Source organism: Mustela nivalis (genome assembly GCF_964662115.1).
Source record: "Mustela nivalis genome assembly, chromosome: 9".
Lineage (NCBI taxonomy): Eukaryota > Metazoa > Chordata > Mammalia > Carnivora > Mustelidae > Mustela > Mustela nivalis.
Window position 1 is genome coordinate 29,874,997 of NC_139028.1, and position 144,179 is coordinate 30,019,175.

Consider the following 144,179-nt stretch of genomic DNA (forward strand, 5'->3'; position numbering starts at 1 on the left):
TTTTAAGTTCCACTTGTCCATTGCTGGCTTATAGGAAAGTGATTGACTTCTGCATGTTAACATTTAATCCTACAGTCTAAAATAATTGCTTGTTGGTTCCAGCAAGGTTTTTTTTTTTTTTTGATTCTAACATATTTTATACACAGATGATTATGTATTCTGCAAACAAAAGCAGTTTTATTTCCTTCTCCTCTTATTGCATTAGTTAGAACTTCCGGTATGATGTTGAAAGGAGTGATGTAGTGGGACATCCTTGCATTGTACCTAGTCTTAGGAGGAAAGCTTTGAGTTTTCCACCATTAAGCACCATACTTGTAGCCTTTTTATAGATTTTTTTTTATCAAGTTGAGGAAATTCCTCACTATTTCTAGTATACTAAGGAGTTTTTAGTCAATGAATAGGTTTTGGATCTTATGGGATGCCTTTCCACATCTATTGATATAATCATATGGTTTCTTTTTCAGTCTGTTAATGTAATGGATTGTATTAGTTGATTTCTGAAAGCGGAACCAACGTTATACACCTGAGCTAAATACCATTTGGTTACAGTATATAATCCTTTTTATACGTTGTTCATTTTCATTTGCTAATATTTTATTGAGAATTTCACATCTATGTTTATGAGAGATATTAGTCCATGGTTTTCTTTTGTTATAATGTCTTTGATTTTAGTGTTAGGGTAATGATGGCTTCTTAGAATGAGTTTGGAAACATTCTGTCCTCTGAAAGAGATTGTAGAGAATTTGTATAATATTTTTCTTAAATGTGTGACAGAATTCACCATGAACTCATTTGAGCTTGCTGCTTTCTATTTTTGGAAATTTCTGTTGTGAATTATCGATCCACATTTTTCATATAAATATGGGCCTATTCAGATTGTCTATTTCTTCTTGGGTGTGTTTGACAGGTTATAACTCTTTAGGAATTGGTCCATGTCATCTGGGTTATCAGTTTTGTAAGCATAGGTAAATTTGTGGTCATATTTGTGGGTTTTCATGTGGGCTGAAATTACTTTCTTGCATATATCCTTCTTAGTACCATTGTGCTTGCAGCCTTAAAATCTATAGTATTTCTTCTAAAATGGGTCTATTAGCAATACAGTCTCTCAAATTTTGTTCATTGGAGAATGTCTTTATCTTGTTTTACTTTTTTTGTAATTTTGCTTTTTTTTCAGTGTTCCAAGATTCATTGTTTATGTACCATACACAGTGCTCCATGCAATATGTGTCTTCCTGCCACAAGGCTCACCCCACCCCTATTTCCCTCCACTCCAAAACCCTGTTTGTTTATCTCGTTTTTCCTTTTAAGGATTGTTTCTCCTGATATAAAAATCTTAGTTGACAGCACTTTGAAGGTCATTAACTGCCTCCTGGCCTCCATTGCTTCTGTTAGGAAGTAAGACCTTAATCTTATTGGGGGTCTCTTATGCATGGAAAGATGTTTTTTCTTGCTATTTTGCAAATTTTTGTCTTTTTATTTCTGTAGTTTTACTATTAAGCATTGAGGTTTGGATTTCTTTGCATTTAATCTACTTAGATTTTGTTGCGCTTCTTGGATGTATCGATTAACACCTTTCATCAAATTTGAGATGTGTTCCACCATTGTTTTTTAAATACATTTGGGATATTTTTGCTGCAATATTCTCCTCGACTTCTGCTGATGTCATTACAAATATCTTTTTGCACTTTATAGTACTATACATTTCTTTGAGTCTCTGTTAAATTTTCTTCTTTTTCTCTCAATGTTTCAGATTGCATGTGGTCTATTCATCTATCTTCAAGTTTACTGATTTCAAGTCTTTGTCAAGTCCAACATCTGAATCCTTTTCTACATCAAAGGCAATTTTGTTGCCTGTTTTTTTTTTTAAATGTACAATCACACTTTCTTATTTGTTTGCATGTCTTATAATTATTTTGGTAAAACCTAAGCATTTTGGATAATTTAGCAACTCTAGATAATTATCCTCTCTTCCAGGTCTTTCTGTTGTTGTTTGCTTGTTTATTTTCTTAGTGACCTTGCTGGACAATTTTATTGAAGCATATTTCTCCCACAATGTGAATCTTCTCCACAGAGGGCCTGCCTTGGGCATGTACACGGTCACCTTGGGATGGCAGTGGTTTTAGCCTGAATTTCTTAGTCTCTTTCCATTATGAGCTCTCTGCCTCTGTTGGCATTCCAACCAGCTTTAAACTGCCCTAATTGCTAGTTAATTGTTCTATTGTTTTTGACAATACCCAAGGGCATTGCTTGGGTATTGCTTCTCTGTCTTATTCAGTTAAATTTGGGACCCTGAGCAGGAATTGTTTTTGAAATCAATCTTTGAGGTTAGTTCTAACTTTGGGAGATATCTTCTTAGCTTTTTCTTTTCCTGATTCTCTCTGGTAAACTAGCTGGACCATGATTTATCTTACTGCTTTTATGAAGCTATTAACATTTTCTTAATTGCTTGACATCAAAATCTCCACTGTTTTCAAGGCTTGAATTCCCCTATACAGTACTTTGTTTCAAATAACATTTGCTCTTTTGAGCAGAGTTTCAGAATTCTCTGTTTTTCTGACTTGACTCTCCTCCTGAGCAAAATTTTGTCACTGATTTAAAAGTGCGACGAAGACAGTGACTTGCTTCTCTCAGAGAGATATTCTGCTTTACACTCAGGGTACAAACAATAGTCTCTGGGTCTTCTCACTTTTCTTTCCTGTAATGGATCTTCTCCTTGTAAGCATGGTGGGGTATGGATGGACAGGACACCAGTATTCTCAGGTGGCTTTACTTCTACTCTGTCGGTGGGGCTGGGTAAAGAAAGGGAGTTACTGACCTCTCAGCTGTACTTACCTGGAATGTAACTTCTGCAACATGAAGCTGTGGGAAATGAGAAATGACTGTTACCTGTCTATCCTGGGAAATGCTGTAGCCCTTGACTGGGATTTGGAAGAGAGCACCATCTTCTTGGCCATATCCCCATAGGTGGGGCTTCAATCATGCTGAGCTGGGCATGGTGCTCAGCCCATGTCATGTGCGGATATCATGGCTCAAGTGCTTTAAAATCTCACTGTTTAATTTTTTTAATTAAAAAATTATTATATTACATTGGTCACCATACAGTGCATCATTAGTTTTTGAAATAGTATTCCATGATTCATTGTTTACATATAACACCCAGTGCTCCATGCAATATGTGCCCTTCTTAATACCCATATTTTAAAGATTTTATCTACTTATTTACTTGAGAGAGAGAGAGAACAAACAAAAAGAGGAAGAAAAGCAGAGGAGAGGGACAAGAAGACTGCTCTGAGTGTGGAGCTTGAAGTGAGGCTCTATCCCAGAACCTTGATATCACGACCTGAGCTGAAATCAAGGGTCATATGCTTAACCAACTGAGCCACTCAGGCACCCTAAAATCTCACTGCTTTTACCAAGATTTAGTACATTTTCTTGAATAAATAATTCTTCATTTGCTACATAACCTTACAATTTCCAGAGACTTTAAGTGGTTGTTTTTAAAATAATTTTTAAGCAATTACAGTTGTTTCCCAGGGAAGTAGGTCCTCAAAGATCCTCTGAAAATTATTGTTTATTGGTCACATTGTATTTTTGGTTAAGTATGCATGTGTGTGTATTATGGAGTGCATTGCTGGACTCTTATTTTTAGGATTTTTTTTAACATATGGCAAATTTACTGGTAGTGATTTGAAGTACTGATATAAAGTTTCCTTTTAAAAGTAAATTAATTTAAGCTATACGTTTCTATAGTGGAAAGACTTAGTAGTAATTGTAAGGGCCTATTTAGCCAGAGCGATGCCATCCAGTTAAATAATGACTTTGTTGTTTATACAGTAAAACTTAAACTGTCCCTGTTCCCCCTTCCCCCAGGGGACTTACTTAAAACAAGTCCCGGAAACTAGTCCCAGGTAACAAAGCTCAAATACAAGGATGGGTCAGGCCAGGGGGAGGTATTCAATCAGTGGGGGCCCATACTGTCTCCTAGCTACCAAGAAGTATGGGCCCCGCCCTTTGGGTGCCTTTTGGGCACCCATTCTGACCAAGGTGATAGGCTAGTTAAAGTATCTACTATAGGGTAAATTGTAATTCAATTGGTCACTTATATGTGACCTAGCAGGACTGTGCAGCTTTCTCTGTGTTACAATCTCATTGGCCACCTCTGCATGGCCAGGCCCAACCACATGGCCTTTGCCCTTAAAAGCTAGTCTGTAAAGAAGAGAGGGGTTGCCTCTTTGCAAGAGATGGCTCTGGCCGGTCAGTTTGATTCTCGATGGTTGGTGCAAAATAAAGCTTTGCTTGACCTTCGCTTTGTATCAGTCTCCTTCCTTTGACCATGGACCCAACAGTAATGAAAATCATAACCCTTAAGTAGGGAACATCAACACATTATGTTAAATTGGGGAAATAAGAAATAAAGAAAGTAAGTGAATGATTCCTAAAAGGAAATTTTTTTTTTCAGCTCTGACTCAAAACATGAACAAATAAAGAGCAGCCACAAAACTTTTGCCTATCCCAATTTTCATGTTCATTTTTAGCACTCAGGGTTGGTCTCCAAAATTCACCACTTAAAAAAGAATGAATGGTTCCAAGAAAGATAGCTTGAGTCAAGAAAAAAAAAAAAATCAGTATAACTCTAAAAAAGACTATTACTGACAGAAGGCAAGGACATTTTTAAGACTGTCAAGGGCAGTAATAAAAAACAAAGAAGCTGGCTCAAAGGAGCTCTACTGGGAAGGTTATAATCATTTGAATATTAAAGTGGATGAAAGCTATTGTTAATTACAAAAGTTTTGAAAGGTTATGAAGTTTTCGCACAAAAGAAGGCTAAAATAGAAAATTTTTAATTTTATTGGTTTAATTAGTGAACAAACGTTATTGTATGTGGGTATTTTATATATTCTTTTAAGTACATATTTGCAAAGCATAGATATTTGCTTGCTTTTATTTGTTTAAATAGATTTTGGTAAATACAGAATACTCAGAGTAACTCAGAGAGTTCTAGACAAATTGGGAACCATACCAAGGACTCATTGAGAACTTATCCATAAAATTGATCATATACATCCTGATAGCTTATCAGTTAGAGAAGGGTCTGGAGGTTAGTAACCAAATTATCATTTACTGCCAAAGTTAAGCTTGTTGCAAGGTAATACTCCCTATGCCCCTCAAAAGAAAGCTAAGTATGCAGTTGATTCTATTTCTCCTAGGACTTATACCTCTAACTGAGACTTCTAATTTCAAAAACATTTTCGTAAGGCCCATTTTTTAAAACAATAGCAAAATTGGTAAATGTGTTATGATGGTGAATAAATGCAGATACATGTAATATAGCAGTGAGACAACTAGATAATGCCAAGTAAACATAACTCTAAAAGGAAAAGGCCTCAATTGGCAAAATACTTAGAGTTAATTGAAAGGCATGGACCCCAAAAGCTGTATCAATATATCTAGTAAAGTTAAGACATGGAAAGGAAACTCAATCTAGTCTTATGTAGCTCATTTGAGGTATATTTGGAGAAAACAACTACATGTTGCACCTGACCAAGAATCCATTAAGTTATAACTAATGTCCTGTATTCTTGGCTGAGTGAGAGGCTATCATTTATCTTTATTGTTTGATTAAAAAAAATACAACTTGGAAAAAAAAATCTGAGTAAGTTAAGAACAGCCTTAGGATGGTATCATCTGAGTACAAGTAAGTACAAAAGCAAGTTTACAAATAATGACAAAATGAGCCAAATACATGGTACCTACAACTTAAAACAGGTTTTAGAGCAAGCATAGTGCTCTTTCCAGATAATGTACATTGTAACTGTATTTGTATTACACTGTTACTTAATGTATTGAAGCATTAATTAGTTAATTTAAAAAATTTTATTTATTCATTTGAGAGAAAAAAAGAGAGAGCACAAGAGAGAGAATCAGAAGGAAGAAGGTCAGAAGGAGAAGCAGGCTCTCTGTGGAGCTGGGAGCCTGATGCAGGACTTGATTCTGGGACTCCAGGACCACGACCTGAGCGGAAGGCAGTCACCCAACCAACTAAGCCACCCAGGTGCCTCTAAGGTATTTGAAGCATTTAAAATAAGCAGATATACCAAGTTTATAAATGTGACCTACGCTGTTTAAGAAAACTTTAATAATATATATTCCTCCAAGTCTAAATGAATTTGTTTAACATGTATTAAATATACATGTAAAAAATTGAGCATTTAATAAAGTACAATTGGTAACTGTTTTTCTTTATGCAAAGTGAAACCCTTGGACATGAATCTAATCAACAAGAAAAAATAAGTGGATTAAAAGTATTAGATAAATAATGCTCAAGATGGTACATGGCAGACGTTTAAGGCAAAAATAGTGAAGGAGACATAGAGATAACTGATATTTGGGAAAACCTGTTGTAAGTGTTAAAAATATAGCTATTGGTGTTATAGAGATGTGGGTTCGAGTCTTCAGCCCCTCATTTATTGTTGTGTGATTTGAAAGACAGTTACCTAGACTTTCAATCCTTTCTTGTGCTCATCTGAAAAGTAGGAAAACAAAATCTCCATCACAAGACCCAGAAGAGCATGTGATACATGGCAACATTTTCCCTAAATGATCCGTGTTATTTTCACCATCCTTTGGAAATGAATATATTCTTGGGAAGGATAGTCTAATGAATAAAACCTATCCAAGCTTATCCTCATTCTACCATACCTTTCTCTCTTCCCCCCGCCCGCAGTCAGACCTCTACAAATGTTCATGTGTATCGTTTTCTCCCACTTCTTCTACCTTCATTCACTTCTCAGCCTACGGCAATTTAATTTCTATTCTTACCATTTTACTGAACTGTCTCTTATACTTTTAGAGTTTTGTTAAAAATCATTTGTACCACTCGAAATTTTGACACCTCCTTCTTTAACCTAGTACATTTCCTTTCACCATCACTTTGTTAACATTCGCTGTTCCTTCTCTTCTTCCTCTCTCCAATTCTCAGTTCTCTGAGTGAGGCATCCATGCCTGCCAGTCCTACTGACAGGGACTCTTCAGGGTTCTACTTCTGACTTTTCTTTCATTCAGTCCAGTGTTATTAGAGAATCTCTTCCAATGCAATGACATGATTATAAAATCTCTATTTATGGCCTAAAACTCTCCCAAGTTCCAAGACTACATAGACAAAAAATAAATAATATAATATAAAAATGTTTTTAACTTGAGAATTCAAAATTCAAATGCATTATCTTGTCTATTATCTTTACCTTCATTGGAGATAATACCATTCATTTCATTCTAAAGTAAAACCAGAGATTTTTTTTTTCTCCTTTTTCCTTCATACTGTAAGTGCCCTTTCTGTGACAACCGCTGGGTTAACTGCTTATATTGTATGTGTGTGTGTGTGTGTGTGAGAGAGAGAGAGAGAGAGGGAGAGAGACAGAGAGAGACAGAGATAAAGAGAGAGAACATTTCTGTCTTCATGGAGTTTACAATACCTGTGGAGGAAACATAATAATAAAGAAATCCCCAAAACACATGTGCACCATGAAAATATTTAATATTGTTTGACTTAGGAAAGTCAAGGAAGTTTGAAGGAAGTATTGAATGAACTGGGGCTACAAGATGTGTAGAAGTTAACTAGGCAAAGTGAAGAGCATTCCAAGCAGAGGGAACAACATGGGCAAATCTTCTAGGGAGTGAAGGATCATGGTGAAGCTCAGAAACTGAATGTCAATTATAGGAAGACTGGATAGAGTACCATAAGAGACCACATGGCACATAGAAGATAAAAATTTGGTCTTTACCTAAAGGTTAATTTTAAACATTATAAGTATAACCTTAGGTATTTTCTTTCATTTTTTTTTCTTCTTGTATTTATTGGATTGGTCTAGGTTTCAGACATTTCTTAAGGTTCTTGGGATAAATCAGAGAATAATATAGACAAACTATTCCTGCCTTGCTGTAGCTTATGTTCTTATAAGAGGAAGCAGACAATATAAAATAATGCAATAAATAAGTAAATCATACAGTGTTTTGAAAAGTGAAAGCTATGGAAATAGCAGTAAAGCAACTTAAGGGGGATTGAGACTGTCAAAGTGTGGGGGATGCTATTTTAAATAGGGTATTTGTTGTAATCTTCATTGAGAAATTATCACTTGAACAAACACCTGAAGGAGGTGAGTTGGCCAGTCATGTGACTATCCGGGAGTGGAGTACTCAGATAGAGAGAATAGCCAGGCCAAAGGCCCTGGAGCAGAATCCTGCCTGGCATACACTTATCCAAGGAATAGCAAAGAAGCCATATGACTGGAGAGGAGTGAATGAGTGGGGAAAAAAAGGAATAATATCTAAAATTATTGAGTGTGCATGCATATTATGTAAGACTTTGTATATCTTTGTAAGGGCTTTGGTTTTAATCATAAGAACCCTTTGAGCCTGCAATTCCTTTCAACTGTCCAGTGCAAATTTCAAATGTCATTTGGGTCTCTGAAGGGAGGTCATGGATACATATAAGTTTTTTATTCATCTCTAAGTAGCAGTTAACATCAAGGATATGGAAGAGATGATCTAGACCAGAGACATTAAATTCCATGAGACACATCCATCCTTTTGACTGATGTTGCAAATGTGGGTTTATAGAAACACAGCCACATCTATTAGTTTATGTATTGTCTATGGCTATTTTCACTTTATAATAACAAAGTTGAGTAGTTACAACATAGTATATGGTCCACAACTCTTGAAATATTCACTCTCTGGCTTTTTACAGAAGAAGTTTGCTGATCCTTGTCTGGAGATACAAATACCTTGAGAGAAGTAGGACCAAGACAGAGTTGGGCAACTGCAACATTTTACTCTCCTGGGAGAGTAGACTGAGTTTGCTCAGGAGAGAGAAATCAAGCAACTATAGTGAAAATCTAGCACAGACTTCACAGGATTTCAAGAAGAGAATGTTTCAGATATTAAAGTCATGATCAGTTAAGATGACTGAGAGCAACTCTGTAGATTGACAATTTGAAGTTCACCGCTTGTTCTAGAAAAAGCTGTTTCAGTGGAGGGTTAGATGTTACATTTAGAGTTAAATGGAAGTGGCTTGAAGATTAAATGATACACAAAGAAATGTTACAGGGAATATATACATCTCTTTGATATGTTTGTGAAGAGTAAGATAAAGATAGTAGCATAGCTGTAGGTAATTGTTGGAGGTCAAGAGAGGGTTTTTTGTTGTTGTTGTTGCTTTGTTTCTAAGTTGTTTAGACTAAATTTAACTTAATTAAAAGTTTGTGGAAGAATTTAATTGAGGAGGAGAGAGATGTTAACTGTTATAGAAGGAAGGTTTAAAATAATGTTAAATTCTTCAGAAAGTCAGAAGAAATGGAAGGGAGAGCACATTTTGTAAAACAAGACCTTTGTTGTAACAGAAGAGGAAGAGAGGGAGGGTATAAATGATGGAAGATTTTACATCTGAGAAGGGGAGCAAGAACAGGTTTTTGTCTGATAACTTCTATTTCTCTTTAAAGCAGGGGTAGCAGATATTTGAAGAGTGTGAGAAGAGGTTGAGTAGAGAAACAGTGGACTTGTCAGTTAACATAGTAAACTCACTGTGGTTTGAATACCATGGAGTTGTAGTGGAACCAGACTGTTTTGTTTTGTTTTGGTTTTGAATTTGTGCTCAGCAACTCAAGTGCAGGCATGGAAGACATATTTGTTTGGGTTCATTCAGTACTGGGGACTTGAGAGGGGGATGAGGCAAAACATTGAGGAAAACTGAGGTTATGTTTTATAGATAGTTTTTTAAAAGATGGGTTCTGGATTCTAAAGATTAGAGGAGAAGAGTGAGTGGAGTGCCTGGAAGGTTAAAGCAAGAATAATTGGATAAACAGGGTGGAAGATAAAAGTTTCATTCAGAAGATAGGATGATGGACAGGGATTTTGGAAGGTGGAGCAACATACCATACCACCACGTTTAAGGAATAAACTTGAACAGATGAGAGAGGGTCATTTGAAGATGAAGAAACTGACAAAGTGAACCAAAGTTGTTCCATGAATTATTCTTATAGAATTTGAGGTAATGGGAGTTGATGCTAGAATTCTGAGGGTTTAGGTTGGCTACAAAGAGCACGGGAAATAATACTTAATGACTAACAATTCATATGGCAGACTGTTTAAAAACTGAAGAAGGATAGGGAAACCTGGGTGGCTCAGTGGGTTGAAGCCTCTGCCTTTGGCTTGGGTCGTGATCCCAGGGTCCTGGGATCAAGCCCCGCATCAGTCTCTCTGCTCAGCCGGGAGCCTGTTTCCCTTCCTTTCTCTCTCTCTCTCTGCCTGCCTCTCTGCCTACCTGTGCTCTCTGTCTGTCAAATAAATAAATAAAATCTTAAAAAAAAAAAAAAGAAAAAAACTGAAGAAGGATAAATTGGAAGATAATGGATAACAGTGTTTAGAGAATCTGTTGTCAGAGAGCAGAAACCTCAAAGAAGATAGTTTAATTTCAACAAGAAGAGCAATAAGAAACCACAGGGAACCAGAAGGACAGCACCAGCACTTCTTTCTGTTTTTAAAACAGATGTGAGAAAAGAATTATCTATCATTCGGGATAAATATAAAAAGGTGCATAAATAATGACAAAATAAACTAAACCATGGTATCTATAATTTTTTAAAAAATTTTCTTTATTTATTTGAGAGAGTGAGAGAGTGTGAGAGAGCATGAGTTAGGGAAGAAGCGGAGGGAGAGGGATAAGTAGGCTCTCCATTGAGCAGTGAACCCACAGTGGGGCTCCATCCCCAGATGCTGGGATCACAACCTGAACCAAAGGCAGATATTTAACTGACTGAGCCACCCCGGCGTCCTGACACCTATAATTTAGAACAGATTTCTGAATGAGCACACATATATATACAGTGTGTGTATATGTATACACACCCCACAAAACCACACACACACACACTCACACACACACACACATCACAATTATAGCAGGATTGACAGTTTCAGAGATTAATGAAGAATATTTGGAATGGAAAACTGAGAAAGGAGTAGGGGATTACACAGAATATGTGATGATGGTGCAGTGGAGGACAGACAGAAAGAAGGGCATATAGCCGGCCTGGTAGATTTGGACTAGTGGTCATTTTGAAATAGCTGGGCATTAGTCCTACAACCAATGAATCTTATATCTTATATCAAAATATTACCAAGGTTTAGAAATTCTGGAAAAATACTTTCTCCAACCTGTATCATCATTTTTATCTTCGATTTTGCCTTTACCACCTTAACTGAGAACATCACATCTCTCAGTTTGAGATTTTACCATATTTTCCTAATATCTCCATGTCTCCACTCTTGGTCCCATTTAAACAAATCTTGACAAAGCTTCTTGAACAATCTCCCTATAATCCAGTTTGAATGCCCATCAGTGGCTTCCTAAAGTCAGGTTGTTTCATAGGGGTCTGCTTATTTCCTAAATCTCTCCTACCCTTGGAACACTACGCTCCATTCATATGGAACCATGTTTTCTAGAACTTACCATGGCATTTGGCACCTCCAAGCCTTTGCCCATGTACAGTCTCTGTCTGGAGCTTCCCTTCAACCTCTTGTGTCAGGCATTTTCTCTCCCACAGCCAGGCTGCTATATCAAGACCTTCTCTGCATTTAGTTTTCTAGGAAGTGTTAATCCATCTCTCCTTTGTATCTTGTACATATGTCTATTCAAATTGCTTTGACAAATGTTTGTTGATTTGATATTTTTCCTTAACAGTTTTCTCTACTAGACAATGAACTCCTTAAACGATGATGTCTGCAATCTAAAAGATGTTTAATAAAGGCTTGCCTGATTGAAGTGGACTTCACACACCTGCTCTTCCTATAAGCATATTGCTCTCAAGTAAGTGTTCTCCGTTTTGGCTCCACTCTTGAAATACAAATTGACCTCTCAGAATTTTTCCTCTAATGCCCTTGTTGGAAAATGTTAATAACTAGCCAGTGACAGGCGAGATTAAGCCTTCTCTTCTCCTTTATTTAGACTGGTGTCACTGCATTGGCTCTGAGAGGACCATAAAGAACATTAACACTGCATCCACTGTGACAGGACAAACCATTCCTTAGAAATTGATAAGGGCCTTTTTTCTGGAAATGAATTTGGTTGTGGCAAAACAAATGATTGTCTCAATTGCCATCCATCTCCTTTTCTTTAATAACTTTTTTCTTCTTCTTTTTTTTTTTAACCACATCCCTGTCTCCGATTAGTATAATAAATGCATTTGTCTTTGAAGGATGGGGATTGGCAGAGTTTTCCAACACAGAGGAAAACTAAATGACTTTTTAAAAAGCCCCTTTACATGTGTTAAGCTATCATTTGTTTGGGAGTTTTGGTTAAAGATCTTGAATTATTTCTCAAATGTGAATCAATGATCCTGAGAAGAAATTTAAAAGCAAATTTTAATTGATTGAATGGGATAAAATATTCAAACTATTAAAGAAAGTCTCAAAATGATTTCATGTGAGCATTATTGGGTATAATGATTACACAATAAAATAAAATTTCCCTTCTGGTTCTGGGGGAAAAATAGAACACAACTAGTTGGTATTTTAAAACTGTAAAGTAAATTATCTGGCGAACGCATAGCAGACAGGCATTTGTAAACTCCTACTATGGTTTAGAAAATGTAGATCTTTTGTTCCCTTAGATTTCACTTGGCAACAAAGAGCTGAGATAACAAATTAGCACATCTTGTTAGAACCACAGGTTTGCCCATTTTTCCCTTGACTTAAAAATTTCTGTTTCTGGTTTTTTTTTGTTGTTGTTTGAACAAAACTTTCTGGTCAGTAGGCCTCAATCATCCCTTTTTCTCTAGAAAGTGAGAAAACATAGATCTCAGCAGAAAAATAGGCTTAAACATATTGCTCATCTTCTAAAAAGTCTGCCTTATTTAGATTCCTTTCAGACCATTGATTTGAAGAAACATTGACTCAGGAAAAGCACACACACACACACACACACACACACACTTCAAAACCAAGGAAAAAAGCAGACAAACAACCAATAACAACAACAAATAACCATTCTTATTCAAATCTCCCTAAATTAACCCAACTCTGAAAATCTTCAGGAAAATTTGTCAATGGAATGATTGCTTTAGAATTTCTACGTTCAGTGATAAAAGAAGTAATCATGCATGTTTTCTGGGTCACCTACCCACTCTGACAATCAGGCACTTTAATGAAAATACTCTTCTATGCTTTATAATAATACTGTTGTATAACTAGAAACTAGGAATGCCCAAAGAATTCAGTTTTCCAAGACATTCTCAACTACTCTTAATGACATGTTTTTTGATATACATTCAGTAAGACTTCTAGTCCCCTGCTGAAGATAAGAAAGCTTATAATAAGTGAGGGGATTTTTTTTTTGCCTAAGGTCACTCATCTGAAATAAGAACAGAGGTCAGAAACATAAATATTCTGGTGAATTGTTTCATCAGACTCAAAGTTATGTTTATTTAAGAGATAAGTCCTATATCCTTATTCTAGCCAACAAATAGAATACAATGATACAATAATCTGGAACCACGAGGAAATAAATACTGTATGGGGATTTTTCGGATGCTCATAATATCTAACAACTATACCATGCTTTACCATATACACAGGGCTTTCACAGCCTTTATTTAATATTATCCTCACAATTTAGGCATGTCACAGTTGTGAACAAGCTGAAGTTAAGAAAATGGCGGGGGGGGGTCACCTGGGTAGCTCAGTTGGTTGAGCTTCCAACTCTTGATTTTGGCTCAGGTCATGATCGCAGGGCCGTAAGATTGAGCCCTGCATGGGCTTCTGCACTGACTGTGGAGTCTGCTTAAGATTCTCTCTCTTTCCCTCTGACCTTCCCCACCCCATCCCACTCCCCTACTTGAGTGTGCTCTCTCTCTCAAAAAAAAAATTAAAAATGGAAAAAGAAATGAATGGGAAGAAAAGAAAAAAAGAAAAGAAAATAGAGGTTAAAAACCTTGCCCATGTTTTAAAATTAGTTGTTGTCAAGGGTAGGATGTGAACTCTGGTATCTTAACTTACAGTAAAATGTTCTTCTTACTTCAGGGAGCTCTTCAAAATAAATGTTATCTCCATCAGTATTAAAATAAGTTTTCGTTTAAAGTTCTGTCACAAAAAAAACTTTAAACATTTATGATGTCTTTCCTGGTATTCACAGACAAAAGGTACTGAATATAATTTGAACTTCTTTTCCCCCTTGAGTCAGGATGGCCATAATTAACTTCCATTATTGTACTTTACTGTCATAAATATAGGCCTGTGCCTACATTTTTGTGTTTCTTTCTCATTTCTCAGTAGGAGTTTGTCAGATATCAGCTCTCCTGGTACATGTGCTCCCCTCAAAAAGGATTTCTTTTTCTTTTCCATTCCATTATCTAATGTTATGCATCTAATACACCCTAGTCTGAGAGACTAGGTCATTAATCTTATTAAATATGTTGGCTGTGATAATGGGTAAAGCAATCAGTGAGGGACTAAAACTTCCAAATGTTAGTGTGCATAAACACTGCTTGGGGAATGTATAAAATACAGATGCAAGGGACCTACTCTCAAATCTGGTAGATCTAGAATGGAGATCATGAATTTTAACCAATGCTTCATGTATTTCTAAAGGAAGTGTTCTGTCTGTCATTCAAGAACACCAGTGTAGGCGCAGAATACCACTCCTGCGTGAAGCGTATGATATCAATTCCATATCTCTTAAGATCTTTACTTCAGATTCTAGGAGAGGCAACATGGTCCAGCAAATAGGATTTGCAGTCAGTCATACCTGGATTAGAATCTAGTTCTGTGACTCTCAAGCTCAAGGACCTTGAAAAACTTCTTAACTCCCTCACCATCAAAGCATGTGGGAAATACTTCCTCACCTTGTGTCACAGGGTTGCTGTTTCTGATCAAATGAGATCATGCCTGTGAAAATATCTTCATATACTATGTAATTTCATACAGTTATTTAGAATTCTATAGTTTTTTTTATTGCCAGAACACTTACTGGTAGATCAGTTATTACTTTTCTGAAACTCAATGGCTTTCCAATTGGTGTAGCCAAAATGTTGTTCTAGTAGTATTCCTGCCTCTATCATCAACCAAGATGGAACATTCAAGACCTGGACACCCTGGCTGTTGATACTTTAGGGCATATCATGAGGGATATTTGATCAAGATCCTGCCAGAATGCAGAAGGAAAAAACCACAGGCATACCACATAAAAGTAAAGAGGGAGAAAGAAGAGCCTGTTCCCAGTGAAATGGAAATTGCGAGCTTTTACAGCAGGATTCTCCTTCAGGTTTAACACCTGCTCAGTCACCCAACCCTCCCGATTTGAATAAGTGATTAACAACTCATTAACAGATCATTAGCTAAATCAGTCTGGTGCAGTGAAGAGGGCCAGGCTTCACAAATTCCCCTGGATTATCCCCAAATGCAGACCCAAAAGGAAATGAAACATGTCTGATAAAAATCCTAGCTAGCAATTATGCTATTTTTAGATCAGGGTGGGGTAAAGTAGTTTGTAGAAAATGACTCTTCTCCTTTACATCAGGAAAGCAGGAGCTTGACCCTGTCCCTGTTGCATTTCTGGTTATAATTCAGGAACAGCTTTACTACCTAAGCCCCACTGCCCATCTCAGATTTTCCCAAGTTGGCTTTGTGGATGCCTGATTACAGCTGGACCATTGGCTATTTCAGGTTTAAAAAATAATAATAATTAATTTACTTCTAAATTATGTATTATTTCCAAAATGTGGTTAATCTACAGAGTTATATTAGTTTCAGTGTACAATATAGTGGTACAACAATTCATTGATGGACACTTGGGTTGTTTCCATATTATGGCTAAATAATGCTGCAATAAACATAGGGATGTATATATATATATATCTTTTTGAATTAATGTTTTCTTTTTCGTTGGATACACACCCAGTGGTGGAATTACTGGATCATATGGGAATTCTATTTTTAATTTTTTGAGGAACCTCTGTACTCTTTTCGACAGTGGCTGCACCAGTTTGCATTGCCACTGACTGTACTTGAGGATTTCTCTTTCTGCACAGCCAGTTTTAGGTCTGTTTTCTCAACAGCTTCTTGTGCACATGTCAGATGTTGGTTTGGCAGTCCAGTGACTGTTTTCAGCCTTCATATAAGAATTTAACTTTCCCCAGGGCACCTGGGTGGCTCAGTGGGTGAAGCGTCTGCCTTAGGCTCAGGTCATGATCTCGGGTCCTGGGATCGAGTCCCACATTGGGCTCCCTGCTCAGCGAGGAACCCACTTCTCCCTCTCCCACTGCCTCTTTCTCTGGGGACTGCTCTCTTTTGCTCTCTCTCTGTCAAATAAACAAGTAAAATCTTTTTTAAAAATTAATCTTTTCCCCTTGGTTACGGTCTGGTGAAGGGATGGGTACATGATACCAAGTAAGCCAGTCAGATACTCACTTCCTGGACACAATTTCTTGTACAGAGGTCCCCAAACACTGAAAACAGGATGTCATTCTATTTCATTCTGGCAGTGGCTCGAATGAGTTACATGTGGTTCCTGTCTCCACAAGTATCTTGGTTTCTGCTTGTTTTCAGACCTAGATCTCCAGCTTCTCCTTGAGTCTGTGTCCCCATTAGTTTTCACCTTGGCTATCTATCCACCCCATTGGCTCATGCCAGACAACTGGAAGTCATTTTTCATTATTTTCTCTATCACTCTGTAATTGACCACAAACATATCTGATTTTTTAAATCTCCAGATTATATATTGAGTCTGTTCATTGGTCTTGGTCTTCATGGCCACTTTTGACCTCCTGCTAAATGCTTCCACATGGAAGCCACCTCCTCCACCCGCCCCCAGTTCTAACATGCATTGGATGATCTCACTAGATTAGTTAATCATCTTCAATGGCTTCCTATTAGATTTAAAATAAAATCCTGTTTGACCTTCTGATTGTTTCCTTTTTTTCAGCCTTCTCTCATGCCTTCCGCTCAGTGGGGTGGTCCAGAGATTCAGCACCCTTTTGGGTTCCTTGGGCAGGGAGAGTCATCCTCCATCTCAGGTCTTATTAAAATGTGATGCTTTCTGGGGCAGCTGGGTGGCTCAGTGGGTTAAAGTCTCTGCCTTCAGCTCAAGTCATGATCCTGGGGTCTTGGGATCGAGTTCCAAATCATGCTCTCTGCTCAGCTGGGAGCCTGCTTCCCTTCCTTTCTCTGTCTCTGCCCACCTCTCTGCTTACTTATCATCTCTGCCTGTCAAATAAATAAATAATTAAAACAATAAAAAAAATTGATGCATTCCCTCTTCAAATGAATCTTTTCTTTTTATCCTTTTGGCCTTAGTTTAATGTCACTTCCAAAGAGAATCCTTCCCGGATGATCCTAGGAAAGTCAATTTTGTTTCCTTTAGAGGACTCATAAACCTGTAATTACGTATTTATTTCTTTGGTTTGCTTATTGACTACTTGTTTTGACTATTTTGTTTATTAGGAAGATGGGAATAAATTACAATTTGTTTGCAACAGTCTTAGTCTATCCTGGTTGTCTGAGCAAATTATTACAAGTCACTCAAAATACCCTGGTTTAAAAGGTCACCCTAAAAAAAAAAAAAAAAAGTCACCCTAAGCTTTAGATTGTTAGCATCATGAGAGCAAAAACCAGAATGTGTTTGTTTTGTTTTTTTTTGTTTGTTTTGTTTTTTTGTTATTTTTAAAACATTTCACCAAGACATGTCAAGTCCCTAGGACAAAAGTCCTCTTGAGGACCTTGCTAGCTCATGATTAAATTATCACCATTAAATTATCCCACAAGTGGGATTTTCTAGAATATTCCAACACTGTAGTCTCCATTCTTAATTTACTACAGTCTGCAAGAATTTTTCTCTCTCCTCTGATAAAAACCTGCATTTCTCGTCCTTCCCAAGCTATTAAAATTAGATTAAATTGATTAAAAAAATAATGCCACCATTCTCTTTTCTTATTCACCGTGATCTTTCTCTTCCTCTTCTTTTTTGAAACTAATGCAATCATTTATTGGACCATCAAAGCTTTACCTCTCTTAATCTTCCAAAATGTACTCATCTTTCCATATCATCTCTTTAAAATTATGCCCCTTTCAGGTTCACACACTTGCTTCCCTACTGACTTCAGTCTTCCTACCTTATTTCCAACTATTTGGGCTTTGTAGGAAGGCAATTAAAGCCTCCAACAGGTTCCCTAGTGCCCATATCCAGATGACCATGATTCTGGACAGCTTGTTAACTTTGTGAACTTGGGCAAATTACTTCAACTTTCACATTCTTAATTTCCATTATGTGAAGTTGAACTAATATTTTCATAGAGTTATTGTGAGAGTGAATTGAGATAAGGATCTAGTGCAGAGCCTGAACAAACTAATAGGATTGATGAACGGTAAGACCACCATCACCAACATCAGCATCATTGTAACTATTACATGAAGACTTAGCACAGTGCCTGGGAAAAGTAGACCCCCTAGGCATGTAATCATTGTAGTCAATGACACTGGCATCCATCCTGATCACGAAGATGACATCCAAGAACTCCAACATTCGCAACTTCCTGGATCTTCATTCACATAACTGCTACCTGAGTCTTGCAACAAAAACATCATCAGACTATAAATCTCACCTTCCCATGTAGTGGCTCAATTTTAATTATTTCTCTTCCTTCCTTTCTTCCATGATTTTCCCCTTTTTATTTATTTATCTTTCTTCCCTCCTGATATTTACATCTATACCAGCCTAGTTTCAAAGATACTTTTTTAAAATTTTTTTAAATTTATTTTCAGCATAACACTATTCATTGTTTTTGTACCACACCCAGTGCTCCATGGAATCTGTGCCCTCTATAATACCCACCACCTGGTACCCCAACCTCCCCTCCCCCCGCCCCTTCAAAACCCTCAGATTGTTTTTCAGAGTCCATAGTCTCTCATGGTTCACCTCCCCTTCTAATTTACCCCAACTCCCTTCTCCTTTCTATCTCCCCATGTCCTCCATGCTATTTGTTATGCTCCACAAATAAGTGAAACCATATGATAATTGACTCTCTCTGCTTGACTTATTTCACTCAGCATAATCTCTTCCAGTCCCATCCATGTTGCTACAAAAGTTGGGTATTCGTCTTTTCTGATGGAGGCATAATACTCCATAGTGTATATGGACCACATCTTCCTTATCCATTCTTCCATTGAAGGGCATCTTGGTTCTTTCCACAGTTTGGTGACCGTGGCCATTGCTGCTTAAATATTGGGGTACAGATGGCCCTTCTTTTCCCTACATCTGTATCTTTGAAGTAAATACCCAGGAGTGCAATTGCAGGGCCATAAGGAAGTTCTATTTTTAGTTTCTTGAGGAATCTCCACACTGTTCTCCAAAGAGGCTGCACCAACTTGCATTCCCACCAACAGTGGAAGAGGGTTCCCCTTTCTCCACATCCCCTCCAACACATGTTGTTTCCTGTCTTGCTAATTTTGGCCATTCTAACTGGTGTAAGGTGATATCTCAATGTGGTTTTAATTTGAATCTCCCTGAGGGCTAGTGATGATGAACATTTTTTCATGTGTCTGATAGCGATTTGTATGTCTTGATTGTAAAAGTGTCTGTTCATATCTTCTGCCCAGTTTTTGATATGATTGTCTGTTTTGTGTGTGTTGAGTTTGAGGAGCTCTTTTTAGATCCTGGATATCAACCTTTTGTCTGTACTGTCATTTGCAAATATCTTCTCCCATTCTGTGGGTTGCCTCTTTGTTTTCTTGTCTGTTTCCTTTGCTGTGCAGAAGCTTTTGATTTTGATCCCAAAAGTTCATTTTCAGTTTTGTTTCCTTTGCTTTCGGAGACATATCTTGAAAGAAGTTGCTGTGGCTGATATTGAAGAGATTACTGCCTATGTTCTCCTCTAGGAGTCTGATGGATTCCTGTCTCACGTTGAGGTCTTTTATCCATTTTGAGTTTATCTCTGTGTAAAGTGTAAGAGAATGGTCGAGTTTCATTCTTCTACATATAGCTGCCCAGTTTTCCCAGCACCATTTATTGAAGAGACTGTCTTTTTTCCACTGTATATTTTTTCCAGTTTTGTCAAAGATAATTTGACCATAGAGTTGAGGGTCCATATCTGGGCTCTCTACTCTGTTCCACTGGTCTATGTATCTGTTTTTATGCCAGTATCATGCTGTCTTGGTGATCACAGCTTTGTAGTAAAGCTTGAAATCAGGTAACGTGATGCCCCCAGTTTTATTTTTGTTTTTCAATATTTCCTTAGTGATTCGGGGTCTCTTCTGATTCCATACAAATTTTAGGATTATTTGCTCCAGGTCTTTGAAGAATACTGGTGGAATTTTGATCGGAATAGCATTAAAAGTATAGATTGCTCTAGGCAGTATAGACATTTAAACAATGTTTATTCTTCCGATCCAAGAGCATGGAATGGTCTTCCATCTTTTTGTGTCTTCTTCAATTTCTTTAATGAGTGCTCTGTAGCTCCTCGAGTACAGATCCTTTACCTCTTTGGTTAGGTTTATTCCCAGGTATCTTATGGTTCTTGGTGCTATAGTAAATGGAATCAATTCTCTAATTTCCCTTTCTCTATTTTCATTATTAAGGTATAAGAAAGCCACTAATTTCTGTACATTGACTTTGTATTCTGCCACTTTGCTGAATTGTTGTATGAGTTCTAGTAGTTTGGGGTGGAGTCTTTTGGGTTTTCCATATAAAGAATCATGTCATCTGCAAAGAGAGAGAGTTTGACTTCTTCATTGCCAATTTGGATACCTTTTATTTCACTTTGTTGTCTGATTGCTGTTGCTAGGACTTCTAATACTATGTTGAACAAGAGTGGTGAGAGTAGCCATCCTTGTCGTGTTCCTGATCTCAATGGGAAGGCTGCAAGCTTTTTCCCATTGAGGATGATATTTGCTGTGGACCTTTCATAGATAGATTGATGAAGTTCAGGAATGTTTCCGTTATCCCTATACTTTGAAGCATTTTAATCAGGAATGGATGCTGGATTTTGTCAAATGCTTTTTCTGCATCAATTGAGAGGAGCATGTGGTTCTTCTCTCTTCTCTTATTAATTTGTTCTATTACATTCATTGATTTGTGAATGTTGAATCATCCTTGTAGCCCAGGGATGAATCCCACCTGATCATGGTGAATAATCTTTTTAATGTGCTGTTGGATCCTGTTTGCTAGGATCTTGTTGAGAATCTTAGCATCCATATTCATCAGTGATATTGGTCTGAAATTCAAAGATACTTTTTAAAAAAAAAACCCTAAAGACCTAATTTGTTTTAAATTCTTAGCAGAACTGTAATTAAACAAAACTAGAATTAGAGACTATTTAAAGAATTCAACTGGGGGGGAGCCTGGGTGGCTCAGTGGGTTAAAGCCTCTGTCTTTGGCTCAGGTCATGATCCCAGGGTTCTGGGATCAAGCCCCACATCGGGCTCTCTGCTCCATGGGGAGCCTGCTTCCTCCTCTCTCTCTCTGCCTGCCTCTCTGCCTACTTGTGATCTCTGTCTGTCAAATAAATAAAAACTTTAAAAAAAAGAAGAAAGAAATCAACTTGGATATTTTATGGATACTTTAAAAATACTCATTAAGTTTAATCTAGTGTAATCCTGACCTGATAACCAGACACTAAGATGACCGCAAGTGAAACCTGCCTCCTAATATTCACACCCTTGTCTCATGTCCATCTTTGAGTGTGGACTGTGCCTAGTGACTCATTTTGATTGATGAAGTAATAGAAATTGGATGGAATATCACTTCTGTGGTTAGAAAGCAAAAGGTTATGACTTCGTTCTTGCTACCCAAACCCCTTCTACCACCTTCTTAGATTGCACATTTTGATGAAACAAACTATCACACTGTTGAGACCAGCATGCTAATGAACTGTGGACTGTCTTCATCCAGCACCCGACAAAGAACAGAGGGTCTTAGAGAAGACAGGGAGGAGCTAATAAAGCAATAAAGCCTTCCCCAGAAAGCCTTGAGATGACGAAGTCCAACCAAGGTGTTGATTGGTTGTGGCCTCTGAGATAGAACAGTGGAAGGTCTAGTTAAGCCATGCCATTAAAGTATGACATTTGAAGCTGCTGAGCTTTGGGATAATTTATTACACGGCAGTAAGATAACTAAAGCACCTGGGTAGCCTTTTACGTTTAGTCCTTCTCATCTCCAGTTCAGGGTGTTTTAAAATCCTGCTGCCTTGGAGGCACCTGGGTGGCTCAAGCTTCTACCTTCGGTTCATTGACTTCTCCATGATTTTCTTTCTGCAACTCTACACATTTCAAACTTGCTCCTCCAACACCAGAATTCTCAGCTGATAATCCACCCTGCAATTTTAGTGAGAAGCTGAACCTTCAGCATTGCTGGCTCCCTCCAGGTCTCTTCTAACCTCGATGCCTCCTTGTGTTCCTAACCATTTCCCATCTTTACTTCTCTCTCACAGGATGTGTTGGCTCTCCTCCTTTCTGAAGACCACACGTCTACTTCTCATTATTCTATTCCCTCCTGCCTTCTGTGATTGCTTTCTTTCTTTCTTTTTTTTCTTAAAGATATTTGAAAGAGAGAGACAGAGCACATACAAGCAGGGGAATGGACAGAAAGAGAGGGAGAAACAGACTCCCTGCTGAGCAAGGAGCCCAATGTGGGGCTCGATCCCAGAACCCTGGGATCATGACCTGAGTGGAAGGCAGACACTTAACCAACTGAGCCACCCAGGAGCCCCACTCTCCCAGGCTTTCTTACAGCAATTAAACTCCTTCCTCTGTTCATTATTCCTGTTCCCATCTTGTAACATCTACCCCTTGGACACAAATATTCTCTCTCCCTCTCCTTTATCCAAAAACAGCCAGCAATCCCTGGACCTATGGATGAAAGATTACTATAAACTTTCCTGTGAAAGAGAGGAGAACGCAAGGGGGTTAACACTCAGAGACAAAGACCCTTTGCTCTTTTTTGCTCCTACTTTTACTGATGTTTCAGACAATTATAAATTCTTATCACTGTTTCTCAATCACGTGATGTGTGACAAGGGGTCTAACCAAAACTAGGAGGATCTGTTTTGGGGAAAGATATGACATGCTAATCTGCGAGGTCTACTAAACATAGCCTAAGGGACAATGCATACCTCTTAGATCACAGGGTGGCTGTTGGGGCTAAGAAAGCTTCAGGAAGGCAACTCCCCCAGGCATTCCAACAACAGAGTGGTCCAGCAGCCTTCAGCATTCCCAAGGCCTACGCCCTTCTCCAAAACCTTCCTTTGTCCCCAGCAGCCTTGGTATTACATTTTAGCAATCCAGGTGTCATGGCTGACTTCATGCTCTACCTTAACCCCAAAACTTTGTAAAGTAAGAACAATGACCCCCCAAATAAAGAAGGCAACAACAAATACATGTTTTCTTTCTACTCTAAATTTTTCTTCCTCTCTTTACCAGGAATGGTTGACACTAACTTCCTCAGGTTTCCTTACTTGTTTCAGGAGCCATTTAAGAACCATTAGCCTACTTTCCTGAGAGAGCTGTCCCAGAGAAATATAATTTGTAATTTTCTCTCCTCAGCTTCCATTGAGGAAGTCTTTTTGAAACTTAAAATCATATGTTTGTATCCTTTGATCATTCCATTTTTATCTCCAGTTCTGGGCCTTCCTTTACTTGCTGCTTGAAAGGGGGTCTTAGAAAATGTTCTATCCTCAGGTCCCCTTTATTTATTCTTTGAACAAATATGTAGTAAGCACTTTCTGCGTATTAGCTATCATGCTGTACTATGTCTATCTGTTGTCTTAGATTTTTTCCATCTCCTTTGCCCCCATCATTATTTTGGTTTTCATCATTGCCTGGAAATCATTACATGGCTCCCTTGTTAACACTCCATGGGAGTCCTTAAGGTTACTCATTTTCATGTTTCATGTCCTTCAAACCTTAACACTTGAGTCCTACTTTCATCTCTGAGCTTCTGGCTGTGTGTTGTATGTGTTATTCCTTGCACCTGTTTCCTCCATCCCAACCCTCTGCCATCAGCTTACCCTCTGCCAACCCCTTATTCTTCCCTTCCTAAGCCTCCATGATATTTGAACAATTTCTCCTTCGTTCAGACTACTTCTGTTCTACTCTGCTGCATTCTAGTCTGTTCTAACCCCTTCTGGTTCTTTCCATTTCTTCTCTCCCTCCCCTGCCTTCTCCTTCCCCTTCATTGCCTTCTTTTCCTTTTTCTTCCTACTACTGCCATTAGGTGAGTTTCTTCCTTTTTTTTTTTAAGATTTTATTTATTTATTTATTTGACAGAGAGAAATCACAAATAGATGGAGAGGCAGACAGAGAGAGACAGAGGGAAGCAGGCTCCCCGCTGAGCAGAGAGCCAGCCCGACGCGGGACTCGATCCCAGCACCCTGAGATCATGACCCGAGCCGAAGGCAGCGGCTCAAACCACTGAGCCACCCAGGCGCCCCAGTTTCTTTATTTTTTATTTAAAGATTTTATTTATTTATTTATTTAAGAGAGAGCGAGATCAAGAGAGAGAGTGCACAAGAGCAGGGGGTGGGGGTGATGGGCCGGGTGTGGGGGGCGGGTGGGTAGAGAGGGGAAGAGAGAGAATCTCAAGCAGATTCTGTGTTGAGCATGGAGCCTGACTCCAGTTGGATTTCATGACGCTGAGAGTAGAACCTGAGGTAGAACCAAATGTCCAACGCTTAACTGACTGAGCCTTCCAGATGCCCTAGGTAAGTTTCATTTTCCCTACAGTATCTCTCAAAGGATTTGTTTTCAGTCTTGGTAGGGCCCAAGTGTTGATTGACATTTTGAGTTTTAATATGCAGCCAGAGTTAAAAAACAAAACAAAACAAAACAAAACAAAACAAAACCAATGACATTAGAGAAGTAATCGTGTTTTCCCACCGATCACCGAATGAAGCCCCACTTTCTTATTCTGGCATTTGAAAAGGTTCACACTGTAGTTGCAAAGTTTGAAAAATCTTCATTCTTAGTACATTCTTATATGGATACTTCTTCAACTAAACTACTGCTATAACCATGCATTACTTGAGATCTCCTGTAACTATATTTCTGCTCATAAAATTTCTATCACCTAGAATTTGCAATTATAGCAAGCTTGATATCACTGCCTCATCCTCATTTCTCCACTTGTCAAAATTCTAGTTGATGCATTCAGAGCTTTTGCAAGGTGTTAAGAAACAAACTAAAACTCCAGCACTTAAAAATTTGGGCAAAAGGCCTGAACAGATATTCATAAAAGGTAAATTGCTGATGGCTAGTCAACATAAGAAAAAGATTACTGAATCAAGTACAGATTTAAATGGCAATAAGATACCTGATTATTTCAAATAAAATAATAGTGCTTTTAAAAAAACAATATTTAGTTCTGGCCAGGAGCTCTTGAGACTAGCAATTTCATTTACTATTATTAAGAATATAACTTGTATTTTCTTTCTGGCCATTCATGGAGGAATGTAATGAAAATCCTAAAATCATTTTTGATCTAGTAATTTCACTCATATAAATTTATCCTGAGGAAATGATCAGAAATTCAGACAAAGATTTATATGTTAAGTTAGTTACCAAAGTGTTATTTATCATAGAAAACGGTGAAAAAAAATGAAATGTCCAATAATAGGAGATTGGCTACATAAATCATTTACATGTTGGAATGTTTCCATTAGAAATAATGTTTACAAAAGACACAATGGTGTAGAAAAATTTGTTTGATTTAAATGAAAATCATCTAACAACTTCTGCACATTATTGTTTGGGAAGAGGACTTATTCCTTACTCCCAATGTTTCCTTCTTTACAGGGAATGAGAGATACATGTATCAGGGATAATTCTGGTCTTTCTTTGCCCCCACACAAACTCCATCCCATGAAGAGAGTAACTTGATAGATGGGTGAATTTGAACACAGAGTTCTTTTTTTTTTTTTTTTTTTTTTGGCTCAGAGAACTCACATTCTGGATTTTCCTATACGTTAAATTTTTAGAAGGACATCTCCTGAAATAGGGAAGCTTGTAGCCATACAGCATTGCCTGTGTGGGTAAATCCACAAATTTTATGTTCAGATATGCTGAATGGTTTGGGCACTATTTCAATTTTGCAGATGGGAAAATTAAGGCTGACTAACTCATGTATTTATCCAGTGTCCCTTAATTAGAAAACTGACTGAGAAAATAGTAGACTTTAGGCCTGACTGACTGGAGGGCTTGGGCTTTTAACTATTAAGGTCACCACCTCCTTGGCAGAAGTGGTACTTCCCATTTATTTATTTATTTATTGATTGATTGATTTTTGCTTCCTGCTTAAAAACAAACAAAACAAACAAACAAAACCCCTAATTCAGATTGTGAGAAAGGAATGGACTTTCAAACACTTTTATTTCTGAAATTTCTAGGAACCTTCAGGAAGAACGTGAAGTGTGGAAAATGGCACAGCCAACACTCAGCTTTCAGGCAGTGGTTGTGTCGGAGTGAGGAGCCTGAGGTAAGATGGTGGTTGTGGGAAGCGCTGCTCTTCCTCCTTCCTCCCTGAATGGTGAGTGCCCATGCTGAAGAAGAACAAGGTTCCCGGAGCTCCTTCCACAACTCCACATTCTTGGGTAACATGCTGCCTTCGGAACTCCAGTAATTACTTGTAAATCCTAGTAAGCCCTGGAAACTCTTGGCCCCTTTGTTCAGACTCGATGTGCTGTGAACTAATAAACCAGAACAGGAAGCCAGTTCTTGGAATCATCTCTTGAGAACAGCCGCCTTCCTTAAAATGCAAGTTTGTTCCCATGAGACATGATGTCTTATCGCAAATATCCATTGTGTGGTGGACCAATGTACAAATGTGTGCACAGCGTGCTTTCATTGTGGTGGAAGCAAGAAGCACCTGGAGACTTGCTCAGCCACGTTATCAGTGGGGGTCAGCGGTACACAGATCAGAGACCTAGTCCAGGAATGATCAGACTTCTCTCATGTCAAAAAGCATGTGAAAACACCTCACTTGCCTATAGCACTGAGCTGCACACAGAAGCTAAGAACTGCACAAGGTACTTACCATTTGGAGTTTGAAAAAAAAAAAGAAGTCCTCATTCTCGTATTGGGGAAATATAGGGCCAGCTCCGGAGTAAAATGGAAGTGATACCTTCTACCCCCTTTGTCTCTGTTCACAGTAGTTACTATGCAGTAATGAACACCAGTCCACGCCCTAGTCAGCTTGCGTCTTTGGCTCATTACCCACCAAACATCCCCCCATTCTAGAAACAAAGTCTCACTGAAGGGCCTTCCTAGTTCTTTTCATTCCTCTGAACTGATTCCCTGGATGTGTTGCCCAACCTCTGTATAACCCTTGAAGGAACTCTTTGGGAAACAGTGCTTCCATCAAGCCAGTCTCCTACTTATAAGCCATCAGATGGTCTTTCTTCAGTTATTTGCAAAGTCCAGACATGCCAACCTAGCATGCAAGCTTGAGAAATCATCTCGAGGTATACTGTATCACAAATCCTTCATTTCTTGCTATTGTTCAAAACAATGTTTTCTAGCAAGGCTAGATTTTTTACTATCTCCCAAGCATATACATATATATATTATACATATATATATTTTATATATTAGAGCTCCCCAGATTTTCATCATCCTAGACTTCTTTGTCCCATCTTCTCTGCCCATCCCAAATCCATCTTGCTTAGTATCTCACACCTGATGAGGAAACACTATCTCATGAAACCATACAGTAGGTATGGAGATCTTTCCAAGTATGGCAATGTTGAGTCTTTGAGAAGAAATGTCTTGTGTTTCATGGGATATTCTTAATTATATACAAAACTTAATGTAAACTGGTGTCATCATTATTTTCCAAAAAGAAAGGAAGAATTTTAATAGTCAATTACTTTAAAAGGAGAGATAGATGAAGAAAGTAAGGCTGACACAGGAGACTTCGTATGATCCCTGGGGTAGGTATCCAAGGGGATACAGAAATAGAACATTTCCCCAAAAACATTGACTTACTTTCCTGCTGGTGAACATGAGACCCAATGATGTATCTAATCAGAGCAAAACTGATAGGTGTTCTTAATGATTTTGAAGTTCTGGATACAAGACTGAAAAAAGAAAATAGTGGGAATAACAAGTGTTACTTTTTTAGCTCCTTTTCCAATTGAAAGTTCTGAGTTTGGCAGTGAAAGTAAGATATGAGTAAAGAACAGCTGGCTGTAGAGATGGTGTCAAAGTAGGATTTGTTTTCCTGGACCACGGCTTTCCAGAACAAAGAGTTCCTGGCAAGAGATGATGTTCATCTCAGAGGGAACATGGAAGAAGAGTTGCTGACCTAACCAAAGAGCCTGAAAATGAAATTTGTAGAAGAAAGTGAAAAATGTCCAAATAAAACTGCAACACTGGGTGTGCTCTTGAGAATAACAATGACACAGAGAGAACCATCATGATGCAGGTTCTACTCTGTTATTTTCGGGAGAAAATGAGAGGGCAGAGGATCAAGAGGCTCTGGACCTAGATGTCTATATTCCAGGTCAGGTCAGCCCCTGCCTCATTCCCCCAGGTTTGCTCTTTGCCAGCTCTCTGCAAAGGAGCTGTTGGTGTGCTTTGGCTGCAGACCCAGACTGTTTGGACTTCTGGTTTGATTTGATACGGGTGAAATGCAAGTAATAGGCCTAACAAATCTCCATCTTGAACCAAAGGCATGCTGTGCCACGTGGGCCACCACCACCTCCAGGCTTCCAAGTGTTTCTGCCTTCCAGGCTTCCTCTGTCGTCCATAGGACCGATCTGAAGGGCCCCAGGGAATCTGGGAATCAGGGAATCAGGGAATCTGAAGGGCCTGGGGAATCTGCATAGATCTCAGTCTGTGCACACCTGCTACTTTGAACCCAGTTTCTGCCTTGGTTTCCTTCACCAAAATGTCCTTGGTTGACTCACCTAATGTTTTATTTAGCCTTCCTTTTTTTTTTTTTTAATAATCAGGGTCATGTTCTGAATTCTAGAAAGTAACTAAACCATAAGGTATAAACACTAAGATTAAGAGATTTAGGGTCAGGAAACTGGCATGGAATCCACTCATGCCACTTATGAATCTCTGTGTCAACATCTTTATTCATAATATGTGGATTATTAAGAAGTTAGCACATGTAATGACACTGCTTAATTGATCATAATGACCCAGTACTCCTATTCACTTGAGTGTTATTTTCATCATCATTATTATTATCAACCCAAGGTTCTTCCTGGGGTCTTTCCCCAGAGCTGGTCAGATGCTAGAATCCAGACACCAATGTATGGATCTCTCATTGCTTCTCAAAGACTCACCAACGGCACATTCATTTACCACTTGGAATTGTTCGTCAGTGCCCTCTGTGCCATATTGGACGCATACACGCTGTTCATCAGATCCATTCCTATTTTCACATTGTGCAAAAGAAAACTGTGGCCCAAGATTTTCAACAGCTTTTCCTTATACCCTCATAAATGGGTTTCTACCTACACCCAGCATTTTACTCTACTCTGCTGACCTCATTATGTCAGCTCACAAGCGTGGGAATAAACAAAATCAATTGGGATGCTTCTTCACAAGACAAAGGACACCATTTCATATTCATCACTGAAATTTTAAATGGATGATATTAATGACTGGAATATGGCAAGAAAAAGAAATACTTATTTGAAAAAGAAAAAAAGACGAGGTTAAGAGTATCAGAACTTTAACTAATAAAAGATGAGCTTTCTAACCAAGTTGGTGAAGAAAAGTAGGAGATGGCTCAAAATCATTCCCTTTCTTCAGGATTCAAGCAACAATAGCAAAAGCATTAAACAGTTATTTATGACAATAATTAATTACTCTCCTTGAGTTTAGGGTCAGTTTTACTGCATGATCTCCATGCTCTGTCTTTTGTGTCCAAGCCTGGGTCATTCAGACTCCAAAAATGGTTATTTCTAAAGGCAAAAGTGTTCCTAATGCAAATGAAACTTACAAACAGAGAAAGAAAAGTAGATTTTGACAAAATGCTTTAACACATGGGAAAAAGCAGAATATCCCAAACCCCTAACAGAAACCAAGGCTTCTTTGAAACCTTTAAAACATATCTGTATCCCTATAACTATTTTACATATTGAATTCCTTTATTCTTCCTAATCTCAGGACACAACTGAGATTGGTCTAGTTAATGGAATAGTTAGCAGATGTTTAGAGACTAAACCCAGATCCGCTCACTTGGTGAGACAGCTGTTGAGGGTGGGAGGTCGGTTCAGCACATAGAGTACTGTGTTCTGTGGAAGGCTGCAGCAGATCTTTCTTCCAGCCCAGGTCATAGGGGACAAGCCTAACACAAAGCTAGGTTGCCATGCTGAGAACTGAGAGTGTTCCTGAATGCAACAATAAGGAAATCCTGGAATGGATGGTGTTCAGAAGTCAGGGTGGGCAAAATCTGTTTTCAGCCATCATTCTACATCTCCAGCCCTCAGCCTATGGTTCATGGGAAGAAATCAGTCTCCAGAAAAGGATATGGAAATAAATCAAGATCCACAAGGACAGGGAAATTAGTGAGGTTATGATAACACAGAATCAGGTACAGTGCCCCTCAAATAAAAAGACAATAGCTTTTATTGCTAGACACAAGGTGTGGGATGGGAGGTGGGTGGAGGTTGGGTTTGAAAAACAAGGTGGAATCCCAGTTCCCACTATCCAGAGCTGACCACAGACATCCATGTATTTCCCTGAGTCTCACTCTCTCCCTAACTCAGCTCTCAGTTCTGATCATGGGATTTGTGAAGAACCCTAGCCAATACCTCCATCCCACTGAAACTGATGGTTTTAGGTGCTATTTTGTCATTGTAGAGAGTACCGACTCTGAAGCCAAATTGCCTTGTTCAAATACCAGCTCTGCAACTGGGTGGTCTCAGGAAAGCTATGTAACTTCTCTTTAGTTCATTTTGCTTGTTTGTAAAATAGTAATAATAAAGGCATCTATGACATATGGCTGCTTGAGAGATAAATGAATTAATGTAGGTAAAGTTATGAAACTAGTTTCCAAAAGATAGTTATTAAGTGCTGTCCTACAAATGCAACAAGGGAGAGAAGCTTTTACTGAGGGCAGTTATGGTACAAATGCCCATGTCCTCAATGGGGCCATGATGAAGATGGTGGTCATTGTTTACAAACACTTTGCCATTAACAACTCTCTGAATGTCACCACCTTTCAAGATCTTTGTTTTCCTCCAGGTGTCTGTCCACTGCCACTTCTTTGCAATTTTACTTAATTAAGGACAACTTGACTATGGTGTCTTAAGAGGTTCTCAGCTAAGTAACATTCTGCTCTGCAGGAGGCCAAATATGTGAAAGCCACTGATGAAGCCACTGATGGAGGAGGGCAGGTCTTGGAGGATAACCTAAACTCTTGATTGTGCAAATGGAATACAGTCTTTTCCAATCATCTTTGATGTTCCAGTCCCTTAACGCAGATTAGAAATAGAAATATTTCTCCTCTTCATGATTTTATGGTCCTTGTATTAGGGCTCTCGAGAGAAACAGAATAAGAGTTCTGTGTCCATATTCATATATATACCTATAATCTATCTAGAAAGAGGTTTCTAGATATCTATCTACAAAGATATTTCTAGATATCTACTTACCTACCTACCTACCTACCTACCTACCTATAGATATATATCTTGAAAAAGAACTATTATAAGGTAATGGCTCACACAATCATGGAAGCCAAGAATTCCCTCTATCTTCCATCTGCAATCTGGAAATCCAGAAAAGCCTGTGGTACAGCTTGAAGGCCTCAGAGCCGGAGAGCTGATGGTATAGATTCTAATTCAAGGCTGGAGGTCTCAGAAGAAGGAGTATCAGGGGCAGGAGAAGATCAGTGATCTAGTTCAACAGTCAGGCAGAGAGTGAATTCAATCTTCCTCCATAATTTTCTTCTATTCAGCCCCTAAGTGGATTGAAGGATGCTCACCTACATTGGGGAAGGCCATCTGCTTTACTTAGTCCCTCAATTTCGATGCTGGTCTCTTCCAGGAATAACCTCAGAGACACACCCAGAAATCAAGTTTAACTACCTATGTGGGTGTCCCGTGGTCCAGTCAATTTGACACCTAGAGTTAGCCACACAGTCCTCAATGGTCATGACAGAGCCAATGTGGTTTAGCAGAAAGAGCAGGGACCCAGCTTAAATCCTGAGCCAATTTTAACTGGGTATCCTTGGGTCAGTCACCTCATCTTTCTGAATCTCCATTTCTTTATCTATTATGTGAACTTCACATTACCCATCATCTGGAGTTGTAACTTAAATTTTATCAGGTATCTAGGGCTAATAGTAAAGTGCCTTCTTATAGATAATCTTCCACCTCCTTCTTCTATTTAATTATTATAGAAACAGATATAGGAGCCTATGCAATTCTTCCAAATGCTTCTGACTCCCCGCATCCCTATGCCAGGTGTTGGCAAAATCATCCTGAAGAGGGGCAGGTTTGATTAAGTGGAGGCAGATGATATCCAGGACGTTCAGTGGCTGAGTACTCCATATTTCCTCTGGGTCTTCAGGCATTTTCTGAAATGGAATGAATACAATCGGAAAAGGGCCACTTGAGCCATCAAGGGGGTAGAAAGATTGACAATGAGATGAAACTTGTTATACATGTAGAGTGCAGAAATAGGCTTGTGGGAACTGTTGGCAAGGTTTTGCTGTAAATGAACAGGGGGTCACCTGGGAAGCAATGAAAGGGCAATTTAGGAGTTGAAAAAATTTAGCATGCAGGGGGAGGGAAACTTACAGAATTAAGTTCCACAAAAGGCGGAACAGGCTAGAAATGTTAAAAGTTCAGTGAGGGTGAGGTAGACGTATTGATTCATGACAGAGGGAGATGAGGCCTTGAGAGTTGATAATCAGTCACATGTTCCTGCCAGACAGAATACTGTTAATGGGTCCCAGGGTTGATCTAGATCCAGTCTGTAAGGGCTTCTGTCATTGGTATAGAAAGAGGCAAGTATCTCCATGAATTTCCAGACATCCCCAACACAGTTCTGTCCAAGGAAGTAGTCAGCATAGAGGCCCAGAGGGAGGCCACGTAGGGTCATGTCTAACAACAGGGATCCTGGAATCTGGTTACACCAGTTCATTCCAAGGCTCCAACTCTCATAATAAATATTATATGACAAGTTTTTTTAAGCTCTCTGCTTCAGTTTGCCCACATGTCAAACAAGCCAGCTAGTGGTCTTTACCTCACAGATCTCTTGTGAAGATTCCATGAGCTGAGCCATGTACTTTATCGTCATGACCCATAGGTACTAAGCATTCCATCCATGTTGACAGATATTATTGTTGTGGTTGTTATAATTAAGATTGAATCAGATACAAGGAGTCAAGGCCAAGTCGGGGAAAGAGGGATCCAAATGTTGCCTCTTCCAAAGAGTTTTTAGCCACCCTCCCACCTCTTTTGTTCAGATCACTCTAAGACCCACGTGGTATATGGAAAACTGAGACAGAAAGCACTTTGACTGAGAGGGTTTTATGAGCAATGCTGTTTACATGGCTTGTCCTGTTTGGGCACCAAAGCCTTTTAAGAGTCAAGTAAGGTCAACCCATTTCAGAGAATCACCTTTAAAACTACCTAGAACTTTATGAACCCACACAAAAAAATTTTGTGAGTTTGTAGGAGCCATCCCTGGGGCCTAAGGACAATATATGTTTTACTATACATTTAATTTAAGCATAAACCTGTACCATAAAGTGTTAAGTTTCACAGAGGTCATTGACACATTGCCAGTTCCTCTCACTGGTTGTACCCAGAGCTCAGACTAAGAGAATAGCCTCTCTATGGTGTGTGTGGATTCTACTTCTTCCAGATTACTCTACCTACTCTTCTCATACTGGTCACTTTTTTAAGTGATAACCATCGTGATAACCATCAAGAAGTAGTTCTTAGTTAATAGAGGAGTTTCTCAGCCTTGGCACTGTTGACATCTGGGGTCTGATATATTTTCATTGTGGAGAGCTGGATGTTTAACAGCATCTCTGTTCTCTACCTGTTAGAAGCTTCTGGCATGTGTCCCCCACCTCCAAAGATGACAGCCAAAAATGTCTCCATACTCTTCCAAATATCCGCCCCCACTTCACTCGTGGGACAGGGCGCAATTTGTGTCTAGATGAGAATAACTGGTCCCTGGACATTATCTGGAGATATCTTGAAGAAAATAAAAAGATAGATGATATTCAGAGGGAGCATAATAACAGCACAAGTTGAGTGCTGTGTGGGCCCGTGTTTAACAAGCAGCCTCCATAAAGGTTCTGTGCACAGCATTGGCGTCGGCAGAGTGGTCCCAGAGCGTGAGAAGGGGATCCTGGCTCCTCGGGCATGATCTGTATGCCAGTTTTCTCCTTTGTAAAATGGGGATAAGCATTCCCCAAAGTGGGGTGCCTGGGTGGCTCAGTGGGTTAAAGCCTCTCCCTTCAGCTCAGGTCATGATTCCGAGGTCCTGGGATCGAGCCCCACATCGGGCTCTCTGCTCAGCAGGGAGCCTGCTTCCTCTTCTCTCTCTGCCTGACTTTCTGCCTACTTGTGATCTCTGTCTGTCAAATAAATAAATAAATAAAATCTTTAAAAAAAAAAAAAAAAGAATTTCCCAAAGAGGCTGTGTGTGTGTGCATGTACATGTGTGTGTGCAAGTGTGTGTGCTGTTTAGAGCAGGGAACATACAGCGTGTTGTATGTTTGCTATTACTACCTGATTTTGTTAAAAAAAATCTCACGGAATAGGCATTATTATTATTGTTGTGCTACTGATGAAGATACAGACGTTCAGAGAGGATAAGTGGTAAGTGGCCTGCCCATAGAGCCAGATGACACAATTGCAGTTATAACTCAGGTCTGTCTAACCTCAACTTCCATTACCCTTATCACTCCCTTTCCCCTGCTCTTAACTATTTAGAAGACTTGTTTATGTCACTATACACTGCCTTCTTTCTCTTTTTATGTATAAAATGGTGCTTATTTTAAAATATTTTATTTTAGGGGCGCCTGGGTGGCTCAGTGGGTTAAGCCGCTGCCTTCAGCTCAGGTCATGATCCCAGGGTCCTGGGATCGAGCCCCGCATCGGGCTCTCTGCTCAGCAGGGAGCCTGCTTCCTCCTCTCTCTCTGCCTGCCTCTCTGCCTCTTTGTGATCTCTCTCTGTCAAATAAATAAATAAAATCTTTAAAAAAAAAAATAAATAAAAAAATAAAATATTTTATTTTATTTTTAAAATTTTATATATTTAATTGATAGACAGAGATCACAAGCAGGCAGAGAGGCAGGCAGAGAGAGAGGAGGAAGCAGGCTCCCTGCTGAGCAGAAAGCCCGACACGGGGCTCGATCCCAGGACCCGGAGATCTTGCACCGAAGGCAGAAGCTTTAACCCACTGAGCCACCCAGGCACCCCTAAAATATTATTTTAGGAGCACCCAGGTGGCTCCATCGGTTGAGCAGCTGACTCTTGATTTTGGCTCAGGTCATGATCTCAGGATCCTGGGATGGAGCCCCGCGTCGGGTTTCCTGCTCAGCATCCCCACTTGTCCCTCTTCCTCTGCCCCCTGCCCCCATGTTCTCTCATTCTCTCTATCAAATGGATAAATACATCTTTAAAAAAGTAAAATAGGAGCGCCTGGGTGACTCAGTGGGTTAAAGCCTCTGCCTTCGGCTCAGGTCATGATCCCAGGGTCTTGGGACTGAGCCCTGCATGGGGCTCTCTGCCCCATGGGGAGCCTGCTTCTTCCTCTCTCTCTCTTTCTGCCTGCCTCTCTTCTACTTGTGATCTCTGTCTGTCAAATAAATAAATAAAATCTTTAAAAAAATAAAAATTAAAAAAGAAGTAAAGTAAAATATTATTTTAGTCTAGCTTTTTTCGAGATAATTGACACATGGGAATTGTATGTGTTTTTGAGGTAGAAATTCATGTTTTGAGCTATGTATTCATTGTGACATGACTACCACAGTTAAGCTAATTAGCATACCCATCACCCCACATATTTACCACTTTTCTTTCCTCCTTTCCTTTCTTCCTTCTTTTTTTGTTTTTCCTTCCCTGGGCGCACTTAAGGTTCATCCTCTTAGGAAATGGCCAGTATCCAATCTAGTGCTCGTCAGTGTCGTCTCTGGTGCATACATTCGATCTCCAGAACCTCTTCACCTTGCATAACTGACACTGGCTCCTTTGAGCAATATTTCTGCAGATTTCTCTAATATGAGCTCGGGGTCGCCTCTCAGCCTCCCACTCAGCCAGGCTCCATTTTAAATCCCATCGGGTGGGTAACTATACTATCTCCCAGTTCTGAGGAATTAAGTAAAACAACAAACTTAAAACACTAAGCGCAAGAGCCGGCGTGTAATCAAAATGCAATAAATGGTGGCTACTGTTACCAAAATAACCCTCCCATTATTAAATATCCACTCTGAAGCAGATGACGCTTCCTGCTCCACATCATGAACCGCTATCCTTGTCCGTAGCGGCTCCTTCCATGGTCAATAATCATGGTCCCTACAGCTAGATTCCTGGAAGCTGTCCTATCTCTTGTACTCTGGCATCTTTGTATTCAGCAATACTAAAGGAAGATACCAGAAGGAAACGTGTTGCTGTTGGGCATCGTGGCAGACCCCTTTCCCTGGTCACCAACTACAGTGTTCCTGACCTCCTTCCCTCCCTTGCCTCCTCCAATATAGAGAGGGGGACAAGTAAATACAGTTTTCCCCTGACTCCTCTGCTGTTTGAGATGGCATAGCCCTTTATCACAGTTCTGACCTGGAAGATGCAGGTCCAAGTTCCCTGGGAGCTCTGAGAAGGCTCATAGTTCATGAACAGGCACAGCTCCCAGCTGTGTGTCTGCAGTGGTTAAATGTGTCTGCTTATTTGAAGATCCAACAACAGTCTTGCTCCATGAAGGAAAGACTGAGGCAATCAGATGAGATTACAGATGTCGGGGTGATGTGGCCATGGACAAGATCAAGGGAATCCGAGGAAACAGCCCTGACCCATGGTGCTATTGAATCAATACCAGGAAAGCTCTCATCCAGATTATTATGCAATAGAACAAAATCTATATTTGCTGAGACAGTAAATCAGATTCTCTGTTATTTGCAGCCAAATGTATTAATATTTTTTTAATTTTTAATTTTTTATTTTTTATAAACATATATTTTTATCCCCAGGGGTACAGGTCTGTGAATCACCAGGTTTACACACTTCACAGCACTCACCAAAGCACATACCCTCCCCAATGTCCATAATCCCACCCCCTTCTCCCAACCCCCTTCGCCCCAGCAACCCTCAGTTTGTTTTGTGAGATTAAGAGTCACTTATGATTTGTCTCCCTCCCAATTACATCTTGTTTCATTGATTCTTCTTCTACCCCCATGTTGCATCACCACTTCCCCATATCAGGGAGATCATATGATAGTTGTCTTTCTCTGCTTGACTTATTTCACTAGCATGATACACTCTAGTTCCATCCATGTTGTCGCAAATGGCAAGATTTCATTTCTTTTGATGGCTGCATAGTATTCCATTGTGTATATATACCACATCTTCTTGATCCATTCATCTGTTGATGAACATCTAGGTTCCATAGTTTGGCTATTGTGGACATTGCTGCTATAAACATTTGGGTGCACGTGCCCCTTTGGATCACTACGTTTGTATCTTTAGGGTAAATACCCAGTAGTGCAATTGCTGGGTCATAGGGCAGTTCTATTTTCAACATTTCCATGCTGTTTTCCAGAGTGGCTGCACCAGCTTGCATTCCCACCAACAGTGTAGGAGGGTTCCCCTTTCTCCGCATCCTCGCCAGCATCTGTCATTTCCTGACTTGTTGATTTTAGCCATTCTGACTGGTGTGAGGTGATATCTCATTGTGGTTTTGATTTGTATTTCCCTGATGCCGAGTGATATGGAGCACTTTTTCATGTGTCTGTTGGCCATCTGGATGTCTTCTTTGCAGAAATGTCTGTTCATGTCCTCTGCCCATTTCTTGATTGGATTATTTGTTCTTTGGGTGTTGAGTTTGCTAAGTTCTTTATAGATTTTGGACACTAGTCCTTTATCTGATATGTCGTTTGCAAATATCTTCTCCCATTCTGTCAGTTGTCTTTTGATTTTGTTAACTGTTTCCTTTGCTGTGCAAAAGCTTTTGATTTTGATGAAATACCAATAGTTCACTTTTGCCCTTGCTTCCCTTGCCTTTGGCAATGCTCCTAGGAAGATGTTGCTGTGGCTGAGGTAGAAGAGGTTGCTACCTGTGTTCTCCTCAAGGATTTTGATGGTTTCCTTTCACACATTGAGGTCCTTCATCAATTTTGAGTCAAATTGAAATGGTCAAATTTCATTTTTCTGCATGTGGCTGTCCAATTTTCCCAGCACCATTTATTGAAGAGTCTGTCTTTTTTCCATTGGACATTCTTTCCTGCTTTGTTAAAGATTAGTTGACCATAGAGTTGAGGGTCTATTTCTGGGCTCTCTATTCTGTTCCATTGATCTATGTGTCTGTTTTTGTGCCAGTACCATGCTGTCTTGATGATGATGGCTTTGTGATAGAGCTTGAAGTCTGGAATTGTGATGACACCAACTTTGGCTTTCTTTTTCAATATCCCTTTGGCTATTCGAGGTCTTTTCTGGTTCCATATAAATTTTAGAATTATTTGTTCCATTTCTTTGAAAAAGATGGATGGTACTTTGATAGGAATTGCATTAAATGTGAAGATTGCTTTAGGTAGCATAGACATTTTAACAATATTTATTCTTCCAATCCAGGAGCATGGAACATTTTTCCATTTCTTTGTGTCTTCCTCAATTTCTTTCATGAGTACTTTATAGTTTTCTGAGTATAGATTCTGTGCCCCTTTGGTTAGGTTTATTCCTAGGTATATTGTGGTTTTGGGTGCAATTGAAAATGGGATTGACTCCTTAATTTCTCTTTCTTCTGTCTTGTTGTTGGTGTAGAGAAATGCAACTGATTTCTGTGCATTGATTTTATATCCTGGCACTTTACTGAATTCCTGTACAAGTTCTAGCAGTTTTGGAGTGGAGTCTTTTGGGTTTTCAACATATAGTATCATATCATGTGCGAAGAGTGATAATTTGACTTCTTCTTTGCAGATTTGGATGCCTTTAATTTCCTTTTGTTGTCTGATTGCTGAGGCTAGGACCTCTAGTACTATGTTGAATAGCAGTGGTGATAATGGACATCCCTGCCGTGTTCCTGACCTTAGCGGAAAAGCTTTCAGTTTTTCTCCATTGAGAATGATATTTGCGGTGGGTTTTTCATAGATGGCTTTGATGATATTGAAGTATGTGCCCTCTATCCTTACACTTGGAAGAGTTTTAATCAGGAAGGGATGCTGTACTTTGTCAAATGCTTTTTCAGCATCTATTGAGAGTATCATATGGTTCTTGTTCTTTCTTTTATTGATGTGTTGTATCACATTGACTGATTTGTGGATGTTGAACCAACCTTGCAGCCCTGGAATAAATCCCACTTGGTCGTGGTGAATAATCCTTTTAATATACTGTTGAATCCTATTGGCCAGTATTTTGGTGAGAATTTTCGCATCTGTGTTCATCAAGGATATTGGTCTATAGCTCTCTTTTTTGATGGGATCCTTGGCTGGTTTTGAGATCAAGGTGATGCTGGCCTCATAAAATGAGTTTGGAAGTTTTCCTTCCATTTCTATTTTTTGGAACAGTTTCAGGGGAATAGGAATTAGTTCTTCTTTAAATGTTTGGTAGAATTCCCCCGGGAAGCCGTCTGGCCCTGGGCTTTTGTTTGTTTGGAGATTTTTAATGACTGTTTCAATCTCCAGACTGGTTATGGGTCTGTTCAGGCTTTCTATTTCTTCCTGGTTCAGTTGTGGTAGTTTATATATCTCTAGGAATGCATTCATTTCTTCCAGATTGTCAAATTTGTTGGCGTAGAGTTGCTCATAGTATGTTCTTATAATTGTCTGTATTTCTTTGGTGTTAGTTGTGATCTCTCCTCTTTCATTCATGATTTAATTTATTTGGGCCCTTTCTCTTTTCTTTTTGATAAGTCTGGCCAGGGGTTTATCAATCTTATTAATTCTTTCAAAGAATCCAGCTCCTAGTTTTGTTGATTTGTTCTATTGTTATTTTGGTTTCTATTTCATTGATTTCTGCTCTGATCTTTATGATTTCTCTTCTCCTGCTGCGCTTAGGGTTTCTTTCTTGTTCTTTCTCCAGCTCCTTTAGGTGTAGGGTTAGGTTGTACCTGAGACCTTTCTTGTTTCTTTTTTTTTTTTTAAGATTTTTATTTTTATTTATTTATTTGACAGAGACCACAAGTAGGCAGAGAGAGAGAGAGGGAGGGAGGGAGAGAAGCAGGCTCCCTGCTGAGCAGAGAGCCCGATGTGGGATTCGATCCCAGGACCCTGAGATCATGACCTGAGCCGAAGGCAGCGGCTTAACCCACTGAGCCACCCAGGCGCCCCACCTTTCTTGTTTCTTGAGAAAGGCTTGTACTGCTATATATTTTCCTCTCAGGACTGCCTTTGTTGTGTCCCACAGATTTTGGACCGTTGTATTTTCATTATCATTTGTTTCTATGATTTTTTTCAATTCTTCTTTAATTTCCCGGTTGACCCATTTATTCTTTAGAAGGATGCTGTTTAGTCTCCATGTATTTGGGTTCTTTCCAAACTTCCTCTTGTGGTTGAGTTCTAGCTTCAGAGCATTGTGTTCTGAAAATATGCAGGGAGTGATCCCAATCTTTTGATACCAGTTGAGTCCTGATTTAGGACCGACGATGTGATCTATTCTGGAGAATGTTCCATGTGCACTAGAGAAGAATGTGTATTCTGTTGCTTTGGGATGAAATGTTCTGAATATATCTGTGATGTCCATCTGGTCCAGTGTGTCTTTTAAGGCCTTTATTTCCTTGCTGATCTTTTGCTTGGATGATCTGTCCATTTCAGGGAGGGGAGTGTTAAAGTCCCCTACTATTATTGTATTATTGTTGATGTGTTTCTTTGATTTTATTATTAATTGGTTTATATAGTTGGCTGCTCCCATGTTGGGGGCATAGATATTTAAAATTGTTAGATCTTCTTGTTGGACAGACCCTTTGAGTATGATATAGTGTCCGTCCTCATCTCTTATTATAGTCTTTGGCTTAAAATCTAATTGTTCTGATATAAAGATTACCACTCCTGCTTTCTTCTGATGTCCATTAGCATGGTAAATTCTTTTCCACCCCCTCACTTTAAATCTGGAGGTGTCTTCGGGCTTAAAATGAGTTTCTTGGAGGCAACGTATAGATGGGTTTTGTTTTTTTATCCATTCTGATACCCTGTGTCTTTAGACAGGGTCATTTAGCCCATTAACATTCAGGGTAACTATTGAGAGATATGAATTTAGTGCCATTGTATTGCCTGTGAGGTGACTCTTACTGTGTATGGTCTCCATTCCTTTCTGATCTACCATTTGTAGGCTCTCTCTTTGCTTAGAGGACCTCTTTCAATATTTCCTACAGAGCTGGTTTGGTGTTTGCAAATTCTTTCAGTTTTTGTTTGTCCTGGAAGCTTTTAATCTCTCCTTCTATTTTCAATGATAGCCTAGCTGGATATAGTATTCTTGGCTGCATGTTTCTCTCGTTTAGTGCTCTGAAAATATCATGCCAGCTCTTTCTGGCCTGCCAGGTTTCTGTGGATAAGTCAGCTGCCAATCTAATATTTTTACCATTGTATGTTACAGACTTCTTTTCCCGGGCTGCTTTCAGGATTTTCTCTTTGTCACTGAGACTTGTAAATTTTACTATTAGGTGACAGGGTGTGGGCCTATTCTTATTGATTTTGAGGGGCATTCTCTGAACCTCCTGAATTTTGATGCTCGTTCTCTTTGCCATATTGGGGAAATTCTTCCCAATAATTCTCTCCAGTATACCTTCTGCTCCCCTCTCTCTTTCTTCTTCTTCTGGAATCCAATTATTATAATGTTGCTTTGTCTTATGGTGTCACTTATCTCTCAAATTCTCCCCTCGTGGTCCAGTAGCTGTTTGTCCCTCTTTTGCTCAGCTTCTTTATTCTCTGTCATTTGGTCTTCTATATCACTAATTCTTTCTTCTGCCTCATTTATCCTAGCAGTGAGAGCCTCCATTTTTGATTGCACCTCATTAATAGCTTTTTTGATTTCAACTTGGTTAGATTTTAGTTCTTTTATTTCTCCAGAAAGGGCTTTTATATCTCCTGAGAGGGTTTCTCTAATATCTTCCATGCCTTTTTCAAGCCCGGCTAGAACCTTGAGAATTGTCATTCTGAACTCTAGATCTGACATATTACCAATGTCTGTATTGATTAGGTCCCTAGCTTTCGGTACTGCCTCTTGTTCTTTTTTTGTGGTGAATTTTTCCGTCTTGTCATTTTGTCCAGATAAGAGTATATGAAGGAGCAAGTAAAATACTAAAAGGGTTGCAACAACCCCAGGAAAATATGCTTTAACCAAATCCGATGAGATCCCAAATCGTGAGGGGGGAGAAAGGGGACAAAAAGCGTTTCAAAAAGGAAGAAAGAAAAAAAAAGAAAAGAAAAGAATTTTACAAAAAGAAAACGAATAAAGAAAAATATAAAAAAGAAAATATATATATATTAGATAAACTAGTTAAAAAATGTTAAAAAAGAAAAGGGTAAAAGTTAAAAAAAAATTTTTACCAGAGGCAAGAAAAAAAAAATGAAAAAGAAAAAAATTAACTGCAAGACTAAAAAAAATCACAGGGAGAAAGCCATGCGTTCCATGCTTTGCTTTCTCCTCCTCTGGAATTCTGCTGCTCTCCTTGGTATTGAAACCGCACTCCTTGGTAGGTGAACTTGGTCTTGGCTGGATTTCTTGTTGATCTTCTGGGGGAGGGGCCTGGTGTAGTGATTCTCAAGTGTCTTTGCCCCAGGCGGAATTGCACCACCCTTACCAGGGGCCAGGCTGAGTAATCCGCTGGGGTTTGCTTTCAGGAGCTTTTGTTCCCTGAGTGCTTTCCGTAGAGTTCTGGAGGACAGGAATACAAATGGCGGCCTCCCGGTCTCCGGCCCAGAGAGCCAAGAGCCCGGGGCCCCACTCCTCAGTGTGCCCTCAGAGAACAGCGCCCAGTTACTCCCATCTGCCTGACCTCTGGCCACACTCTGAGCTCACCGAGCCTGTGGCTGGTTCAAGGTTACACCGAGCTGTGAGCTTACTGTTGGCTCTGTCTCTGTAGCCGGCTTTCCCGTTCCAATACCCGCAAGCTCTGTGACACTCAGACACCCCCGATCCTTCTGTGACCCTGCGGGACCTGAGGCCACACTGACCCTGCGTGGGCTTCCCCCCGGTTTAGGCTCTGGAGCGATGTCCCTCAGTGGAACAGACTTTTAAAAGTCCTGATTTTGTGCGCGGTTGCTCCACCGCTTGCTGGGAGCCGGCCTCTCCCCCAGGGGTCTATCTTCCTGTCGCTTTGGATTCACGTCTCCGCCAGTCCTACCTTTCAGAAAGTGGTTGTTTTTCTGTTTCCAGAATTGCTGTTCTTCTTCTCTTCGATATGCCGATGGATTTGCAGGTGTTTGCAATCTTTAGATAAGCTATCTAGCTGATCTCCTGCTAGCTGAAGTAGTTGCAGTCTGCTGCTTCTCCACCATCTTGACTCCTCTCCTCGCCAAATGTATTCATAATAGATATAAACAATCATTATGCATTTTCATGGGGCTAGAAGGTGGTGGGTGGGAAATGCACATAATGGGGGTGAATTCCTCTCCTCTGAATGAAGAGGCAGATGACGGGCAGGAGGGATTCAAGAGTTTTCAAGTTCCTGGCAGACACATAGTGATTTTACCATTGTGGCCTCATTGACTCTGCAATAAACCTCTGGTGTTAGATATTGTTTCTTCCTTTTACAGGTGAGAAAATTGAGATACACCGAGACTACACAACTCGCTCAAAATCACACAACTAGCGAGTGGTAGAGCCAGAATCCGAGCTGAGGATTAAACAATGACAGAGGGGCACCCGGGCGGCTCAGTCGGTTAAGTGCCAACTCTCGGTTTCAGCTCAGGTCATGATCTCAGGGTCCTGGTATCAAGCCCTGCTCAGCACGAAGTCTGTTTAAGACTCTCTCTCCCACGGCCTCTTCCCCTCCACTCTCTCTCTCTCTCAAATAAACAAATCTAAGAAAAAAAAAGAAAGAAAGAAAGAAAAGAAAGAGAGAGAGAGAAAGAAAGAAAAACGAAGAAAAAGAGATAGAATTTGTGCACAAAGCATGCTTTACCCAGCACATCAGAATAAATGCCTTATACCTAATAGACGTGCAAGAACAGACGTGCGAGACTGAGGAATGTCTGACCCTCATGACCCTTAATGACTGCCTTCATCTCACATCAGGCATATGTTTTCGCACCCTGCTTCCTCCAATAAGCTCTATGAAATCCGTGTCCGTCTGAATAGAAGACAATCTTCCTTGACTTGTGTTGCTGTTCTTGGCACTATTTTGCCAACCTGCCTCCCTGCTACGTTCTGGCTGGAACCCCCACTTTCCCTGGTCCTTCCAGTAGATATGCTCTTCTCCGATGAACAGGATTTACAAAACTGGAAGCCTCAAATCCAGATTTCCTAGCAGTCTCAAGGAAATGATTTCGACAGCTGAGTGATGTTAACCAGCTGAGAAATGCAAAATAGAACACAAAGAAAAAGCCCCAGGGGTGGTGTGCCTGAAGGATCGCAGCAGTTTTATTAAACCCCAGCAAGCATTTCAGGAGGATGGGCATGGGGCTGGCATGTAGTTAAGTCCCTCTGCTTTCCCTGGATGGTCATCTCGATCCTCTTCTGGGCAGCAGATGCTCAGAAGGAAACAGGATACCAGCACCCTGAGGTTCTGGTTTGGGGGAGGGGTGGCCATTCTATTGGAATGCTACAGAATCACACTGAGGTGTACATTGCCTTGGCTTGGTAGGGGATGGAATTGGAGGTGGGGACACTGGTGGGAGGAGGTTCTCTTGGCAAGCCAAAATCCAAGCAGAGTCTGCCAGAGTCTAATTAGAGGCTGACAGCTTTCTAATGCTATGTCAAGCCCAAGGTTAGCTCCGAAATTGTACTTGCCATCATGCTGGGTGCACCCTTTAGAAAGGCAGCTGGCCACCAGCTCTGCTTCTTCTCTTTTTTTAGTCCTTGGATTCAGCCTGTGACCTCTCTCAGTCCTCATGTCTGCAGGACAGCCACGCTTTTCTCTTTTCCCATCTGGTACCACCACGTTTCTGGTAGACTGGGCTTGGCGGGATCCCAGCTTGGCTTTGGGGCTCACTTCTCACCCAGTAGTCCTAGGACCAGTGTCTAATGAGCGGATGGGGGGAAATGCAAACCACAGAGTCGGGCTGATTGTGAAAGCTGCCATGTCATAAAGCATTTTGAAATAATTTTGACTGCCCCAAGCCTGGGAGTCACCTCTGTTATATTCTGAGTTTTGGTCCTGGTATGGAGGCAAATAACTTATAATTGGAAAGGCCCTAGAAACCATCTCTCATCTAATCTGAGAAGCAAAGTTCATAATAAGACACCCAGTTGTAGCTGAAATTCCTCCAATGATAAGAGATTTTGAAGAAGGGCTTGAGGACTGCTGGGTAGTTGAAATAAGAAGACATTAGGGATGGGGCAGAAATGCACTGAGTTTCTTTCTTTCTTTCTTTCTTTCTTTCTTTCTTTCTTTCTTTCTTTCTCTTTCTCCTCTCTCTCTTTCCCTCTCCCTCTCTTTCTTTCTTTTTTAGTGTAATAACATGGAGAAGCCTTTTAGGCACTATGTATAAGGACCAGGCATCCTTACTTGGTTGTAGAATGTACAGGCTACAATTGTGTGTGTGTGTGTGTGTGTGTGTGTGTGTGTCTGTGTGTGTGTGAGAGATATGTCACCAGACTTGCAGTAGGTATAAAAGAAACTAGAGCTCCTTCCTTTTATATGGATAGTGCTGCAAACATTTCCCCTGCATTCTGCCCACACTTCAGATTTTATGCAGTCTGTAGAGATGGTTTGCTCCTTCCCTGGTCCCTGGCATGACCTCCATGTTCTGCTGTTTGGGGAGTCTAGTTTTAGAGATTGGAAGCATTGAAAAGGCAAAATACCGCTGAAGGAAAGAACAGAGGAAATATAGGAGGAGGTGAAGGAAGGAGGGAAGTCTCTTCCTATAGGGCTGCAGCTCTCCCAGACCATTACCCCACATTTCAAGTCAATGCTTCTTGGGTTTAGTCCCTTGACCAGCAGTAGCATCAGGCCCTGAAAACTTGTTAGGAATGCAAATTTTCAGACCCCAGCCCAGACTTATTGAACCTCCCACTCTAAGATGGGGCCCAGCAGAAAACCTGACAACTCTCACGCCTCCGTGAAAAGAAGCTCGCAGTGACTGAAGGCAGCCCATTCTCTCTCAGTAGAGTTCCTTTGTGTAGAGTTCCTTTTCTCTCTCCTTATGACCAGCTGAATGGTATTTATATCTCTCAGGCTCCCAGCTCTTTCTTTTCTTTATTGAAATAACCTGGAGTTATGCTTTAATTCAGCCACGATTGCTATGCCCTGAATTTGGCTCCCCAACGTTTACAAGGCCTTTATTATCCCCATTTTAAAGATGCCAAAGACCGAGGCCCAGATAGACAGTTCATCTGGGAAGCACACACTAACTCAGAGCTCTTTGCAGTCAGTGATCAGAATTTCTGGTGATGCTTGCTGAAGCTGACAGTCCTTGCAGGATAAAAATACCTAGCAAATAAAATTCTTAAAGGGAGAAACAAACGCTAATGGAAGGAAATATTCCTGGCAAATACGATGTGAATAATGTTGATGCTTGGTGAGTGTTACTGAATGAAAATATTAGCTGAATAAAAATGCTAACTACAGACACAAATGTTAACAGCTGAACATTGCTGGTAATGCACAGCGGATAATACTCGCTGTAAGAAAATATATTAACTGCAGGAGAAAGGAGAGGAGCCGAGTGATTTATAACAAACACACACCTAGCGTGGAGGGTGCTTCTTATGGTAATAGATTGTTGTAGCATTCATAGCTCAGGTGTCAAAATGCCTCAGCCTGCGTTGGCAGCTTTTATTCAACCAGCACTCTCCCAAGATGGCTTTACGTTCCAGCCACCAACAGCATGGATTCATTTATAAAAGTATTGTTTCCTACGCTGTCCGGAATTGTTTGCCAAATTGCTCTCCTGTAGCTCATACACCTGGCGTCGCACTGGCCCCTGGCGCCGCGTCTCACCCTGGCACTATTAGGGGATCGAACTGCGGACGCCCAGGGTCTCAGGCTTGGAGGCGTGCGGTGACCCTTGTTTAAGGGCCCCCTAGTCTGTAAAGCTACTCTCTTGATCACTCTGCTCAAAGGAAATTAAAAAAAAAAAAAAAAAAGAAAGAAAGACGTCCGTTGCCGGTCCCTGTCTCTACAAGGTAATTGTTTTGACACGTTGGCTTAATTACATGAACAGAAAGCAGAGTTTGCTGCGATCCACCACAGCGAAATGAAAAGAGCCCTTTTGTGCATGTCTACGCAAATTGACTTCGCGGTGCATTATGGGAAGTGTCAGCTAATGGGGGGGAGTAGTTTTTTTGTGGTTGTTGTTTGTTCTCTTCTTTATGTATTTGTGTGTTTATTTATTTATTTATTTACATTTTGCAGCGAGGTAGAGATTTTGCGTGTCAGCTGTAGATACGGTCCTTCTTCTGAGTACTGGGTTTCTTTTAACAATCCGATCTCCAGACACTCTCTGGGCCTTACTGGGACGTTAGAGGCTCCAAAGGGTGGATAATAAATTATAAAAGGAAAAAAAAAAGCTATATCAAAGGAAATCGTAGCCGTCTTTGACCAGATAGCCAACCCCTGTACCGATCTTTGACAAATATGCATCTGGTACATAGTAGGCGAGACGATCAATATTTATGAAATAAATGCATGAAATGTGTATCTAGAGTGAGGTATTTTTTTCACTGGCTATCACAGTGATTTGCATCCTGTCAGAATACTCAAGGCAGGAGAATTCCACTCTTCAGTGTATCAGATTGTCATCTGTGGGGCAGAGTGGGGGACACATGTGACTGGATGTTGGTTTAATGAATTCTTCCTGCACTCACCAACTTGTTTGGCAACAGGGCCTGAAGGGGTTAATGTCTGCAGTGTGCTGGGAAAGTGGCTAATGTTGTGTGAATAGCAGGGTAAATGATCACTGCTCTGCCTGTCGGAGACAAGCTTCTAGACAGCAGGAGCAGGAGGCCTCTGCGCACATCTGCCAGGACTAAGGAACCCTTGGGCAGGTGAGAGAAACCTCAAGGCAGATAACCTCAGCTTCAGGCCCACATGCTGTGCCCCAGGACCTGAATCCCGGTGCGGAGACGGCCCCTAGGGAGGTCTTCTGGATGGGAAGCTGTGCGAGATAAGTTATTACTTGCCTACAAGGTTAACCCCTTGTACTTATCTCAAGTACAGGGAAGCAGGGGACGGGACTCTGGCGCTGAGATTTTTTATCTTCAGAGGTATCTTTATCTTTTATTTATTTTTAAATAAATAAATCTGTAGGATTTTTATTTCATTTTTTCAGGGGTTTGGAAGTTGCCTAGGGCAGGAATACACCAGGATGTAAAGAATCGAACGGGTATCCATTCCCTGCTTGGGCAGAATCTCCCACTCCTGTCTACACTTCCCCCACAAAGCCGTACTCCATCCTTTTTGCTCCAGTTGATAAACGGGAGCTGGGGCAGGGTGGGTCTGATCCTGACTGGTTGTACCATCTTTATGAGCATGTGAGCCCAGTAGTCAAGCGGGTGGGTGTGGGTCCTTATTCAGCAACTCGCGGTATGACTCCAGCAGGAGATTTATCTTCTCTAGGCTTCAGTACCCTTGACCGTAAAATGGGAAATAATGGCAACTGCCTTTTTGACCCACACAGGGCTGTTGTAAATATGAAATAAAATAGTAATTAAGAAAGCTCTTTGAAAGGAGATATATATATATATATATATATATATATATATATATTTCATATATATCATACAGTTCTCAGCGACTGTGTTTCTGTGACTTGGCATAATCATGAGCTGAACCAAAGCGGTAAAGCCGAGGGGCTGCTAGAGGCAGGGCAAGGAGCCTCCCCACCAGGCTTTGGGGGTGTGATGCTCCACAGAGGAGGAAGATGGTTCTAGAACAGAAGCTCAGCCTGCAGGGTCAGAATCTGGGGAGACAGAAGAGAGCTGTGGGGATCGACTGAGTGTCCATCTTATGACTGTCCAAGTGATGACCGTCTAAACCCAATCAGAACCAATGTTGCCCAACCAGAGTATTAAGGGAAGTGAGGGGGTATACCGAAACCACCCTGGATTGGATATCCGAGTCCCACTTCTCTGGCTCTCGATGTTTCCTGCAATTCTGGGACAGCCCCACCTAACTCTTCTGAGCCCCAACTTCATCGCCTACCGGATATGAGAACCTTCCTGATAGAGTTATTCAAAGGGACAGGGGCAGTAATTTGTATGAAACCCTCTAATGTTTTAGATTCTTACGAAGAGGTGGTTCAGTCCGTGGTCCACTCCCCCGTTCATTTATTCCTTCACTGACTCAGAACAAATCACCGTCTTGGGTTGGCGCCTGTCTCACGAGGTCATTAACACTTAAGGACTTTTCCAGAGGGTGAAAGGAGCTGGCTCATAAACACCACCAGCAGCGTAGTTAAGAGACACAAGAATACATTCCTGCTCATTTGTCTGCACCTCAAATGGTTCTTTATTGTCACAGAGTACCAGAAGGTTTGGGTTCCTCTGCTGGCTCGGGATCCTCTGTCTTGTGCTGCCTACGTGGGGGAGGGGTCCACTGAGCCAGCTCACCAAAAAGAAGGAAGAACAATAGGCCTGTTGCCTTTTCCTCTGTGAAAATGCTCCCTGAGGTACCATATAATCAGAGCAGGGTTTTGACAGTCAGCATGTCTCTGCTCTCCCCATATCCCAGCCAGAATACAACATTAGAAGCAATTAGAGCCTGTTCTAGGTTGTTTGTAAGATGATTATTATAGCCATTGCAGGGACATCTCAAAACAGTGGAGTTAAGGATTACAACATGTTCCGCATTTCCAAAGCTGCTCACCGTGGGGAGTGGGAGGAGAGCCTAAGAAACAGAGACAGACAAAGCCTAGCTCATTAACCCTGCCAGCAAGGCCCTGGGCCTGGACATGCATTCTCAGTGTGGGGCTCCTGAGGACTGATGGGAAGAGCTGCTCAGCAGTGGGGCCGCAGCACTGGAAGGATGGGCGGGACCGGTAGCTCCACCACCACATCCTTCTGTTTCCTCAGACATGTCGGAAAGCCCCTCAGAGTCAGACAGCCAAGCATCTGAACCACAGAGGGGCTCTGGTCACAGTCCCTTTCTCTCTGTTTCAGCTAGCCACACACACAAATACTTGACCACACTTGATGTGGAAAATCTTCAACATCAATCTTTCACAATTGTATTTAAGCTTACTTTTATTCAGAGGCCATGGAAAACAGCTGGTCTGCTTGCTGTCCAGACTTGTCCCCCGCCTTTCCTTTATCACACTGTAAACACCATACTTCTAGCTACTGAGGCACAGATTTGTGGGGCCATTTCGTCCTTCTTCCCTTTCTTTTCATTCCAAGAAGTATTTAATGTGCTCCTACCACATGCCAAGCAAACGAAGACCTCTGCTCTCGTGAAACGTACTTTATAAATACATAAGGGATGGGGCGCCTGGGTGACTCAGAGGGTTAAGCCTCTGCCTTTGGCTCAGATCATGATCTCAGGGTCCTGGGATCGAGCCTCGCATCGGGCTCTCTGCTTCCTCCTCCTCTCTCTGCCTGCCTCTCTGCCTACTTGTGATCTCTCTCTGTCAAATAAATAAAATCTTTAAAAAAATTTAAGAATGCTGTATGGTAGAAGTACTACGTAGTACTGTATGATAAGTGCTAAGGGGAAAGAGAAAGTAAAGCAAGGAATCTGAGGTACTAAGAAACTCATAAATTCTGACTTGGGCTATGACAGTGGGTTTTTTTCTGGGGTTTGCCCTCTCCTCCTGAAGTAGACATTTTGTGTCAATACTGACTCAAGCAGAACTCAGAACTCTTCGTAGTCCCTACACAGCCTTGAGCCTGGCATCCCAGGGCCTGTGTGCATTTTCCCCAGGCTTTTCCACTTGGTCTCCCCTCTATCTCATGAACCCTAGGCTCCAGCCAGAGTTAACTTTCTATTACTCCCCAATACACTCTGCCTTTTTCTTGCCTTATAGTGGAGTATTTGCATATAAAGGAAGCTAATATTTGTTGCACTTTGCTAACAGACAGAGGTTTGTACAAATTTTCGATTTGATAATGACTGTATGATGTACAAAGCTAGGGAACAGAGGTTGCCTTTCCTGAAGTCGCACAGTAGAATGTGCCAGAGGCAAGATTCAGATCTCCATCTGTCTGCGTCCAAATTTGGTGCACTTTTTCCCAGATCACACAGTTTATTATGATTTATTTCCTGATTCCAGACCAAAACTACTAGAAGAGCCGTGCATATTCACCTTTGTGCTATCTCCAATGCCTGGCACAAAATCTCACCCGAACCAGGTGAGAACATAGTATCTGAATTAAATGTCTTTGAGTGCAATTGAATTAAGCTGAACAGGTTTTATACGGGCTATTCATTAACATATCTTTCGGCAGCCTCTTGTTTAGCTTTTAATTGTTGGTCTGTCAACCCTCCTGTGTTTCTCTCCTGACTTCTCTCTTGGTTCTCGAACACTCTCCATGGGTCCTGAGCTGGCCCTACCTGAGGGCCTTTACAAGGCCAATGATGGTATATTTCTTTATCTGTGTCATTCAGTTGTCTTTCTTGTTGTTCTTCCAATCTGCCTTATGTTTTTTCATTTGAGATTCCCTTATAGACATCCATTCTTTCACCTAAATTTCATTCTCACTGACGTGAGTGCTAAGCCAGGTTTCAGGGGTCCTTGGTCCCAGCTGTGTGCTTCCTGGGGAGTGTGGGGTGCAGGGGGTTCAGGAAAGCTGCAGCTTCTCCAGGCCTTGGTTTCCTTATAGGGAACTGCACATATGGTCTTAAAATTCCTACCAGATCTACTACGTGTAATTCTCATTGTTTAATGTACCATAATTAATAAGTAAATATTTTTAGATCCTGTTGATGTAGAGGCACTTCGTAGTTTCTCTCCAGAGTGTTCTTCCAAAGCAATCCTTGGTCAGACAGCTTGCTTTATGACCCCTCAAAGCAGTTTTGCTTTCCCTCATAGGTCCCTAGAGATCAGCACACATCTCCTGGGAAGAGACAGAGCCCATGGAAGGAAAAGGAAGAGACATCTCTGTCTTTTCTTTCCTTACTTCTTTCTTTTTTTTTTTTTTATTTTTTAAGATTTTATTTATTTATTAGAGAGAGAGAGAATAATAGCGAGTGTGAGAGGGGGAAGGTCAGAGGGAGAAGCAGACCCCCTTGCTGAACAGGGAGCTCGACGCAAGACTCGATCCCGGGACTCCAGGACAATGACCCAAGCCAAAAGCACTCACTCAACCAACTGAGCCACCAAAGGAGATGTTGAGAAAGACATGGAGGTTGAAACAGGAGGACTTGGGGGGCATTTCCCAGCTTCCTTTTGCCTCTGGATGGGAAGGACCTGTGGGTTCACTCTGCCACTCACCTTCAGTCATTTGAAAAATCCCAGTTCTGTGATTCTGACATCTTCAAACCCCCACCTACTCCATCTGACCACTTCCCGTATTCCCTCCCTCAGTAGCTGCCAAACCACAAAAAGCCACAGCAGCATGTGGCCCCAGTTTCAACCCCACAGATGGAACTTTTGGTGAAGGGGGATGAGTTGCTAAATAAATAGAATGTATTGTAAGTGTTGATAGATTTTCTGTTCTGTCCTGGCATTGTGCTCAGTGGAGGGTTACCGCTGTGTGTGTTTAAATGTGACAGCTGTTTCATTCACTCCCTGGCGTGTTGGAGAAGCCGTGATATAGCCAGCGATACGCCTTCAGAATCCTTAAAGTGAAATCCTCTAGAAAAAAAAAAAAAAAAGAAATCCCCTCCCAGCCCTCTCTGTCCCCATCTCTCTGTTCGTTCTCACATGCATTTCCATTTATTGGATTTTATCTTTGATTTTTTTTTTTTTTTAATGTTCTGGATGAGAAATACCCTTGGAACTCCTTCCACCTCGGGTTGCAGGGCATCCCTGAAGCAGTCAGCTTCATTTTGGTACCCTGGCTGCGGAGGGAACACAGAGCATTTAGAAACCTTAATTAAGGAACATTTAGGAAGATAGGCTGATGAGGGGCAAGATTAGCGGTGGATTTCACTGTCGCCTGCCTACGACTTTCTGTTTAATTATTACAAGGGGAGCTGCCAGCAATGCAGGAGCTGAAGGTTTGACAGTGAACTATACTGACCTGGATTTCTGTTTCATTAGATTTCATTTAATTTAGGTAAAAGGAGGCCATTTCTTAGACCCTAGGATCATTGAATGTTAACCTCTAGGCCACAAGAATGAAGGGGAAAGAACGTGTTTTATGCAGAGCACTACGAATTCCCCAGGTGGATAATCCGGCCTAAATGCCAAAACCTCTCACTGTCTAGGGAGATAGAGAGAATGAGGATCTCTTGTGTCCCATCCAGGGCTCAACCAAGCTGAATAATTGAGTGAACATTATCCTTTTTGGATTAAAGAGGGTAAAAAAGAATCCTCCCCAGGATTTAACCCAGCTCAATGGGTTAAACCTCTGCCTTCAGCTCAGGTCATGGTCTCAGGGTCCTAGAATTGCGTCCCACATTGGGCTCTCTGCTCAGCGGGGAGCCTGCTTCCCCCCCACCCCGTCTGCATCTCTGCCTGCCTGTGATCTCTCTCTCTCTCTCTCTGTCAAATAAGTAAATAAAATATTTTTTTAAAGAAATTTATAGAATTAAATAAGAAAAGGCATAACATAGCATTCAGCTCATAACAAGGGTCTCAATATAGCCTAGTTGCCAATTCTACCCCATTCTCATAGGGGGGAGTAGGAAGACCGTATTCTGAAGAAAACCAAAGAATATCCCATTCTTACTGGCCTTATATTAAGTGGAAATAAGAGAGTAATAAACAGAAATAACATACATTATTAAAGAAATAAAAAGTTAACAAGCTATAATATATCCATACAGTGGAATACTTCTCAGTAATAAAAAAGAATGAACTTCTGATTCATGCATGAACACGTACAAGACAGTAGTCTGTTTAGTAAGAAACCAGCTGCTTATGGTCATTTGACGATAAGCCTCAAGGGCTGACCTTGAACTGTTGCTCCCTCATGTCTATCAAAGATGAGTTCATTCAACAGCTCTCACTTTGTTTTAGATTTTCCCTTGGAAAAGGTAACAAGCATGACACAAAGTGACTTAAGTCAAACACAAGAGGCTACAGATAGGCATCCCTCATTTTCTTATGCCTCATTGTATAGCATTTTTCAGATATTGCTTCTCCCCCCACACCACAAACTGAAGTTTCCTGGCAACCTGCACCATGGAACAAGTGCATTGGCATCATTTTCCCAGCAGCATTTGCTCACTTCATGTCTCAGTGTCACATTTTGGTAATTCTAATAATATTTCAAATTTTTCATTATGATTATATTTATTATGGGGATCTGTGATGAGTGATCCTTGATGTTAGTATTTTAATTATCCTGGGATACCACAAATTATGCCCACATAAGACAACTAACTTAGTTGATAAGTGTTGTGTGTGTTCTGACTTCTCCACTGAGCAGCCATTCTCTATCTCTCTCCCTCTCCTTGGGTCTGCCGATTCCCTGAGACATCAATATTGAAAGTAGGCCAATTAATAACCCTACACTGGCCTCTAAGTTTTCAAGTGAAAGGAAGAGTCTCATATCCCTCACTTTCAATCAAAATCAAGAAATGATTCAGCTTAATGAGGAAGTCATGTTGAAAGCCAAGACAAATGAAAAGTTAGGTCTCTTGTGCCCAACAGTGAGCCAGGTTTTAAATGTAAAGGAAAAGTTCTTGAAGGAGATTAAAAGTGCTACCTCAGTGAACACACTAATGATAAGAAAATGAGGGGTTCCTGGGTGGCTAAATTGATTAAATGTCTGATCCTTGATTTTGGTCCCAAGACTGTGGGATCTGACCCCACATTGGGCTCCATGAGAAGGGTGGGTTCTGCTTGTCTGTCTCCCTCTGCTCCTCCTCCAGCTCACTCTCTCTTTCTCAAATAAATAAAATCTTTAAAAAGAAGAAAATAACATAAAATAAAATAAAAGGAAAGTGAAACAGTCTTATTGCTGATTTGGAGAAAGTTTCAGTGTTCTGGATAGAAGATCAAATCTGTCACAATAAAGCCTAATTCAGAGCAAGGGCCTAGCTATCTTCCATTCTGTGAGGGCTGAAAGAGGTGAGGAAGCTGCAGAAGAAAGCGTGAAGTTAGCAGAGGTGGGTTCATGAGGTTTAAGGAAAGAAGCCATCTCCAGAACGCAGAAACACAAAGTGAAGCAGTGAGTGCTGATGGAAAAGCTGCAGCAAGTTCTCCAGAAGATCCTGCTAAGATCCTCAATAAAGATGTCTGCACAAACCTGTCTAAAAGAACAGGCTTTCAATGTAGATTAAACAGCCTTCTGTTGGAAGAAGATCCCACCTACGACTCTCATAACCAAGAAAGTCAAAGCCTTAAAGAACGGGCTATTTTGTTAGGGGCTAACACAGCTGATGACTTTAAGCTGAAGCCAATGCTCCTTTACCACTCCCCAAATCAGAGGGTCCTTGATAATTATGCTAAATCTACTTTGCCTATGCTCTGTAAATGGAGCAGCCAAGCTTGGATGACAGCACGGCTGTTTATAACAGAGTTTACTGAATGTTTTAAGCCCACTATTGAGACTTATTGCTCAGGTAAAAGAAAAAAATTAGATTCCTTTTAAATATGACTGTGCATTGACAATGTGCTTGGTGACCCAAGATCTCTGATGGAGATGGACAACAAGATTCTTGTTGTTTTATGTTTCCTAACACAACATCTATTCTACAGCCTAAGGATCAAGGAGTCACATCAACTTCTCGTCTTATTATTTAAGAAGTAGAGCCTAGAGCTGCCATTGTGATTCCTCAGATGGATCTGGACAAAGTCGATGGAAAACCTTTTGGAAAGTATTCAGCATTCTAGATGTCTTTGGGAATATTTGTGATTCATGGGAAGAGGTCCAAATATCCACATTTACAGGAGTGTGGAAGAAGTTGATGTCAATCTTCTTGGGTGACTTTGAGGGGTTCAAGGCTTCGGTAGAGGAAGTGCCTGCAGATGTAGTAGAAACAACAAGAAAACTATAATGAGAGATGGAGCCTGAAGACATGACCAAATTGTTACTAACTCATAAAACTTGAGGGGGTCATGGATTGCTTCTTACTGATGAATGAAGAAAGTGGTTTCTTGACATGGAAACTACTCCTGGTGAAGAGGTGGTGAAGATTGTTGAAATGACAGCAAAACATGTAGAATACTACATGAACTAAGTTAGTAAAGCAGCATCAGGGTTTGAAAGAAGTAAGTCTAACTTTGAAAGAAGTTCCACTGTAGGACAAATGCAACACAAAGCATTGCATGCAATGGGAAAATCATTCATGAGAAGAAAAATCAATCCCTGTGGTGGGCTTCATTGTTGTTTTATGTCAAGACATTGCCACAACCAACCTAGCTCTTTAACAACCACCATCCTGATGAACCGGCAGCCATGAACATCGAGGCAAGACCCACCACCAGTAAAACATTATGACTTACTGAAAGCTCAGTGGTTGGTTACCATACTTTAGCAAGAAAGTAGTTTTTTCATTAAGGTACTTATTCTTTTTTTTTTTTTTTTTTTTAAGACATAATGTTATTGTGCACCTAATTCAGTATCATGTAAACATAACTTTCAGGGGCACTGGGAAACCAAAAAATTCACTTGACTTACTCTCTTGTGATACTCACTTTATTGTGATGTGGCCCTTCTTGGGTCTTTGCCATCATTTTCTGACAGTCCCCTTTGCACATTCTCTTCCAGGCATGGCGATGTTTTTGCACACCCCAGCCACGTTGGTTTGGGTCTCGTATCCTTGTTCCCTCATCTCTGTGGTCTCATCACACCCTCCATGTTTGCTTGCCAGGCTCTCAAGTGTCCTCTGGACTCTGCAGAGGGGTCTCTGGTCTCTAGAATCTTTCCCTCAACCTCCAGGTTGAGCTGCCCTTCTGTGTTTCCCAAATAGCCCCCTCAACATCCTCCTCTTTGGACACACAGCACACTGTTTCTTGAGTTGCTCAGAAACTGGACCTGAGCCCTTAATATCTCTAAGGTATGCCTGTCCTATATTTGTTAATTTATATGACATTCTATAAAAGATAAAAACTTTAGAGACAAAACATAGAACAGTAGTTGTCTGGGACAGGAGGTGAGGGGAGGTGATTTACTGAAACAGGGCACAAGGGAACTTTTCAGGGTTTGGAAATAGTCTATATATTATTTATAATGGTGATTACGCTTAAAATGTACACCTTGAAATGGTGAATTTTACTATATGTAAATTGTACCTCAATAAACATGATTTTTCAAAGAGTTGGTAAAGATGTGATTTTTTTCTGTTTTTCCTTTCTAGAAGGTTGTGACTTGTCCATGTTGCTAAGGATGTTATGGGAGCCTCTCTAGAACTCAGGGCCCATTGAATCCCTAGGGAGCCCATGAGTGGACATGATGGGGTTTTAAATCACCTATGATCTCAAGCAAATGTTGGCATATGGGTACAAATGAACTTTCCTAGATGTCTCACAGTTTTAAATAAAAGATCATAAGTTACTGTGGCTCACTACATGTCCCTCATTTGAGAGCAATGAGAGAGGGAGAAAGAGAGAGTGAGAGATCCGTATTTCCAGAATAAAAGATAAAGTGAGAACTATTGTATAAGTTTGTCATTAGGGATATGCACTGGGTCCTGAGCATTATCATCAGGTCACTTTCATTCATTAGCTGGTTATTCTTATTAAAGAGAATGATCCTTCATATGTGGGCTCAATTCTGTGGACCTATGGTGTCATTCGCTCTGATTCCCAAGCTCATAGTGGGGGGAGAAGAGCATGAGACTTGCATAAATCCTCCTTAATTCAGTACACTTTATAGATTCCTTGTACAGCATTGCAGAGTTTTGAAAACGGAAGCAGGGAAAGGAGGTCACCCACGATAGGTAGAAAGCAGGATGCCAAGCACAGCTTAATGGAATCTGTGGTATTGATCCAAGTGGCAAATGCATCGCATTGTAACAGTATTGAAAGCTTTAAGCTGGGCACGAGTTCAGAAAAGGCCACAGCTGCTAATTTGCAAAAATACCAGGGTCTCAAAAGTTACTGGGGGTCTTTCAAAGAGAAATCACCAGATAGTACACTCCCGTCCCCCCACTGCGGTATTCCTATCTAGAAAAGCGGGCCCTGAGAACACCCTCCTCTTGCTAGTGAAAGTGTTCTATCACAAGCTTCCAGACAGGAATATCTCTCTGTGCCCCACATGCTGTGAATCATTCGTCATGCTGAGATGCCAATGGAGACAACGGCAGAGTGTTCCTCGTGGGCCTGAAAGAGGGCATCATTTTGGACAAGGCATTTCCTGGGCTGGTATGTGCACCTGCAATGCCTGGCTGCCTGGGCTCAATTCATGTTCATGGGATGCTGAGGAATGTTCTCTGCTAACATAAGTGGTGCCATGGAGATGTTGGGAGTGCTGTTTCCACGGAGCCACCCAGAGCTCGTTATCTGAAGACAAATTTGCAAATACAAGTCACAAAAATACACCGTCAGCGTCGTATACTGACCCACCTCCTCCTAGACGATATCCCTTTAACGTCAATGGCCCCCATCCCAACAACCTTGGTGTCAATTTTGTTTCTAAGTTAGCGAGTCTGACAAAAGAGCCTTGTCAGATACAGTCCAAACAGGGCTGAAGAGGCCTTGCTCTCTTACCATAGTTTTGTAACTGCCAGTGCTAATAGTTATTCCGAAACAGAATCGTTCTTGTGTAGGGAATGAAGAAATGAGTGGCAGTTCTGGGGAGCTGGTGATTGGCATGAACAAGGGGGTTTAAAAACAAAATTCATGGTCTCAAGGCCTAGACATCTGAGAATATATGAGTAAGAAAAGAAGGAAAATGGATTTGAAGAATATCGCTGGGGGAATATATCAGAATTGAAAATTATGAAGTAGTGGATAGCACATCTCTTATCTAACTAAACCAGCCCAGAAACATGATGTGTTGGCAATATGAGGAACTTCAAACATACGGACATTTCCAGGGCATCTCATGCGGCCACAATCAAAGGATACAACAGCAACAACCAAAACAAAGGACATTTCTGGTAATTTTCTTTAGAATACAGGAAACAGCAAATGATATGGCTACTATGCAGTACAAACCAAAAGAAAAATTTGCTAGTGACATGAAACCAGCAAAAATTGGGGAGAAAGTGACTATGTTATCTTGGTGTTCCTAATGTTCAGAGAACAAAACACTGGGCTAAGTCAGAGGAATATTCTGAATTTTTAGAAGGAAGATATCAAAACATTTACAAATAGACACAAGCAGGAGGCATGATGAAATGACAGGGAAATCTGTCAAAGCCACACACACACATACACACACACACACACACACAAAGGTATTGAGATGGGACAGGCTTGGAACTCATGAGAAAATGCTGTCATATTTAACAGAACACTTCACAGATCTAATTCTCAGGTTTTCTCTTTCTGTCCAGAATAATGATATCTGGGCTGAAAATGGAAGATCCAACAACTTTAAGAGAGTTTATGCTTATCTTATAGCCTAAGTCAATGAGAAATTTATGGAAAGGAGATTCACACTGCTGTAACCATGATTGGAAATTTTCAAGGAATCCTGAAGAATGGGGGAAATGCTGGGAAGCAGGAAATTAACATATTTGTTTGCCTATTTCAGAAATCAAAAATTTTCTTTGGTGGATCTAGAAAGTGCCGTAGCCTGTGTATCTGGATTTTGTACACTCTGACTCAGCTCATGTAGGAGAAAGGTTTTAGCAGGGTATTAAAGGGTCTTATCCAGTTAAATATTTTATCACTGACTTGGATAAACACCAGCCTTGCATTAGAAAGCTGTATGATGTGTTGAACAGATAGAACTGGGATCCACAGAGATTTAAGTAAGTGATATTGGTGTGTCAATTCTAACGAGATAACATTTAGTAGAAGATGAGCTTAAGGTCCCTAAATTTAGTACAAAAATCCAATCTCACTTATTCATGATGGATGAGATAAGTCTTAATAGGAACATGTAAAACAAAGAACAACAAGAAACTTGGCGATATCTGATGTCAAATGTTCAGTATGAATAAAAAGGCCAATGTGTTTGTCAAAAAATTCTAATGGACTCTTGGAAAAAGGGAGATGGTGCCCTGTATTGTATTCATTAGATTGTGTTTGACATGTATGTTTCCTTCAAGGGGGTAAGGGGTAACGCTTTAATTAATACATCAGTGAATAGAGTACACTTAAAAAAAATGAGGCTTATGTTGGAGATACTGTTTCAACTAAAACTATGTATTATTTTTTAAGTAATTTTTTAAAAATTTATTTATTTATTTTTTAATTTCTTTTCAGTGTACCAGAATTCACTGTTTATGTACCATACCCAGTGCTCCATGCAATACGTGCCCTCTATAATACCCACCACCAGGCTCACCCAACCTCCCATCCCCCACCCCTATGTATTACTTTTTGAGTGAGAAATGGTTACAGAAGTTGGGGATATTTATAGGAAGTTTATAGGGATATTTATAGAAGTTGGGGATATTTAAAGGTGGAACTTCTCCTTCAATAGTTGAAAAGGCTATTAGAAAAATTCTTTTTTCATTCCGTGTGGTCTCAAGAGGAAAAACTCAGACTACTCTAAGCATGTCTTAAGGAAATAAATTTTGGGAAATAACTTATTAACAGACATCTTCAAAGATAGAAGAGCTTCTTTTAAGTGTCCCAAGTCCCTGCCTCACTGGAAGAGTTCAAGGACATGGTGACCACCTGATCTGAATGCTGTATAAGGCATTCAAAGATCAGAAGGATATTGAGGCATAGTATTTTTTTTTCCCAGTTCACAGTCCATAAACCAACTGAGCCACCCAGGTGCCCCGAGTCTGTCCTGCATTTCGTATAACTCTCTTATCCATGCATGATCACGCACTGCTCATTTAGAAAATATTGGATTGCTGACTCACGTAGATCTTCCAAATGTTGAAGCATTTCATCATAAAACACCAAAAAAGTTACATTTGTTAGTAGGGGGTATCCATGAAGCTCCTGGCAAAAGTTTTCCAAAATTCTGGGACGCCTGGCTGGCTCAGTTAGTGAAACATCTGACTTCAGTTCAGGCCATGATCTCAGGGTCCTGGGATCCAGCTGTGCCAGGCTCCCTCCTCAGTGGGACATCTGCTCCTTCCTCTGCCCCTCCCCCAATGTGCCCTCTCTCTCTCTCTTTCTCTCTCTCTCTCATAAATAAATAAAATCCTTTTAAACAAAAAGTTTTCCAAATTCTGTTTTCTTTCGAATGCTCTAAGTTGATCATTGGCAACAAATGCTGTCAATTGTTTTCCTTGAGAGGCATAATCATTCATTTAAAGAAAAAAAAAGTCTGCCAAGAATACCCAAGTTGAACAACCATAGTTTGTTGGTCAATCATTCTTTCTTTTCTTTTTAAGAACATTTTATTTATTCATTTGACAGAACACGCACACAAGCAGGGGGAGCAGCAGGGGGAAGCAAGAGGAAGAAGTAGGCTCCTGCTAAGCAGAGAAATCCAACGTGGGGCTTGATCCCAGGACCCCGGAATCGTGAACTGAGCTGAAGGCAGACGCTCAACTGTTTGAGCGCCCCCAGCACTCCTCTGTAAACCATTGTCGAGAGAAACAGGTAATATGTTTTCTTGTTGCAAGTATATGAGGAATACAATGACTATGGATACACTTTAGGGCTAGGACCTTATTTCTTGTTATCAGTCTGGCACCGCTTTGACCTATTAATGTGACTATTAATGTGAGCTTACACATGTCTGGTTTGCAAAAACTCACATGACTTTGAGCTTCATCTTGGTTAAAAACCATTGCTCTGGGGTATAGGATGGGCAGAAGCATAACTAGGCAATCACAACCAAGTCTAAAGACATTGGGTTTATCTGTCTGGATATTAAGTAAAAAGTGTGGGTAATTCCTCTTTGATGGTTTGGGGAAAGCGGTCAGGGTAGGCTTGCAAACAGTCCTAAGGAGTGAAGGGAGTATATTCACCAATAGTTGGATCTGAATCGGTCAATACAGGAAAATATCTCCCAAAAACCAGGAGCTCTTTCTTTTGCTGTCGATGTCTTTATTCAGTATTACTTCACTCTCCAGCAGGAGAGAAGTAAATGACAACCAAGAATCTTAAAAAGAAAAAAAAAAAGTAAAAAGTGGCTTGGAGGCCAATAGCTGTCCACAAGAACATGTCTGAGTAGTAATTGCTACTTCCCTTTCATCAGTGTAACTTGCAGCCACTCAAGTAAGAACACTTGGAGTGGAAAATCTATTAATACTGAAGCCTGGGACTGGTTGGAAGCACAAACTGTTATTATAGCTCCCTGTTTTCTCAGTTTTGTAACTCTTAATCTGCTAAAGACATTGCAAAGAAACGAGAAAAGCTTTTCTTTTGATTTTTACAAGTGACACCAAATACCCAGCTCCTGACAGTACATGAACCTAGTTTATTTTGGAAAAGACTTAGGATGATGGGCTCTCTTGGGCGCAGCCTGATCCGAACACAGATGAGCTAAACCCATCACAGTATTTGGTAAGGCCGATTCATTACCCAGTTCTTCAGATTGTTTAAAGAGGCCCCCAAAATGGTGCGTGTATTTTTTTTTCCCCTCTTATAGAATTATGCAGTTTGGACAATGGCTGCTTGGATTCACGTAGAGGTATTATCCCACCATTGTTTTTGCCTTTTCAACCTCAAGGGAGGTGAGGTCTCTTCCGGAAAGCTGCAATATCACGAGGAGGTGATAGTGTTCAACTTTCATGAGGTCCAAGCTCTACGGTGAGTATTTTCCTGAAATAGAAAATAGCTGCTCGAATCCATCACTTATTTGCGTTAAAGCCTCCATTTTCCATAAATCATTTAAATATCTTGTTAAAATAGTTAGAGCGAAGCAAATGCCAAAATAGATATTTTTTTGTGTATAACATGACCTGAACTCAGATTCTGACAACTAATGTCCATTTAAAATAAGCTACATGCCTAATCAAAGAACTTTGCAACTGGTAGCTCATCTAAAAATTTCAATAATCCTGCGAGGTAGGTATTATTCATATTATGATAAAGAAAATGAGGCACAGATAAGAGAAGTAATATGAGTAAGTTACAATGTTAGTAACTGATAGAATTATGTGCCGTATCCCAGGCATTTTGGCCATAGACATTCCTACTGTAACAAAGCTATCGCTATCCTGCCTCTACTTGACTTCTCTTACTCTGATGGCTATGGTTAACTTTACTGTATATTACAACGTCATCTTATACAGTACCTAACTGTAACATTTTTCCAGGTTTATTTATCCCATGACTTCCCCAAGATAGTCAAGTTTCATGGCCTGTACAAGTAGCATATGATCTCTTAACAAGGATCCTTGGATCATATGAAATGTGAGAACAGCTCTTCTATCACAAAGCTATATTAAAAAGTTTAGTTAATAGGACATATCATACGATATATGTGTTATACCTAACACTGGTGTTGCATGACACTGGCTGTCAGTCGGTAAGAGAATTTGTTGCATGGGCTTGGTCACACCACACAGACACTGAGACACTATTTCCTTTCCATAGTGGGCGTGCGAGACTTGTGATATTTATCCTTGGGCTTAGTTTCCCAACTTGAATTGATCTCCACAAAATATATTAAGTTTTACAAGAAACAACTATTTCTCTCCTCGCTTTTTTCAAGCGACCCACGCTCTCTCTGCTACTATCGGCCTCTCCCTCTTGTTGTCTCAAGCTGTAATCCTTTTGTTTTGTGAGAAGCTGGAGGCTGCCCTGTAGGTTTTGTCTGCTTTAAAGCCCTTTCTCTAAAGCACATATACCACCAAACCCTCTTGGAAGTTTCTAGAAGGGAAGGCCAACAATAACCTCAGTTTTTTCAGTCTTTTCTAGTGTTCCCCAGTTTCTCTTCTCTTTCTTTCTCTCTTCCTTCCTTCCTTCCTTCCATACTTTCTTTCTTTCTATTTGTAATCTTTTCCCCATACTTAGCTCATCCATTTTGAGGGTGCTAGGGAACTTTATGAACCCTGGGTCCTTTGACTCCCTGGAACCACACCTGTATTCTAGAATCGATATAGAATATCCACTTCGTATCCTACTCTGACTCCATCCTGTTTCAGATTAGAACTAGCCTGGTCTCAAGGTCTCACGCAGCCATGTGCCCTCATGTGCAGATGTGGGAGTAACATCCTAGGGAAACTTTCTGTGACTGATCTTTTTCAGAGTTAAAATAATTGTGTCATACTGTGGCCACAATTATGCTTACTCCCCAAGATTATGCCCTTGAGTATTCGTCCCCTTACATTGAATAGGGCTGGCCTCCACAACCTAAAGAATGGTGATGGAAATGATGGTGTGCGATTTCCAAGGCTGGGTCATAAAAGCTATCCTGGCTTCTTCTCCTGGATCGCTCACTCTGGAGCAAGTCAGCTGCCAGGCAATGAGGATGCTGGAGCAGCCTGATGGGGAGACCCACATGGCAAAGCCCTGAGGCCTCCTGTCCAAACCCTGCACCAACCTGCCAGTCATGAGACTGAGCCACCTTGAAAGCATATGGGGGCCTGTGACCTCGGGAGAACCACTGAGTCAGAACCACACGATCTGAGCTGCTTCCAAATTCCTGATGCACAGAAACTTCGATGCACAAATTTTGAGCCAGTTGTTTAGGCAGCCACAGATGAGTAATGTATATAGTGTTCTCCATCATCAACTGGTTTCTTTTTGCTAAAAGCTGTTTGGCAATCCTGAAGATTAGTTTGCTGTAATCACAGAATTTTCTCTGACTTCTCTCTCCAGGAAGGGGATTGAATAACCTTTTTCTCTACTTCCAAATCCACCTCTCAGGCCTGGAGCTACCAGACTGATTTGCATAGGATACTGAGATTGCTTATCTAACATGCTTTACTAAGTTGCCCTTAGCAACAACTTGGGATGCTGGCTTATTTTAAGTAGTTCAGAGTGGCCACATGCTTTATAAATTACAGGTAGTACGAGTCTCTGCTGCACTGTGGAAAGAACTTTCACAGGTTTGGAGTCAGGATATTCTGTTTTAAATCCAGAAATGGCCGTGGAGTAACATGGAATATTAAATAATGCATCCAAAGAATGAAAGGTTACCTTGAACAAATTATGTAACATCTCAGAGCTTCAGTTCCCCATCTGTAAAATGGGGATGTTTTTTATCCAGTAGGGCTGGATGAAGATTTAAAAAAATATATCTTTTGAAATAAATTTCACAAAACACAGTGCCATATGGATAATGGGAATTTAATAAATGATAGCTTCCATTAATATTAAACAGAGACCTTGAACAGCATCAAAGCTGGAGAACTAACTGATTTGAGGCCAGAGATCGAAGCCGTGTTTCAGGATCTTTGATTCCGAGACAGTGTGAACCTGATTCATAAGTAAGAGCGGAAAGGAGGCCCCCTTCCATTTGAGTGGGGGCTTGAGGAACGGTCAGTCTCTCCGCAGCTAGGGTCATTCTGGGTGTCATTTAGGGCTGAGGAACAGCACAAGCCAAGTTAGAGAGATGGGAAAGGAGCTCATGTTTTGGGATGAGGTGTGGGCACAAAGCAGCTCAGACTGACGTGATGATGAGAAATACGCAGAACGTGGTACCAGTAGGAGAGGACAGGCAAACCCATTTGTGACAATTCTGGTTTAGATGACCCAACCATGAGGGACATTTTGTGCTGGATGAATCATTGCTGTGGGCTGCTGTCCTGGGTGCTTCAGGATGCTGGATGGCGTCCCTGGCCTCTAGGGATTAGATACCAATAACACCCACTCCTTACCAGTTACCAGTTACCAGTCTGATGTTGCTAATCTCCATCCCTACTCCCTGGCCCCCACCGGCCTGGGAACAAAATATCTCCTAGTTGAGAACTACTGCTTCAGTCTAACATTTTCACCTTTGCTAAGACTATCATTGCAGCCTAGAGAGGATGTGTGTCTGGATCAAGGACACATAGCCTGAAACTGCAGAGCCACATCTAGACCCTTCCGGTGCTTTATCCCTATCTAGACACTTGAAAAGCAGCCAGATGGTCTTCGCCACATTAAACGGAAGGAGTCAGAAAAATATCATTAAAGATACTTAGATGTAAAGGAGCAAAACATATCATTAGGCTGCATCTCTGAGAGGGACAGTCACAGATGCCCTCTTGCTTAAAAAGCATTAATTTGGGTGTTAAATGAGTTAACACTGGAGAGTGTCCAGCACAGTGCGTGATGCCTGGAAAGGGAGAAGATATGATGAGTTTTCCTCTTTCTTTCCTGATAATAGTTTGGGCTTAATTCAGGGGGCCATGGGGAACGATAAGGTATTTTTTTTTAATAGGTCAGTGGCATTACAATAGTGGAAAAGTGACATTCTACCTGAAGCTCAAGTCTATTGCTTTATCCTGGGAAGGTGCCCTATCTCTTCGGGACATATGCCCCCAGGGACTGGCATCATGCCTGCTTCCTAAGTGTCCTCAATTACCATTTCCACCCACCAAGGAGGCTACTCTCTCCAGAGAAGATCAGGACATAATGAGCCCCATGCCAGGAGTGATTAAAACAAATGACACCGCAGTCTCACAAGGTGGCAGGGCAGGGGGGAGGTGGCTGAAGTGATTGGCTCCTCTTAAATGCAGCCCGATTTTGAATAATACAGCTGCTTACCCAATAGCTGCCCGAACGCAAACCTTTGGCAGCTAGTTACCCTCCAGTGCCTCCGGGATGGGGTCACCAAGGGCTGGAACACACTTTCTGAATTGAAGCGGTGGGCTGTGAAATAGGAATTACTGACAGCTCTTAAGTATATCAAGAGAACAGCCCTATTCCTTAATACAGAGCCACTAATAGACATCTAGAAACCTATAAAACAGACAATTCCTTTATATCATCCTAGTTAAATCAATGTAGTTATATTACCCTCATCATTTTCCCTTTAACGTTTATTACATTTTGCCACAGTAATTTATTTTTTCATATCCATCAGCCGATTAAAGACTTTATTCTGAAGATACACACATCCTTGTGACCTAGTTGAAACTGACCTAAACTGTTAAGTAAAAGCAGTTGGGTGGGGGAAGTTACACTGTTTCTCTTTTTCTCTTTGTGTGTCTCCTCCTCTGTACTACACTTTTCTTGTCTGGGAGGATGGATTCGTGTTCTAGCATTTACAAACAATTCTGTAAGCTTATCTTTTTTTCTTTCCTTTTTTTTTAATTATTTGACAGACAGAGATCACAAGTAGGCAGAGAGGCAGGCAGACAGAGAGGAAGGAAAGCAGGCTCCCTGCTGAGCAGAGAGCCCGATGTGGGGCTCCATCCCAGGACCCTGGGATCATGACCTGAGCCGAAAGCTGAGGCTTTAACCCACTGAGCCACCCAGGTGCCCCTCTGTGCTTGTATCTTTTCATCAACTTCTCTTCCAGTGTGTCCCTTTCTGGCTTCTGCTCCTCTTTCTTCCCCTGCCCATCAAACCCTTTGTCTGGTTCCATTTCTCCAGTGTCATGGAGTTTCTGATTGGGCAGAGAACTTAGACTTCCAGGGCCTCCTGGCAGCTACAGGACTCAGGGGTTCCTCATCTGGAGCCCTGCCTGCATCTGCTGCAGCAGAAGCCTCAGCCAGGGCTCACCTTCGAGACGGAGGAGGTGGCTGCTTTATGTAGTCAAGCAGATTGTAATAATGTATGGTGACAGATGGTGACTACACTTACCATAGTGAGCACTGAGTAATGCGTGGTATTATTGGATCAAGATGTTGTACACCTGAAGCTAATATAACAGTGTATGTTAATTAGACTTCAATAAAATACATGCATAGAAATGCATATAATATCCCATTTAAACCACCTTCCCCACAAAACTGCACAGGATTGCCCTTTACCACGTTTTACTTCTTTAAGAAGAAATGTTGCCAATTTTGTAAAACAGAGAAGGGGCGCTCTCCTGGAAGGGTAGAGCAGGAAGTTGTAGTCAACATCTAGCCTTAATTTATCTTTAAGCAAGAGCAGAGTTGTGTATTTTCAGGAGGAGATGCTTGAGGACCTCAGTTGCAAGGCATGTCTGTGTAGTTTGGCTAAGTGGGGCAGAAACGCACAGGTCCTGGGTAATCAGGGAGACTCATTTGGGCTCTGACCTGCCCAGGAAAAGAACACTTCTATTCAAGTAGATGACTGATTTCTTAACTAAGTCCTAGTTTTCCCGAACACTGTGCAGTGGTTCTTGGACTTTCTTTGGCTACACAGTTTGTCTTGAATTGGACTCACCCAGGGATGACCAACACACGGAAGAGGAAGAAAAACCCAGAGCTCCTCTACCTGGGGGAGGGGAGACAGACACAGGGGCCCAAAGGGGCCAGCCATCACAAAACTCATAAATTGAAAACCTCAGAACATTCCTAAGCCCTGGTGACCTCCCTCCATGTCTCGTATGGAAAGTTCTCTGTTAGAATTCTAACCTCCCTTGGTCAAGAGAGAGAGAACTCACTTACACCAATGTATAAACCACACAGGTGGCTTTACAAACACACTTTAGCCTGTTCCAGAGCTTGGCTGCCTGAGAGTTTTGTCACACCCTGAATTCTCTCAATGAGGCAAACTCTGATGGGTCTTTCAAATTCAATTCAAGCTTCGTCTCTAGAAATCGTGCTCCCACCCCCAGGTCTGATTTAAACAGTCCTTTCTCTACACTTACAATCTCCTGCTGTGATTTTTATCTCGCCTGGGTATCTCCACCCCTGCACTGTGGGCTTCTTGGAATGAAGGACAATAAATGTCTCATTGGATTTGGTGCTTCCGCTAGATAGTCACTGCTTAAAGTTTTGCTGAGAAAATAAGCAAAGGACCAAGTATCTGCCCACTGTATTTAATTCTACTACTTTAGATTGACAGACCCCATTAACTAGCCCCGTCCTCCAGCTCCTGGACCCGACACGCCATTTCTTTTAAATCACACATTCATCCTACCCATGTGCTACACTTTCCTTCATCTTCCTGCAGGGTACTGCCTCTCCATCACTCATAGAGTAAACACTTTGCCTTGAGATATTTGTCATCAATTTTCTCTGGCATTTACTTATGTTCCAACCGGCATGGGTGTGTGTAAACATCCTTTTGTCGTATATGCGTTCCTTGGTGAGAGTCTTTCGCGACTGTTTCTAAACCATAATTAGTTTGTGCCAGAGCTTTGCGGAGGTGAGATGGGCATCTTTAATCCTTCCTCTGCACATGGGGAACTGGAGAGATGAAATGATTTAAAAGTAACTGTGTCTTAGATCAGTGCTCAGGATTGGTAAAGGGATTTAATGCTTCCCAGACTTGTGCTTTAGCCTCCAGGCCCTGCTGCCTCAAATAAATTATATATTTGTTCAGGGAAACCACATTCATAACATTTTGCTTACACAGAAATCCTGTCCACAGTCAAACTTCTCATAGTCAACCTAGATTCTGCCACTTTGTCCTCACTCCCCAAACGTGATATTTTTCAGACTTAAATGCTTTTGGCTCTTTTGTTCGGGATTGTACCCCATAGGAATTTGTTGTAATTTGTTGTAATTAAGTAGGTAAGTGTCTGCTGACATTATTCATATGATCTTCACAGTACTAAGAAAATTCAGCAATTGTAACAGAAAACACGGACCCACAGTTGGGTCCTCAGTTTATCCTGAAAACCAGACTCGGGCTCAAATTCTAATCTTAACCAAAGGATGAAAAATTCCAGAAAATAAGCTAAATACAATGAGTTAATACTTTAATCAACACCATCAATGAAATGACTTGATGATTAGCCAGTTAGCACTGCTCCTGGTATAATCTTCAGCTGGGGTATGCCTGTCTTTTGAGGTATACACTTTTCTAGTTATGGTCTTGTTCGTATTTATATAATGATATTCATGCCACTTGTTATGGAAATGGATACTTGAGAAAAGCAATTAACAACCAGCTGCCTTAAATCATTCCCCGAGTAAAGAAACAGGAATAAATATCTATCTTCAACCTTGGTTTCCAGACACCTCATAATATCTCCCACTACTTCAATGGAGGTTTAAAAAGTCTACCCTTAGGGTAGTAGTGACTGGCATTTACTGAGCCCTTCCTGTATGTCTTGCAGCGGGTGTATATAAACTAATGCACACCTTATAACAACATGAGGAAATTAAGTTTTCCTAAGGTCCCATTGATGATAAGTGAAAGGTCTTGGATTTGACCCAGGCAGTCTAGCTACAGAGGCCACATATCAAAAGAAGCTGTGATCATGGTAACTAAGTTTATGTCCTCAAAAACTTGGCATAGATGGACTTTTGGGACCTTGGTAATCAAAGGTGGTCAGCAGAGCAACATTAGTATCACCTGGGAGCTTGCTAGAACTGCACCATTTTGGACTCTCCCCAGACCCACTAAGTCATAGTCTCCATTTGACCAACGTCCCTCAAGTAGTTTCTACACACATTAGTGTTTGAGAAATATTGTTGGGATTTCTTCGGGCCATGGTGAGGTTGGGACAGCACAGGTGTGTCTGGAGACAGCTGTTCAGTTTTGTGTCTACCAAATACATGGGCACTGCATTTTCTGTGTATAAAATTTCAAACTTAACCATGAAGAATTTTATAACTGATCCTGAAGCACATCATGTGAGCAGATGGCCTTGGAGGAAAATATCCTTCAGTTACACATTTTCCAGGCTTCTCCATTTGTTTCTTTGACCCTGTCATTCTTTAGCAGGAACAAGATTTGCCTGAGGATTGGGTTTGTTGATAACACCAGTGTCTAATATCTGATAATATTTGGCCAAAAAAAAAAGTATCTACCTAAGAGTAGTATAGTACATGGGAATTGAGTTGAGTCAATCCAAGGCTGTGTTACTGCTGTGAATTCTGCCTGGATCTTAGATATGCTGGGCAGTCTAGAGGCACCTGCCATTTACTATAGCAAGTGACAATTAAAGTTGGGATATATAAGGTTTTCCTGCTAATGTGTGAATGAGGTAAAGCTCCTGAATCTCTTGAAGATGGCCCTTGTATTACTAAATTATCTTTCATTTTAGTTGTAAACACTTTAGGGAGAATCCTTGGAGATCATCTGCCTATTCCAAGGTTTTCTAAGTGCCAGGTGAATATGTGAGACCATTTATCTGACTCCAAACTCTGTTTGTTGTTGTTTGTTTTTGTTTTTTGGCTTTTTTTTTTTTTTTTTGCCTTTCTACCAAGGACAAGAGAAGTACTTTTTATAAAATTTCCTGTGAAACTGCTGTTTCTATCTTTTGAACCTCAGGCAAGGGCAACCAGAAGAGAAAGCCAATGCAATGGAACAGAGCTGAGAGCTGGACTTGGATGAAAATAGGGAAAAAAGAAACATAAATATATATAGTTGTTATTTTTTTTTTCTCCCCTCCTTAGGTTTAGAAATGGTGTTGAATTCCTAATCGAATGTTTAATGTCTCTTAAGGTAAACATGGGATTTGTTGAGGGTGAAAGAGATCTTTCTGATCATGTATTACCAATGAGAAATTTTGGAGTTGTAGAAATGGACATCTAGGGGTGTCTGGGTGATGCAGTCTGTTGAGGGTCTGACTCTTGGTTGCAGCTCAAGTCTGATCTCAGGGTCATGAGATTGAGCCCCAGGTTGGGGTCCATGCTCAGCACAGAGTCTGCTTGAGTTTCTCTTCCCTCTCCCTCTGCCCCTCCCCACCACAATCTCTCTCTAAAATAAATAAAATAAGTCTTAAAAAGAAAAGAAAGAAGGAAGGAAGGAAGGAAGGAAGGGAGGGAGGGAGGGACATCCAGGCAGGTGAAATCCCTTGCCAAGCTAGTTTGTGGCAGAACCAAGCCCAGATCTTGAATCTTCTCATGCCCAGACAGAACACTTTGCATTTGTCTGCACTGCCCTCTGTCTCCAAGTGAGTCATAAATCACTTCTCTAGTGATCCAATGCACTAGAAAATGGACCAATAACAGCTACATTTTATGATTCTCGGTATATGTGGACAAGAGCCCCTCTGAGAAGCTGTGTCTTCTAACCTCTGTATTTCCTTCCTACTTTCCTATGCCTGACCACTTGCCTGTTTGGCACTCAGCACACTTCTCAGGGGCCCGATGTGTCCATTAGAGTGGAAAGGGGACTCAGAGGCCATCAGCCCAAAGATTTTCAAACTACATGTTTTAGAGGCTGAGATTTCAAGGGAAATGTTTAAAAGGACACCTTTCCCAGGTGTGTGAGGAGGTGAGACCCATTTCAACCAGAGCATCTTTGCTTTCATTCATATTATGTATTATGGCTCTGCACAAGATACTATTTAAAAATATGTTCTTGTGCTGAAACATGCACACACACAACAATAATGACAATGAAAAACAAGGGTATGATGGATCCCGGTTAGGCTTTTTGCTTTCCCAGTATTTTTCAGGTAACAAATTTTGAAGCCCAGCTAGGGTTGAGATCCTCATGCAAGGTTACGCAGCTCAATTTCACTATGGATATGATGAAAAACAAGCAAGAGAACATATTTCCTCAACTAGAAAAGTCCAAGTACACGTATGGGGACAACAGGACGGAATATTTGAAATTGAGGCTGTCCCAGAAAACCCATAATATATAGTCACTGCAGGAATAAAGCAAGAACATTTCCTGACTTCAAGCCTAGCTTGAGTGACAGGTGAATGAACTATGGTATAAAGTCACAGAGGGTGACTGTTACTTCTTTCCTGTTTTCTGCATTCTTTGATATATGATAGGACCTGCCAAATCCTATTGATTTTAGTGATACTTTCTGTATTAAGATTTATGCCCTAATGGCTCCTTTGGACTTCTCAGGCTGGCTACACTCGCAACTTCTGGAATGCTTTGGGACAGCAGAGGCCAGGAGGAAATGATTCAGTAACTAACCTGACTTCTGATAAATCCAGTAGGAAAAGTGTCCTGTGGTGTGGCAGTAACTAGAATTTTAATGCTGATAGTTGTGAGCAGCTATAGATAATATATGTGTCCCTTAAATTTTGTAAGAGCTTCTAGCTGCCACAGCGCAAGATATTCAAGGGACGTATTCTATAAAATAAATGAGGAAATACAATAGAGAGAATGTGTGGTATTGGCACCACAGCCTATCAGCTTTGATAGCTCTGCTCAAAGTACTGCTGTACATTAAAGATATTACTTTCGTAATAATACAAAGCATCCTTAAAGCCCAAATTTTAGTGAATGGGCTGACTGCTGAAGGGCAGTGAGTATGAGCCAGCTGAGGCGGCCATGAGTGCCATCTTTATTCTGCAGAGTACAGAGTGACTGATCCTTCCTAACTAAAAGGAGCTGTATTTTTCTTTCTTTTCAGTGTGTTGTGTATTGTTTTGGTCCTTTTAGGATATCCCCACTGCTCTGTCCCCCAGCAACTGCCAAAAAGAGGTTGTTTAAGGGACAATTACATTGAAGCTCAGGTCGATGTGATCACTTCAGCAACATGGGTCTCTCTTGGGCTGGTAGGAGGAAGCCCGGTATTTCTCAGCTTACCATTTGGGCAAACCCTTCTTCCTCCAACTTAAGGTTGCCAATAAAGCCACTAAGGAGAGCTGAATTTAAAAAAAAAAAAAAATTACTAAAGCTTCATTATTAGGAAACTTGGCTTGTCCCTGGAGATGGTAAGCCATTGGATACATTTTGGATACCAGAGTCAGACAAGCAGAAGTGCCCTCATTGGGCTTCATGGACCGTGGAACTGTGTAGGCACACGGGACTCCACATTTAGAAGGTCCCTGGGTGTAATGCTCTGTTCTTGCCATAACCAAAGTCTAAATAATACATGAACAAGGGACCCTGCAAATTAAGCCTCCCGTTCTGCAAAGGGTCCCATAGACATTCTTCAGAGCATTTCTGGTTATACTCTGTGACTCTATCAACACTACAAGGTTGAGACACAGTGATCTAGAATCAGGCACTCTACCATGAATTAGCTGTTTGTTTAGGACAAGTTACGACTTCTTTAGGATCCTCAGTGTCTTGATCACTCTAACGGGGATGGCAATATCATCTCTCCCATTGCTTGGGAGGGTTAAATGTAACAATGTACCCAAAGAACTCACCTTAGCACCTTAGCTACTGTCAAAAGTATGATCTTAGTCAATATTTGCTGAATGAATGAATGGGGTGAAAGTCATCTCGCAGAGGCCTGGGATTTCTACAGACATTTTATTGTCCAAAAGGAAGAATTTTAAAACTTCAGGAGATTAAAATAGACTTTTTTTTTTTCAGCCTGCTTGGTCTATCTATTCCTCTTTGATAACTTTTAGTCCCAAAGGCCTCGCCGAATGCTCCAGAATTCAGCAGGCGTGGCTGTTAGAGATTAAGAATGAGGGAGCCGAAGATGTAGACACAAACCGAGCCATAAAGAACTCCTGCAACATGTTGGGAGCTTGAGGACATTTTTATGATTGTTTCTCGCATGTCATCAAGACCACAAATCAGTTCCTGTGGTGGGGAGGGGGTGGAGGAGGATTGGGGAGAGCTGTGTGGGTGTGTGCCCGTGAAGAAGCATTTGCTTCAGAAAATAGACATTACCTTCGTTTGTTTCTCTGGGTCTGTGTATTCTTGACCACGTGACGGAGACTGTGGTAGTTAGTAGAATTTATCATTTAGTCATATTATTTGTGTTTCAAGATTTGTGACCTACAGGTGCGAATGTCAAACCAGCCAAAGAGGCATCTCTGAAATAATTCACGAAGAATCAGAATTGGGAGGGAATATATAGACCACGGTCATGCCTATAAATTCTAGGTGAGACATAGACCACAGCAACGGTCTCCCAAGCCCCCACTTCTCCCCCACCCGCTTTCATCATTCTTGGCTTCCACAGGCAGACTGCTCCTCCCCAGTCTTGGCCGAAGAGATATTTGTTCTTCTGTTTCTTGCCCTCTCTCATTTCAACACTAGAAAAAGCCCAGGTACTGTGGTGACAATATCTGGGCTTTTTCTACCTGCTTTTTCATTCTTTTTTTACTTTTTTTTTTTTAAGATTTTATTTATTTATATGAGAGAGGGAGAGCGTGCACACATAAGTGTGGGGAGGGGCAGAGGAAGAGGGAGAAGCAGGCTCTCCCGAGTGGGGAGCCCGATGTGGGTCTCCATCCCAGGACCCGCAGGACACGACCTGAGCCCAGGGCAGATGTTTAACTGACTGAGCCACCCAAGCACCCCAAGCATGTGATGCTATTTCAAAGACTAGGAAATTAAAGAATTTGTTTCAGAAGACAGTGGAGGAAAAAGTCATTGATAGGTTAAAAAACTTGTCCTGTTACATAGAATTACAATAACACCTATTATAATAGTCCACTGACCATGTGGCAAACACGAAACCTAGATTTTTATAAAACTCATCCTAACTACATTCATGATTCTATAAAATGGGTATGACTGGGTAGTATAACAGAATCATTTTCCAGCAGAGCTAATAGTCAAACCCAACCCAAGAGAAACTGACTCCAAAGCCCATGATGTCTTTCTACTTGTAGCAGGCATTCAGAAAACACTCCCCAGGTGACTAACACATGTAGGAGTTTTTGATGGGCTTTGTGATGTTTCCCCAAGAGGTTAGATGTGGGCTCTGACTTTGAGGAGTTTAAAATCAAGCACAAAAGGTTAAGCATGAGCAAAAAATGCCTGTACTGTAATAAAATCAGGAGTGCACATGAGTGGTGCAAACACAAATACTATACCCCATGATATTCTTTGATGGGAGAAAGCTGAGGATGCCATTTGGAAGGTCTTTCACAGAATTATGCAGGACAAAATCACATTCTGGAAACCAGACTTAAGAGGTGCCATTGACTGCGGTGCCTGTGTGGCTCAGCTGGTTAAGCATCCAGCTCTTGGTTTTGGCTCAGGTCATGAGCCAAAGCTCGTGGTCATGAGATAGAACACCATGTGGGGGGCTCTGTGTTCAGCATGAAATCTGCTTGAGATTCTCTCCCTCCTGCTCAGGCTCATTCTTTCTCTCTCTCTCTCAAAACAAAAGATGCCATTTGACAATTCAGTGAAATATATTATGTACCGATGTCACGTCACATTGAAAATAATGAGTCCAATGGTTTTGTTTTGTTTGGTTTGGTTTGGTCAGCCTTCTATATTCTCCTATTATAAAATGAATCACATTTTATCAAATGTTACTCTCAAGTCAGGTATATGCCTTCCAGCTTTTGAGTCTAAAGTAAGGATGGCTCATTTCACAGTTTACACCTCTGGAAGGAATTGTGAAAACAACAGATTGAATATTTCCCAGTTTGCAATACTCTACAGCCCAATGTAGCTATGGCATCAAATTAGTATCCGTGCTTGTGCTGTTCTGGAGCTGGAGCTACATCCTATACTGGACATGTTGTGCCCTTTCTGTGTTGTCTTAATCAATTCTAGCCTGGTAGGAAGGACTAGCTAAGCTTTGGACAAATTTAAATGTAAGTGGGGCCTTAATGGGTGGTAATGTGAACTTAAGTAGGTATCAGAGAGAGGCGAGCAAAGGCATTTAGAGAAAGGCACAGCTTCAGGAAACGTCTGGATGGGGGCACCTGGGGTGCTCCATCTGTTAAGTGTCTGACTCTTGATTTTGGCTCAGGTTATGATCTGAGGGTCCTGGGGTCAGGCCCCTGGTTGAACTCCCTTCTTAGCGGGGAGTCTGATTATCCCGCTCTTCATCTGTCCCTCCCCTCTGCTCACTCTCTCTCTCTCTCAAATAAATAAATAAATAAATCTTTTTTTGAAAGAAAGAAAGAAAGAAAGAAAGAAAGAAAAGAACTGAATGGAGAGTTTCCCAGCATGTTGAGAAAATAGTTATTAGTGGAGGTATAGACTGAATGGAGTAATCAGATCAAAATTGGAAAGTTAGTGGGGCACCTGGGTGGCTCAGTGGGTTAAGCCTCTACCTTTGGCTCAGGTCATGGTCTCAGGGTCCTGGGATCAAGCCCCGCATTGGACTCTCTGCTCAATGGGTAGTCTGCTTCCCTCTCTGTCTGCCTGCCTCTCTGCCTACTTTCAATCTCTCTCTCTGTCAAATAAATGGATAAAATCTTTTTTTTTTCCCCCAAAGAAGAAAGTTAGACTGGAAATACTTTTTGAAAATTCAAACGGCAGCCATGGAATTTCATATAGTATGTGTGTGTGTGTGTGTGTGTGTGAGAGAGAGAGAGAGAGAGAGAAAGAGAGAGAAAGAAATGTTAATTTTCAAAGTAGGTGCTTGATAAGATATGATCTATTTCATGGTGATAATGGCAACAGGTGGTGCTAAATGAACTGGAGAAAATACTTGAGACCAAGGTTAGGGTTTACTCGTTAAGAGTCTTCCTATGAGGTAAGTGGTCTGCACGTCTGGTTTGGGCCAGTGGTGGTGGCCAATGTGGGAAGGACACCACAAAGCCTGGCTGTTGCTGCCGTTAGAGTTTAGGGAGGCACGCGGGGACCTCAGCAGCATGAGCTGGCTCAGGAGACCTTAACATAACAGAGATCTAATTTGCTAGGTAAAATATAGCTCAGGGATTTGGGTGGAAATAATAAGAACAATAACAATGGCATTGCTAATAACTGAAATATACTGTTTGTGCTCCATAGCGTGTTTGCATCACTGTGCTGAGTGATTCCCCTGGGTTACCTCCTGCATCCGCAACTCAAATCAAGTTGATGAATCAGGTTTTTTTTTTTTTTTCTCTGCTCTACAGAAAGGAAAGCCAAGGCTTGAAGTGGTTGAGTAACTACTGTTACTTTGGCAAGTGGTAATGCTGAGATCCAAACCCAGATGTGCTGAGAAGAACCCATTATCAACACGATGCCTGGTCTTCAATAGCTAAAGCTGGGGCATCGTGGCTCATGGTGATAGAACCACGCCTCTCAATATTACCAGCTGTGATGCTTTAGAAGAATGATTCAAAACCACGGAGAATCCATGTCTCTGTCTCTAAAATGGGAATCATTAATTGTTGCTTTGTGGGGACATTTTGAAAATTAAAACCAATAATGTATCTATAATGCCTGGCAAGATACATATTTCCATCCATCAGATGAAGAAGAGCTTTGGGATTCCAGGTGGTAAACCATACCCGAATCCTGATAACGTGATCCTGGTCGATTGGCTCATTCATCACTGTCCACTTTCCCTTATTCCCCAGTGCCCTGTTGGAGGACACTTGCTAGAGGGAGGAGTTGTCCAGCAAGTCCAGGTGCCACCGCATTGCTTTATTTGGCTACGAGACAAAGAAGGGCTGCCATCACAGAACTCTCCATATGGAAGTTCAGTCCTACAGATCAATGAAAGCAACAAAGGAGGGCCAGGAGGAAAATGAGGGTGGAGTTTGCAAATCTGTGGGCGCGCGGATCCTCACGCTTAGGCCAAGTCCTAATAGATCGGTGTTCATGTTGACAAGATTAATCCCAGACCCCACCAGGGAGTCTGCTGCAGTGCCTACTTTCCCTGCACACGGGAATTCCTGGGAGTTTTTGACATTACAAAGGGCATTGTGGAAGCCCAGAAAGTGATCAAAACAGTTGAATGAAGGGCAGCTTAAAGAAACTGTGGCCAGAGGCAGAGACTTCAGGGCATTCAAAGAGACGGGGAGAGCAATTTCTCTATTTTAGGAAGTCATGAATAAGGGGCTGCCGTATGGATCCTGTTCAAAGGTGCCAGGCAGTGCTGATTTAGTTGTGTTCCCATTTTGGGGAGTGATTTCCACCAACACATACACACACACACACACACACACACACACTTAATGATGTATGGCTATGCTTTAGAGCATTAGAATTGGCTCAGGCAACTTGGAACTGATTCTGTGAGAGCAAAGGAATACAAATGGCAGCAAAATATTACAGATATACCTCAACTCTTGTGTCCACTTGGCTCAGGACCCAGACACATGGGTCCTGTTTGAATCCTGACCTTTAGGAGGGTTCTGAGCCCTCAGCTTGGATTTTGTCATCATTTCCCACCATCTTATCTATTTATTTGTCATTTTATGTCTTTGTTCCCCAATAAAACATTTAAGTTGCATGAAGGCACAACATCTTTTGTCTTTCTCACCACTGGATCTCCAGTATAAGGGCGCATAGTCGGATTCAACAGATAACCACCGAAAGAATGAGTGAAGATACTCTCGGGCGTATTTCGGCCATTGTCTTCTTTCTTCCAGAATATTAATAACAAGCTTTTCAAAGTTTTAAGAGTGAAAACCTAAATTGAGATATGGCCCTGTCTTCTCTCTAGTCCTTCTCCTCCCCCTTGAAGACTCACTACTTTCTCAAGAGTGCCCCCTTGCCCTCCCCCCGGGGGGGGCTAGAATTCTAATTCTAGCTTCTAATTCTCTGAAGCATAGCCATACATCATTAGAATTTGTTCTGTAACCATAAGGGAACTTTCAGAGGTCTTTGAGGAGTGGATTGACATGGCAAATAGATTTCCCATTTCAGATAGATAACTTTGGAGATAGTGTGTGCCTTAGATGAGAAGTAAAACAGACTGCAGGCGCAGACTCCACTTAGGGGGCTATTACCGTGAGGAACCATGCAAATTAGTAAATATTGGGACAGGCTGGCATTGGCAGAATACTTTGGGGGGCTTCTCTCCCACTCCATAATGAAAGTAATAAAGGTACTGGTAATAATACTAAACAATAAAAGAAGTACCATTTACAGGAGTGCTGATTCTCTGCCAGGGACTTTTCTAAGAAGTTTGGGAGATTGCGCAAGTTGTCCAAGTTTGCCCAGCCATTGGTAAGTGGAAAAGCTGGAATTGGGACCTATGTTTTGATTCTAAATTCACACCCCTTCTCCCCATATTACAGATAAGATCTGAAGGCAACCTGTGTGGACCTTCTGAATGTAAATATATGTTACTAATGTAAATGCACCTCGCTTTTGGGTTGTAGGGTTGCTGAGACTGCAAGCTTCTGGAAGGCAGGGGAATGCTGCCTTCTTTTTGTGTTTCTTAGCTCTCACACACATATATGCACATAGATACATATTTTATGTAGAAAGTATGATGTATATATGCACGTGACTCTCCTGGGTGTAAGTCGCCGCCCCACCATGTCCTGCATTCTAACAGGGGACCGTGGGGATAGACATCTCATCCCAAAACAGTTCCCTATCAATGGTCAGGCAATAAAAGAACTACCTCTGAGTTAGGGGAAACTTTATTCCTTCCCTCAGGTGACAGGTTCACCTTCCAACCTCTTCACTGGACATACCTTTCTCTATCTGTCAGAGGGAGGACTGAGGCGTTGAGAAAGACCAAAGGCTGTGATGCTGGGCCTCGCCTGTGCTCAGTGAAATCTTTAATATACCTTCAAAAGCTTGCTGTTCTGTGCTCTCTTCCCTCTGACTTGCTGCTTTCTTTACACAGCAGCTGCTTTTTCTCCTGACACTGCGTGAAGCCCCAGGGATAAAGGGGCTTAGAAGAGAAGGTAGGATTTGTACAAGGCCTCTACATCAGGAGGGAGCCAGTCAGGAAGCCAAAGCAATGGCCCTCCTCAGCTGAGCCCCCAGAAGTCCTTTGCTTCGGCCTGGGCTCACCGCTGCCTTCCCCCCCTCACCCACCCCTTCTCGCTTCCCTCATCCTGCCACTTTTTAGCGAGTCTTCTTTTTGGACATTCAGTGACAAACTCAATCAAAAGCTTGTTTGGAGATTTGCTGGGGTGAATTCTGGAGGCCTGCGATCTGTTTTGTTGGTGTGGTGGACACAGGGCTTGGTCCTGCCTGACGGAAGAGAGAGCAGACAGCTCCCGGACTGCTCTGGGGTTTGGGAGTTCATAGAATTTTACCCACAGGAGTTTGCTTTTAAGCAGGTACTCAGGTATGGATTTGCCACAGGGAAGGGTGCGGCAGGGCAGAGAGCTGGAAATAGTCTATGAATCTCTGAATTTTGGTGCCTCCAAACGCCTGAATCTAGAAGCCGATGATACTAGTGTCTGGGATGCACAAGCATTACTTCTGAGTGAGAATGTAGCCTTTTCCGAGGGAAAGATCTAGAGTCATTTAAGAGAGGAAAGTGTTCCTTCCCCATGTCTCCCAATAGCAAACACAGAGTGTCCCCTGGGTTAGAGTAGGAAGAGAGACGCAGGAGAAAAGATGAAGAAGGGGTTCCAGTTTGCTGAGGAGGAGCAGGCTGGGTGGGAAGCACATTGGCTGAATGTCCAGATGCTGTGTGGAGTTGAATCACGGTTGGAAAGCCACCCAACAGGAAGGTAGCCCCAGCCCCCATACCACTGCTGGGCACCACCTCTTGGTGCTGGCCAGAGACTCGGAAAGACTTCCCTCCGACAGCAACCACCACTTCTCACAGTGACTACCCAGCAGCCGTCTCCATTAGAAGACTCGGCTTCATCCTTGGCCATTTACCCCTTGGAAAACTCCCACCTCGCAGAATTCCAAGGTACCAGGATGCCCCAAGAGAGGGAGGATGGCCATAGTCTCCTTGCACAGCTGTGAAGGAAAGCATTTGTCCTTGAAGAAGCGCAGTTTCGTACCACAGAGATCCGTTCACTACTACCTCTCGGATCACATTTATAGCAAAAGAGTGATGGCCACTGTCCCTGTATCTCCCAACTCTCAAATCAGGACACACTATTTGTTACATGAATCGACTCATCATAAGGTAATCTTAAATTGGGACCTTCTCAGAAAGGCCATTTATGGTTTGGCCTATGATCCTGAGGCAGAGTTATTTTGGAACAGAATGTAGAAGAAATTCTATGAAGTCCTTAACCTCTCAAGTGAAAATACATACGTTCTGCCCCTTCCCCACCACGGGCATCCGCCATTCCCAGCAAAAGTTTCTTGGAGGTGGGATTTTCTTCTCTGGGTTCCAATACCAAATGAATCCCTCCAGGGGCACGTAGACTTAAGGCCAGAGTCAGACATCTGTAGTTCACAACAAAGATTTGGCCTGCAGAAAGATTTTGTTCTGGGCTGTTCCACATAGAGAAATAGGCATTGACTATTTAAAAAAATCAAGAGGGAACGCACAAATATCTAGGTTTGGGTTTCTTCTGGATGACAGGAAGATCCAGCAACATTGAAACACAGCATCCCTTTCTTCTGCCCTCACTGAGGTCTCAGGCTCCCTAGAAAGCCCCTAGCCCCCCCCCCCCACTGCCCCTGGTCAGTTCTCTGGTACTGGTACATCTTTGACAATGAGAGAGGGTGGGTGGTGTCTTTCACTGAAATCATGCTTCATGATTCTTTCTTTTCCTCTCCCTCAATACAGCTTTTCTTTTTCATGTTACGCTCGATGTCCTTAAAAATGCTCAGATTTCATCTTAGAGCGGAAACTGTGCCTGTGGCTCCTAGAAAATGTTACGATTTGAACTTGAGAGCATGGCCATGAGCCCAAATGGACTGGTCCATGTGCTCATCTAGAAAATATGTGTTGGGTATTTGCTATTGGAAATAATAGCTCAGTTTGAACTAGGGTTTTGTTTTGTTTTGTTTTTTTCATCTAAATCTCCAAAATGTTCTCCCTGGGTCTCAAAATGGGGATTGCAGAGACAAGACTCATTAACCCTCTAACTTAGAGCTTTTAACCTCTCTAAGAGAATTCAGATACACTCACCGCACCTCCCAGATAGCCTGACTCTGGGCTCTAGTCATGGTTCCACATATCGTCCACTCACTGAAGTAGCCTTTATTCCTCCCCCCTCCCCAACCCCACACATAAAAGTGTGTGGCTCCTGGCATATCACAGAGGTCCAAAGAACAGACATCTATCTGAGGCTGTTTACCTTTAGAAATGAACACTTGGTGGTTTGGAATTATGCCAAGTGTATTTGATGAATTAATTGTGTGACTTTAGACAAGTTACTTGCACTCTGAATGCTTTAGTTTCCTCTTATCAAATAAGACTAGACCTAGACTGACCTCTACTTATTCACTCAAGTGATTCCTTCAAGTAATATGTAGCAAACACGTACTACATTACAGACACTGTCCTAGGGGCTGAGTATATAAAAGATAAAAAAGATAAGGGCACCACTCTTGGCCATCCTTAAAGCCTGAAGGTAGAGACCTACTACCTTTATATCGATTTATTGCCTATCAAAATTTATTATACAAATCTACACATGAATAGTAAGGACAACGTATTCATATTATTTAGAAAGTGGTGGGATAAGGGCAGGGACAGATATGTAGGCAAATTGTACAATTCTCGAACAGGATCTCCTGCAGGAGACAGGGGAGACTTCAGAGTTAAAGACTGAGTTTTGTGCTGGGTCTTAAAGTATGAACAGAATCTGGATGGGATTCAAGGCCAAGGAGGCATCATGTGCAGAGCCCCAGATAAAAGTCAAGGTGTTTGGGGATGCAGGAGCTTAGAGATGGCAGAGTGGAGCAGGGCGTGTGAGAAAACAGGCCTGAAGATTCCAGCGCAGAAGGCTTTAGGGCTGGGCTAGCAATTTAGACAACAATTCCTCTGGAGGCCTTTACCCATGAATACTTGTTTTTGCATAAATCTTATACTTTTCTGGAACATTTTGGGGTTGTTCTATTAATAACTACAGAGCATTGATCCTCTTAAGGTTCATTTCAAAACCCAGATTTTTGAACAGTTGGACTAACACACGAAGCACTAGTAGGAACCAGTAGCAGAAATTACGAGGGGTAGTGTTGTGACCAATGTTGGGTCGAGAAAAATAAATATTCACCAGAAGCAGCTGTGTCCACCTCGCTGTAAATTAAGGAGGAAAGCAACCCAGGAAACTGAAGCATGGAAGGCGACAGTCATTTCAGCCTTGTGAGCCACTGAGTATAATTTCAGATAAACCCTTTCCTTGTTCCTTTGGGATGGCTCTGTGTTAATAGTGTCCTCTCTCTTACTGGGGGAAAAATATACCGGGGGATTCTCCCCGCTTCCGAGTTCAAAGGTGAGAGAAGGAGAGATGAGCTGCTTCTTTCCATTTTCACCAAGCCAGATTTCACTGGGTGCTCCTCGCCCAGGTTGATGCGGTCCTTGCCAAATGCTGCCCGTTGGTTGTTCTCCCCTTTGGTATTCTCTCTCCATCTTTAAACCATGAAGTGGGTTGAGCTCTGAAAACATGGTACTTAGAGCTCCGTTCTGCTCCCTCTACTGGCCAGACGTCAGCTCACAGCCGCAGTATTAGGTTAGTTCTGGGTAGCGCCTTCACCGAGACTATCACAGTATTTCTTTTAATTTCTTGGCAAAGCAGTATTGGAATTTTTTTTTTAACGGGGGGGAGGGGGGCTTTTGAAGTCCAACGGCTCTTCTTCTAGCAGATTATAATAATTTTAACACACTGCAGATGAAATTTGGGCCCACCACTGGGTCCCTGCCCTTGGTATTAATTAACAAAGCTTGAAACGAGCCGTGATTAATTGCAAATCCAGGAGCGCAACGCAGTTTGATGAATATGTTCAGATTTCAGGGAGAGAAATACTCAGACCATTGCTTGAGGCAGGAGGCTCCACAATAATAACCAGTTTGGTTTCAAAAACGTGTCTTTGCCATACAAATTGCAGAGTGGATTATCCTTGGAGTGAAGTCGCTGATAATAGAGTAGAAGGGGCTATCAGGTGCTGTCTGGGAGACATGAGCCTCCTTGGCCTTCTTTTCTTTCTTTCTCTTTCTTTCCTTCTTCCTTTTCTTTTTTCTTTTTTCCTTCTTGATCTCTCTTCTTCCGTCTAGCCCTCCCTCTCTCCTTCTTTTTCCTTTCTTTCTTTCTGTCTTTCTTTCTTTCTTTCTTTTTTTTCCCCCTTGCCAAATAGATAAGACTTAAATAACAGATTAAATCAAGGTAGCAGGGGGAGGCGGATATGAGATGTAGGATTTCTTTTAAAGAATGGAAGATAACAACCAAAATTTTAATACAGAAAGAAATGCATCCACATTTTTCTTCATTCTCAGGATTGTGGTAGAGATCATTGTCCACAAGAGCTCCAGGATCTGGAGGGAAAAAAATCATAGACCTTTGGAAAGACAAGTGACTGGCATGGTGGTTAACTCTAAGCTGTGGGTTTATATAGTAGGAGAGAAAGTAGGAGGCAGCAGACGAACAGCATCACTGAGATGGCTAGAGGCCAACCACTGAGCAGAATCCTGATGCACCAGAGGTTAATGGCAAGATGGACAGATGGACATGGGCTTCAAAGATCTAAGTCAAATTGTGGCCCCACCTCCATCTTCCAGAAGACTTGGCTCCAGCAGTCTGTGACCTGCGCCATCACACAAGCCCCACACTGAGAAAGGATCCACACTTGATTTGATGCTCTGCTCTCACCATCTTGAAATTCTTAAGTTTTTATTTTTTTAACAAAAGACCTTGCATTTTCATTTTGCTTGGGGTCCTGCAAATGATGCAGCCAGTCCCATCTAGCAGTATAGGCCCAGCAGCACATCTGAACACATCTTTTAAGACCTTTCCAAGTTTCAGTTTTCTTATCTATAAAGGGATTATAATCATTCCTGAACTGGATTAAATAATTAAGTGGGGGTAATTAGGGGGGAAACAGTTTGTAAGTGATAGAGTGCTATGCAAATATAGGGCAAAATTATTAGCTTTCCTGCACTGCAGCAGGTTTTCGATAGCAATATTTTTCATTTGTTTTTCATGGCAATTTATGAGCTGTTTTTCTGTTTTTGCTCAGGGTGCTGTCGTACCTGATTTAACTTCCCACTATCTCATACAGAACCTCTGCACCCTCAAACAGAGAGGTTTTCTCTCTTCCAGAAAGTACAGCTTCTAAGGGGGGAGGGAAGTAAGAAGAGACAGTGATAGTCAGAGAAACCTTTAATAATACAAGAAATAATTACAGTTCGGGGTGAGGACTTCAGCAGAAGGCCACATTGAGGATGATTTAAGGGTGGTAGTTAATAGCAGTTTCCTGCTAGGTACTCAGGCATGAAGGTCAAAAAAGCAAAACTTCTGGCTCTAGCTTTTATTTATCCACGCATATTTGGACAGTTAGAGGGTAGTCTTTGATAAAATGGGATGTAGGTCAATAGGCTTGTCTTGAATACCTCTGCTCTCTTTTTTTCTTTTCCCTTTTCCCACCTCAGGGGGGTCCCATTGCTCAGAGGCAGGAGAGAGCAAATAGAGGTGCTCCAGGTGGGCAACCTCAGTAAGCAGGTAATTATAGTCAAAACTAGAGGTCAGACTCTTGGTGGGATTCCTGGGATTCTCATAAAGAGGCATGGTGTGTGGTCTGGCTGGTAGGGGGGTGTGCTATGGGGATATGGGTAGAGAAGGGGCATGAATGATAGAGGGAAGTTTTAGAAAAATAGGGCAGGGTTTCTACCTGTTTATATATTCATTGGACACGGTATCAGGGAAGTCTGTTGGGTTCCATGCTGGCTATAGTCCTTAGACCTGTAACAAGACATAGAGAAATGTTACAAGATTTGTCTGAAAAAAAAAAAAAAATGTGGGCCACTGAAGTCGTTTTGAGATCTTTCAAACTCTTTATGATTAGTTACCCCCCCCCCACATACAGTAACTATGATGCATGCCCTCATCACATACAAATTTCCATCTGTATTTGGATTTTATCTGACTGTGATTAGTGCATTTCTAATTTTATTAGTTCAGTGAAGTCATCTGTGTAGGACTCACTAAGACCCAGGAAAACAGAGGAAGCATATGCTGAGGGCAACAGTGAGTATGTTAGCAAATCAAAGGTGTGATGGAAAAAGAAACAAAGAACAGAGTAAGGAGGATCAGGAAAAAGTGGGCACATAGGTCTATTGAGAAGGGGATGTTCGAGAAAAACACTGATGGCTGTGAAGTACAGGGAAGGATGTGGTTAGTAATTCCAAACGAGGAGAGACTCTTGGATTTGTTTGTTGGTTTGTTGGTTTGTTTTTCTAAATACAGCTATATTCAGCCCCATTAACATTGCCCAAGTGGAAAGGCATAATGAGAGAGGAAAAAAAACACATCACCTAGACTCACATTTGCCTTGCATCCTCACAGGAGGAGGACCAGCGACATGTGTCTGTCATTTCCCCAGCACGTTTAGCATACCTAGCCTCGCACAGGGAGGGATGAAAGGGATCTGAGTCCGAGGGGAGCCTGCTCTTCAAAAACACCTAGCGACAAACAGTCCTAGGAGGATGGCCACAGGGAAATGGTAGAAGAGACTGAATTATTCTGATTTACCTTCTCCGGCTAATCAGGTCCCTTTGCTCCACAGGAGACTTAAAGGGGGGGAAAGGTTGGCTTATTTCTCTTCTTTCATATGGAGTGTAGTTTTTTGAGCTCTCATTCTATATTCCTTATGTATCCTTAAAGAAATACTCTTGAGATAAGACCAATATCTGGAAAGGGTGGGACTCAGAGCCCTCTGAGCCCTGGGTTAGAAGAAGACATTCTTCCCTGGCCTGAGACACAAAATGCCTCCCCACTTCTTTTCCTGCTCTTATGAAAAGGACTCACGTCCAGAAAACCCATCAGCTTCCCTTCTCTTGATCCAGATCTTTCTCAAGTCTATCTGTACTAATGGCATTGAGGCTGGTGAGGCCCTTCGCACAGACTCTCTAGACAGAACCTACCTGCGGTGGCTGTTCGGAATTTCAACAGGCTTGGCCTTACATTTGGGTGGTAACTCCGTGATCAGAACTCACTGTATTTTCATCGTTGCGGTTTTTTTCATTCCAGAGGTTACCGAGTTAGGTGCTTCCGGGAAATAAACATCCTTGACAGTGAATCAATGTCCTGGAGTTCTTGGAAGAGTCTGTTCTATTGGCTCTGTGTCTTGATACCGCAGTCTTGCTGCACTGCACATGGATAAGATCTTACTCAACTTTCACCCATGATCAAGGAAGAGAGAACACTATGAGTGACGAACCGGGCTTGCCTCACACAAGCATTTACACCCCACCCACTCTTGAATTTTCACTCTTTGGTTTGTTCATCCTCCATGTTTCCATATCTGATCTCTCACAATGGAAGTTTCAGAACTAATTAAGATACTAAGAAAAAAACCAACACAAAACAGGTAAATGATTCTCAATCTAGAGGTTCTGGGAGGTAATTAGAAGGTCCATGAATTATTTTCACTTTTTCAAATATGAGGAACAACTATTTATTTGGGAAAGGTATAATAGGTTAACCAAAATGTCATGAATCTTTCCTTTCTCTTGGAATTCAACCAGCCCAAGGTAACAGTTCTGGTTATGGAAAATCGACCAGGAAGCTGTGATTGGGTCAGATACCAATGTTTGTTTCTTTTTCTATAGTGTCTCCTCTATATTATTTACATAGTCTTTTATATTTCTATATTATTTGCTTGTTTATGGTGTTTATTTTGTTTTGTTAGTCTCTTCCCACTAGAATATGAGCTCCATGGGAGCAGAGTTTTAATATTTTGTTCATTGTTAGAACCTCAGCATGTAGGACAGTGTGGGAAGTGTATTATTTATGGTATATAAAGAGTGAATAGTGACTGAAAGTTTAAATTGGAGTCAATGATTTGTTAAAGAGTTCCTACTTTTCTCTGTAGAAACAACAACAACAACAACAACAAAAACAAAAAACAAAAATCTTAGAAAAGGAGTGGAGGGTGGCGCCTGGGTGGCTCAGTGGGATGAGCCTCTGCCTTCAGCTCAGGTCATTATCTCAGGGTCCTGGGATCAAGCCCCGCATTGGGCTTTCTGCTCAGCAGGGAGTCTGCTTCCCCCTCTCCCTCTGCCTGCCTCCCTGCCTACTTGTGATCTCTCTCTCTCTCTGTGTCAAATACATAAATAAATAAAAACTTAAAAAAAAATAGAGAGTTCCTACTCTGTTCTACATTCTGTTCTAATCACAGAATATCCTGGTTTCTTCAAATCCACCTACCTACCACCACCACCTACAGATTAACTATACTGGGTGACTGTCCAAGGATAATATTGATGAAGGCAGAAGAATGTTTGGGAAGGAATATGAGTTGGGTGAGTCCAGGTCTCTCACTGACTACTTGGGTAGTGATCCAAGGTAAAGGGCATGTACGTCATGTAGTTTCTCTGTCTCTCTAATGAATGATAATAATCCAAGGTTCACCGGGTCTGTGAAAGACTAAAATGAGATACTACATGCCATAAGCACCTACCTTAATGCTTGTCATATAGTAAGCATTCAACAAATGTTAATTCCTCTCTTCTTATTTTGATAGGCAATAAAACCAAAGAGAGAACAAGCTATAAATGCTATGCATTTTCACAGCAACAGCTCCTAGGGGGTGAGCATTATTTCTTTTATGAATTCTTGACAGCTTCTTACTTCAGAGTACTTAAAGAAAATATATCATCACTAAAAATTGTTTTTCAGGCCATTAACCTACCTTATTGGGGCAACTAAAAAATAATCATTATTTGATTATTAAATTACAATGGCAATTTTTCATATGTGTATAAGTACCTTCTCCTTCAACTAGATTACAAAAATGACCTGTGTCCCCCCATGGCTTTAGAAGACTTTTGTAGAATTTGCAACAGATTTTGTTGGTAGGTTGCTTAAATGAGGACTCTCCACCGTTTTGTTAAACTTTCCATGTTGCGCTCTAAAAAGAAAAGTTCCCCTTAGTTCCTGCCCATTCAACCCGCTGGTCTTAGACATTGCCTGCCTCTTGGGAACTCCCAGTGTAGTTTACACAGTCAAGACAGAGGTGCTTTGCTCTTCTGTGCATCTGGAATGTCCGGGTCTCCAAATTCACTGCTGCCGTGTTTCTGAAGAGGCTCGTTGGGAGCTGATGCCAAAGGACTGTCAGTGTATCTGGGCATCGTCCCAAATCTTAAACACAACTGGAAAAACATTAGGCTCCTCAGGGGATACAATTGACTAGATGACATTAAGCAAACTGCTTGAGAGCCGATGACTACACGATACCTCAAGTTTCTAGCCCAGGAATAAAAAAGAATTCGGAAAGCCAACACCCTAGCCACTAGCCCAGATTTTCCCAGTTTTTCAAAAGAATCACCCAGAAAGCTTTCAAAATACAGATTTGCAGGTTCAGACCGAGATCTGCTAGGTCAGAATTTCAAAACCACCACCACATGGGCACCAGCAACAACACTCCCCAGAGCTTTGGGTGGAGTCAATTCCATCCATCTACGAACAATGGAGTCCTGAACCATTCGCCACTTATGGTGGGCCAAGGATCAAACGCACTGGAGTGTTCTATGCAGTTGTTTTCTCCAGGGATAGTTTATACCCTGATCTAGATGGAACCCCGTGTGCCTCTGCACATCGTCTCCTCCCTTCTAGACAGTCTTTCCACTGTCTATCCACCAAACCCTCATTTGTTATCCTCAGGGCTCTGCTCATCACTGATCTCCTGTGTGAAGCTTTCCCAGCTTCCCTGAAGAGACCAAATGACTGACTCCCTGAGTCACATTTTGCATTTGCATTTCTCTCCATGTCTGCACTTATCACAATATTTGAAATTATTTGTTTGCCCGTGTTTTTCCTCACTGAACAAGCAGCTCTTCAAAGGGAGGGACAGCACCATGTTCATTCTGATGCCTCCTCCAGCGTCTCTGGCACGGTCGTTAGCACGAATACTTATTATTTAAATGGATGGATTGATGAGTGAATGAATTCTTGGGTGAATGTTTAATTAATTAGGAAAATAATTATTTTTCCCTGGGAGGAAAGGGCTCCAAGAAAAGCACTGGACTATTTTTCATACCCAGGCTTTCTCTCTGCGGCTCCTGCATTTTCCACCCACACGTGCAGAACACCACACTGTAGGAAGAGAAGAATAGCAGGGTCAAGAGAAGTTACGCCAATCCCAAATCAGAAAATTTGCCTTCTGTCTGTGAGCTACAGCTGGTTACCTGGGGAACCAGATTTATCTCCATGTCCTCAATACAGTACGTCTCAATGAGGGCACTTTTAATAACCAATTGATGTGTAATTGCCTGTATAAATTATGTATCTCTTGTGCAGCTCTGGCTTCCATGCACGGAGTGAATTATGGAGAAAACCTCCTTTCAGGATTATACTGTTGCTGGTCTGATGTGACTGCAGGGCCCTTTCGAGGGTCCTAAAGGGGATCCAGTTCACTTATTTGGGGTTTTCAAGCATTCTCTGGAGAGGAGAAGATGGGAAAAGAAAAACCATTGGACTCTGTAAGCTCATGTAGCAGAGAAGCAGAAATACAGGATTATTGAAATTTCATCCCTGGAAAGACCTCAGAATTCATAGAGTCCGAATCCATAAGTTTCCTTCCCATAGTAAATGACATGTTAAAGGGGTGTTTGGCATCTGTTTGAACATCTTCAGTGGCAGGAGGTGGGTTGCACACTGGAAAAGCAAAGTCTTTGTAGTCTAGATAAAGCAGAGGGCACTATGGGGTGACTTGGTCAAGAAGATTAAGTCTTCCTGGCGCCATTGTCTTTGCTAAATGGAATGATAATGCTTATCTTGCTGGCTTACCATGCCCATCCTTTTTTGAAATTTTTATTTATTTATTTGGGGGGGCACACAGAAGGGATGGGGCAGAGAGGGGGAGAGATAAGCAGACTCCCTGCTGTGCAGGGCGCAGGACATGAGGCTCAATCCCTGGACCCTGAGACCATGACCCGAGCCAAAGTCAGACCCTAACAGACTGAGCTACCCAGGTGCCCCAATCATGGCTGTTAAATTAAAAAGTATACAATGACAATAATTTTAAAGATATTAAATTTTAAATAATTAATAATTTATTATTCCCTTTGAGAAGGAAGAGAGGATATAGGGGAAGTCAGCTCCATCAGAAAGGGGAGAAAAGAAAGCCTTTCCAGGGGGAATGTGAGAGGCAGGAGAGACATGTGTGCAGGAACATGGGTTCCAGTATTTGTATGCCTACCATAGGGAGAATCCTGGAGGGGTGAGCAGAGAGCTGAAGATGAGGGAGGAAGTGTCCTTTCCTTATGGGGAGTCTATGGAGGGGACCATTGCTCAGAGCATCTCCTGCCAGCAGCAGGCATCAGAATAAAAATGGGGATGCAGCACTTTCAGGCAGAAAGAAGACTTGTGTTAGACTTTCGGGGCCTCTGTCACCACTGTGGAAGGGATCCCACGGTCTCTGAATGGTCTTCAAGGTAAGGTGAGGGGGCTGATTTCAGAGCCTCGGGGCCTGTGGAGATGTCAAGTCTAGCAGAGCGATGTTCCCTTCACCTCTTCACACCAGGCAAAACAAAGAGTGTGGCCAAGGACCAAAGGCGTCATCAGTGTCAGGAGGAGACGACTTGAGCCTGGTCAGCAAGAGTGGTCTAGAAGGTCCTGACTGAGCCAGGAGGACAAGCCATAAATTCACCCCTCTGACTCTGCTTCCAGATGAGATCGCCAAGATCTCGGTGGGTTAAGTAATGCACACACACATGCTTCACGGTGAAGCCAGAGCTCAGTCCTCTGTGTAGACAGCTATGGAAACTTGGTGAGATCTTCCGGGAGAGCTACTGTCAGTCTGTGCTTTCTGAAAGCTGAGAAATGGCCAGGGCTACAGATCCCTACAGGTCCGAGGCAGAGAGCTAGAACACACCATGCACAGAAGAAATCCATGTGTTTCAGCAAGACGCATTTATCAAATAAGACTACCATGTGTGGTAAGTGAGAGGGGGAGTGACTATGAAGGAGGCAGATGAGGAGAATTTGAAGTGAAGTGGGAGTGGGAGCAGGAGCGGGGACAGTGTGGAGGCAAATAGCCTTGACTTTGGAGACAAACTTTGAAAATGAAGGTCGCTTACTGGTTGTGTGACCTGTGGGTCACTAAGCCTCAGTTTCCTTATATATAAATAGATACACTTGTAGGAGCTCATAAGGCTGCTTTAAAAAATATATATATATATTTAATTTATTTAATTGGGTGAGAGGGAGAGGCAGACTCCAGCACCGCAGGAGCCTAACTCAGGCTCTATCCCAGGACCCTTGAGCCAAAGGCAGATGCTTAACTGGCTGAGCCACCCAGGCACCCCTAAGGCTGCTTTGAAGATTAAATGAGATAAATGAGCATTGAAGATCACATATGAACTTAAATCAGCATGAGTCCTCACACAGCGTGATCAGCTAGCTGTGAGCATTCTGTTACTGTCCTGACCATCGTTTTTCAGCGCAGACTTGGAAGGTCCCTGGAGGGGCCATCAGCCTTTCCTTGATCCATGAGGAGTAGAGGCTCAAAGGGAGTTTACGTTTTCCTCGAGGCTTCTTCAAGAAAGAAGCATCCCACAGACTTTATGCCTGACTCGGTTCTTAGGCATTCAGTAAGGAGAACTTGCTTTCCGTTGCCCATGTCCGCCAGTGGGCAGGTCCAGGGATTCCCAGTGGACAGACCAATCGTGGCTCCACCGGAAATGGGTGGGATGGGCCTGTCCAGCTCTTCCACATATGCAAATTAACCTCCTGGCCCAGCATCATGCCCCCAGATATGAGGACCTTCAATTTTCCTCTACACAATATCTTGCTTTCTTTGAAATAATTTTGACGTAATTTTCCTCCTTACTTCTAATCCTTTTGAACAAGCTTCTAATGTAGGAGTCAAAGAATTAGCAACAAGGGATAATTTATTATGTCATGTTTTGATACATTAATAATATAATTTTATACCATCTTAAATTGAAAGCAAACTGAATTCAGTCTCTTCTTAATTACAGTCATTCTCACTCTCAGATGTCCATGTTTTATCCTAATTATCAATTATTCTAATGTGAATAAACAGGTAATTCCATGGGTGTTCCTGTTCTTTCATGCCTCAGATTAAATGCCTTTCTTCTTGAATGGCCCCAAAAGGTGAACTTCCTATCTGAGGAATTCACTCTCAGCAAAGACATCTTTTCTAAGACCTTTTTATTTTTGTGGTAGCTTGCTGAAACCTTGGCTCTTAACCTTCGTGCCCTAGGTACAATGAGGATCACCTGTAACTGTAAAGTGAATTGAGATATGCGATTAAGGGGTGCCTAAGTGCCTTGGGAAGGTCCCTATAAAACTGAATTCAGAGCAGAGTGTATAAGGGGCTGGTAAATCACTTAGACGATATAGATCTGAGGGGAGACGTCCCGGCCCTGTCTTCTTGAATTAATTAATTACACTCTTGTGCCATTTCCTGGTACCTGAGGTCTTTAAGGACTTGGAGTTAAAATCTACTAATACCACAGAGGATTCTTTTCTTTCCTCTGCCCTGATACTTTCTGAATTGACAATCATGAATACTAATAGCTTCTATTAATTGAATGTCTACTATTTGCAGAAAATCTGCATACCTTCTCCCCAATTCTCATCGAAATTCTTGAAAGTGGGCCTTATTAGTCCCATCTGTAGAAGGAGAAACCCAAAACCGTAAAAATGAATATGCATTTCCCATGGCTTCGTATCTGATAAGCCACAGAGTTGGAATTCAAGTCTAGAAACCCAGCCTTGCCCTTCCTTCTCAGTCCGGCCCAAATCTCCACAAAGCTGCATCCCCAGGAGAAAGCGGAGTTTCATGAGCTCTTGGAAAGGACCCTCTGGTTTCCCGTTTGCTCTTGAGACAGCTGCAGTGGAGTGTGGAACAGAGAGATGGAGGCTCAGAGAATTTCAGAAAAAGCCCCTGTTCCAGAAGAAGGTGGCCCATCTCTGTGCAAACTGCCAGAACTCAGCTGGGATCTTCCTCAGGCAGCTAAGCCAAGAGGGGGCCACTCACCACCTCAGGTTTCCAAATGCAGAGGGCGTCTTGGCCTTGAGAAAAGAAAGGTGAAAGCATTTTAGAGCACAGTCTGCGAACTTCCTGTAAAAGGTTAGGTAGTAAATATTCAAAGCTTCGTGGGCCATATGGTCTCTTGTCACAATGTATAAGTCTGCCATCTTAGAGAAAGCAGACGTGGACTATGTGTAATGAATTGTGCGTGCCTGTGTTACAATAAAACTTTATCTGTAGTGTTTAAGCTCTGAATTTCAAATGATTTTCATGTGTCACAGCCTATTATTCTTGTGGTCCCCCTGCCCCAACCATTTTAAATTGCACAAGGATTCCTAGTTTATGGCCATAGCAGGTGAGGGGGCGGATTTGGCCTGCAAGCTATTTTCGCTGACCCTGATTTACAGATTCACGGCATTTTAAACTTAGAATTTATAATAACAGCTAATATTTTTGAGTAGATATTATATACCAGAGACTGTGCTGTGAACTTTATTTTTCTAAGTTAGACTCTTTAATGCTTTTTCAATTATAAAGTAATTCTTACATATAACAGTGTGTGATATATATATGTACATTAATATAATATTAATAATATAAAAAGGAACAAATGTATACCCAACATTCCCTTAAAAATTGTCAATTGCTGATACCTTTGAAGCCACTGGTCTTCTCCCCATACTATATCCTCTTTATCCTAACAAGAAGTAAATTTTGTGTCACTGAGTATGTTTTCCCTTTTGTGGTATAATATAACCCAAGTACAGAAAAATAAAGCATCTGTACATTTTAACATATTGAAGTAATTCCTATCTTTATTTCTTGAGCAAAGAAGTAAATAAAAATTTTCTATTATACTTTTCTATGAACACAATCCAATTTCTCTGTTTTCTTGGATTTACTGGTAATTCATTTTTTGCATCTTTTTAAAAAGGCTTTATTTATTTATTTGGCAGAGGTCACAAGTAGGCAAAGCAGCAAGCAGCAGGCAGAGAGAGAGAGGGGGAAGCAGGCTCCCAGCTGAGCAGAGAGCCCAATGTGGGGCTTGATCCCAGGACCCTGGGATCATGACCTGAGCTGAAGGCAGAGGTTTTAACCCACTGAGCCACCCAGGTGCCCCTATTTTTGCATCTTTTTTAAAAAATATCATTTCACCTTGTTGGAGGAGGTCATCAGAAGGATGTTGCCATTAGTTGACCCATATGCTGGAGCTGGATGATTGGAGGTTCCTCACTGCCCAACACCTCAGCATGTATGCTCTGACCACTGTTGGCCCAGCCAGAGCTAACTTTCAAGGGTGCAGCCTTGAAACAGCAAGGTGTTGAGAACCTTGACCAAATACATGACCGAATGGGGTGAAAGCCTCTATATAAGTGTCAGAGATTCGTCAGGTGCATGCAGATATCAGCCTCTCATGTTGTAGCCCAAGTCAAACCTGAAATGTCAGTTCCCTTGCTTAGAACACTTTTCACCTACCAATCTGGAGTGATATGCCTCATTCTTGCGTCTCTCCTTGCCCTGTGTGTATGGGATCCAGTTTCAGATTTCCCCTGGGAAGCTCCCTCGTCTGTGAACCTACAATGGATGAGTCCACCAAAAGCTCAAAGAAATGAGTGTTGGGAAAGAGGCATCCACAGGGGAAATCCTGGGTTGACCAGTGAAACCCAATCTGCCCCCACAGAGGGACGAGCGTACCCTGTGCTCATCAAGGCAGCACGTTTCGTAAAGGAACAGCATTTCATGCCAAGAACCTCCCTTCCTATCCAGGGACCAGCTGAGAATATGGGCAGCAACCAGCCTCTGCCATGGCTCAAAATCACTTCGACTAAGTGTCATGTCCACTCGGAGCATACTGTGGAAGAGGAGGGTGTGTACACTTGTAAAAATCATTCACGAGGAATGGAGGGTCATTGAGAAGACGTAACTGCCTGTTATCTATGAGCTGGACTCATGCAACCAGAGTCTCCTCACCCTCTCCCTTACCCTTCAAATAAGCACTCTGTCCACTGTTCCCATAGTTGAAGCCAAGTTCAAAAGTGTTGTTGAGATCATGAAGACTAAAGACATTATTGAACCCAGTGACAGCTTCCTTGTAGACTTGCAAGATTTGGCAGGTGGTGCTGAAATCTTCTGGAAGTGGCACGACCCAAGACAAGCCTCCTAAGTAAGTCTCCTTGCCTATTAAACCTGCCACCTGCCAAGCTGGTGTGACCTGCTTCTCTCTTTGGCTTTTCCTTGCCCTCTGTATAAGGGGGCGGGTTTCAGATTCCACCCAGAAGCTCGTGCGTTTGCAAACCAACACACCAGGGCAGGCATCACTTAAAAAATATACTTATCTCTCTCTAGCTAGCTATCGAGGACTTGCTTTACACACCATATAATTGGAATCATATTAGATGTATTATTTGAATTTGGCTTCTTTCGTAAAGTCCATGGTATCAGAACATGTTTCCATTTTCGACAGTCTGGTGGTATTTCATTGTGGTTTTAATGTGCATTTTTCCATTACTAATGAGAATAAGCACTTTCTCATACATGTATTAGTCACTTGGATATTCACATTTGTGAAGCACCTATCCACATCTTTTGTTTATTTCACTTGGTGAAACTTTATATTTTTTTTCTTTATTCTGTATATACGACATTCGTCAGTTGCATAAGTGACAAAGGTATTCTGCTGTTTTGTGCTTTATGTACTTTATGTTTTTTTGTGTTTTGTACTTTATGCTGTCCTTGGATGAACAGAAATCTTTGACATAATGTGATTTGTCTTTGGTGCTATTTTTTTTAATTAATTAATTTGACACAGAGAGAGATCATAAGTAGGCAGAAAGGCAAGCAGAGAGAGAGATGAGAGCCAAGAAGAGAGCCCCACGTGGGGCAGATGTGGACCCAGACCCTGGAATCATGACCTGAGCCAAAGGCAGAGGCTTTAACCCACTGAACCACCCAGGCACCCCTGCTATTTCTTTTTTAATAAATAAATTTCTTTCCATCTTGAAATAATGAAGGTATGTAATATCACTATTTAAGATAATTATGTTTTCTTATTTTTGAATTTTTAAATCCACCAGGAACTGATTTTTTTTTTTTAATATGGTTGTTACATATGAGTCAGGGCTTCAGTTTCTTTCTCCCTCCTTCTCCTCCTTTCTGTTTTTAGTAGGGATGCCCTGTTGTTTCAGAAATATGGATTACAAGCGTATCATTTCTAATGGTCTGAAATGACAACTCTGTCAGAAAGCAGCTCTTTTTCTATACCTGGATCCTTTTCTGGTCTTTCTGTTCTGCTCCTTCCATTTGTCCACTTTTCCTCCAACACTGTGCTATCTCAATTATACAGCTTTATAATAAACCTGGATATTCAGTAGGGTTATGTGTTCTATATTGGGGAAAGGGGAGGAAAGGGATTTGATGACAGAAGGCTGAAAAACCTAGTCCCTTTCAAATATTGATCTATAAGCAAGGTATATTTCTTCATTCATTTAGGTTTACTTTCTCATTTCTTAGAAAGTTCTTTAATTGTGTCCCTGGAATTTTCTCCACATGGATTTATGCCTACATACTTCATTCACTTTTTTTTTTTTTTTTTGCTATTCTTTTAAGATACTTTTCAGCTCATCTTCGAACTCCTCTTATCTAGTCTTCATACTAATTTTGAATTCAGCAGTTTTATTTTGCTTTCTAATTATAATAATTTTCTGTAGATACCTAGGCATTTTGTAGGTGCATATTTATTTTATTTGCAAATAATGAGAAATCTGTTCTTCCTGATCCATCCCTAGATTAATTTTTTTGGTGAAACATTGTCATTGGTAACACGTCCAGTAAAATGTTAACTATAACTAATATTTGTGATCATTAACTTTTTCTGCTATTACAGGTAAAGCTTTTTGTAGTAGACAGACTTCTAACACAGCCAGAATGATTCTCATCTCCTTGAATTCACAGCTTTGTGTGATCCATCGTCCCCAAGTACGTGCTGGACAAGTGACTTGCTTCTAACCAATAGAATATGCCAAATTAGATAGAATGGCACACCCATAATAAAGTCTTACTAAGAGGCATCTTATATTACGTTTTTGGATTACAACTTTTCATATGCTTATTTTCTATCTAGATTTCTTCTTTGGTGTGGTATTTGTTAAGGTTCTTTGTCTACTTCTTAGTTGGTGTTTTGTTTTCTTACTGTTGAATTTTGAGAGTATAGAGAGATAGACATGTAGATACGTGGACTGATAGCAGTCCTTTATCAGATGTGTCTTTTGCAAATATTTTCTTTCATCTGTGGCTTATTTTCTCACTTTCTTGATCTTATCTTTTACTGAGGTTTCTTTTTCTTTCTCTCTCTCTCTCTCTCTCTCTCTCTCTTTCTTTCTTTCTTTTTTTTTTTTTTTAATTTTAGTGAAGTCCATCTTATGAATTGCTTCTTTCTTTGATCAGGTCTTTGGTGTTAATGTTTAAAAAGTCATTGACATACTGACATCGTCTAGGTTTTTAATCTTTGTTGTCTTCTAAGGGAGTTCATAGTTCTGTTTTTCACGTGTAAATGTCTGATCCATTTTGATGTAATTTTTGTGAAGAGGATCAGATCTGAGTCTAGAGTCATTTTCTTGTTTGTTGGCAAGGGGATAACCAGCTGTTCACATTACTTTTTGAAGAGACTATCTTTGCTTCATTTTGTTTCCTTAGCTCCTTTATCAAAGATCAGTTGACTCTATTTATGTGGGTCTATTTCTGGCTTTTCTATTCTATTTCGTACAAGTACTGACAGCCATATATTTCCCTAGGATCACCGCTTTGGCAGCATTCCTTACATTTTTGTATGATGTGATATTTTTCCTATCATCTCAGAATATTTTTAAATTTTATTTGTGAAGTCTACAAGTATGCTATTTAACTTCTCTCTGTATATTTTTTTCCAAATACCCTTTAACTATTGATTTCTAATGTAATCCATTTAACTTCATAATGATTAGAGAACACAATTCTATTATTGTAATCCTTTTAAAAATCTATCCACACTTTTCCTTTGGGTCTAACACATAGTGTATCCAGGAGGATGAATGTACTGTGTGAGCTTGAGAAGGGTGTGTGTTCCATCGCTGTTAGGTGGAGAGTTCTTTTCTTTCTTTTTTTTTTATTTTTTTTATTTTTTAATTTTTTTAGCTAAGATTTTTATTTATTTGTTCGAGAGAGAGATTGAACACAAGCAGTAGGGGAAGGGGCAGACTGACAGCAAACTCCCCACTGAATGGGGATCCCAATGCTGGGGCTGCATCCTAGCACCCTGAGGTCATGACCTGAGCTGAAGTCAGCCACTTAACCCACTGAGCCCCCCAGATGCCCCGCAGTGAGGTGTCCTTTAGATGTCTGTTCAGCCTCTTTCCTTTATAGTGGTGTTTGCATTTCCTTCTTTGTCTTCTGCCCACTTGCTCTGATATCAAAACTGGGGTCATGAAGTCTCTTAATATTATTGCTGTATTGTCTACTTTTTTTTTTTTTAAGATTTTATTTATTTATTTGACAGAGAGACAGATTGCACGTAGGCAGAGAGGCAGGCAGAGAGAGAGAGAGGGAAGCAAGTTCCCTGCTGAGCAGAGAGTCCGATACGGGACTCAATCCCAGGACCCTGAGATCATGACCTGAGCCGAAGGCAGAGGCTTTAGCCCACTGAGCCACCCAGGGGCCCCCTGTATTGTCTACTTTACTCTTCAATTCTGTCAGTGTTTGCTCATTTATTTTCAGGCTTTAAGTGCATATATTTTTAATTATTAATATTAATTATTAATATTATTAAGTCATGGAATTTTCATTATATATCTAAAGTTTCCTTACTTTTTCTTTCAGTTATCTTTACACCCATCGTGGGGTGAACTCACAGCAAGATCAAAAATCTCCTGCTCTTGGGACTGAGCCAACCAGGTGCCCCTAAGTTGTTTTGTTTTATAGTTTATTTTGTATGATGTTAGTATAGTAACTCTGCCTACTCTTTATCATGCAAGCAGGTTGTTGCATGATATATCTTTCCCCATCTTTTCATTTTCAATCTGTTTGCATCTTTGAGTCTAAGGTGTGCCTCATCAATATAGTTGCCTCTTTTTTCTTAAATCTGACATGACAATCTAAAAATTTTAATTGGAATCCTTCAAAATTTATTCACACTTATTATTGCTGCTGATGTATTTGGAGTCATGTCAGCCATTTAATTTTTTTGTTTTCTATGGTTTATTTCTTTTTTGTTGTTGTTTAATTGTTCCTCTTGTATTGCCTTATTTTGTATTAAATGGGTGTGACAATTTAATTCTTTAAATGATCTTAAAATTATTTCAGAGTTATTTTCTTAGCAATTTCTCTGAGATTTACAAAATATATTTTAATTGATTACATCCTATTTCAGATTCAAACTTAATTCAGGTAACATGCTGAAACTCTACTTCTGTGTGATGCCATTTTTTCCTCAAAATTTTTACGCTATTTCTGTTACACATATCAAGTCTATGTAGGTTGCAAGCACAATAACATTTTTTATAATTACTGCTTAATGTAATCTAATGTCTTTTTAAAAGGCTGAGCAAAGAAAAGAGATCAAGTATAAATTCATATAATTTGTTACATTAACTGTTTTCCCTTGTGATTCTCCTCATTTCTTCCAGCAGATATCCTTACTCCAATACAACCTTGTTCCCATTGCCTCTTTCGTGCTGTTATTGTCAAAATTGTTATGTTTTAATATATTGTAGACCCAACAGAACAAAACAATATACTGTTTTTTAAAATCAGCTGGAAGGGATGGTGCTTGGGTGGTTCAATTAGTTTAGTGTCTGTCTTTGGCTCAGGTCATGATCCCAGAGTCCTGGGATCCAGCCCCATGTCATGGAGCCTGCTCGGCAGGAGCCTGCTTCTGCCTCTCCCACTCCCTCTGCTTGTGTTCCCTCTCTTGCTGTGTCTCTCTCTGTCAAATAAATAAATAAAATCAGCCAAAGGTATAAAGGAGAAGAAATAAGGAATTATATTGTATTTTGTAATTATTATGCAGTTGCCTTTACTGGCACCTTTTGATTTATCAGTTAGATTTTAATTACTGTCATATATCACTTCCTTTCAGTCTGAAGAACTTCTTTTATATTTTTTGAAAGGAATATCTGCTACCAATGAGTTCTTTTAGTTTCAGTGTATCTGGGAATATATTTTGCATTCATTTTTAAAAGATAGTTTTGCTGGATATAAGATTCTTAATCCGTAGGTTTTTATATTCTACACTTACTTGTTTCCAATGAGAAGTTAGCTGTTAATCTCGTTTGACTTCTCTTGTACATAACGAGTCAATTTTCTTTTATGGCTTTCACTGTGTTCTCTTTATCTTCAGTTTTTAACACTTGACTGTAATGTGCATGTACAGTGTGAGTTTCTTTGCATTTACCCTGCTTGGAGTTCATTGAGCTTCATGGATGGGTAGGTTAATGTTTTTCATCAAATATGGAAAGTTTTGAACCACTTTTTCTTGAACTTTTTTTCTGTCTCTCCTTTACTAGTGGCATTCCCACTATGTGTAAGCTAATGCCCTGAATTTAAGAAGTCTCTTTCATTTTTTAAAATATAGGCTTTAATTATTTTAAAGCAGTTTTAAATTCACAGTAAAATTGAACAAATATTGCAGAGGGCTCCATATACCCCCAACAGCCCATACACTATCTCTACTATTGGTATCCTACACAGAGTAGAACATTTGTTACAGTAGATAAACTAACATTGACACATCCTTACCACTCCAAATTTCAAAGGCTCGTATTAAGGTTACTATTAGTTTTGTGTGTTCTATGGGTTTTGACAGATATGTAATGACATGTATCCACTGTTATGGTATCATATGTATATCACAGTTTCACTGTTCTAAAAGCCCCCTGTGCTCTACTTATTCACCCTTTTTTTGCTCCAAACAGAGGCAGCCACTAAGCTTTTTCTTTTCTCTATAGTCTTGTTATCTTCAGAATGTCATTTTAAAGAGTTCCACAGTATGGAGCTTATCATATTTTTCTCTTCTTTTAACCTAGTAATATCTGTTTGAGGTTCCTCTGTGTCTTCTCGTTGTTTTCACAGTTCATGTCTTCTTAGAACTGAATAATATCCCATTGTATGAATGTGTCATGATTTATCGATTTGGCAGGACATGTTTGTTCCTTCCAAGTTTTGACAATTATGAATGAAGCTATTATAACACAAATTTCTGTGTGAACGTAAGTTTTCAAATCATTTGACTGAGTAATAAAGTGTGTGATTGCGGTATTTTATAGTAAGATTAAATCTAGTTTTGTAAGAATTCCAAAACTGTCTTCTAAGGTGTTTGTACCATTTTGCGATCCCACCAGTAATGAATGAAAGTTCCTGTTTCATCCCATCTTTGTCAACATTTGGTGTTGTCAGTGTTTGGGATTTTAGTCAATCTGGGTGTATAGTGGTATCTTGCTATTTTAATTTGCAACTATCTTATGAGATAGGACTTTGAGCATCTTTTCACGTTCTTATTTGCCATCTGTATATCTTCTTTAGTGAGGTATCTCTTCAGAATTTTTGCCCATTTTTAAAATTAGTTTTGTTCATTTTCTTACTGTTGTGTTTAAGAGTTCTTTGTATATTTGGGATAACAGCCCTTATCAGATATTTCTTTTGCAAATATTTCCACCCAGTCTATAGCTTGTCTTCTCATTCTCTTGCTGTGTCTTTCACAAAGCAGAGGTTTCTAATTTTAATGAAGTTCAGCCTATCGATTATTTCTTTCATAGATCCTGCCTTTGATCCCGCTTCAAAAAGGCTACCTAGATTTTTAACCTTACTATATTTTAGTATTTTTATAGTTTTGAATTTGACATTTAGGTCTATGGTCTGTGAGTTAAATTTTGTAAAGGATGTAAGGTCTGTGTCTAGATTCATTTTTGTGTGTGTGGATATCCAGTGGTTTCATCATCATTTGTTGTTCCACAGTCCAAAATCAGTTGACTACATTTGTGTGGGTCTATTTTTGAGTTATCTCTGCTATTTTCTTGATCTACTTCTCTTTTCTTTTGCCAATATCACACTGTCTTGATTCCAGTAGTTTTATAGCAGGTTTTGAGGTCAAATATAGTCCATCTTCCAAATGTGTTATTTTTCTTCAGTTTTGTTCTTTTATTTTCTCTAGTGTGCTGATTATCCTGGATATCTTCATACAAACTCTAGAATTAGTTTGTCAATATCCACAAAAGAATTTTCTGAGACTTATGTTGGGATTCTATTAAATCTGTAGGTAAAGTTGGGAAGAACTGACATCTTAACAATCTTGAATATCACTATCCAAGATCATGTAATATTTCTCCAATTATTTAATTATTTGGTTTCTGTAATCAGATTTCTTCCAGTTTTTGAACTCCTTTTCCTCTCTGTTTTACATATTCTGTAATCTCTATTGGTCTCCCTTCAAGTTCATTGATTCTTTTTTCTGTCATCTCAAATCTACCTCTGCATCTTTCTTGTGGATTGTTTCATTTGGTCCTTGCCCTTTGAACTCCATAATTTCCATCTGGAATATGGACCTGCTTTCCCCAGAATGACACCCCTATTCTCTGAGTGGGCATTGAATGAGGGTTGTGGCTGACCCTGGTATTTTCAACTTGCCCCTCCTGGCTTGGAACTTCCACCCAGGGCCTTGCTGGGGTAGAAGTGATTTAGACTTCAATATTGTTGGCCTGCAACACCTACCTTAAAGTTTCCTTTCCGTGAGTTGGGAGTTAATGAGGGAAGTCCTCTCTTGCCATGACTATTCATAGTAGAGCTTTCTCAACATAAGGCTGGCAGACTAGGAGATAGGAAACATTGGAAACTACCCCCTTGATGTGAAACTATAGCCCAAGACTGGAAGCTGGTTGTAGAGGGAGCTCCTATCCTTTTGGCCATGGTTGCATGGAACAGGGCATTCAGGATAGACCTTCCATATTACAGAACAAGAGATGGGGGTAAAAGAGTGGGTCAGGGCTCATATGACTAGCACCATTCTTACTGAAATTGAGTAGATTTTCTTGAATGAGTATTTTTCTGTTTGCTACATGCTGCTGTTAGGATAATTCCAGAGACTTTAAAAACTGTTTTGTTTGCTTGTTTAGTAGTTCCCCTTGTTATTTTAATTAATTAATTAATTAATTAATTATTTGCTAGGGAAAGGGACTGCCAAGCTCCTTACTCTGCCACTCTGGGACCTCTGTCTTATTACTAATAGCTTTCACTTGAACTTTATCAGACATTTTATCTGCATCTATTAGAATGATAATAATTTGATTTATTTTCTTCAACTTATTATTGGAGCTGGCAAACTATAGTCCACAGTCCAAATCTGTCCCACTGCTTGGTTTTGTAAATAACATTTTATTGGAACATAGGCACACGTATTCATTTACTTCTTGTCCGTGGCTGCTTTTATGCTGCAATAGCTACTACAGGGGTAATAGTTGAAACGGAGGCATATGGCTCACAAAATCTAAAATATTTATCATATGGACCTTCACAGAAATCAGTTTACTGGTCATTGATATATTTAAATAGTGAATTACCTTTTCTAAAGATACAGTAACCTTGTTTCTCTGGAATAAATCATATATCTATATAATATATATGCAATATATATGTGTGATATGCATATGCAATATGTATTATGTATGATCAGAATAAATCATATATTTGTAATATATAATGTATATTATATATAATAAATCCTGTATAATAAAATAAATCTGAATAAATAAATAATACAGAAATATATAAATAAATCTGAATAAATTCAATATATAGAAATACAAAAATATATTTAAAAATAAAGTATATATATTTTTTCTAGAATAAATCCAGAAATATATATATTTGCTATACTAATATCTAATCTAAATCCAAACTATATATATATATGTATACACACACACATATATATACATATATATATAATACATATTATTAAAGAATTTGGTTTGATAAATTTATTTCATTAGAGTTTTTGCATCTCTATTTATAAGTAAGCCTGACCCCTAATTTTGCTTTTGTTAACTGCCCTCACTGTGTTTGGTATCACAATAATGTTGGCCTCTTTTTAGAAAGCATTCTGGTTCCACTCTTAGGGCTATTGTAAATTTTATCTAAAGTTAAGGTTTTTCTTATTTCTTTTGAAGTTTTTATTGAAATTCCAGTTAGTTAACATACAATATAACATTAATTTCAGTGTACAATATAGGAGTTTTTCTTCTTTAAACATTAGTTAGAATTCACAGAGGAAGCTATTATAGTCAGGAAGTTGTTTTGCAATCAAACTAATATTTGTAATAGTAACTAAATTTATGTTATGTTCATAGAACTGTTTAGATTTTCTATATTTTTTTCTTAAGGAATTTTAGATAAATTATCTTTCTCTAGGAACATTTAGTTTTTTCTCAATTTTTAAATATATTGACGTATTTTTAAAAATAATATCTTGCTAATACTCTGTAATAGGGATGGAAACTTAAATAGGATTCCCTTTTATTTTAATCTCTGATATTGTTTGTGCTTGTTCTACTTTTTGCTGAAAAAAATCTTGCCAGAAGTTTGTAGAATTTATTACTTTTTTTTTCAGATAAACAACTTTTGACCTTGATTTTTCTGTTTTCCATTTATATTATATCTTATTAACTTCTGCCCTTATCTTTATTATTTTCTTCCTGAGTGATTTCTTGAGGAGTTATTTGCTTTTATTTTTCTAACATCTTGATGTGAATCAATCAATCACAAGATGGTGATCAGGGGGCACCTGGGTGTCTCAGTGGGTTAAAACTTCTGCCTTAGGCTCAGGTCATGATACTAGAGAACTGGGATTGAGCCCCACATCCGGCTTTCTGCTCAGCGGGGAGCCTGATTCCTCTTCTCTCTCTGCCTGACTCTCTGCCTACTTGTGAACTCTGTCAAATGAATAAATAAAATCTTTAAAAATAAAAGAAAGATGGTGATCAGTGTTAGGCAGTAACCAGCATGGACAAGTAATTTTCTTTGTCACTGCCTAACACTGACTGCCATCTTGTAATAAACAGTCAGTGTTAGACAGTGACAAAGAAAAGTACTTCCCCTTGTGCCTAACTCTCCTAACCACTTAGCAAATAACACAAATTTTGTGTACTTTTATGTCTATTTTATAGTTTATGTTAACCTTTATTACTTCTATTTTTATTTTTTTTAAAGATTTTATATATTTATTTGAGAGAGAGAGAAAGAGCAAAAGAGAAGATGAGCTGGGGGAGAGGAAGTTGGAGAGGGAGAAGCAGACTCCCTGCTGAGCAGGGAGCCAGATGTGGGGCTTGATCCCAGGATCCTGGGATCATGACCTGAGCCGAAGGCAGACACTTAACCAGCTGAGCCATTCAGGTGCCCAACTTTTATTACTTTTAATTTCTAATTTTATAATTTTATATATAGGAATAGTAAGTGTGCAACTCAGTGCATTTTCACAGCATAACCACAGCTAACCATGCAGTACTCATCTAAGTAAATATATTACCAATATCCTTATTGCCTTTTTATTCCCCTTCCACACTCCCCCCATTTAATACAAACAACAAAATCTACTCTCTTCACTTCTAACAAGGTTAGCTTTTAACTTTTTTAATAGTTTCCAAATTGCTATTTATATTCTCCATATTTTTGTACCTATTTAACAATTTCTTTATTTTCTCATGTAGATTATTTATAGTTAAAATTCTTTTCTGCCAATTTCAAAATCTGGTTAACTTGTAAACTTGCTCCTGTTTTATTGTTTTGTATTGTTTTTGTTTTGTTTTTCCTCATATGGATCAGTTATTTGGTCCTATCTACTCACATACTTAGCAATTTCATTTTACATGTTGGTTATAGTGTAGAAAAAATTGTAGAGGCTCCACAAGATATTATTTTCATGAAGATCTAATCTACTCTCTATATAGAGGGGAAGGTTGAGTGTCTTAATCAGCGGGACAAGGTTGACTTACAGCTTTGGTAGTACTCAGCCTACCTCTTGTTTGGCTCTGTTTCTAAGCTTTCTAGAGTTTTTTTTTTTTTTTTTTAAAGATTTTATTTATTTATTTGACAGAGAGAGATCACAAGTAGGCAGCGAGGCAGGCAGAGAGAGAGGAGGAAGCAGGCTCCCTGCCGAGCAGAGAGCCCGATGCGGGACTCAATCCCAGGACCCTGAGATCATGACCTGAGCCGAAGGCAGAGGCTTAACCCACTGAGCCACCCAGGCGCCCCCTTTCTAGAGCTTTTTAAATGCAAACTCAGTGAGTCTTTGCTCCCCTCCCTCTAGATAAGGGCATATTCCTAGCTTTGATAACAATAAGTCTATTATAAAGAAAGACTTCTTACCTTTGTCTTTTTCTCCTTGATGCTATGGGATTAGGTTCAAGTCTTAGTATCTGAAACATTCCCTCACCACAGGTCAGATGAATTTACTCCTCCTCTTACTACTTTTGCTGAAAGCCAAAGTGGTATTTCAAATGTGGTATTTCAAATACAACTTAAACTAGTGCAGTTATCACTTCATTGGCAAAAGGATGATTGCCAAATAGGAATGCTTTTAGGTATCAACAACCACGGTTCCAGGTTTTGGTGGCTATCTTGCTGTTGGCAGTGGGGGTTACTGATGTCCTAGTAGCCAACAGGCAGTCAAGAACTTATTCCAAAATGATCCTCCAAGGATGAAATCACATGTGTATTTACAGTTTCTGACGACAGCAATACTAATATTGTCCTCTGAGTTAGCATTAAGGTTTCAGGAAAAAAAATGGAAGGCTGAAACTCAAAATGGTCCTTAACCACAGTGGTCACATCAAACATAACAAGCATAGGAAACCTCCACCCAATGCTGCTACAATTGCTGGGGAGAGGCAGTGACTCCATCAGCTCTTGGCTAAGCCTCAGGCAGCCCATCAACCCCAGGACTGCATGTTGCCATGGTTACATTGACTAGTCTAATCTCCCACAGGGGAGTGAGATTAAAATATCCAAGGAATAGAAGAATGGGGTGGGGGGATCATCTCTGTTTTTCACTTTACTGGAATGTTCCCCAATATCTTATAGAACTGAAGACTGGATACATTTTCTTTGTTATAAAAGCTGAGTGGGTATGCCCTTTTAGAAGTTTAAGTGGCAGGATGGCAAAATTGTACATTTGTGTATTTGTTTTTGTGTATGTGTGCGTGTGGGGGGTGGTGTTAAGCCTTTGGAACAGGTTCTACAAATTATGTTTTAAATGCCAAGACCAGGGAAAATGCTTCACCCTCAACCATTCAGGCCCAGGGGAAAATGATTGTGATTATTATTCATTAAAAAAAATGGGTTTGTGAAAGAACTCAACACAGTAACAGAGAAGCCCAACACTCTTAAAAACGTCAAGTTCTCTTGACAACCTCCTCACCACGTGCGTGTGTGCAAGTGTGGGGGTGTACACACACATGTACACAGACGTGCACAATCATCCAGGCACACTCCCCTAATCTCTGATACTTTCCATCTGTCAGGGAGAATGAATTTTTCCCATGATTTTTAAAGCCACTCTGTTTTTGCGAAGCTTTGAGCTTGTACCCACTGAAAGTTTGGCAGGAAGCATACGTTTCTTACTCAAGTTCCTGAACATGACAGCTGTGCTTCTCTCACACAACTAGGGGAAATGTTCCCAGTCTTAATCAACTGGCACAAGGCAGCAGAGGGGCTAAATACAGCTTGTGTCACAGAGCATCCCTAAATGTGTCAATTTCTCTCTTCTTCTAGATCATCTACCCTGTATCTTTTCTTTCTTTTCTTTTTTTTTAATCAGCCTCTTTTTTTTTTTTTTTTTTTTTTTTTTCAGTCTGTGCCACTTTTCTATTTGGGACCGTGCCTATTCTTACAAAAGGTACTTCAGTGTCTTGCCTTCTTCTTCTTCTTCTTCTTTTTTTAAATAAAGATTTTATTTATTTATTTATTTGACACAGAGAGAGAGAGATCACAAGTAGGCAGAGAGGCAGGCAGGGCAGAGGGGAGCAGGCCCCCCCACTGCACAGAGAGACGGATGTGGGGCTCTATCCCAGGACCCTGGGATCATGACCTGAGCTGAAGGCAGAGACTTAACCCACTGAGCCACCCAGGCTCTCCAGTGCCTTGTCTTCTTGATTATGTAGCTATTCATAGCCATTCATGGAGACTTAAGGAGAGTTAGTGTCTGCTTTTCCTCTCATGTAATCTATATTAAAACCAAGAGGTTAATATATATATATATATCTATATAGATATAGATATATATATATATATATATATAGCTTTCATTATGGAGTACCTCACAAATTCTGTGCAGTGTTGGCACAAAAGTTACCCTATAAACAACAATAAAAATAATTGCAATTAGGGGGTCCCTGGAGGGCTCAATTGGCTAAGTGTCTGATTCTTAACTTTGTCACAGGTCATGATCTCAGGGTAGTGAGATTAAGCCCCAGGTCGGGATCCTCACAGGGTATGGAGCATTACTGGGATTCTCTCTCTTCCTCTTTCCCTCTTTCTCTCTCTCCCTCTCTAAAAACAAATAAGTAAGTAAGTAAATAAATAAAATTATCGTAGTTGAATTTTAGCGATTGCTTACTGAATGCCAGACAGTATGCTAGGCTCCCAACATCCCTTATGTTCACAGAAGTCATTGTATATTTTATCGGCACCATTAAATTAAATTATTAAGTGGAGTTATTAAATGGGTATCATCATCTGCAGATGAGAAAGCTGAGGATTACTGAGGTTAGGAGACTTGCTTTGTTCACACGTTTTATAAATGTATAGTTGACAATGATAGGTTAGTTTCAGCTCTGGTATGAGGACTTGCATCTGTCTGGAGATAATTTCCTAGCCTACTAGGGCTATGTTTGGAACTGGAGGAGGACAAACTAGCAGTGACAATATTTAGCTTTTTCTCAAACCACAAAACTTACCCACTCTTCTTCCCTTAGATGGAACAGGACTTGCAAGCAGACACTTGGGTCTGAATCCTGCTATAAATGGGTGGATACTTCTGTACTCTTTGAAAAACATTTATACTCCTTGAATATTTGTTTTCGGGGGTTATTTTTGTATATAAAATGATGATTAAAATATGTGCTTTACATGGTTTCTTTGGAACTTAAATGAGATAATGTATGTGGAAATGCTACTTTCATTTTTTATAATACAACACACATATATGCATATTCAACATGCATAAATATATATGCAGACAAAAATATACATATATACGTAATATATACATACACACACACATATATATATAGTTGTATATATATATACAACTATATATATATATATATATATTTAAGAAGAGACTGGCTCTGTTTGCAGCTCCACAGTATCTCATAGCAGACATGCCCAAGAGAATTGAGAAGCCCCACTGTACTTGCCCATAATTTCAGGGGGTAACAAGTCATCTTCAAGTGAGGAATGTAGGTGGCTTAGAAAAATCACAGTGGATTACAGTGTTTAACATACACTGTGTTGGTGGCCCTTACCATTATAATCATCAGCATTGTTGTTTACTTTGTCATCAAATAATTACTCTTGAGGTCAGGGGTTTCTTGAAAAACTTCTGAATATGAAGAAATAGAAGGAAAGCTCCTGTAAACAGCAAAGTTTGGTTTGGAAATATTGTGTGTTCTTTTGTGACCCAAGTCCTTTCCTCTATTTTAAGGTGATTTGGTTACTATTAGGTATTCATCCTATAAAGCATTTATTGCTCTTATTAGAAACATTTGGTTTTGGTTATTAAGTGTCCTTTTGTTCATTTTTCTTTCTTTCTTTTTTTTTCCTTGTTACTTTTGTCTGGACTTAATGCCTTATATCATTAGCTGGGATCCAGCATAGGATTCTGGATTATAAAACAGGCACCTGACGTTCAAGGTGCTCTTCTTACTAATTCTTTCGGATATTATCCGAAACTGTTATATTTCTTTATCAGATGAACATAACCAATCCCATGATAACTTACTGGGTTTTTTTTTAAATTGGAATATTTTCCCACCATATTCTCCTGCTTGAGTAGGTATAATCTGTATGATTTAAATATGTATATAACCTATGGATGATTGATTTACCAATTGAAGGCCCCAAACTATAGCATTAGTGAAATGATATCCAGAAAACCCTTGGTGCATCAATATCTAGGTGATAATGTCATAAGATGATAAAAGATGCCAAACTCTGGGGCACATGGGTGACACAATGGGTTAAGCATCCAACTCCTGGTTTCAACTCAGGTTGTGATCTCAGGGGTGTGAGATCGAGTCCCTGGTTAGGGTTTGTACTCAGAGCTTCCTCTGCTTAAGACTCTCTCTCCCGCTCCTTCTGTCCCTCCCCACCCTCTAAATTAAGGAATCTTTAAAAAAATGATAAAATATGTGATGATATACTGACATATTTGAGGGCAAACATCTCTGAGTTCAGAATGAGGCTTCTCATCTTTCTTGATAATGTTCTCCTTACTCATTATACCATGTGGCTATGATGTCATTGGAAAGAGGTAAAAACTAACAGGGAACTGTGAAATATGATGGTAGAAATACCCTGATATTACATATCATGCTCAGAACACTTGCTCTGAAGCGAAGCTGAAGAAACCTGTTAAGTTCTGCGATATCCAGTACAAGGAGAAGGAAGAAGGATGAGGAGAAAGAGGAAGAGGCAGAGCTTATTTAAGCCAGACTGCTTTCTTCCACAGTTAAATTAATCCAAGTCCAGAAAGAGGTAAAGGGAGTCCTTTTCAGGCAATGGCTTCCTTAGGGTTCTGCAGGTCAGATGGGCTTCAGCTTCTCAAGGGCACCTGTTGCTTCCTGTTCAAGGGTCAGACACATAGGTTGATTCTGGCCCACTGTCTTTTATCTCATCCCATCCATTCCGGTGATGTGCAGACGTTCCTGCCCGGGAGTTAAGCAGTGTTCACAAACAGTGAAATAAATAAATGGAGTGAACTAGCATTCCACATCTTGGGAGTGTAAGCTCTTCCTCTTACAGCTTTGAGATCTGCCAATGAAACAAAGATTGTCATTACTCATATTCATTTATTATGTTGAATAACGTAATATTTATTGAACACCTACAGTGGACCCAACCCTTTGCTAGGCAATACAGAGGCAATACAGAGCATGAAGGTGATAGGTGAGGTGATAGGTGATAGGTGGGCTATCATCTATCACGTACACAGGTTGCTGATTTGTGGAAAAATGGTGATGGTTAAGGAAAAATCTTTTCCCTCTGCAGTTAAGCTAAGAGGTTGCTGTGCAAAATGGAAATGTTTGGGGTACATTACACCAGTAGGCAATTATTCCAAAGAAACAGTACCATTGTCAGTCTGAGTATGAGTTGAATTGTGGTAAAATTAAGTACTTTGACTTATTAAGCAATGGTCCTTTACGGAAGAAGATATGTTTGTGTTTTAATTAGATTAATCTTTAAAAATAACGATGCAAGATAATGTAGAAATGTTAGGTTGGCCAATTCCCTTTGAGTCATTAGAACACACTGTCACAGTTTAAAATTTCTTCAGTCTGGGTTTTATAGAAGCAAGAGTATGCCTGCCTCAATAATTTGAAGATTTCTTTCTTACACACAGTACCTTCAGTCAGTTAATCAAAATTGTGGATGGAAGAAATTGGTGTGGGAGGAGGTAAGGTTAGTATATCATTAAGTAAAATGTTTATAGGGGTATTAACTAGCTGCAATTTAAATCTTGAATATTGTTCTAACTCCATAAGTTCCCTTTGCTGGAAATGTTAACAGTGACTTGTTCCCTCTGAAGCAGCAGACTGCTTCCTTAGTTTGGACTCTTAGGACATCCTGCCATGTTCATTCAGTCCTGGTGGGGGTGGGGGGTTACATTTCCAAGTCTTTCTGTATTTCAGAAGTTCATCAATATAAGCTTCTGCTCCAAGCTGATTTTAACCCTTGGCCAGTTAGCATTCAGTCAAATTTTATTTTCAGATTGCCTCTAATTTTTTTTTTTTTACTATTGTTTCTTATTTGTTTTTAAAAATTAATTAATTTCTTTTAATTAACACATAATGTATTATTTATTTCAGGGGTACAGATCTGTGATTCATCAATCTTATACAACACCCAGTGCTCACCACAATACATACCCTCCCCAATGTCCATCACCCAGCCATCCATTCCCCGACCTCCGCCCACTCCAGGGACGGTCAGTTTGATTCCTAAGATTAAGAGTCTCTTAGGGTTTGTCTCCCTCTCTGGCTTTGTCTTTTTTCATTTTTTCCTCCCTTTCCCTTATCCTTTATCTTGTTTCTTAATTTATGCATATCAGTGAGATTATATGATAATTGTCTTTCTCTGATTGACCTATTTCTCGTAGCATAATATCCTCTAGTTCTATCCACACCATTGCAAATGACAACATTTCATTTTTTTGGTGGCTCTGTAATATTCCATTGTATATATATACCACATCTTCTTTACCCATAGTATTATATCTACTCCATCTCACTATTGTAAATGTTTGAGACAATATGGGCCTTTTGTTTATAACAAAAGATCCAGGTTATTGAAAAAATATATGTTAAGTAACATGTTCAAAATCTAGTGCATATTAGATTTTCAGGAAATAGTAACTATTATAACTCCATAGGCTTCCTTTAAGATAGAAGAACAAATGAGTCTCCAAAAATGGAAAACTATCTTTGTTTCTGTATTAGCCATATCTTTTACTTTCTGTATTCTGATGTTTTGGCACCTGGAGACATGCAGGCTGGATTATCTGCCCTCCTCAATGTTAGCCAGATTCTGGAGGTAGTAAACAACTAGCTTGGGGGCAAGCCTCTCATATGCAAACCAACCAGTTCAGAGCCTCTACCCCCAACCCCCTATGTTGTTGGGCTCTCACACTCCAAGCAACTATCCACCTGCCTTAGTCACCCCACAGTCTGGTACCAAACAACAAAGGACATCCTCTGTACCCTAGAGCCAACTGAAATTATTCAGTTGAGCCAATCCTAACCCTGTTTACCCTGCCTTGCCTGTTCCTACCTGTTGAAACCACAAGAAATGCTCCCGATGACCACTGTTTCCCCATCTCCCTCTCCCTCTGCTGCCAGACCAATGTTTCTGCATATGACCCTCAGTGGTATGCTGTGCCCCTTGTCTTGGGATCTGTGAGTATAACAAACCATCTGTCAATGGTAGTTGTCTCCTGTTCTGTTGGCCTCACCATACCTGAATACTAATGAAACCTGTATTTGAAGACAGGTTCTAGCATCCATCCGGGGTACTGGTCGTTAGGTCTTAATTATCTCCTGGTTAAAGACATTAAGGGAAGGAATAGCTGAGGAATCTTTTGCAAGGCTACACCCTCTCAGTTCGGATTCTCAAGTTGGCATTGCTGGTCTAGTATGAGCTGGTGCTGAAACAGCGGGTTAGTAGATCTGGTCTCTTCCAATCACGTGATGCTTGTTCTCAGCATTTTGACGTTCGTTTGTGGAAAGGCTTCACTTACCTAGTAGAAATATTTACCTGCATAGAATGATTAAAGCAGCACATTGCAAGCAAGAGAAGGGCCCACGTGGATCTTTTGCAGCAATGCCTAGCCTCAGCAGAGATGGTCTTCATCCAAGTGACGCCTTTGCCTTGGGCAAGAAATGCTTTGACTCCCTACAAGCCTAGTAAAAATCCCTGGTGTCTGTGAAAAAGGGAGCTACCTTAAATTCATTTCAAGCATTCATTCATTGACACATTTATCAATAAATATTTATTAGGTACCAGAAATATTTATTGAGTACCAGAAATGATGATAAGTTTCATACATACTAGCAATTCATATGTAAGCTGATAACTTGGTAACTTCCAGAATATTCTGCATTTCAAGAAGATGTGCCTTTTTTTTTTCATTCTCTGCCAATCATAATCTAACTCACTGTTCACAGCCTATTCTTTTTCATATTGTTAATCAAGTCTTTTTTGAGCTTCAAACATACTATTATTAGTACTATAATAATGATGGCAACTAACACGGACTGAGAATTTACTAGGCAGTCGGTACTAGGCAGTTGGTACTATGCAGCTTCATCTCACTAATATCCATGAAATATCTCTGAGCTGATCCTGTTATTCCTACTTAATGAGAAAACAAAAAATGGAGTATCCAGAGGTTCAGTAACATTGCAAAGTGTATAGATCTGCTAAGTGGTAGTGGCACATTGTAAACAAAAGTATTCAGACTCTAAGACTTCTTCTATTGACAACCCATTTCAGTTCCATTTTATACATAATCCGAGGCTCAGAGAAGTAAAATGCCAAGGAACTTCACTGATTCTAGAATGCTTGTTCAAATTCTCCCTTCCTTAAGAACATCAAGGGACATATATACTTCCCATAGAAGATAGTCCCTACTCCGCCATGCCCTCTGATAGAGTTGTATGCAAAACAATCATACCTCTGAGGGATGGTGGTAAGCTCTTTGCTCTCTGGACTCTAACTTAGAAACCCGTAAACTTGCAGTCTTCCCATAGTATATGCTCAATAAATATTTGGCAGATAAAATGGGATGAGTTATTTAACAAATCTGAGACTCTGTTGTCTTACTAGGTGAGAGTGAATAATAGAGTGCCTTCCTGTTTCAAAGGGACCTAGGAAAGTTATGTTCCTGAGCACATCCTCCCATATGAATGTAAAGCAATATTGCAGAAATAACTGCAAGGAGACTTAATTTGCATCCCTTTTCAAGTAATCTTTGCCAAATACACCTGACAGAATAAATTTCAAAGCTCCCAACAAGGACTTTTGCATGCTAGGCTCCGTAAGTCTGGAGACGTCGGTGACACTGAAAGTGTTGCTTGGGGTTAAATATTGAAGTAACCATTGAGATCTGATGACGATCCGAACTCAATTACATGCAGCTATAGGATACCAGCCTCCTACATCTGTGTGAATTAACAGTTACCCAGGAACTGATTGCAAGCACTATTTATTTAAAGTTCTTGCAAAATAAATTTTTCTCAAGGAGGAATGAAACCTTGCTTAAGCATTGATGAACATTTCAGGAAAATTAATCAGAGGAGAAAAGGGGGAAGGAGAAGTAAGTATACAATAAAAATGCTATTAGCCAATTTCCACGAGCTTGGTTTTCTCCTGGGTGGACACTCAGGTATCCATGGACCAGAGAAAGGCTTGTCCATTCGCTAAAGCTTGGTACTTGCAAAAGTCACCTTCTTAGTTTTAAGTCAGCTACTCAATTTAAGTTTGATGGGTCACTAATTCAATCCTAACAGCACAAAAAAATCAGGAAGGCATACCACACTCTTGCATGACACTTGTAGGGTAGTTGAAGCATGGCAACTGTATAGGGAACTGAAAAAAAAAACAAAAAACCAATAATGTACTTAATATTTATGAGTCTGTTTCTCTTTTTGTTGTTTGTTTTATTTAGTGTAATGAGGGTGGGGGCTGGAGAAAAGTGCAACATAGAAAAAGGTTTTGATTAAAAGGTACAAGCTTCCAGCTGTAAATAAGTCACAAGGGTGAAAAATACAGCATAATGAATCTGGTCAACAATGTTGTAACAACTTGGTATGGTGATAGTAACTATATTCATGCTGAACATATCATAATGTATTTAACAGTTGGATCATGCTATACACCTGAAACTAACATAATACATGCTTATCAAACTTCAGTTCAAAATTTAAGAAATTATCCAGAATGGGAAAGACTGATATAATTCACTACAATAAAAAATAAAAACTTCAGAATGAAAACTACCATAAATAAATGACACTTGTCAAAAATACAAGCGGCACACATGGCAAAGGACAATGTCCAGAATTTAAAATGTCCTTTTGCATTAAGTAGAAAAATGATGGACAAGACAAAAGATAGGAAATCGACAGGTAAATAAAATAAAAATACTAAATAATTTATGAAAAGGGGACCTTAGCTTTTTGAAACTCTTTAAGTAGATCCTTCCTTGTATCCAAGTATAAACTTTGTTCTATCTTTTGTTCTTTCTCTTTTCCTCTTGTTCCCTCTCTCTCTCTCATGTTCCAGATATATATTCATCATAGCCTATGACCCAATTACTTCTTATATAGTTTTGCCTTTCCAGTTACAATGATCAAGGGAATCTCAACAGTTTTCCCTCATTCCATTCCTGATTCTAGCACTTAATCTAAGCCCCCATCAGGGACTATGTCACATATATCATATATTTTAAATTCATGAGATCATATCCATCCATAGGGGCCAGATTATTTGGTTAACAGGTATCGGAGTGACAATTTTCTAGTAGGAAAAATAAATATTGAAAAAACGGGATGGGGAGAGTTTCACACCAGTGATGCAAGTCATGTCGCAGGGAGTATAATTAACACTCTTATAAACACACATCATTAACTTGATTTCAGTCCAGGAATCAATTTGAGGTGCAAATATCACACTCATTGCGCGACTGAACATATTTTGTAAACATCATTTAACAAAAAATGAGGTTGGGGTCAGTCTTTTGGGGAACTAGAAAGGCCCATTCACAATCATCTTATTTATTTAGGGATATCCCCTGCCCCCCGCCAAAAAAAAGTTCCAACAGCATCAACATCAGCAAAGATGTCAGCCAAATCTGATCATTTGGGACCAATTTTCACATTTCATTCAATAATCCTCTTCCTTCATTCTGAGGACGGTCTATTTCACTTGCACAGGGGATAACTGGGAAACTGTAGTGATTAATACTAAGCAGACGCTATCCCACAGCTGCCTTGATCACGGGGAAGCCAAGGAAGAATGCTGGTTCCTGCTGGACAATCAGAGGGAACAGCGGTTGTAAAATTAGTGTCAGAGTGGGCCCTGGCACCATTAAAATTTGGAACAAGGCAACAGCAGACTGTGTCATTTTCCCAGTCATGAGCTCTCGGTTTGAGCTGATCAATTCCATACAGAAAAAGAGTGTCGCAGAGTTAAGCCTAAAATTCAGCTCTTAGTGCAATTTTCTCCTGCTAAATTTAATACTGGGGGTATTGTGATCGAGAACAAATTTACATTTGCTTTGTCTGTTAAATGGAAAGGTGAAGTCTCCTCTGTGGCCAAGGCAATGAACCCCCAGAACAATCAAGGGCTTTAGAGTTCTCCGCCATCCAGGCTTTGCTGTCTTTGACACTTGAGGATTTTTCTTTCCCTTCTCTCTTTCTAGTTTCAAAAGAAAAGATTTAAAAAAAAAATCTCTTGAACCTTCAGATTAACTTTCTGGACATCAAAAGAGTTTTAGCAATTAAGATTTCCATTACAATTAAAATCTGAACCTCACAATAAGTCGTTTTTCCTTGAAATAGCAAGGCTGATATGGGTGAAGTAATTAACACGAGGGTAAGAATAATTTGTATTGCTTTTATTAAATTTTTAATAGATACAACAGAGTATTTTAATATATATGTAAAGAATAACAAATACAAACAAAATTAACACGAAGGGACATTCTACTAAGTCTAAGATACGGAGTAATACCAATACTTTTGGAATTCTTCTGACCCATGTTTTCTGACCCCTTTCTTCTTAGGGAGAATCCTAGAAATAACCATTTTTCCTGAAATTTGGGTTTATTACTCCCTTATATTCAATATATATTTAAAGATTTACTATACATACTTATATTTACTAAATATATTAAATTTGTTAAATGTGTTAAATATTATATGTGTATATATCCCTAATAAGAAAACTACTTGACATCATGTTTCTCTATGACACGGAGGGAAGTATATTCTCTGACATTTTCATCATTCATTCTTTTTATTCAATTTTACCTGGCTGCAATGATCTGAGTGCTAACACACTGTCATAGCGCATTCATTTTCCTTACCCTATAGTATTCCATTGGCTACATATATCACAATTCATGTATTCTCTTCTTAATGGCCATTTGGGCTGTTGACAGATTTTTGCCACTTTAGCATTGACATTGCCTTTGCCTGGTATACAAGGCTGCTTGCCTGTTACCCTTCGTTGGTCACTCCAGCTTTATTTCCCCAGTCTCACCAATTGCTTTCACTTTCTGAGCCAATCACTGTTCCACATCCTTGCTTCTGAATGTGCAATTCCTTCTGCCCTTTAAGTCCCTCATCCAGCTATTTGGCCTTGTGAATTTCTGTGTGTTCAGATCCAGGGTTATTGAATCCGACCATCCTAGGTGGTTAAGGTGCTCCCTCTGAACCCTGAACTGAATCCTATTAGAGCTGTTATCACAACATAAGTGGTGGCCACGACATAGAAGATAAGCTTCTGGACGGGAGAAACTACATATTTTGTTTCTGCATTATTGGAACCAAGGGGACAAGGAAGAGGTGAATATTCAATATTTCTGATTTAGTGTAATTTCCTTCACACTGCCCAACTTCATGTCTCTAAGAAATGTATTTTTATAAGGTAACCGTCATTGATACACAACTCACATATTCTATTAATGCCCTTTAAATAGTGATCTCCGATTTATAATCCATAGAACACTCATTCCACCAGCTCTTCCTTGTTACTTAAAAAAAAAAAAAAAAAAAAAAAAACCACACACACACCAGAATTAATGGGGATTATAGCACTGCATACAATAACACACACATTAATTCATACAATCAGTAAGGGCACAGATTAACACACCTCCTAGATGATATTCAAAGCTTGCCAGGAATATCCAGGTCAGACCTTGGAAGACCTTCTTTTCAAGATTCAAATTTAGCATGGTCTCTCACAGAAAGCTCACACACTGCAATGGTTTTTGTTAACTGCCATGTTATTAACAATAAATGTTGGTAATTTCTTTTTGTTGGAAGTTTCCAATTTAGAAACTTAGTATTAAGTATAAAACAGCAATGACCTTGTTAAAAAATTTTCTATTAATAACCTGTGTTTCGTTTTGAGATTAATAATTTATGTCTACAATCCCTCAGTGAACACTTTTTGTGAAACAAAATTCGTGGATATGTACAAAATTATTTTTAATGGCCACAGACTTTTAAGCTCAAGTTAAGAACAGATTGTCAATGCCTAGACAATTTTCCATTAGCTGCCTTACTGATGGGGACTGATGGAACCATACACTTTTGAGCTACAAGCCAATTGAAACATTGTGGTCTAGCACAGCCCAGAGAGTGCCGGAGAAGGTCAAAGGATCTCCCCTAAATTCAGAATGCAAGAATCCCACCATCGGACAAACAAGCCACCAGACTCCTGATGACATAAAATGCAGACTCGGAGAAAGACAGACAGAAATGCCTGTGCTCTAAGCAATGGACCTCTGCTGTGTACATTCAGAGACAAGAACTCTCAGTATATTCATACCAAGGAATGGGGATGGGAGGAAAAGCAGGCAGTGGTATTTGCCTATTAGAATACTTTGTCACTTAAGGTGAAGGATGAAGGGCAAGGTCAGAGAGAGAAATGCCCATTAAGAATTGCCCATACTGGGAAGAGGGGCTTTTGATGTCTTGCTTGACACAGAGACCATGATAAGTATTTGATTCTCTTACTTAGAAGACATGGTAGCAGTAACAGAAGTGGGGCAGACTACACTGAATCACGTGTGCTAAGTAGCATCGTATATTGTTGGTTATGTCTTTCTCATCTACCTTTGACAACACTTTGATACCAGCATCTAAAAGTCTAAGAACACTTGACTATCCTCTCACTGTTCCCCACCCCAACCACACACCAAATATTCCAGAACACACAAAGCCTGGAGAGAAATCCCTCCTACCTAGAATGAACAAACACAAAAAGTCAAGGCCGACTGGGGCTTTAGGAAACATATTGCAGCAGGAAAGAAATGCATAGCCTAGAGAACCTGAAAGAAGGTTGGGTCTCAGAAAAGTAGTTTCTCAACAAAATAATATCAATTAAAAAAAAATTAAAATTTCCACTTGAGGCCTGTAGAAAAAGACATTTGACCAAGGAATATACAAGAAAAATATAGCAGGAAAATATGCAAAGAAGAAATCAGAGAGTTGAAATGAACTCAGCGATGAAAGACAAAACTGCAAAGGAAATACAAAGAAAACAGTAGAAATACACTTATGCCAAATCAGATATGCAAAAGACAAACCTGTAATTCCCTCCTAAAATGTGGAGTAACAGGACAAAGAGATGGTAACCATCGTAGAAGATTATAAATACAGCAGTGAGGAAGAAGAGTACAATTTAAAGATCAGAAGTTTTTGTGAAAAAAGAAGAAGAAAAGGAGAAGAAAAGAAGAAAAACCAGAAGCTTTGAAACAAAGGCAATATTTAGAGGAGAAAGACAGGGGCGCCTGGGTGGCTCAGTGGGTTAAGCCTCTACCTTTGGCTGAGGTCATGATCTCAGGGTCCTGGGATAGGGCCCCGAGAGAGGATCTCTGCTCCGCAGGGAGCCTGCTTCCCCCACCCACCCTGCCTACTGCTCTGCCTACTTGTGATCTCTTTCTGTCAAATAAATAAATAAAATCTTAAAAAAAAAAAAAAAAAAAAGGAGAGAGACAAAAAAAATCTCAACCTGAAGAAAGGAGACCAAGTCAGAGTTAAAAAAGAATAGCACAGTTTAGGAATCTAGGAAGACACCCCTTCCTAGATTTTTCTTGGCTTTTCTTTTTCAATCTAAATGATGAAAAATTTAGCTTTCATGGGATACTATTTTTTTTTTAATTTTGCAGTTGATTTCTTTCCTCCATGGAATACTGTTAACAACATTACAAACATCAAAACAAAATAAAACTACCTTCAGACTTCTCATAATGCTAAGGTAGCAGAAGATATACAACAATCTCTAAACATTTTCAAAAGAAAGTGATTGATAACCTGGGATTGTACACCCAGCCATTCTCCATGGTGTGCAAAGGCAACAGGCAAACATATGTACATTTTCTAAATTTAATATTTACTCCTTCTGAATAAGAACAATTCATTTAATATAAAACTTGAAATATAAATAACTACTACTAAACATATGATTACAAAATTGAACATAGAAATCAAGGTCTGTTCTTGGGTATAAAACCCTATAGGAAAGGATGTTGAAGTCAGTCAGGGATTCAGAATTTAATTATACATAATGTAAATTTGCATCGGGAAAAAGCAAAGATGGGATGTCCCAGGATTTGAAGTTATTTAATTGTCATAAACATAAAAAAAGCTATAATTTTGCTATTATTTTACTGATCACTGAGAAATATGTCATAAAAATGTTACTTGAGAAATTTTTAAAATACCCCAGAAATCATAAAGGAAATAATAAAATTGATTTTGTAATTTCAAAGTACCCCTTCTGTTTCCTACAACATTATTTCAATAGCCAAGATATGGAAGTAACCTGAGTGTCCATCAATGAATGGAAAAAGAAGATGTGGAATATCACTCAGCCATAAAGATGAAGTCTTGCCATTTGTAACAACATGGACAGACTTAGAGGGTATGATATAAAGTGAAATAAGCCAGACATAATAAAGATAAATACCCTATGATTTCACTATATATGGAATCTATAAAACAAAACAAATGAACAAACAAAACAAAACAGAAACAAACCTGTAAACAGAATAAACCAGTGGTTGCTAGAGGTAAAGGGGGTAAGGGGAGGGGAGAAATAGGTGAAGGGGATTGAGAGGTACAAACTGGAACTGGTATAACTTGAAAATTATAAAGTAAATAAATCATGGGGACGTAAAGTGCAACACAGAGAGTATAGTCAATAATATTGGCCTAACCTCGTATGGTGATAGACTGTAACTTCACTTCGTGGGTGAGCATTCTGTAATGTATAGAATCATCAAATTCTGCTACTTTGCTGTACACCTGAAACTAAAATAATATTGTCAACTATACTTCAGTGAAAGATTAATTAATTAAAAAAGAACTAAGACCTTATAATCAGCAAAAATATCATAAAATATAAAGACCAACAGCAATGAGGCAAAATCTGGATTCTATGAAAGACAAGAGTAAATTTCTTTAATTTAGAAGAAACTGATGTATTGAGAGAAACTATTAACAATCATGAGAGACTATGGACTCTGAAAAACACGATAGGGAAATGGGTAAATCGCATAGACAAGGAGTTCATAAGAAAAGGAAAAAATGGTGGGGGGACAAGATGGTGGGGAAGTAGGAGGAGGCGCCTTTTCAACTTGTACCCCAAAGTGAGCTGATTACCTACCAAAGAACTCCAATCACCCATGAAATCAGCCTGAGATCAGAATTATACCTGTCTGGATCTCTACAGGGGGAGAAGATGCCAGTGGGCAGGTAAAGCGGAGTGGGAACTGCCACTGATATTGGAAGATAAACAAAAGGGGGAGGGAGCCACCAGAGGTGACCAGTTGGAAAGTAATACCCCGCGTCTGGGGACCAGTGTTAACTTGGAGACTGGTTGAAAGCACTCCAAAAGAGCAAAGGATCTCCGGGGGAAATTGTGGGAATTGGGATGGCTAGGGACAGGAGCTTAAGTCCCAGGTCCCAGGAAAGCCTCCCCTGGCACTGAGGCAGAGAGAGTGCAGTGGAGAAACCAGCTCTTGGTCCCTAAGCCGCCAGCACGCACAGAATGCATGGGGTCCGTTTCCTGTAAGGGGATGGGAGCCACACAGGGCGGCAGAATGCGAGAGCCTTGCTATAGAGCCTGAATACTCCCCTGAGAGAGGTATAAAGGCCCAGCCAGTGCCCTTTGATACGCACCATTGTTTCAGAGCCTGCACCAAACTCTCCCCTCAGAGAGGTGCACAAAGGCCCAGCCTGGTGATCTCGGACCAGGGCCCCGTTCTCAGAGCCTGAGAGGAGCATGCGAATCTCAGCCTCCCCTGAAATTGGTGCGCGCAAGCTGGGCGCTCTTAGACCCAGAAAGACCAGGCACTCCCAGCCCGGGCCAGGGGGAAAATCTCAGTGTGCGATCGCTGCTTGGAACGTCTCTGGCGGTTTGGAGCTGCCAGACAGCCACCACTGCCTTGACTCAGGATCTTTGGCCAAGCAAAAGATCCTGAGTCCCCAGGGACTGCGACTTGGAACCTGCTCTGCCAGCGGCCAAGGGGGAACTTATTTAGGCTCTGCAGCCAGACTGAGAGGGAGATCAGGGTGCAGTTTGTTTTCCTCTAAAACTACAAAAACCATCAAAAACGGTCAAAGTGAGAAAAAAAAAAGTGAATAAACATAAAAACCGCCAGAGAACAGAAGCCTGAAAAAAAAAAAAAGTTTCCTCAGAGTCCACCCCCTTGAGGGGGGCAGGAGAACTTAAGTCAGGGAACATCATTGACTGACAACCCACGTGGCAGGCCCCTCCCCCAGAAAACAAAGCAAGAAAGAAAAAAAAAAAGAGGAAAAAAAAAGGACTATAAGAGAACAACCACTACTTCATAGGAAAACTTTTATTTTTCATTCATTCCCACTATTCTGGTTCATTTTTTTTTTTATATATAGGTAATTTTTCTAACCTAATAACCATCACAGCGAGCTGTCCAGTACATCAAATTCCGTAATAACCTTCTAACCTGAACTTTTTGATACATACACCTATGTTTTTCTTTTGCATTTCTATTTTTTAAATTCCTTCTTTTTTTAAAATTTTAGTTTAGTTTAGTCTAGTTTATTCCTTTTTATTTTTATCTTCTAATATTCATATAGAGTTAAAGTTCAAAGTAATCCCCTTTCCCCAATCAATACTACCCCTATAGGTAAACTAATTTTTAATCCCCCTTTATCTTAGGAAAGTTGGGTCCTTTAACAAAGATATCAAGATACATCCAGGAAGAATCAAAACAACCTTCCTCGCACACACTGAGAATTTATAACCACTCTCCCATCTTTTTCTTCCACAAGTGTTTCTGGGTTTTTGTGTTTGTCCTGATAGTATATAAATCTTACACTTGGGGTTCTTTTTGACGAGGTTCTTCCTTTATTTGCATATATATATATATTTTTTCTCTTGTCATATACTTTTATCAGTCTTTTTGTTTGTCTGTTTTTTGTTTGTCTACTTCATAAATCTTACCTTGGGACCCATTTGGGCTGAACCTTCTCTTTCATATTCCCTTTCTTTCCTGTCTCTCTCTCTTTTTTCTCTTTTTCTTTTTATTTTCTTTTGTCTCTCGTTTGGGTGGGGAATCCTGATTGCTCAGAAGTGTTCCAGGGTGCACCTTGACTGCACCATGATTAATACATCCAGCTACATCTGTTCAGTCATCTCCCACCAAAATGACTAGGAGGAGGAATGCCCAACAGAAGAAAAATACAGAGGATGGACCTTCTGCAACAGAGCTAATGGCTATCAACATAGACGATATGTCGGAAAGAGAATTCAGGCTAACAATTATCCAGGCAATAGCTAGGTTGGAGAAAGCCATGGATGACCAAACAGAATTGATTAGGGCCGAGCTGAAAGTGACCAGACAGGATGTTCACAATGTTAGGGCGGAGCTTAAAGCTACCAGGGAGGAGGTTCACAATGCTCTCAATGAGTTCCAATCTAATCTAAACTCTCTCAGAGCTAGGGTAACGGAGACAGAAGATAGAATTAGTGATCTGGAGGACAAATGGATAGAGAGAAAGGATCAGGAAGAAGCCTGAAACAAACAGCTTAGAAACCATGAAAACAGAATCAGGGAAATAAATGAGGCCATGAAGTGTTCCAACGTCAGAATTATTGGAATCCCTGAAGAGGAGGAGAAAGAAAGAAGTCTAGAAGATATAGTGGAACATGTCCTTCATGAAAATTTTCCGAATCTCGCAAATGGAACCAACGTTCATGTACTAGAGGCTGAACGGTCTCCACCCAAGATTATACATTCCAAACAACCATCACAACACCTGATAGTCAAATTGAGAAATTATAATTGTAGGTATAATCTCTTGAAAGCCGCTAGGGCAAAGAGGCTCCTTACTTACAGAGGAAAGCCCATCAGAATAACATCAGACCTGTCCACAGAGACCTGGCAAGCCAGAAAAGGATGGCAAGGTATATTCAGGGCACTGAATGAGAAGAACATGCAGCCAAGAATACTTTATCCAGCAAGACTGACATTCAAAATGGATGGAGAGATAAAGAGTTTCCAAGACCGGCAAGGCTTAAAAGACTATGCAACCACCAAGTCGACACTGCAGGAAATATTAAGGGGGGTTCTATAAAAGAGGAAAAATCCTAAGAATAGCATTGAACAGAAATATAGAGACAATCTACAGAAAGAAAGACTTCAAAGGTAACTCAATGTCAATAAAAACGTATCTCTCAATAATCACTCTCAATGTGAATGGCTTAAATGTGCCCATTAAATGGCACAGGGTTGCAGATTGGATAAAACGACAGGACCCATCCATATGTTGTCTATAAAAGACCCATTTTGAACCTAAAGATACATGCAGACTGAAAGTGAAGGGATGGAGAAACATCTTTCATGCCAGTGGGCCTCAAAAGAAGGCTGGGTAGTGATTCTCATATCAGATAAATTAGATTTTAAACTAAAGACTGTAGTCAGAGATACAGAAGGACACTACATAATCCTTAAAGGGACTATCCACCAAGATGATCTAACAATTGTAAATATCTATGCCCCCAATATGGGAGCAGCCAATTACATAAGAAAACTGTTAATCAAGATAAAGAGTCATATTGATATGAATACACTAATCGTAGGAGATCTTAACGTGCCTCTCTCAGAAACAGACAGATCCTCGAAGCAGAAAATCAATAAAGAAACAAGAGCATTGAATGACACATTGGACCAGATGGACCTCATAGATATATACAGAACATTCCACCCTAAAACAACAGAATACTCATTCTTCTCAAGTGCACATGGAACCTTCTCAAGAATAGACCACATACTGGGTCATAAATCGGGACTCAACTGATACTAAAAGACTGAGATGATTCCCTGCATATTCTCAGATCACAGTGCTTTGAAACTGGAGCTTAATCACAAGGAAAAGTACAGAAGGAACTCAAACACCTGGAAGCTAAAGGCCACCTTGCTTAAGAATACTTGGACCAACCAGGAGATCAAAGAAGAACTGAAACAATTCATGGAAACCAATGAAAATGAAGACACTTCAGTCCAAAACCTATGGGATACAGCAAAGGCGGTCCTAAAGGGGAAGTACGTAGCCATCCAAGCCTTCCTCAAAAAAATTGAAAAATCCAGAACACAGCAGCTTTCTCTACACCTTAAAGAACTGGAGAATCAACAACTCCACACATAAGAAGGGAAATCATCAAGATTAGAGCTGAGATCAAAGAGGTAGAAACCAAAGATACAGTAGAATGTATCAATAAAACTAGAAGTTGGTTTTTTGAAAGAATCAATAAGGTCGATAAGCCACTGGCCACACTAATCCAAAAGAAAAGAGAGAAAGCCCAAATTCATAAAATTATGAATGAAAAGGGAGAGATCACAACTAACACCAAGAAAGTAGAAACAATCATCAGAAGTTATTATCAATAGTTATATGTCAATAAGCTAGCAACATTGATGAAATGGATGCATTCCTGGAAAACTATAAACTCCCAAAATTGAACCAGGAAGAAATCAACAACCTGAATAGACTGATATCTAGTAACAAGATTGAAGCAGTGATCAAAAACCTCCCAAAAAACAAGAGCCCAGGACCTGACGGATTCACTGGGGAATTCTACCAAACTTTCAAAGAAGAAATAACACCTATCCTCCTGAAGCTGTTTCAAAAAATTGAAGCAGAAGGAAAACTTCCAGACTCTTTCAATTAAGCCAGCATTACCCTGATCCCCAAACCAGGCAAAGACCCTACCAAAAAGGAGAATTTCAGACCAATATCACTGATGAATATGGATGCTAAGATTCTCAACAAGATCCTAGCAAACAGGATCCAACAGCACATTAAAAAGATTATCCACCATGACCAGGTGGGATTCATCCCTGGGCTCCAAGGATGGTTCAACACTCACAAATCAATCAGTGTGATAGAACAAATTAATATGAGAAGAGAGAAGAACCACATGGTCCTCTCAGTTGATGCAGAAAAGGCATTTGACAAAATCCAGCATCCGTTCCTGATTAAAACACTTCAAAGTATAGGAATAGAGGGAACATTCCTGAACTTCATCAAATCTATCTATGAAAGACACACAGCAAATATCACCCTCAATGGGAAAAAGCTTGCAGCCTTCCCGTTGAGATCAGGAACACGACAAGGATGCCCACTTTCACCACTCTTGTTCAACATAGTATTAGAAGTCTATCAGACAACAAAGAGAAATAAAAGGTATCCAAATTGGCAATCAGACAACAAAGAGAAATAAAAGTTATCCAAATTGGCAATGAAGAAGTCAAACTCTCTCTCTTCGCAGATGACATGATTCTTTATATGGAAAACCCAAAAGACTTCACCCCCAAACTACTAGAACTCATACAGCAATTCAGCAATGTGGCAGGATACAAAGTCAATGTACAGAAATCAGTGGCTTTCTTATACACCAACATTGAAAATACAGAAAGGAAAATTAGAGAATCGATTCCATTTACTATAGCACCAAGAACCATAAGATACCTGGGAATAAACCTAACCAAAGAGGTAAAGGATCTATATTCCAGGAACTACAGAACACTCATGAAGGAAATTGATGAAGACACAAAAAGATGGAAGACCATGCTCTTGGATCGGAAGAATAAACATTATTAAAATGTCTATACTGCCTAGAGAAATCTATAGTTTTAATGACATTCCGATCAGAATTCCACCAGTATTCTTCAAAGAGCTGGAGCAAATAATCCAGAAATTTGTATGGAATCAGAAGAGACCCCAAATTGCTAAGGAAATGTTGAAAAACAAAAATAAAACTGGGGGCATCACGTTACATGATTTCAAGCTTTATTACAAAGCTGTGATCACCAAGACAGCAGGGTACTGGCATAAAAACAGACACATAGACCTGTGGAACAGAGTAGAGAGCCCAGATATGGACCCTCAACTCTATGGTCAACTAATCTTCAACAAAACAGGAAAAAATATACAGTGGGAAAAAGACAGTCTCTTCAATGAATGGTGCTGGGAAAACTGGACAGCTATAGGTAGAAGAATGAAATTCGACCATTCTCTTGCACCATACACAAAGATAAACTCAAATGGATAAAAGACCTCAACGTGAGACAGGAATCCATCAGAATCCTAGAGGAGAACATAGGCAGTAATCTCTTCGATATCAGCCACAGCAACATCTCTCAAGATATGTCTCCGAAGGCAAAGGAAACAAAAGCGAAAATAAACTTTTGGGACTTCATCAAAATCAAAAGCTTCTGCACAGCAAAGGAAACAGTCAAAAAAAAAAACAAAAAGGCAACCCACGGAATGGGAGAAGATATTTGCAAATGACAGTACAGACAAAAGGTTGATATCCAGGATCTATAATGAACTCCTCAAACTCAACACACACAAAACAGGCAATCATATAAAAAAATGGGCAGAAGATATGAACAGACACTTCTCCAATGAAGACATACAAATGGCTATCAGGCACATGAAAAAATGTTCATCATCACTAGCCCTCAGGGAGATTCAAATTAAAACCACATTGAGATATCACCTTACATCAGTTAGAATGGCCAAAATTAACAAGAGAGGAAACAACATGTGTTGGAGAGGATGTGGAGAAAGGGGAACCCTCTTACACTGTTGGTGGGAATGCAGGTTGGTGCAGCCTCTTTGGAGAACAGTGTGGAAATTCCTCAAGAAATTAAAAATAGAACTTCCCTATGACCGTGCAATTGCACGCCTGGGTATTTACCCCAAAGATACAGATGTCGTGAAAAGAAGGGCCATCTGTACCCCAATGTTTATAGTAGCAATGGCCATGGTTGCCAAACTATGGAAAGAACCAAGATGCCCTTCAACGGAAGAATGGATAAGGAAGATGTGGTCCATATATACTATGGAGTATTATGCCTCCATCAGAAAGGATGAATACCCAACTTTTGTAGCAACATGGACGGGACTGGAAGAGATTATGCTGAGTGAAATAAGTCAAGCAGAGAGAGTCAATTATCATATGGTTTCACTTATTTGTGGAACATAACAAATAGCATGGAGGACATGGGGAGTTAGAGAGGAGAAGGGAGTTGGGGTAAATTGGAAGGGGAGGTGAATCATGAGAGACTATGGACTCTGAAAAACAATCTGAGGGTTTTGAAGTGGCGGGGGGGGGAGGTCGGGGTACCAGGTGGTGGGTATTATAGAGGGCAGAGATTGCATGGAGCACTGGGTGTGGTGAAAAAATAATGAATACTGTTATGCTGAAAATAAATAAATTTAATTTAAAAAAAAAGAAAGAAAAGGAAAAATATGTGGACAGATTCTTTAAACTATTAGGCAACTTTTGGGGCACCTGCATGGCTCAGTCAGGCATCTGACTTGGTTTCTTTCTTTCCTTCTTTGTTCCTTTCTTCCTTTCTAAGATTTTATTTATTAATTGGACAGAGAGAGAGAGCACAAGCATGCGGATTAGCAGGCAGAGGGAAAGGAAGAAGCAGGCTCCCCACTAAGCAAGGAGCCCAACGTGGGGCTCGATCCCAGGACCCTGGCATCTTGACCTGAGCCAAAGGTAAATGTTTAACCAACTGAGACACCCAGGTACCCCATGACTCTTTGTTTCTGCTTAGGTGGTGTTCTCAGGGTGGTGAGGTGAGCCCCAGTGTGTCTGCACCACCCAGCATGCAATCTCCTTGGGGTTCTCTCCCTCTCAGCCTCTCTCCCTGCTCACATGTTCTCTTTCTCTCTAAAAATGAATAAAAAAGTCTTTAATAAAATAAACTTTGAGGCAACCTTGTAAAGGAGACAATGTTTACTTTTTTTCATTAATTGAAACGGTGTTTTAGCAGAGAGATTAACAAATAGGAGGAATGTCACAGTAGAGAAAGCCTAGAAATACTTACGTATGAAAGAAAATCTGATAGGTGAAGAGGTAACCTTACCCGTCAGTGGGGAGATGGATTGCACTGAAAAAGAAAATTAGATTCCTGCCTCATATACACCCAAATATACAAGTGGATTTAATCAGGTGGAATAACAACATATGTAACTGAAGGAAACCCTAAAACCTTTAGAAAAAAATTAGCATAATAACTTCCCACCTCTGAAGCAGAGGAGGATTTCTTAAACAACATGGAAAAAAGAACACATCTTAATAAAACATATTGTCTAATATGCATATATAAAACTTTAAAACTTCTGTACAGAAAAGATAGCCTAAACAAACAAGAATGCCAAGACACTCTCTAGAACACATTTGAAACGTATAAAACCAATGAAGAATTCATAGTAAGAATACATAAAATATAAGTCATACAAAAAAAATGCCAAAGCATGTGTATTAGCAAATCACAAAAAGGAAATCTCAAATGGCCAATAGAAATTTGGAATAGTAGCTGAAAATTATAAAAAAATAAAATTACCTCCCCTTAACAATAAGTTAAAATAGAACATATCATCAGACTCATAATTTTAACATCGGACTTAACGTTATCAGAAATACTGATGGTTAAAAATAAAAGGAAATCAGGGTGCCTGGGTGGCTCAGTGGGTTAAAGCCTCTGCCTTCGGCTCAGGTCATGATCCCAGGATCCTGGAAATGAGTCCCACATCGGGCTCTCTGCTCAGTAGGGAGCCTGCTTCCTCCTCTCTCTCTGCCTGCCTCTCTGCCTACTTGTGATCTCTGTCACATAAATAAATAAAATCTTTAAAATAAATAAAATAAAATAAAAGGAAATGGTTTCTTGAGATTAAAAAAACAAAAAATAGAGCCCACAATCTAATATTATTTTACTTACTGAATTGGGAAAAAAATATAAGTATATCCACTGTTGGTAAGGTTGCATTGATTCAAACACATATTCCCAAAAGTGCATCAATTAGTAAAACGATCTGGAAAAATAGGTGGCCAAGAAAATACCAATGTTTCAAATTTCTTGTTCATCGACCCAGAAGTTCAATTTCTAACCTAAAAAAAAAAAAAAAAAAAAAACTTTCCAGACAAATTAATATTAATAATGGCAAAGTAAATGAGAAAATAAACATAAGTTACAAAAGCAACCAAAAGAGTCAATCTACACAATAAACTAATACTAAGTATTAAAACATTCAGTTAAATGTTAACACCATATTTAGGGTGTAAAACGATGCTATCATACTATTCCACGTATATAAAGACAAATTTAAAAACCTAAAAACAAATACTTCTTGCTAAATAGTGCACTTAGGAGTTTTCTTTGCCTTTTTCTATATTCTCCCAATTATCCCTGTAGACATGTGTTGCATCTATAATTAAAGAATAATTTTCTTGTATTTAAGGAACTCACATTCCAATCTTGTCCCTAAATCATCGGATTTTCCTAATCCTGATACTTCATCATGATTTTTTATCCATATACCAATCAGTCAATATGACATATATTTGTAAAACATACTTATAGAATTCATATACATGTATCAGAATTTTTCTCTAGGCTCTAAATTAAGTCTAAGATGTTGATGAAGAAATAAATGGGTTGGCTTCTTTAAGAAAGCATTCATGTAATCAGGAAGTTTGTTTTTAACGAACTGCAGAAGTTAAATAGAATGTGAAATAATTCTATTTTAAAATGTTGCTGTATGTGAAATCTAAAGGGATTTGGCATGGAGAGAGAATGACTGACATTCTGGTTACTAAGACAACCACAGTAAATTTTCTCTGATTGGGGAAGAGTCATGAACAATATCCCTTTTTAATTTTTAATTTTTTTTTAAGTAAGCAGGAAGCCACGCTGCAGAGGCAACATCCCTGAAGCTTGAACACCCGTAAATAGAGTCGGACCTCCAATCAAGTAAACATAACTCTCAGAGCCAGGCTTTATGGGAGGTACAAAAATAAAGAAATTGGGAGTTGGTTGGGAAATGAAGGGTTTTGAGAGGGGAAGGAACACAATGTCTCTTGGCTGTAAAGTCAGCAGCAAATGAGGGGTGCGTGGTGATGAAGGACAGAGAAGATGACAATGATCATTTTCCATAAAAGAATACTCAATTCACATTCCACATGGATTAGAGATACCAGTTAGCCCAAATCCACATTTCCTGAATTTCTGGAAGTCGTGTTAACAGGCAGTTCACAGTTACAACCCCTGATGACAAGGTTTTGTTATCTGGGGTGGATCAGGATAGGTTTACGTTTTTTTGTTTTGATTTGATTTGTTTTTGATATTCTGTGTGTGTGTGTTTGTGTGTGTGTGTATGTGTGCTTCTTCTCTCCCTCCTCCTCTTGCTGCTTCAAGTATTTCTCTTCTTCTAAGATTTGGTACTCAAAGCTTGTAAGGCTAGTTGTAGGGAAGGAAGGAATGCACACCTTTAAAGGTATTGTCTAGTGTGGGTCTTGAAGCAGTTTCAAATCACATAAATTGTGCTGTAGCAAAACAGTGAATGGTGTGGTCTGAGCAGAGAAGTAAATACATGACCCTGCCTCACATTCTCATTTGAGCATGGGTGTGATGGAGGGGACACAGATAGCTGGTCACCCAGGACTTTGGGTTTGGGCTTGGGGAACTATATGGTTAATGATTGTTCTATGTCCTGTAGAGTATTTTCCATCAGTTACAAGTTCATGTAGTTAATCCATCCTTCTCTTTTTCCCCATGTTCTTCAATCCTCTTCCTTTCTGTGTTCCTCTTCTAGCTCCCTCTCTACCTCCTCTTCATGAGAGCTAAATGATAAAAACCTTCATTCTCTATTTCTGACGTTACCAGGAATACTAGGAAAGGTATCGCGTGGGGAGGGATCAAATGATTTACTGGGACCATTTGTAGAAACATGTAGAAACACAAATGTGACAGGAGTAAAACATAAACATTAACTTATTCATCAAGTGTTTTGCTGAAAATGGGTGATACGTAAGTTACTGTCATGGTGGGTAGAGGGTACAGAAGTGTGGAAGACATTTATCCTTACCCTGAGGAAATGTAGGAACTAATGAAAATGAAAATAATGCATAATTATTATATTCATAGTAAATATCATTTTACGTAGCAATTAGGCAAAGTTTGTAAATAGTAGTGTCAGTGACAGTAATTAACATTGCTCTTACACAAACAAGTGTACATTTTACACCTCAAAAGAAACCCTTTCCCAATATGAATCAAAATCAATATTCACCATTATTATTCAGATGCTATCTACATAGGGAATAATTCTCTCATTACAGTCATTTGCACCTACATAGATCACTCATCCATCTAATCCATCCTTGTGTTTCCCTCTCCTACAGCCATGGTCTGTAATAAAGAATTTCTGGATTTCCTTGGTGCATTCCTATTTAACCAGGCTGATTCTGAAGAGCACATTCAGCTACATCTCCTTATCATAAAGAGAGAATCATGGTTCTGTGCCATTTGGGTTCCAAAGTGGACTCCACTGATGTGGGCTGAGATAGTGTGATCTCCATCCACAGGTCGGGAGAAGGAACAAAACTAGGAATAGACAAAATTAGAAAGGGCCTTGCATCATTAACTCCTGTGAATTTGGTGGCAGTGGAAAGGAAGACTGAGTTATTGTCTTCCTCCATTGTAGAGCAGAAAGGGATAGGCCGAGAAGGAACACAGGGGAGAAATTTAGTCAAGAATACAAAGTAATGGTTTTCACATTTAAATTTGCATAATCACTACCCAAGTTTTTATTATAAAACAGAATCTTGAGCTCCTTTCCAGGGAATATGTCCTTTGTAAGTATCCCTGTTCATCCCAGTGCAGGTAATAGTGTCTTAGGGAACATTGATGCAGAATCAGAGGATGTTAGCTTGACCTCTCAGCTGTCATGGGATTGCCACAGTGGTGGTGGTGCTGTGGGTGTCCAGATCTCAAAGTCAGCAGCTACTAACTCAAGCTGCATTCCTCTTCCCTTAATTAGCTCCGGGAACAGATGGGCCAAAAGTGGCCTATAGTCCGTTCAGCTTGGTTGGGATTTCTATACATTGGGACATCCAGAGAAGAGTGAACATGAGTCACTTTTTTATTTTATTTTCTTTTCCACTCATTCTTACCCACCACACAACAGAACTTTTAGAAAATTATGCCTGGTCTACCTTTGCATATGCAAAAATTGATTTATGATTTTGGGGTTAAAATCAATTCCATCCTGCTCTTCACACCTGCTGATGCATGGAGTTCCATTAAGAAAGGAATAGTTTTTAATTTTATTTCCAATTTCTGTAATTAAGGTTAACAAGCTTAAAATGTAAATACCTAGGGAAGGAATGTAGGCCCACCAGTTTTCCAGGGACACGTGATGCAAAAATAGAGACTGTCCCATTCACAGGAGGTAATTCTAAAGGGGAGGCTCTAAAATACTTAAAGGGGTTTAGTTCCGTCCAAGGGAAAGAGTCAGGGAGGAGGGCACTATTGGAGACAGGAAATGCTTCACACGTTTCCCATAGAGCAGTGCTGGGGAGGTGCTGTGGCAGGAGGAAGGAAGTTGAGTGGCTCTAGGGGAGAACCACAAGAGGAACTGGCCTCCCGAGGGGTTTTTCTCATCAGTGCATGAAGGAAAACCTCGAATGGATCTGTCTGTGATCACAAATGCGCAAGGTCCTGGAACAGACGTGATCCTAGTGAAGGTCAGATAAGCTGGCTAGTGGAAAAACTTGAAGCCTAAAATTCAAGAACATGCCAGAAATAAACTTCCAGCAATCTGTTTTCTGAATGAGAGTAGCACTGAAGCAAGTAGAACTCTTTGAAGCTCTCTATCTCTGGAATAGAAAGAGAAAGAGAAGATGAATCCATAACATATTCGAGGATAACTCCCAAACTTATAGGAAGATCCATTTTAATGTTTAAGTTTAGCAAGCCAATTTTTTCTCCTCATCTGTTTTAAACATCATCTTTTTCATATTGTTTTTATCTTGTTATATCTGTGAATTATAATTCTGACCTTGAATCGGAGGGTGATACCGTATTTCCTGGATTCCAAGACACAACTGATTCCCAAATGTATCACTAATTTCATAACGGATTTTTGGAGGATGGGGGGTGGAAACCCACTGTATTAAAATACACATACATCTGTGCATGTGCCGGAAACATTCAAAGTTTCCTAAAGGAGCTATTGTATTCCTCCAGATCAGCCTGGAGGATTGTGCAAACCTTCCTCTCACTGTCATCTGTGCTCAGCCATACATTGTTCCATAAAGCCCCAGAAGTCCCATGGTGACACCTGCCAAAACTACAGGTAAGTAGATGGGGAGGCCTCTGGTAGGGTCTTTTGGGTCAGCCTTGCATTTTCAAACCAATGAAACAATGACAGCCTTCCCTGCTACTAAGCAGAGCCCATTATGAAAATCCCAGGAGAGGATTGTCCCTCTAGATTCTCAAATAGAAAAACAGAGCGATATCAAAGCAAGCTATTTAGGAACTATGCTCCTTCTCCATTTGTGGAAATGGAGAAATGCAAGAGACCCCCAAATATTTTCTATTTCTTGTACATGGGAGAACCTTCTAGAGTTAGCTTGTCCAAGGTGAAGAGGGTTGCTTGCAAGACAAAAAAGTGTCTTCCCATATACAGATGAAATGCAGTTCAACCAGAAAACCTCTGAGTTTGCCATATGGGAAAGCACATCTATGTATTTAGATTAATTTGGGACCTGAAACACTTTGTTAAAGCTTTACCATTAATCCCTAAGAAATGTAGGGATTTTGTTGCCTGTATTCAGACTGTGATTTTTTTTTCCCCAACCCCGATTCTAAATGCTGTAAGGATCAAAATTGTGACGATCCTGAGGGTTGGGGCGGGATTACTCTCTTCATTTCACACTGGGGAGCTCAGACTGGCCCTGAGTCTCACATTTCAAGGACAGGAATTTCCAGAGGGACTAGTTATCTGACTTTCCTGTTAAGGGTCATTTCATCTTTTAAATTAGTGCCTCGATTTCAGTTCGGGGTTTTCACCTTCAATTTCCAAGTAAAAGTTAGAGCTTAATGGCTTCCCTTTAGTACCTGTTTTCAAAGAATCATGCATTGTGGTGGCAGTGAGGGTCTGAAACATTACAGGTCACACAAAACGTGGAAGGATATTCTAAAAGCAGCTGAGAACATAGCCTATCCATGCTTTTGACTTGCTACATTTTGCTATGGATGGCACAAATTTTAAATTAGATATCGAACTCCTCTCTAACTATGATAGTTGGTAGCCTCCCAAATGGCTCTTGTGCGGAAAAACATAATGTGTTTACAGAGTAAAATAAACTGGTAAGATGACCCAAGAAGAATTTGTAACACTTGTGGGTGGCTGTGGCCATTTCCATGATGACCATTCTCCTTTGGGTATTTCTAAGTTCTTTCTAAGTGCTTCTGGCTAAAGGCTGGGGAGTAGACCTGATAATTGTTTCAGATCTTTGCTTCTTTAGGATCCATTACTCTGCAACTCTTGTTGGGATTTTATAGGTTTGGATAGGATAGCAAAATTAATATAGCCTTTATGATAGAAATAAACAATGGGAATCTGTGTGGATGAAGACAAAAGCCAATCCAAGACTCCAGATAATCTCTCCTGCCTGTGATGTGCAGGGCAAAGGACACTTGACTAGCCCAGAACAATGATGACATCAGATGCAGAACCCATTCATCGGTGAGAATGGCCAGTCCCCTCCTCACAGATAGAAGAACTTAGTTATGCAAAGCGAGGGGATGGGATCATTATCTCTGTGGAAAACATTAACTTTCCTTCATGATGTGGTAGTGAGTAGAATTCTAAGCAGAAACCCAGTCTCTCTTTCTTGGACTAAGAATGTGGAGGAAAAAGTGTATTAGACCAGATCTCTCTGCTTTTTATCATCACCAGTCTCACACGTGCACCCACAACACACACAAGGATGGCTTTTTGTAGCTGAAAAGACTGTGGTTACTTAGCCACTTGGTAGTTGGCATCATTTCCATGAGCTTCTGGGGACCAAATGCTAACCCAGACTTCTGTTCCTTGATCTTACCTCTAACTTGCAGAATACTTGAACCCCATTTTTTTTTATTCAATGTTTCTCCTAATTACTGATTCATTTATTCATTCAATAATGATTCATTGAGGGACGCCTGAGTGACTTGTCGGGTAAGTGGCTGCCTTCGGCTCAGGTCATGAGGATGGAACCCCGCATCATGCCCCTTGCTCAGTGGGGAGCCTGCTTCTCCCTCTGCCTGTTGCTCCCCCTGATTCTGCTCTCTCTCTCTTACTGACAAATAAATAAATAAAATATTTAAAAAATAATGATTCATTGAGCACCTATGACTTGCCAGACCAGCTGCTAGTTAATGAGGGTACAAGTCCCTCCTTCATGAATGTCTCTTTTTGAATGGAAAATGTGGTACTTGTGTGTGATATAAGGAGAAAATACTAAGTGACCTACAAGAAGTGGAGTGAATCTGCTATGAAAATTCTGAGAACAGAAAAGATGGAACGTATCTACACGGAAGCATAGATACAAGGACATAAAGGAGATAGGTTGTCAGATTCTCAGGATGTAGAAGTGTGTACTCTACTTAGGGCAGAATTTCAGCAAACATACATTCATAGGGACACTAAATCATTTTTAAGGTGATTAATAAAACAATCACAGACAGAACATTGTGGTTGTTTAGTAGTGGTCTTGTGCAGCAGATTGAAAAATGTGGATTATATACTATGAAAGCAATCAAATATAGTCTCAAACATACTGCATCATTTTTGAGAAATCATCACAGAGTAATACACAGAAAAGGTGTTCATTACATGGGTTTAAAAAAAAACACTACCTTTCTGGCTCATTTAGGAAAAGAATATTGGTTGAAAATACCATGATTATCTTTTATGCTTGGTATCAACTTGACGGGCTGTTCCTCAACTCAGACACATTAAATGGTCTATCACATGGCTCATGGTATATTTAAATTCATTTCCTTACCCATTTTTCTTTAGAACAAGATCATACAAGCATTTAATATGTGCTAAGCATTATGCTGGGGGCAAGGGATTCAAGAGAGAAGACTCTCTTCCTGAAAGAATATTTTAAATTATATTATATTTTAAATTATATATATTTTATATATATTTTAAATTATAATTTGATATAAATATATTATAATTTCAGACAGCAAATATTGTGAAGAAAACTTAAACAGGATAAAGGGGTGTATATAGACCATCCTGAGTTGGGTGACTATGGAGGTCCTCTCTGAACAGGTACAATTTAAGGAGGACTTGAAATGAAATGAGGGAGCAAGGCATGTGAGGATTTGGGGGAAGGAGTTGGGATTTCCTGCAGAAGAACTAGCAGAAGAACTAGCAAAAGAGATCAAATAGGGCCTTATAAGGCATGATTTTTAGAACATTAAGGTCTCAGCATGAAGGAAAGCTACTGGAGGATTTGTTGCTAAAGATCATTCCAGTTGCTGTGCGGAGGACAAAACTGCAGCAGGACAAAATAAATCAGGTGAGAGATGATGGTGGCTCACAAAAGTGTCTAGTGGTGAAGGATGGGAAAAATATTCTAGTTGTACTGGGGAAATTTTTTTCAAGTTTAAGCCACCAGCACCAGCTCATGGGCTGAAGGATGGGGCATGGGAAATTAGTCCTAAATTTTACATGGGACTAAGCAATAAGGAGAATGATTTAACATTTTTATTGAAATGGATGGATTAAATCAATTGCACAGTGGTTGAGAGGTTTGTTTTTGAAAATTAAGTTTTAGGTGAGGAGGTAGATATACTCCTGGAGTTCTTGGGAAAAGTTGGAGATACAAACATATTTTGGGGACTGAGTGAGATTAATCAGAGAGAAAGAGTTTAATGGAAGAAAAGGGGGGCAGTCAAGGAATAAACTTGAGAAGAGGTTGGTAAGAGAGGGAGGGATCAGCAAAGTACACAGAGTATGTGTGGACAATAAAATGATTTGAATAAATGGGGCCAGATGAAGAAAATGTCACAAGATGGAAGATCTCCTATGTCTAATGCTGCTGGAAGACCGAGAAGACGAGAATGGGAAATTGCCCATGAAGCATTATAATCCAGACATAGGTGGTCATTTTGACAGGGTTGATGTATTATAGACAGAGCGCCAGGGAACAAAGTGGAGAAAGTCCAAAAGGGCACTTGGGGTGAAGAAGTGGAAATAGTATCACACATTAGGTGGGGAGTTTTGCTATTAGGGAAGTACACTTATTGGATGGTAACTGGTCCTTTCACGTGGATTTCATCACTTAGTAAAATGGTGTGGGGGAGTACTTTTGGGAATGCCCATTGGCCCACTAGGGAGGGTAAATTTGACGATGCCTAAGAAAGAGGGGAACTCATTTACCCAAGGAGCAAAGTGCTTGAGAAGTCTCAAGGAGCTGGGGTGCAATGTCCAAGTTTGGATCTGGCTTTTGCTAGCAGCCAAGGGGGTGTGGTTCTTGTAACAGGAAGGCAGGCAACTATGGGCATAGATTGAAGGGAGATGGGTGGATTGGGTGGTGGGAAAATGATGAGGTCCTTCTCTTATTAAATGTTTAATTGAAGGAGATGCTAAAACGTTTCTTCTATAGAGAACCAAGGATGGAAATGAGCATAAGCGAAGCAGTCAAGAAAAATGCTCCCAGGCACATAGCAGCCCTATGTGAAGTCCAGAAACAGAGTTCTTGGAAAACAGTGGGAGCAGATGGGACCAGCCTGACAGGCAATCTCCAGAGAGCGAGGTGGAGGGATACCGGGGAGTTCTTCTTAAGTAAAGGCTCTTATGGAGCCTGAGGCTCATCCACCATCTGCCAGAGCTTCTGCAGAGACAAACCAAAGGGCAATCTTTTCCAGTCTGTGGAAGGCAAGATGCTGTCTGCAGAAAGCGTGTACGTGTGGCTACTCACACCCAGTCCGAACACAAAAACCCACCTACCCTTGGAGTTTTGTGGGAAAGGCAGAAGTGGTACATTGTCATGAGAAGAGATGGAGACAGAGACTCAACTTCTTTTCCCAAACTCATATGTCATTTCATGTGTATGCCATTTCTGAGCAAAAATACAAAAAGCCATCTGAACTTTTTTTTTTTTTAAAGATTTTATTTATTTACTTGACAGAGAGAGATCACAAGTAGGCAGAGAGGCAGGCAGAGAGAGAGAGGAGGAAGCAGGCTCCCCGCTGAGCAGAGAGCCTGATGCGGGGCTCGATCTGAGGACCCTGAGATTACAACCCGAGCCGAAGGCAGCGGCTTAACCCACTGAGCCACCCAGGCGCCCCCATCTGAACTTTTGATATGAAAGGTTGTGAAAAAAAATTTTCTAAGAGCCATGAAAAAGAAATGCTAACAGGGTAGATCTTATGTTATGATGTCAAGAAAACATTCTAACACACACAAATAATAATAGGGTGGGAGAAAACTTAGGGCGATGATGGGTATGTTTAGGGTGGTGATGGTTTCATAGGTGTACACTTATCCCAAACTAAGTTGTATGCATTAAACATGTACAGCTTTTACATGTCAATCATATCTCATAAAGTAGTTGCATACTTTCATAAAGGCTGCAAATCAGAGCTTCAGTCTCCTTCAGCAAGGTTCCTACTCTCCAGCAGACTGCCCAAGTTTCTGTTTCTCTCCTTGCCAGTCCCAGGAGTGGGACATCTTAGGAAATAAGGCTGCTGAGCTAATAGGAATCGACCAAACCAAAGCACAGAGAAGAGCACTGAGAGGAACAACCATTGTGACAACTGAGCAGTAGAAACTGTGAGCTTCTGAGGAAGTTCCTAGAAATTAGGTCAAGAGTGGGCATGTGTCCAAAATGGAGTCACTATAAGGGGCCTCCTTACCAGACAATGGAAACCTCGTCTAAATCCTCCAAAGGAAATGGCTGAAATTTGTTTCTACCACTTGCCTTGGTGATGCCACACAGGATGAATTTGCAGGGAAAATGTGAAACATGTGGACTAGTAAAGAAAGTTTGAGTGCATTTCTTCCAGAACTACACACCAGTTGATCTCCTTTACTGGACTGGACTGGTTTGATGCTGGCACCCTATTATTTTGCTGTTGCAAATTGTCCCAATTACCTAAGAAAAGGGCGGGGGACAAATAAGCAGCAAAATGACCTTTGAAGGTCATCTTAGCTAGAGAGTAATTTGGTTTGTTTAAGACTTTAGTGTCTGTAAGCATTAATTTGTTTGTGTTTTGTGTTGAACCAGAAAAAATCCTTTTCATTATGAAAGAAAGAGGTACAATTCCATGGGGTCCAGTAACTTCCAGATACTTCTACCCAGAGGCTACAATGGGGCAAAGATGGACAAAAACAAAACTAAAACAACAACAACAACAACAAAACACAGTTTTAATTTCTCCAGCTGGAATATTGAGCTTCCTCTATAAGAAGATATATAGAACTTAATTTTCTTCAACTATTTAGGAATTTCACTTTTTGTTTATTTTTTTATTTTTTACTCTCATAAATTTCTTTTGATGCCAAGCAGAGTGTTGGAGAAGGATCAATAACTTTGAGCTTACAGCATTTTATTGATCTCCTTTTCTCTTTTTAAAATTTTATTTGTCTAAAGGAAAAAAAAACCAGAGGAAATGGGTTAAAAAGGGGAAATTGTGATTTTTCTTTACTGGTCTTTTTTTTTTTTTTCTTTTTTCCTTTCTAACGTATAGTTCAAACAAAAACTTTCCTGCCAAAGCAGTTAGTGATGGTGCAAATCAAAGTGTCTCCTTTCCTTGTTGGCAAAAGCCGGCATCTGACTGTTGGGTCCAGAGAACAGGCTTTCATTACAAAGGAGACCAGGGCTTTGTTAACTTCAGAACACACTGAGGCAGAAGGGAATTTTAACCTGGCCTCTTTCCTATTTTTTGTACTGTGTAATGCTCAGACACACACCAGAACTTCTTGAAGACGTTAGGATGCAATTAGTGCCTTATTAAGGAGGATTGTGTGATCCTCCTTGGAGACGTTTAATAGAAGAATGGGATGCCGGAAAGAATTTTGGTGTAATGGATTTAGCATTTACGAAGACTTCTACATACAAAAGGGAAGAAAAAAAGGACTAACAATATTTCACTTTTTCTTTTTTTTCCAATTTATTTTCAGCATAACAGTATTCATTATTTTTTCACCACACCCAGTGCTCCATGCAATCTGTGCCCTCTTTAATACCCACCACTTGGTACTCCAACCTCCCACACCCCCGCCACTTCAATCCCCTCAGATTGTTTTTCAGAGTCCATAGTCTCTCATGATTCACCTCCCC